Here is a 123,401-nt window from a genome sequence, read left to right as displayed (position 1 = left end):
AGTGGAAGACGAAGACCAACAATGAGCTGCTCCTCAAAGATCACGATCTTGTTGTGACCATGATCCCAAGGGAAGTTACCTAAGGGAATGCTATAGACGAGGTCATTGGGAAGTCTGTGCCAGGCTACTAAGGTTAGGAGCCTGTCCACCGTCATTGTCGACGGGCCAATGTTCTCTGGCAGCCGACCTCGGTGTGAGGTGGAAGCCAAGTTAACCGAGGCCTCTCACTCTTGACCCGAAGCAACCTCCTCGGTGGGACCGGCGACCGTGTCCTGACCCAAAGTAACCTCCTCGGTAGGACGGGGATCCACGGTCTGAGCCGAGGTACCCACTTCGGCTCCAACGGATTCACCGCTCCCGTCTAAGAGACTATCAAAACTAAAGCTACACATGCTAGAAAGACATCAAATCAAAAAGAAAAAGCAAAGGGGGACTCCCCAAAAGAAAGACCGAAGAAAGGAAGGCGACCTTGGAAAGACACTGGACTGAAAGACTCGAGCACGACCTCAAATTGCGGATCCGCGAACTTATGGCGAAGAAAATGAGCCCCTTGGCCCCTATTTATAGCCAGACTGTCTGGGAATCAATGATCGAGATCAACACGATCCGATGGCTCTCAGAGAAACCGGTTGCACGACCCCCGAGGTTGAAATTGATTTACCGCGTGTTTTGACGTCCGCAGAGTTTATAAACGGCGTGACGTCCGCGCATGACTCGTACGCGACCTGGGTTATTACTTGGTTGAGTTGGGCGGTCGAATAGGTCTGACCGGTGATTCGCCCTCCAAGTCGCCTAGACTTCGTGCCAAATCCACCTGGACTCGTCATGAACTCCCGACACCGGGTTGAGACCCCTGGCACGAGGAGTGGGGGGCAATTGATGAAGGGCGATTTGGCATGACCTAGCAAGAAGGGGACACATGGACGCGATCAGATCAAGGGATGACAGCTCAGCTCGGAAAGTCTAGTTTGCAACATTCGGAGCTCGGGTATTCAGCCACCTTGTCCCAAATCGCACCTCGGCGTAGAGACACCTCGGCATCCAATCCAATTTGAGACTACAAAATCGAAGTACCAGCTCGAAGCTAATGACCCGAATCACTACGTAGCCGACTCCAGAGGCTTCTCCATAGGATCTCGAGTTTCTCGGGATCACGATGAGCCAATAGATCCCAAGTTTCTCGAGATCATGATGAGCTAACAGATTCCGACTTTCCCGAGATCATGATGAGAACTCGTCCCGACTTCGCCGGAGTCGGAAGTGAAACAATAAGCCTTATCTCCACACCTCAGAGATCTCGGAGCTCTTTCGTGAAGCTCACAATTACTTCACTATATAAAGGCATGAAACCTCAAGGCAAAGGTACGAGTGGTTAGTCTACTCAGTAGCTCCCAAATTCTCAAGCTTTTAGCTCGCACAACAGAGTTATTGACTTAAGCATCGGAGTGACCTCATCGGGTTAGCTAGCCAGGTCCTCTAATCCACTGTCTTGCAGATAGAACCAGCTCACGGGTCGATTGGAAGCCAGATCGCCCTCCAGCTAGGAGTAGTCAGATCGCGCAACAACATTAGTCCTCTATGTTGCAGTATCGGGAGCATGTCAAGCTAGGTCTACAATGGCTGATTGGCTCGAGTCGGCAAGTTAATGCTTTGAACGATCCTTGGATTGATGGGTGGAGTTAGGGGTGCTCATGGTTCGGTTAACCGAACTATGGGGCATATTTTGGAACCAAACTGGTACTACCGGTTTTTAGAAAACCGGTAACCAGAATCGAACCGAAGCCAGTTGGTTAACCGGTTTGGTTAACTATCAGTTTGGTTCATCGGTTTTTCAGTTTTTCATTTTTTACAATATATATTATAAAAATATATAAATATATAATAAAAATTATAAATATATATAAAATTTTATATTTTAAATAATAAATAATATGTAATATTTTATAAATATATATTTATATATAATGCATATTTATTAATTTATAATATATAAAAATATAAGATATATAAAATATAATATACATAAATATATATAAAATATATAAAAATATATGTATTCAGGTCGATTCGGTTAACTCCCAATTTTCTATATTGATTAATCGAAACTGAACTGGTACCTTCGGTTTTTTAAAAACACCAAACCAATGGATTTGGTTAACCGATTTTTCAGTTTGCTTTCGATCGGTTTGGTTTTTCGATTTTTTTTCTTACCCCTAGGTGGAGCCCTAACATGATTCATGAAGCTAGGGAAAACCTCAATTGCCGAGTTGATGCATTAATTGATCACTCGCGCTATTGTTGGAAGTAGGAATTAATCGAGAGAGAATTTCTTACAGAAATCACAAATGTTATTCTAAATATGAGACTTACTTCTAGTATGGACAGAGATGATGATGTACTAGTCATGAAATTTACACCTCATGGCAACTTGACTACGTCATCAACGTGCAAATTTTTGAATAGAAGTCTAGCCCAATTGGCCAACGCTCAAATGGATTTTAGTGATGTTTCATGGAGGGATTTTTGGCATTACAAAAACATTCCCCCTCGAGTTCCCATGCATCAATAATAGTACCCCCGTGATGTTAGACAGTTTTGTATGCCCTTAGCTTCAATCAGTATGATGTACTTTATGAGTTTATTGTAAATGAATAAAAGTGCATATTTGATTCATGTTCCCTTGGTATGTTTCTGTGTAATACCCTTAAACTGGACACTTAATGAGACCCGTGTTAGTTTAGAATGTTCACAGCCAGTGGGTCGGTCTGGGGAGACCTATCCTGATAAGGTTGACACTGTGGTGCCACCAAGTCGGTTGGGGTGGCCTGTCTCAACTGCCAGGGTGAGACCCTAGGCACATACAATGTAGGATTGATTGAATCTTTGAACTGGACCAGATTTCCAGTATTGCCCTAGACCTTGGAGATTGATGGGAAAAACTGAAAAGTTACACCCGACCCCTAGACTCGATTATGATACTGCACTAGGTGTCAGATTGGGCTGTCTTTGATGTACCAATCAGTGAGATCCTTAGCGGGGGTCAAAACCTGGGTATGTTGGGACAGTCTGAGAATTAATCTGAGTGGGTGATCATAGTGACAGGATCAGCCCCTTTGTCGGACAAAGGTAATGATCGGGGATGCACTCTCACTGATGGAAACCAAGATTTCCGACAGCCGATTTCAACCATTGAGATTTGTTTTGCAAAGTATATTTTATATGAGATATAAAAGTATATATATATTATGGTTTCTAAAAGGTTTGCAAAAAAAAAAAGGTTTTAATTCCCGGGATCCATATGAGTAGAAAGTGCAGCATTGTTCCTTGCAGCCGAGGGAGAGGTCCTCTCTTGTCGGGCAGTGTATGATCATTATGGGCTGAGAGGTTATGTGTAAGACCATTGAGGGTAATACCTAATGGGCTAATCTTGCATCTGCCCACAGTCCCTGGGTGTTACAAGGTGGCTTGGCCCAGGGACCACTTAGGGTAAGTGTTGGGCCCATAGAGCCCATTTGATGGGTTTCAGGGGGTGCACTGTCCATAACAGTGTATTCGGCCAGGCCTTGTAACAAAGGCTGGGCCGAACCCATGTGGCTGATGTGTAGATCAATGCTTGGGTCCCACGCTATACAAGGAAGCCCAACTGGGCAGTTAGGAAGGTTAAGTGAGCACATAAGCTTAATGGGCCGAAAGCCCATTTCGAACTGGGCTAATTAATTAGTTAATTATGGGGCGAATTCTGAGATGGATTAGCTGATAGGATAGGGTCTTGACCCTATCCACTCAAAGAGTCCAGATCTGAATGTGATTCAGATCTAGAAACCTCCTAGTGAGATTAGGAGAAAGCTGATTTAATTTTCAGATAAGATAAGGGTTTATCCTTTTCACCTAAAGAGAAGGCTGATCCAAATATGATTTGGATAAGCAGCTCCTAATTGGATTAGGAGCTGATCTTTTAGGTTAACAAAAGAAGGAGGGGGCGGCACCCTTTAGGAGACACACATTCAGATCTTCTTGAGTGCTGAAATCAAAGAAGGAAGAATTAAGCATCCCTGCAGAATTCTTTCTTGCCGCCTCCCTGTTCTTGCCGCCCCTGCTTGCCAGTTCGATCTCTAGTTGTGGGAGAAGTCAAGATTCGATCTTGACATCAGTTCTTTCAGAAAGAATTGATAGGAAGTTGTGTTCACATGTCATCCTGCTGATTCTTGCGAAGGACAGAGTTCTTGGAGAAGAACACTGCTGATTCTGCTCCATCCTGCACTGCGTCATCTTCAGTGGGTGCAGTCTTTGGATCCTTCCTTGGGCGTGAACACCTTCGTTGGGGGATACTATTTATCCGTATCAGGTATAATTCTCTCCTACTCTTTTTGGTTCAGATCTGGTTCAGTTTATGGTTCAAGAATGATCATTGAAAATATGATTTTCTAAATAGGGAATGCGATTCCCAGTTGAAGGGAGAGAAAATTTTTTGAAATTCGCCCCCTTATTCCGCAATCCTTGGGCATCCATACGATGGATCTCTCTTCCCTGCACGTGAAACCTCTGTTGGAAAAAAGGATCAACAATATCGACCATTCCTGTAACATTTGCTCTAAACATGAAGAGACCATTGGACATGTGTTATTTCAGTGTGAAGCTCCAAGACGGGTTTGGCTGGGTTCCTCATTGGGTATTCACATAGATTTTCACCAAGGTTGGAAGGTTACAGATTGGATTTCTCACTAGACTGAAATTGACAACCCACTAGAGTCTGGCAAATTATCAACTCTTGCTTGATGTGCTATTGTAATGTGTTATATCTGAAAGACTCCTGATGTTGCGCAATCCGGGCATTCCTAGCTGGCAGTCGACTGGCTCCTATCTGGTGATGGACGGTACCTGAGAAGAAGACGGTGAAGGATTCCTAGGGGACTTGCCCAGTGGGAATACTCCGATGCTTAAGTTAGAACACTTGAGAGAGCGATAAGGAATGCAGAGAGAGCTAAGAGTGCGGGTAGCGCTAGATCAATGAAAGTTTGAGATTAACTCAAGATACAAGATGCAAGATACCTTTTCCCTTTCGACCATGGGGCTCTTAAATGCAGGTGTTGTTGTCAAAATGGACGTAACCGCCACTGGCTCTTTGTCGCAGCCATTATTTGCCAGGGCTGCGCAGGTAACTATTGCAGGGTACTGCCCAATCGGATGAGAGACACGTACCCGGAAGGGACAGACACACCACCACCTGTCGAGCGACGTGGGTGCAGTCTGCTGGGTTGGCAGGGACTGCGCCGTCAGCGAGGAGACGTGATGCAGTCTGACGGGTACGGTCTTGTCAGATAAGAAGCTTCCTGAGAACTCCGCGTCGCTTGACAGCGAGCTGCCCTATAGCGAGCCATCCATAGCGAGCTGCCCTGTAGTGAGCTATCCCATAACAAGCTGCTTTGTAGGGAGCTCCTGGATGGGTCCCGAGGTGATTCCGCCTGAGGCTGCCTTTGGGGCAGTCTTCTTGCCTAAGTATTGGAGCGAGCTGGTTCTCTCAGCTCGTGAGCTGGGATAGACTTGTCTTGGAGTATTCCCTTTCAGCATACTAGGGTTCTCGAGCTCACGCTGTAGCAAGCTCGTTCCGTGGTGAGCTATAATGTAGCGAGCTGTCCTGCGAGCTCGTTACTTAGTTGCAGCTAGGCTGTTATGCTGAGTTGTTGCTTATGCTGAGTCATGTCCACGTGCCACCTTCTCAGGAGGTCGGGTCAAATCACCCTCCATCAATTTCCCCCCACTCCTCGAGCTAAGAATTCTACTCTAGCGCGAGGAGTTCATGGAGTGTGATGGGTGGATTTGACCTGAAATTCAAACTTGATCGACCAATCGCATTAAATACACACGCGGATGTCAGGACTTTTTGAATGCCAAAAAGCGTACCAAAATGGCTCTCACCTCTGGAAGTTGGGCAGCCGGCATTACCTTAATCATGGAAGACGTGCTTCCAGTCACATTTCGGTTTCAGGAGACGTGCGGTCAGCTTGACTACGAACCGTCAGATTTGCCTTAATCTGGGCCGTTGGTTTTGTGGGCACAATGGCTGTAAATAGGAGACCCCCGGGCCTCATTTCCTTCACGCCAACTTGACTTGCCTTCGGATTTTGAGGTCGCACCTTCATCTAGCTACTCAAGCTCTTCTTCCGTTCACATCGTCTTTCCGGTTCAGCTTTCCCTGGTGAGTCTTATCACTTTGTCATTATGTCTGGGTACCCGTACAATAACTTTTCCCGGGGTGGTGACCAAGATGATGCCCCCTCGAGCTCAAGGGAAGCTTGGGGGTGGGCCCCAGAGGCTCGTGAGGCCTCCGGCGAGACAGCTTCTACCTCCCGGGGTAGGGAGCTGGACAGCTTCAGTCCTTCCTCTATGTCGATGGAGAGACTTAGGACCTTGGTTCTTCAGTTTAACCTTCCCAGAGACCTCGTCTACAGTCTCCCTTCCGGTGACCATCCTTGGGAGCACGGTCCCAACGAGATAGAGATCTTCCAGGAACAGCTCATCGCTGGCCTCCGTCTTCCTCTACATCCTCTAATAGTGGAGGTTTTGAACCACTTCAATGTTACTATTGACCAGTTTCACCCCAACTTAATCCGAAATGTAGTTGGGACTATCTCTTTATTTTATGAATATTGTCTTCCCCTTAACCTCGACATCTTCTCTACCATCCTCTCCATCAAGAATGCTTCTCCCGGAGCGCCTCCAGAAAGGCGTTCCTATTATTTTTCTCCTCGTCCTGGCTTCAAGCTCCTGCACGAGCTGCCAAACAAGATCCCAGCTTGGAAGCGGGACTGTTTTGTAGTTCGCAACCCCGAAGGGTGGCCCTTCCCAACTCACTGGAGGGCCGCCATCTAGGATTCGGGTGTTGACTTGGATCCCAAAGTTCGGGAAATGCTGTAATCCTAGGCAGCAGTTGGCTTCAATTGGTCGGACTACTTGACTGAGGACAAGCTCGCGCAGGCCGGCCTGGGCCCTGGTAGGTTGCCTTTTAGGTCGCATAATGCCTTGTAAAAAAGTTTTTTTTTTTTTATTTACTGGACTAATGCCTTGTGATTTTTTGGAAGCTATCATGTCTGGTGTAGACGCACGCCGCCTTCTGTCCAGCAACCAGAAGTGCAGGGCAAAGAGGTCACGTCCTGACCGAGCTTTCACTTCCGAGAGCGCTGAGTTCGAGGCTGCTGATCCAGCCTTTGTTTCTCCACCGCCTGAGGTCCCACTAGTCCCGTTCGAGGGAGTAGCCACAGAAGGTGGCACAGAAGAGCCCTAGCTCCCGATGCAAGGGCAGTTCCCTCCGCATGATCTGTCCCACCCTTTTGCTTTCTCACGATTTCCCACCGGAGGGTGGGAAAGCGTCACAGACTTCACCGTGGCTTCGCGAAGGAGCCGAAAGGTGGTCTCCCATGAGGTCGCCAGCTGGGGAGGGATGGACCCCAAGCAGCTCGCCAGGCTAGCCTCCGCTCACTACATGGTGGTAAGTGACTACCTTTTTTTTTCTTCTTTTCCTTTCTTCTCCTTTTTTTTTGACCTCGGCCTTTTGTTGGCAGGTGAACTCCGCCATCAATGCCATGGCCCTCCAGACCAACATTCACTCCGGCGATGCTCTCGCTCAGAGGTCAACCATGCAGAAGCTCCAGGGCGAGCTCGACCGGGCCCGAGGTGAGGTCCTTCAGGCTCAAAAGGGGAGCGAGGCCCAAGAGCTGCTCATTCGGGACCAGGAGGCGCATATCGCCCGGCTATCTGAGGAGAGCGCTCGCTACCGGGAGGAGTCGTCGAGGGTGGCAGCGGAGAGGGAGCTTCTTCGCTAGCAGGTCCGGGACTTGAAGTCCATGCTTCAGGATTGGACTTGGAACTTCGACACCATGATGAAGGCTGAGAGAGCCAAGGCGGTGTGGGACTTCAAGGACTCCCAGGAGTACCATGACCTCCAGGTGGAGTACGGCTCGAGCTCCTACCGTTCTGGATTTAAACTCTTCCGCTGGTTGGTCCGAAAGAAGTTCTCCGGGCTCAACCTCGACGGCATAATGATGAAGGGTCTGGATCCAGAGACGGCGAACCTAGCGGAGGAGGAGGAGCCTGACTCTCCAGAGGATGACGAGGATGTGGAGGCGGTGGATCCCTAAGGCCGGTTGCTGCTCTTCTGTTTTCTTTTTCTGAATGGATTCTGGTGGTTCCCGGGTGTTAGAACCCGGTTCTAAATCTCTTTTTTAATGAACTCTCTTGGGCAGTTGGGCCCCACTTTTTATTTGCTTTTTGCTGAACTTTACCCGGGCTGTTAAGCCCGTTTTTTTGTTTACAGTAATGAAATGTCTTATCTTTCTCTGCTAAGTATTGTGTGCTCTTTACATTCTTTTGAAGCGATTTTATCACTGAAGCTATTAGAGCTACATGTACGGAGTAGGATCTTTTGGTAGTTGTTACCCCGAGTTGTTCCTTATCGAGTTCAACTTGTATACTGAGGTGATCTATGCTTCATAGGGCTCAAGCCCGAGCTACCTACGCCTTTGGTATTAATACTTAGCCATTGCCGATGAAACGGTTAGGTCTTTCACAGTAACGAGGTCTTAGTTAGCTCGGCGTCTTAGCCCTTAGGCTGAGGGAGTGACTCATAGTCTACTCAGTAGTTCACCCATGCCATAGAGGCGACTGGGTCTTATCGTGCCGAGGTCTGCGTTAGCTTGGCATTTTGGCCCTTAGGCTCTAAGAGTGACTCGTTGTCTACTCAGTAGTTCGCCCATGCCATGGAGGCAACTGGGTCTTATCGCGCCGAGGTCTGCGTTAGCTTGGCATTTTGGCCCTTAGGCTCTAAGAGTGACTCATGGCCTACTCAGTAGTTTGCTCATGGCATGGAGGCGACTGGGTCTTATCATGTTGAGGTCTGCGTTAGCTCGGCATTTGGCCCTTAGGCTCTGGGAGTGACTCGTGGTCTACTCAGTAGTTATAGGTAATATTGCCTTAGGTTGACAATATTCCATGCTCGAGGTACTTGTTTCCTTTATAGGGTTTCGAGCTCGTATGTTCTTTCCTCGAGCACTCGCTTTACTCGGTAGGGTCCTTCCCAATTTGGCCCGAGCTTACCAACACCGGGCTTATGCACCATAACTTTGCGAAGGACTAGGTTGCCGACGCAGAGGTTTTGCTTCTTGACCCTGGCGTTATAGTACCGAGCTACTCTCTGTTGGTAGGCCGCGATCCTAATATATGCGAGGTCCCATACTTCGTCAAGGAGGTCGATGTTAGTGCGTGGCTCGTCTCCATTTGCCTTGTCATCATACGCTTCTAGTCGTAGCGAGGGAACCACAATCTCGATTGGGATGACTGCTTCAATGCCATAGGTGAGGTTGAAGGGGGTTTCGCCTGTGGCGGTCTTCACTGTGGTCCGATAAGCCCATAGAACACTGGGTAGCTCGTTTGCCCATAGTCCCTTAGCTCGGTCTCGTGCCTTCAATCCGCGGAGGATAGCTCTGTTTGTGACTTCCGCTTGACCATTTGCTTGAGGGTGTGGGACTGAGGTAAAGTTCTGCCGAATTCCCATGTCTTGGCACCAGTTCTGGAATTTAATGTCCTCAAATTGCTTATCGTTATCAGAAATCAGTACCCGAGGTAACCTGAAGTGGCACACTATATTTTTCTAAAAGAAGTTCTGTACGTTCTGAGCTGTGATTGTTACGAGAGGTTCAGCTTCTACCCACTTGGTGAAATAATCAACTGCTACCACTAAGAACCTCCTTTGGCCCGTCGCTGGTGGAAACGGTCCGAGTATATTGATCCCCCATTGTGTGAAAGGCCATGGGCTGGTGAGATACTTGAGGTCGACAGCGGGCTGATGGTGGATATTGGCATGCTTCTGGCACTTCTCACACTTTCTGACAAGCTCGATCGCATCTGCTTTCATTGTTGGCCAGTAGTACCCCTGTTGTAGCACTTTTTGGGCAAGGGCCCTGCCCCCCAAGTGTCCGCCGCATAGGCCCTCATGAGTGTCGCAGAGCATGAACTCGGCTTCAGAAGGTCGCAAGCAACGCAGGTAGGGGAGCGTGTAAGATCTTCGGTACAGCCGTTCGTCTATCATGACGTATTTGGCTGTTTGACGCTCTACCCTTCTGGCGGCATTGCGGTCTGCAGGGAGGGTCTCGTGTAGCAGGAAGCTTGCGAGCAGATCAATCCAGCTCGACTCTGCTTGAATAATAGGAGCGACCTCCTCTGCCCCCCCGAGAATGCTAGGCCGAGGTAGGTTCTCATGGTATTATCCCTAGTGCTGGCTAACAGGGACAGGGCATCGACCTCAACATTCTCCGATCTCGGGATTTGTTTGATGAAGTGTAATTGGAAGTTGAGCAGAGTCTCTCTTACTTTGGCCAAATAGGCAATCATAGTTGGTTCGCGAGCTTCGTATTCGCCTATGACTTGATTGACCATGAGCTAGGAATCGCTGCAGATGACGATATGCTTGGCTTTCAATTCTTTGGCTAGAGCTAGCCCGACTGTTAACGCCTCGTACTCCGCTTCATTGTTGGATGCCGCAAACTCAAAGCGTAGTACGTACTCCAGTTTTGTGCCGCTTAGGCCGTACAGAACGATTCCAGCTCCGCTACCTCTCTGGTTTGAGGAGCCATCTATGTGAAGGATCCAGGGCTCCTCATCCCAGTTTGCGCTTGGCCTAACTGAGAGAGATGCTGCACCGGTTGCTACTTCACGGTGCTTGAGCTCAACCGGCCTGGGAGCTTTGGGCTCGCCCGAGCTGGGGGCCTTTTGCTCGACCAGCCTAGGGACTTCGGAGCTGAAAGTGCATTCCGCGACGAAGTCTGCTAAGGCTTGGGCCTTGATTGCAGTTCGTGGCTTGTATTGGAGGTCGTACTCGCTGAGCTCAACGACCCACTTCATTAGTCTACCGGAGACCTCAGGCTTGAGTAGGACTTGCCTCAGAGGTTTGTTGGTGAGGACGATGACAGTGTGAGCTTGGAAGTATGAACGGAGCTTCCGGACTTCAATAACTAGTGCATAGGCCAACTTTTCTATCTCTAGATATCTCGTCTCTGCTCCCTGCAATACTTTACTAACATAGTAGATAGGTTGTTGGACCCAATCTACCTCTTTTATTAGTACCGAGCTGACCACCTCGTCACTTGCCGAGAGGTACAGCTCTAAAACATCACCGTCCTCGGGTCGGGTTAAGACCGGTATACTAGCGAGGTACTTTTTGAACTCGTCAAATGCGAGCTGGCATTCTTCGGTCCACTCAAAGCCTTTGCTCTTAATTGCCTTAAATAAAGGCAGGCAGCGGTCTGCCAACTTAGACATGAAGCGGCTCAGAGTAGCTATTCGGCCATTCAGCCTCTGAACCTCCTTCATTTTTCGGGGTGGTCTCATGTCTAAGATGGCCTTTATTTTGTCCGGGTTAGCCTCAACGTCGCGCCGGTTAACGATGTACCCCAGGAATTTACCCGAGGTGACACCATAGACACACTTATTCAGGTTCAATTTCATGTTAAATCTACACAGAATTTCAAAAACTGAATGCAAGTCTTGTATTAAATCATGCGAAAATTGGGTCTTGACGACCATGTCATCTACATAGCATTCTATTTTTCTACTAATCAATGGCTCAAACAATTTATTCACAAGTCGCTGAAAGGTTGCCCCAACATTTTTCAACCCGAAGGGCATGACCTTGTAACAGTACAGGCCGAGCTCGATTATAAAGGCAGTCTTTTCCTCATCAACTGGGTCCATCCTGATCTGGTTGTAGCCCGAATAGGCATCTAGGAAGCTCAGCAACTCGTGCCCCGAGGTCGCGTCCACCAGACGGTCGATCCTGGGGATTGGGAAGCAGTCATTTGGGCAAGCTCGATTCAGGTCGGTGTAGTCGACGCACATGCGCCATTTACCGTTAGCCTTTTTTACCAGAACGGGGTTGGCCATACAACTCGGTTAGTGGACTTCCCTAATAAAGTCGGCTGCGAGGAGCTTCCCGACCTCCTCGTCGACTGCCCTCCATCGCTCTGGGGCTAAGTTGCGTTTCTTCTGTCTAACGGACCTAACTACAGGATCAACATTACGGTTGTGAGTTATGATGCTGGGGTCTATGCCGAGCATCTCTACCGCGGACCATGCAAAAACATCTAAATTTTCAAGTAAGAAGCATACCAATTGAGATCGCAGGGGCTCTTCTATTGAAGCGCCGATCTGAAGTGTCCGAGTTGGATCCTCCGTCGATGCTGGGATGGAGACAGTCTCTCCTGTGGGCGCAGCTCGCTCCTCGCATTGCTCCGTAGGTCGCTCCAGCTCGAGGTCGTCGGCCACCTTGGCTTTCCCTTTGAGGGCGGTGACGTAGCACTTGCAAGACTCAAGTTGGTCACCTCGCGCTATCCCGATTCCGAAGTCCGTGGGGAACTCCATCGCCAAGTAGTAAGTGGAGACCACTACACGTATGGCATGGGTGATTGACAGACTTACTATGGCATTGTACGGGGAGGGGGTTGCGACCACTAAGAAGTCATGGTTGAGCCTCACAATGCTAGGCCAGGTGCCGACTTCCACAGGTATTGTAATCCTTCCCAGGGGCCTGACTTCCTCTCCGCTGAAGCCTTCCAGGGGAGTGTTTGCGGGCTTCAGGTCGCTTTCTTGGAGCTGGAGCTGGTCGAATGCTATTTTGAAGAGGATACCCGCCGAGCTGCCGAAGTCGACAAGGACATGCCTGACTTCAAAGTTGTTGATCTTGATCTTTATGACGAGCGCGCCATCATGAGGATAGTGGACCCCGCGCGCGTCGTCCTCCGTGAAGAAGATTGGATCTTTCGTCCTTGGCCGCTTCGATGGGTTCTGTTCTTCCCTGGCGGCCTCGCGAGCTGATGTCCGAGCTGCAACTGTGGTACAACCCGCGACAATCGAACCTCCAACGATTACGTGGATAGTTCCCCGAACTGGTCTCTCTTCCGGGGGCTGCCTCTGCGGTTGCTCTGCTTGCCTGCTGGATTCGGGAGCATCTTTATTCTGCTCCCCCCGCCGACCTGCTTTATTATTATTATTATTTTGTACAAAATTTCTCAAGTATCCGTGACGGATGAGCTCCTCTGTCTCGTCGCGGAGGTTTTTACAATTTTCGGTGCTATGACCGTGATCTTTATGGAAACTACAATACAAATTTTTATTCCTTACACTAGGATCGACCTTCAGCCGAGGTGGCCACTTCACATACGGGGCATCCTTGATCGCCATAAGGATCTCGGCCCGCTTCGCGTTCAGGGGCGTATAGTCCGTTCTTTATGCTGTTGGAGCTCGGAAAGGCTGACTCGGCCTCGCCCCCCGAGCTAGGTCTTTTTTCTTTTTACCGTCCCCTTGAATCGAGGACTCGCCTTCCCTTTTTCTCTTTTCGGGTGCACTTGTGTGCTTCTGGTTGATTTCCTCCTCGGTCCCTATAAACTGATCCGTGAGCTTGAGGAACTCGGTCACAGTCTTGGGTTGGTTAACTACCACATGCCACTTGAATTCTTTATGAGTGATGCCTCGCTTGGCCACGGTGAGACGAACTGCGGGGTCCAGATCAGGTATTTGCAAACAAGCATCATTGAACCGCTTGATATAACTCCGAATGGACTCCCCTTCCTTCTGGACTATGCCAAGGTGGCTCTTTTGAGTTCTTGGGCACCTCTTGCTGGTGACAAAGTGGGAGGTGAAGACTTGCACGAATTGTGCCCAGCTTCTTATCGATCCGGGTGCAAGGTTTCGGTACCATGTGCGAGCCACCCCTTTGAAGGTGGTGGAGAAAGCCACGCACATACAGGATTCACTGGCCCTTGCCAGGTGCATCTGGGACTAGAAGGCGTCCACATGGTCGTTCGGATAGAAGGATCCGTCGTACTTATCTAGGAGAGGGAGCTTGAAATCCTTCGGCATAGGAATCGCAAGAAGTTCTGATGACAGAGGGGAAGGGACCGACAGGAGAGGAGTAGATTTTACTTCATCTGAGCTTACCTCCTCCTTACCCTTGAGCTCAGGCAGGATGCGGGTGGCGGTTCAGTGAGCTCGTCGGCGCCTTCGTTGCTGCTTTGTCGGCTCGACGTTGGTGCTGCTGGCTTCAGTATTACCGAGCTCAATGGGCTCGGACTGCTGATGATAGCTGTGCACCGAAGGGCCCTGCCTATAATCTGTGGCTAGGACCTCAAACTGGTTTTCTGCGAGCGGGAGCTCGAACTGAGAGTGCTGAGGTGATGCGGGCCTGACCGGCTGGGAGGCCCCCGACCTGCCCGCAAGCTGCGAGGCGGGGGTGACTGGTCTCTCCTTCTTGCCGCGAAACGAGGCTTGGCTTTTGGAAGGATTCTAGGTTTGAGAGGCCTCTCCCTGGCAAGGACGTTCGCTCCAGTAGGAGGGCTTGGCCTGCTTCGAGGCCGGATGCCGAGGGGGACACGGCTGCTGGGCCTAAGGCAGTAAAGGGAATTGCTGTTGGGACTGGTACTGAGAAACTTGATGCAACACTTGTTGCTAGTAGAGTTGAAACTGTTGTGACTGTTGCATTTGAGCCTGCATGGCTCGCATGCATTGCACCAGGTCTTCAAGCTGGTTTTGGTTGCTCATTGAGGGAACAACGGAAGGTTCAGTAAAGGTTGCTCCGACTACGCAAGGGAGTGGAGCGTTCATAGGTGCCACTGTGTGAGGCACGTTCAAGCTGGGAATTCCGTCCGTGGGGAGGGGGACGGTGAACTGTTCGATGCAGACAATGGGGAGTTGAGGTTGTTCCCTAGGAGCGTTCTGGTCGGCACCACGTCCGACATTACTAGAGGAAGCCATGAATGCTTTGTTTTTGAGAGGGAGTTGTGGAGATTAGAAGGCTTTTTGAAGCGTTCCCACAGACGGCGCCAAATGATGCTGCACAATCCGGGCACTCCTATTTGGCAGTCGACTGGCTCCTACTTGGCGATGGACGGTACCTGAGAAGAAGACGGTGAAGGATTCCCGGGGGAGTTGCCCGGTGGAAATACTCCAATACTTAAGTTAGAACACCTGAGAGAGCGATAAGGAATGAAGAGAGAGCTAAGAGTGCGGGTAGCGCTAGATCAATGAAAGTTTGAGATTAACTCAAGATACAAGATGCAAGATACCTTTTCCCCTTCGACCATGGGGCTCTTAAATGCAGGTGTTCTTGTCAAAACGGGCGTAACCGCCACTGGCTCTCAGTCGCAGCCATTATTTGCCAGGGCTGCGTAGGTAACTGTTGCAGGGTACTGCCCAATCGGATGAGAGACACGTACCCGGAAGGGACAGACATGCCACCACCTGTCGAGCGACGTGGGTGCAGTCTGCTGGGTTGGCAGGGACTGCACCGTCAGCGAGGAGACGTGATGAAGTCTGACGGGTACGGTCTTGTCAGATAAGAAGCTTCCTGAGAACTCCGCGTTGCTTGACAGCAAGCTGCCCTATAGCGAGCTATCCCATAGCGAGCTGCCTTGTAGGGAGCTCTTGGATGGGTCCCGAGGTGATTCCGCCTGAGGCTGCCTTTGGGGCAGTCTTCTTGCCTAAGTATTGGAGCGAACTGGTTCTCTCAGCTCGCGAGCTGGGATAGACTTGTCTTGGAGTATTCCCTTTCAGCATTCTGGGGTTCTCGAGCTCGCGCTGTAGCGAGCTCGTTCTGTGGTGAGCTGTAATGTAGCAAGCTGTCCTGCGAGCTCGTTACTTAGTTGCAGCTAGGCTGTTATGCTGAGTTGTTGCTTATGCTGAGTCATGTCCACGTGTCACCTTCTCAGGAGGTCGGGTCAAATCACCCTCCATCAACTCCGGATCTTTTGCCCACGAGAACCCTACCCATGCCTACCCACAATACACCATCCCCCCGTGAATTGGGAACATCTCTCCCTGTATAATACTATGCAGAGGATGAGATGTTCTCCATGTGTGATTGTGATAAACGTGAGCAAGAGATCCGGGTTTTATCTGAAAAGCTAGATGCAACGATCGTAGTCAAATCTAGTTCTCACATCAATACCATGGAGGAGATGATTTGTTCGAATGGGCCAGATGAGGAAGCTACAAGACCTCTGAATCTGGATTATACTACTATTGATTGGTCCAAACTGTCTGCGGGTTGGATAAAGTTAAATTTTGATGCTTCTTTTATTGGAACTAAAGCTGGCGATGGGCTTGCCTCAAGGGACCACTCTGGCTCCTTAATTTTCACAGGATCACTGAACTTGGACTCTAAATCGGCAGTAGAAAGTGAGTCCTTGGCTTTATTAGAGGCTCTATGATTTATTAAGAATCTCCAACCAAATAAGATTCTTTGAGGTGATGCTCTTGAGGTTATTAGCTCTCTGTTGGGGAACTCCACCCCTCCTTGGCGTATTAAACTTCTGATTGCAGAGTGTAGAGAGATATTTTTGTCCCTCTGAGATTGTTCAATCCATTTTGTTCCAAGAAGTTTGAATAAGGCAGTGCCTGAATTGGCTAAACATGATCTATCTCTTAGTAGCATGCATACCCTGGTCCTCAGCCCTAGGCTTCCTTGTGGATATCTTAGTTGAAGACACGTCTTCTTTGGTTGATGGATTGAGTATGTGGTGTTGCCAAACTGGCATAAAAAAAGGTGGAATCTCTATTGGGTAGCTGCTTGTGCTTCAATATGTCTTTATACGGTAATCAACCACTCTCTAGAATAAGTAAGTTATCAAGCATCAAGGTTTTCACTAAAGGCTTGAAGTTGCTAAAGATTGATTTGCTACAACAATTCAACTGGAAAACAACATTTTTACATTAAGTGGTAATAAATTGTTTTTTAATCTTTTTCTAGAATCTTGATGTAAATCAAATGTGTGATACACTTCATAGATGCTAAAAAAACTGAACTCAATCTTCCTTAGAAAGCATAGTTCTTTTTGGGTTCGTCTCCTTGTCTTTCTTAAGCTTAAACATGTTATGAAAGTCAGAAAACATCTTTAAAATACAAATGAAAGGTTTCCAAACATATGGGAAAAATGTGCCAAGATTTTTAAGTGATTGGTATTGTCTATCAAGAAAATTAGATTTGATTGTGAAAAATAGTCGACTACCCAAATTCATGTGTCAATTAATTGTGGCAATTGAGGCATGCAAATTGCCCAATCTAAGATGTGCCAACTACTCAACAAACATGTGTTGACTACTCAGATAGACTAAGTTCACAAGTTTGTCAATTGACTAATTAGGAGGAATTAATTGAATAAAGGAGAAAAACATTCTTCCGTTACTATTGTAGTCAGTTGTTGGAAGAATATAGTCGTCTACCATGAAGAAATTTGACCGTTTGAAGGCTCCAATGACTACTAATAAATATGAAATGCCTTTTAACAAGTTAGAGGAAATTTAAATCTTTTATTGAAAGAGTAAAAGCCCTCAAACGACTAGAAAACGATTACTTGCTTTGAATCTCCTATAAATAGAGGGCCTCAACTTGTTTCAAAAGATAAAGTGTGTAAGTACATGGAGTGAACCATTGTGATAAATGACATGTCCACTATTAAAACATAGATGCAATCGTATGTATGTGAACTAAAATCGCAAATACATAGTGTGCAGCAACACCAAAGTTTGCAATATGCCTACTGGTGCAAATACATAGTTTTTTCTTTGAAATTGGTTTTAGAGGGATCAATTTAAGGCTGGTCTACCCCCTGAACCAAGCTAGACCCCGATACGACCCCTTTAGGGGTGTATCGTATCGAAATTTTGAACCTTGGCTCTAAATGCACACTTTTGGAAGACACCCTTGCAATGGCAACAATGAAATAAGAATACCACACTGCAGGCGTTAAAATATAGGAAACACAACGCAAATTCATGGTTGCAGTGCAAATTCACTATCGCAGCACAAACCTAGATTCAGAATCACAGTAGACATTACGCACTACCTTGAACACCCCATTGCCTAGTCCAACATTATAAGATCCACTAGGGTAGCATCACAACACCGCAACACTCCTGCATTGTGGCATCACAACGCATCACGGCACTTGCAATGTCGCTCTCAAATACTTAGATGCTCCCACAAGAGGGATCACGCCATGTGACAACAAGCAAATTTCTAGAAGAGGCTATAGCTACAAATATGCTTACATGTGGACTCTAAAGACAAGAGTTCTCGATCCCAAGAAATTCTCATGGACACATGGCAAAACACTGAGTCTCTAACCTGTTTAGCACTTAACAAATTTTAACCACCTTTCCATTGTGGGAAAGTTTCGTTTGTCTCCTCCTTGATTTCCTCTTAGATCCTAACCTTTTATCTATATAAATAGGGGAGGCTCAAAGCCTTCCAAAAAAGATCATCCTCCCGGACTTCTTTGTAAGTCCTACTATTCTGTAGCCCTAACTCTAGGGTTGTTCTACAACCCCTTTCTCCTTCTATCTTATTTGACCATTCTCACTAGGCTTTTAGAGCCTGAGCATCGGTGTCGAGTCCAACCTCCCACAATAAGAAAGCAAGATCAAAGTTTGAATCAAAGCTTATGAAAACAACATGTGCTTTCACTTGTACATATCGTATATAGTTGTTAGATAGAGAAATCTAGAGCTAGAATCTTTAAGAGGAAATCTCTATGCTTCATTAGTGTTAGAAGTGAGCCTTGTTGAAGTCTTTGAGCTTGTTCTCACCCATCTGTTGAGATCTCTCTCCCTGAGTTGAGCAAATGTGAAACTACTCTAACAATTGTTTAGCTTGAATTGTAATTATTTATATCTATCTATAAAGAGGCTACTTTTGCATTGTAAATCTACTCTCGTGCTTATTAGTAGAAGATCCTTTAGTAAGTAGGCATTCAACTTGTTGAACACAATTTAAGGTCTTATTGATACCTGATTTAAGCCCAACTATAAGGTCTTGCAAGCACCCATAAACCATATTGGTTTAGGTCTTGTTAGCACTCCTATAAGTCTAACTAGGAAATGTATTGTAGGCACCTGTGAAGTCTTGTTAATTGTAAAGGCTTGGCTAATGTTTGGGAAGTCTAGTCAGTTAGTGGAAATCCTCAATGGTGGCCTAAGGTTAAGATAAAAATCCCTTTGTGCCTTCTTGTTTTTTTTTTCTTTTCTTTTTAAGTTTATAGGTTTTCTTGTGCTAATTTATTTCAACTATATTAAACCTTGAAATCTTGTATATCTATACTTTATTTTGTTTCTTTTCTTTTCATCTATAAATATAATAAAAGCTAGTGAAATTTGAGATCTAACTCTACTAACTGGTTTATTTTTACTATTATTGTTGTTTACATTTATTGTTACAACAGCATTTACTTTTAAGCAGTTAGTTTTATTGTCTTGATAGCTGGCCCATATCTCAATTATCTTGTGTAGTAGGTCCTTTCTCTCTGTTACTTACTTGTTTATTGCTAGTCCTCTCTTTCTAGCTGCATAAGGCACACACCATCAAGTGCAATTGCCATTTACTTTGTGCTTATTTACATTTAGTTGCTCCTTCACATTTCTATAGTCATTTACTTTTATTGTTGTTATTTTTTGATTAATTGCAGAACCACTAACGAAGATAACGGGTTGTAGCTCTTAACTGTTTAATTTAGGGTAAAAGACTTAAACATCCCTTGAGATTTATGATAAATACTAAGGGGCATTCTTTTTTTGAATTTTGAGAGAGGGGAAAGTTGGTCAATGGGAACCAAAATCCCATTAACCAAGAATCTCATGTTCTTTTTTTTTAGATTTATGTGGGAATTAGAGAAAGTTTATTTACCTGTGTATCACTTAAGTGATACCCATCTCCTAGGTGGGTGAATAACTTTCCCACCTAGGGGAAAGTTGTCAACACTTGAATGGGACAAAAATGTCCTTTTAATAGTGGATTTTTATGGATAAAATGGTCATTGCCTTATTTACATGAGAAATAAAAGAACATAGATAAATGTACTTACCCGGGTAAGTGTTTCCCAATAAAAACTTACCGAAAAGTGAACGGGGCCTAAATCCTCTCCTCACTTTTTGAATTGGACTAAGGCTTCACTTGTCATAGTTATGTTTAACAAGTTCATCAAAAAGCCTTTTTTTGCCCTTGCTAAGTTTTTAAATTTCCAAAATAGTGGAATCCAAACAGTAGTGACTGCTGACTCCTCTAAGAAAAAAAATGAAGTGATTGATTGTCTACTTGTTTCCATGAAAAAGTTGTCCAAAAATATAACCTCTTGCCTATAGACCCACCATGTTCTCAGCAAAACTGAAAGAGAGAATGAATCATTAAAGAGAAATCTAAAAAATAGAGCAACCCAAAAATAAAAATGAATGCAATTTCAAATCCTCCACCCAACACATGATCTAGCCTGAAAGTGAACATAAAGGAGAAAAAGAAAATAGAACCTTTTTGTTAAGTCTGAATTATAAGGTCATAGAAAACAAGAAGAGATTAAAAAAATCGTAATCTGATTCTATGAAGAAAACTAAGAGCAAAAGATTGAGAGAAGATACAACAAAAACCAAGTATCGAACAGTTATGACTTCACTTCAATCTAGTGACAAACAAAACATAAACCATATTGAAATTTCTTCTGGAAAATGGACAAATCATATTGAATTTCTCAGTTATTTTGAGTCATGATCAAAGGAAAATAAAGGGGCAAATTTGGGTTTTTAAAAATAATTAGCAACATGTGATATCACATGCTAACTGATTTGAACGGATTGTGAAAGGAGGGGGAGTCTTTGTCTGATGACATCATCCCATAGGGATGTCTTAGTCCAATTTCAAAAATGAAGGGAGGTTTTAGTATTTATGAAAAAACTCAAGGGAGTTTTAAGTCTTTTACCCTTTATATCAGCTGCTATCTTCTTGTTAGCAGTCATTATTATTGTTGCCATTATATCTGCCTTTTTGATTTGTTTAACAGTTTGATTAATTTAAGTGTACTATCTTGAATAACTATTGAACCTAATTGACTAAATCTTTCCCTACATATTATAAGGATTAGGTTCAGTTTGAGGGAAAGGGTCTTGAACTTGATTCAAAGGTCTGAGAATTCGGATTGAATTCCAAGACAATCAAAATTTTTAGAACTCTACCCAGTTCATCGGTTCACCCCCTCTTGAATAAGGCCATCTGTCCCAATCAATCTGTCGATTCTGTCCCAATCAGAATTTTTAGTACTCTACCCAATTCACCCCCTCTCCTGAATAAGGCCATCGGCCCAACAAAACCAAATAAAAAACTGATATCTGAAAAAACAAAACAAAACAAAACCATACCTGAGCTTTTCAATTCGAATTGGTGGTTTTTTGAATTGGATCTTCAGTTTTTGGGATTTTCACTAGCACCCTGCATTTGAATATACGCTTGAACTAGATATAAAATGGAGCAGGTTATATCCAAATATGGTTTGAATTGTGTTTGTTTCCCATTTCACAGATGGTCATGAAAAGGTTCAAAATTTCGTCAGGCTACACCCGACAAATCCAGCATATGGGGGGGGGGGGGTGTTGATACTTTGAACCTATCGAACTGTCTGATTTGTTGTGGACCTGCAAGTTTTTTTGGTAGGAGTGGATATGACAGATGACACTGGAGATGGGCTATCTCAATTTGTTGCAGATCTGGTAAATGACGATTGATCGTTTGCGAAACTTGACAGAATCTCATGCTGTTGCAACTTGCAAGCTGCCATCAGATTAAGGGAAAATGGAGGATGTGGTTACAGCAAATCATGAATGGTTTGTACGAAGAATTCTTATCAGTTCATATTAAGAAGCAAAATTGAGAGGGCCCATAAGTTGTTGTTAATAGGAAAGGAAACAATAATCCCATTATCTTGTTTCTTTTATCATCTGTACACAGCAACCAAAGGATCAAATCGGTAGGTCCCAAGATGGGAAAAAGGCACTTGACCAGATTACATGATGAGTTCCAAAGCAAGTAATATAATAATGTCTTATGTTGTAAGCTTACATGATGAGAAGTTGAGAACTTCCATCTCCATGAGGCTTGGGCACCAATCACATCATTCATTGATAAAAGGGTTTCTCCCTCCCAGTCCACTAGTTTTCATCTTCATCCTATGGAGGCATAAGCCAGTAGCCACAGTTTCCTCATAATCAGGAAGCTGTGGTTTTGTCCGACATGGCTGGATGCCTGCAGTGCACCAGCAATGACCAATCATTTAATTTAAGAGCAAACTACAAAGCTGTGGCTGTTGGTGCAGCACAGCTGGATCAAAGACTAGTGCTTCAATTTTAAGTCTAATCTGTAGTACTAAAAAGCTGCAGCTATTTAGTACTTATTCAAAGCTAAACCTCTCATGCCTGCAAAAAAGATCACTAGAGCTAGATCACCCCAGAACAATATAAAAATATCACCTGTAAGTCTCTTTTCCACCCTATTCAGCAGAATTGGTACTTTTCTGCTTTGTGTTCTGCATTAATCTGGGCATTCCAACTGGTAATGTTTTGCATGTGTTCCATCTCGTACCAAACAGTGCTTTCTTTTTAATCTTTCCATATCTTTTTCCTCTGTAAATTGATGCCTAAATCACGTTTTGGCAAAGCTTGCCTTTCCATTCAGTCACTCTTATCAAAATTTGTTTAAGTTTCCCTGATAAAAGAATATCTAGCTAGGGTATCTTTACATAGAGCTGTAAAATGGGCCGAGCCATGCTAGGCTTAGGGGGTTCAGGTCCACAGCACGGCATGATCCACACACAAATTTTTGTTTTCAATTTTATTATGTTAATTTATTCCAATTTCATTTTACTATTTCGTATATGAACAATTGTAATATTGTATACATTAAAATTCATATGGAATATAATTTTAATGATTTTTATCAATTCATTGTCTATCTTGTTTTTTTTTTAATTTTTTATTATTTGCTTTTCAATTTTTCTTAAAAAAAAAGGAAATCATGTTGGCTCGCTGTCCAGACAATGGCCGTGCTGGGCTCCCTCTTTGCACATCCGTGCCAAATAAACTTATTCATGGGCTGAGCCCATTCAAATTTTGGTAAAAGCCAAAGGTTTATTAGTTTTGGATTTTTTTTAGTATTCGGTGCTATGCAACATTAATAACTTCCCCTACCCCTTTTTCCCCGAATTACTGGTTGCAGAATTTGATTCCATGTCAACGCTGAAACAAACCAACTAACCCACCAACGAGACTGCCCTCGATTGGTATTAATTTTGGATTAGAATTATCCAATCAAGGAAATTATTTTGCAGTGCCATCAAAATTTCAAAATGACACGCGTAAGCCTAGCCATTGCATGCATAAACCGTATATGAAAAGATAGAGCTCTATTAACACCTAATGTACTGGACTCCATAAGAAGCAAAACATGAACCACAGGCACATTTTGGTACCTAAATGCAAGGTTCAAAAAATTGACACGTATTGAGAGCCCTCTTATACACTCCTACAGAGGGTGTATCAGGGTTCTGATTAATTCAGGGGGTGGAGACTTAAACCGCCCCCCCTCCCCCTGAACCGGTTGAAAAAAAAAAAAAACTAAAAAAATAGTATCGATGGGCGTATCGATATTTGAAACCTTGCCTAAATGAATATTGAAGAAATTTTCCAAAGAATTATATTGGAGATGGGCCTCGATGCCAGATAGAGAAAGAGGGAGAGAGCTTCTCCAATAAAAGAGGGAAAGAGCTCCAATAAATCCATATTTTCCGAAACTCCACAATACTCGACAAATTTTCTACAGAGTGGTTTCACATGTCCTAACAGTCATTGTCTTCATTGATCAACACAGTAGTCAGGTACAAAAGAGAATTTCCAAAATTGAGAAACAATAACTAAACTAATTTCTGTGATATAATACCATTTGTGGTCAGAGTACATTAATACTGTAGTATAACCTCCAATATTTTCAGGAGGAACCATATAGAGAAATTTCTCAACTTTACAAAATTACTTCCCCTTCTTATTGGTTCCCATCAAACAATACTGAAGCTTCCGGCCTTTCCTCATGTAAAATGAAAATAATCATCATCAAGTAAGAGCAGCAGTAGACATACATCCAAACAAGGAAAGCAGCCAAGAATGATAGTTCAGCTGCCTTATCAGCCAAAGAATATCTTGCACCAGAACTGAATGCTAAGAGCCAATGTCATGGCAGAGAACCATAAAAGTTAGATAAAGGCATGGGTTCTGAACCACTATTTTGTTTGTTTCATACCTCAAAATCACTTGAGTGATTCCATTTCCTATGTATTTGCTTTTTCCGAAGTTGAAGATGTGGTCATTGGTACAGGCTGAACAACTTGAGACTCATCAGAGTTAACACGAGAAGTTTCCTTTTTCAACTTATGGTTGTTGTATGCAGCTACACCTGCAATGGCTGAAGAAAAAAATCACTTAAAGAATGCATCAAGAAAATTATTCCAGATTCTTTTCATTTCAAAACCTATTACACAACAGCCTCCTAGTTGAAAGGTTATATTAATGCTTCCTTCAATCATATGTCCTGGTAGAGCTTGTGTCTTTTAAAAAAGGTTGTAGGAAAGATAGATAACAATTGAAGAGAGAAAAGAATCTAGGTTGTAGGAAAAACAAAAATGAAAATTTTCATTTTTCAAAAGAATGAAAAAAATATGCTGTGTTTACTAAGTCTGCATTTGCTAACAGTGCAAATGCAGAACCAATGCAGATACATACTCCAGTTTGGTTTTGCAGTTATTTGGTAAGAATACATCTTTGTACTGAAAATGAAGGTGTTTTTTTTTCTGACATTTAAGAATTCAAAATGGAAGCAAACTTTTGTATTCAAAGTTGGTCAATGTAAAAAAAAGGTAGAGCCCAATCATGAAACCAGTGTTTGTCCCATTACAACAACCAAAGACAATATAAAATTTATCAATGCAAAACCTGTGTTTCTCACTTTCTGACTGAATTTGCATTTACATCAATACATATGCTTTTTGCATTCTTACCAAATGCAGCCTAAAGGACAGCATAAGAGTATTCAGCCAAAGTGCAAGATAAATGTGCAACAGGCTGTTATAGCTCGAGATAGAATACTCATATCCGTCTGATCAAGAGCTCAAACACAATTCAGAATGTAAATACAAAAAAAGAAAAAAAAAAAACAGTCTAGAATGATCTCAAATCATAAGGTAACTGGTCAGGAAAAGCGAGCCCCTATTAGCACATTAAGCTTAACCTATAACCATCTGAAAGACTGGCCTAAGATTTGAATGACCTCAAATCCAGATTGAGCATGTGCTCAATGTGCAATGCACATCAGCAGATGCACACAAGATGTCTAGGATTCCTTAGGAAAATAAATATTTAATACTAGATTTTTCTTGTTATTATTTACCAATGGCATAACCAAACAGGTTTATAACCGTCAACTTTGTATCTGCAAAAAGAAGAGCTGACAATAAAACAACCACCCAGTCCTTCACAACTCCAGCAACACGAATGGTCAGAGCACTTGTATGTGAGATCACAAGGAAAACCGAGAGGTTCAGTGCAAAGGTACAAAGAGAATTGAGAGTTAGTATGAGTGGTTGAAAGGTCCAGGTTCCTTCTGCATCCATCTTAGGCTTCTCTAAAAATATCCAAGGAATGAAGAGGCATAAAGCACTGCAGAAGGAGAAAAAAGATTTTGCTTTCATGAGCAGAATTTTTCAATATTTTAATTTCCAATTAACATCAACAGAATAGGTTCCACAAGTTCCTTGAGAGAAAAAAAAAAAAAATACATGCCTGCAGGGACTGATGTAGTACATGACAGATATAGGGTTTAATTTGAGACCCTTTCTTTTCACCAGAATCTCCATGAAGATAAGCCTCAAAGCTTCTCCGACAACACCACCCATTTGGTAAACCACTCCAATCCAGCTAACATTTATTTCCCCATAAGAAGCCACAAGAACACCAAAACTGATAATTGACATTATCAGAAGCATTCTACAGCTCATTACTTCAAGTCCTGCTGCAACTCCCAAAATGAAGACTGCGACGGGCACTACAATATTCAAGCAGGTGGAAAAAATAAAAGGATGTAAGTTCTGAGAAATTCAATCTCTTAACCCAGATAACAGGGGCAACCATGAGATACAGGCAACTGTTGTATAAACAATTAGAAATAATTAATCTCTGGAAGTACTAATCACTAATCCAAGTATTTCTCAATATTCTAAGCTATTAATCCATATAAAAATAGGAATTTGAAGATCTCAGGGAAACTTACTGATAGCTTTCAACATTTGTGCAAATGCAACAGAGATATACAGGTATGCAGTGTTTCCCAGCCACAGAGTCATCGCAAACATCGCACCAATCGGAATAACAGATGTAGCATATCTGAATGTTAAGAAATTAATTAGCTTCTATTCCATGCCATGGACTATACTTCTATGCCATTGAAGCAGTTACCCAAAGAAAAGGAACAATCAATTGAAATCGATACTGAAATATGAGAATAAATTCTAAATTACCATAACTTAAACTTTCTTGACCTTTGACAAAACAGACCCTATTTAAAAAAAAAAAGAGAAATATTAAGCGCTATTTTGACCAAAAGTGCTTTAGTATATGTCCCAAAAGTGGCTAAACATGTTTCCTATATCAGTCACTTGTATATGCTGAAAGTTATGATGGGCAAGGTTTTTTTTTTTTTTTTTGGATAGACAAGACTTTCAAAATGAGGAATACAAGTTTTCAAAATCCAGGTGCACTCTTTGGGCTAAATAATATATCTTGTGCATATTGTGTATCCCATATTTTTTGGGCCAATTTATTATGCTGTCTCACCTTATTTCTCCCTCTTCTTTTGTAAGGAATGATAAACTTCATATCTGCTCATGTATTCTGAATGAATCTCCTTTCTTACCAATAAATAACCCCAAAAAGTTCTCAGGTAAAGCTTAGTTGAGTTAACTAGATTTTCATTTTCCATTTACACAGAATACAATGTATTTCTGTGCATTCGCATGTATATTTTATGAAATTATTTTGCTTTCTAACATATATCTAAAAGATTAAATTAATATTAAATATCCAAACTTGATTTCAAGTTTAAGCGGAGATGTTGATTGCTTCTGAATTTATTAACAATCACATAATACAACTAATAGTGATCCCAAGGTTGCCAAGGAAACCAGTTCCTTTGTATTCTGCTTTGTTTTTGGAGGACCTGTTCAATTGATGGGTCCAGGCTCTCATGTTTTGAAAGATTATCACTCTGTATTCCTCCTTACTTTCTCATAATAAAATCTAAGCTACCCTTCTTGGTGATTCTCATCCATGATCAGATAAAATTTCAAAATACAAATCTTGGTAGGAAGTTTGCTGTATGTGAAGAGGTGGAAAAGGATCCAAATGACCTGTTCATGCAATGCAAAATATCCAAAGAGATTTGGGGATTCTTCCTTTCTTTTGTTTTTTGGGTTGATTGGAAGATACTACGCCAGGTACAGTGGCTGCTGCAATTATGGCCATTCATTGCTTTTGATACAATGGGAGCCACTTTATGCACAATCACATCCTATTTTTTCTTTGCAGGAATTTTGGAAGGGAAGAAATCAAAAACTTTGAAGCTAAATCAAGGTTGTTGCCCAGAATATGCAAGAACATATATTGGGCTATCTTTTTTTTTTGATGAATAATAATAAGTTTATTGATTCAGAAGCAACTTTAGAGTGAGTTCATACATCATCCCAACGAGAGGCACGAGCTGCAGCCCCTCCTTGAGTCTTACAAGTAAACTAGGAAAGAAAAACAATAATCACAACTGAGCCCAAAATAATTCTTCCCTATTTACCCCTTGCTTAGATAACACATCTGACAAAGTATTTGCTGATCTCCCCACCCACTGTACAGTGACCAACATATTCCTTGTCAACCAACTAAATTTCTTCATTTCATTCTTGTATCGCCACATAGCCTCTTCAGAATTTTTTAACCAACCCACCACCACTTTGGAATCCCCCTCGATTATTAGGTGTTGTACCCCCAGCTGGTTTGCAAATTGCACCCCTTGTACAGCAGCTAAGAGTTCTGCCCTGATGGAGTTCCCAATTCCCAAGGGACCTGAGTAGAGCAACAAAATCTCTCCCTTCTCATTTCTCAAAGCACCCCCCACTCCGGATAATCCTGGATTACCCATGCTGCTTCCATCAAAGTTCAACTTTATTGAGCCTTCGGGTGGAGGAGACCAGCTTGTAATTGATTTGTCCTTTAAAGATGAGCACCTTGCTACTGCTGACCAATTTCTCCAAAGGTCATTAAAGGAGAATTGATGGAAGATTTCCAAAGTCTTCAGCCAATGTATTGCCCTGTTTAACACACAGTCTTTCAAATCTTGGCTGTTCCTTTCCTTGTCTTGAAAAATTCTGAGATTCCTTTCTTCCCAAAGAGTCCAAGTCAAAGCAGCACGAGCACATCTCCACATAATTCTCCCTATTTTTGTAGGCCAATAAAAGGTAGAATGGTTGAAGAGCATGTGAACTTCTGCTGGTAGACTCCAACTACCCCCAAACAACGAAAGTAGCCAAGCCCAAAGGTCTGCAGAAAAGGGACAAGATACTAGTAGATGGTAACAATCCTCACCGTGAGCTCTACAGAGGATACACCAATTAGGAGAAATACAGAGAAAAGGTCTTCTCTTTTGTAGGTTGTCTAAAGTGTTTATTTTCCCATGGAATACTTCCCAACAAAAAGACATAATTTTTGGGGGGACTGGCCTGCACCAAATTTCTTTAGACGGAAAGGGTTGGTGAGAAGAAAGTTGAGAGATGGACTTGAAGAAAGAAGCACAAGAGAAGGTTCCAATGGGTCTAGGAGTCCAAAATCTCTTATCTGGCTTGGAGGGATCCAAACAAACCTGATTAAGACAACCAAGCAAAATAGAAAGAGACTCAATTCCAGCATCCCTAAGTCCTCTACGAAACCCAAAATCCCAAGTAGGATCTAAGGGTGTTCCCAAAGGTGAAACAAATTTTGATACCACCTCTTTTTTGTACAAAGAAATAGAAAAAAGCGAAGGGAACAAGTCCTTTAACGGTGAGTCTCCTACCCAAATATCCTCCCAAAAAAGAACAGAGTTGCCAGAACAAACTTCATACCTGGTAAAATTGAGGAATTGAGGAAGGGTGTTGTGAATAGCCTTCCACGGTGCTACTAGGTTAGCTTGCCTAGTCTGACCTCCTGTGAATGCTTCCCAAATACACCAGCATCCCATCCGTTCTCTGACCTCCCGTGAATGCTTCCCACCACCTCATGCCACAATCTCTCTCTTTCCAAAGGCCATCTCCACAACCATTTCCCTAACAGAGCTTGATTCTTTCTAATTACCCTCCCAATTCCCAAAGCCCCCCTCTTCTTTACTTCTGCACACAATTTCCCAATTAACCAAGTGATCCTTTTTTTCTTGTCCCAGCTCCCATAAGAAGTCTCTCATCAACTTCTCCAGTTTCCTGGCTTCCCTAACTGGTATCCTAAAGACAGACAAATAAAAGGTAGGTAAGTTAGCCAAGGTAGCTCTTATTAGGGTAATTCTCCCTCCTAAAGAGATATAGTTCCTCTTCCATGAGGCTAATCTCTTCTCAAACTTTTCTATCACTGGGGTCCAAAATCTACTCTCCCTAGGATTTGCCCCTAAAGGAAGCCCTAAATATGACATAGGCCAAGCAGAGGTGGAACACTCAAGACACTCTACAATAGCCTCGACCTCCCCTACCTCCAAATTTATACCCGCTATGCAGCTCTTTTCTAGATTTATTCTCAAATTAGAGACACTTTCAAATCCTTTTATTATATCCTTTAGGTTTGCTACCTTTTCACTAATACCTCCTTCACAAAAAATCATTAGGTCATCTGCAAACTGAAGGTGGGTGACAGGGACTTGGTGTCTCCCTATTCTCCAACCCCTAATGGCATCTTCGCTGTCAGCCTTAGTAATGATCCTGCTATCTTTAACATACAAGACTTCAATGATATTCCTAATCCATAGCAGATGAAAGTGCCTTTATTGATAATAAAAGCAAATAATGTACAATAGTAAAATACACTCCAATGGAGAGTGAAGAATAGACCCAGCCAGCCATAGTCACATACAACTCCTATAATAGCCTACCCATGTGGGAAAGATTACCAGTACAAACAGCCTCTTAACCATTTTACCTGACTGACTTCAAGCATATTAGTAGGTCTAGTTTTGACATCAAGTGGGGAGAGATAGTGAGATATTGAATGTAATTTTATTTATATAATTGTTTTGTTTGTTTGCTTTTTCCAATTCAATATAAAAGGGATAAAGTGATTATAGGAGGTTGTCTCGCTCTCCACAACTATAGTAGCTTCCATATATGGGAGACCATTTACTATTGGCTCATTTGTAAAACCACTCTATGAAGTCCAATATACAAGACACTAGAAGGAATATTCCAAGGCATAATCCAAAGAGATAAGGTTGGTGTTGGGGTCATGGCTGAGCTGGCCTTGAGAGACACGTGGCCGCCCAGTCATCGCCCAGCCACGATGGCACAACCCAAAATGGCATAGCCCGGCCATGTCAGGATAGCTCAGCCACGTCGGCTCAGCTCAACCGAGCTATGTTATTACCGTGGCCCCCTGTCTCATCCCTCCAACCATGTCAGCCACACGTCCCATGGATAAGCTCAATCGCGGATAAGGGAGGTGGGAAGACAACTCCGCCGAGGAGTATGACTCTACCCTGGTAACCTCGACGGAGAGCTCCATCCCTATCTCCCCGGTAGCATAATCCAACCAGGAGACGAAACCCCGGCTATAAAAGGGTGCCCCATGCTCGAGGTAAGGTAAGGGATTGGACCCAGCTTCTAGCACCCACACCGTTACTTTGCTCGGACCAGCACCCTCATTGCTTGACCCGACCATTCACCGCCCTCTCACTGACTTGAGCGTTGGAGTACTTACCCGGGGATAACTCCTCGGGCCTCTGACTTCTTCTCTTGATCGCAAATTACATAGCGCGGCACCGTCCTTGTAAGTTCGGCACCGCCCAGTCAGCAAGGATTATCTGGTTGCTCTCCTCAGTTCGTGCACTACCTCGGATTGAGCAACATCAGTTGGTATTTTTGTTCTTCAAGATTTTCTATAGAAGGCATTGTACCTCTTTGTTTTCCTTTTAGAGTGACTAAGTATTTTGAAATTTGAGCTCTGCAACTTTGTTGTGGTTGAGAAGTGACAATATTCTCTTTGATAGTGGGACTTCATCATCCCCACATTCATCTCTTCCCACCATCTTCTCATTTGTCCATGAAGCCTTCTTCCAACCACAAGTTTTCAAATATGAAGAGGGATGGCTTATATTGAATTCCAATCCAACTAGACAAATAGGTGTGTGGTCAGATCAGATAAAGATCTAGATAGGGCCTTATGAAATAAGTTAGGAAATTTTTCTCCCCATTCTGTAGAGATCACAAATCGGTCCAACTTTACAAGAGCTGCTTCCTCCCCATTGTTTATCTATGTCTCACACCTCCCTTCTTCTCATGAGCAAAACAAATAGTGTTAAAATCTCCTACCACCCAAGGCTTGTCCCATTCCTCTCTAACTGCATTGAGTTCTGCCCAAAACATAGCCCTCAATCCGTTGTCATTTGGGCCATACATAGAAGACAATACAAATTCCCAATCATCCTCAAGAATGTGAAACCAAATTGAGATGGAAAATTGCCCCACCTTTTTACCCTTCACCCCCACTGAATTTGTGTCCCAAATGACTACGAGACCTCCTGCAGTACCCTCAATAAGTAAAACTTCCCAAATCACATTAACCCCACACATTTCTTATTGTTTGAGCTTCCAAACACGGGAGTCTAGGGAGTCTAGGGAGCTTGGAGAAATGTAGGCTTCTCTGAGAGAAAGTCGGAGATCATTAACTCACTGATCTCCGAATCCCTTAAGGGTCTTCCATGACTCAAGTTTATGTTGCTTTCAGTGGGAGAAGAGGGGAGACACTGGGAGATGGTTGCTTCTTTGTTAAGGGTGAGATTGAAGAGTCTAGGGTGTAGAGAGACTGAGCTGAATGGGCCCTAGTATTTGTTTTATGATTAAGCAGTGTTCCTTTAGTTCTATATGTTAACAGGCCTTTTCTTCATGGGCCTCTTAACCTCTTTTTAATTTCTTTTAAGTTCTTGCTTAGCTGGCCGTCCACTTAAAGGGCAGACTTGTAATTAGCCTAGTTAATTAAGATTGTAAAAGATTAGTGAAGGGAGAGAGGAAACTATCAAACTCTCTTCTCCTTTCCCTTCTTCTTCTTCTATTCTGCTGTAATCCTCTTTTCTCTCTCACTCTTTTCTGTTTTAATCAGTTTATTTACATCTTGGTATTAGAGAGATAAGTTGCTAATCAATCAGAGTACTGTTTGCCTGGTTGGTAGAGGGTTTGGAGAATTAGAATCTGGCTGAAAATTGCCAAGAAGTGAAGCTATAAATTCTCTGCCCAAAACCCTAGCCGACTAGAGAGTTTTCAGGTTACAGGTTCAGGAGAAGGATTGGGTGTGGCGCTTAGGGTTAGGGATGTGTATTTTGATCCCTAGAAGTGTGCGGTTGAGATTTGAAGAAGGTTGGGAAGCTCTGGTAGGAGCGGCTGCTTCATCTCTCTTCCTCCCCGACAGCTAGGTGCAGTGAAACCCTAATTTTTGAGTCTCTAGATATTGTATTGACCTTAGTTAGGTTTATAAAGACTGAAAAACTAGTTTTTTGTTTTTTTTTTTTTTTGGTTTGATCAATGGAGCAATCTAGAAGTGAAATGAGGTAGATGCCGGTATCCTAGGTTGGTCAGGTAGATTCCTTTTTGACTGGAGTGACCACAATTACTAGATGGAACCAATTTTCTAGCCTAGGCACAGTCTATACGGATCCATGTTTGTAGTAGAGGTAAACTAGGGTATCTCACAAGTAGTAAGGTGAAACCTGCAGAGAAGGACCCTGCATATGAGAAATGAAATAATGGATGCAGGAGAATTACACAGTGATTGGATGGTTGGCCAACCCTATGTAGCCCCATATAAGTCAGCATTACCTATAAATGACTTCAGCCAAGGAGATTTGGGACAGTGTTACAGAAACATATTCACAGAAGTTAAATGTTGCAAGAGCCTATAAGTTGAAGAGTGATGTGAACAATCTAAGACAGGGGGAGAAGAGTGTAGCAGTTTATTACTCCATGTTGAAGTCACTATGATAGAAAATTGATGCTATGGAGACAGTTGTATGGGAGAGTACTAAGGATGCAGAGACATTTAGAAAACTAGTGGAGCGAAATAGGGTGTTTGAGTTTCTCACAAGACTCAATCCGGAGTTCGACATTACTAGGCAGAACATCCTTGCTAAAGATGAGGTCACTCTTGCTCAAGCATATGCTATGGTAAGTAGTGAAGAGAGTAAGCAGGAAGTATGGTTATAGGGACCACCTACAGAACACTTTGCACATGTTGAAATAAAGCCAAAGGGGCCAACTAAGAAGAAGGAAGTGATATGTGAATACCACAAGAAACCAAAGCATACTAAGGAAACCTATTTGAAACTTCATCCAGATCTTCTCCCGGACAAGTTTTGGAACAGCAACAATAACAACAACATTAAGAAGAATGGTCAAACTAGGAAGCCTAAGAATGCTAATGTTGCCACAGTGCCTGAGGGTGGAAATAGGGAAACTGAAGAAAGATAAGCTATGGTGCTGCTAACAGCAATAATGGCAGAGCTTGAAAAGTATGGGAGGTTACTTAATCACTTGGAGATCACTGCTTCAGCATCCAACCCTTCAGGAAACACCTCATCATCCACATTTGCTCACTCAGGTACTAGTGCTTCTGCAAATCATGTTACTGTTTCAGGTAATCATAAAATCCCTTGGATTATTGATTCTGGTGCATCAGACCATATGACCAGCTTATCTAACTTCTTTTGTTCATATCAACTTCTCTCTGGTAGAAGAAGATATCCCTTGTTGATGGGTCTCTTGCTCCCATCTTTGGTAAAGGAGATATCAAGGCCTCTGGCACTCGTCTTATCCTCTATTCTTCATGTCCCTAAGCTTAATACCAACCTTTTATCTGTTAATAGCTTGACTAAATCCATGAACTGTAGCATAACCTTTTTTCCTACTCATTGTGTTTTTCAGGACCTAAAATCTCGGAGGACGGTTGGGAGTGACTATGAGGCGAATGCAATATACTTGTTAGACACACCTGACAAGAGTCTTGGACCACCTAATGAAGTAGCCTTGGAGTATGCTTTGTCAGAGTCTATTGATAGAGTCATGTTATGTCATTTACCTTTTTCTGCTTTGAGTCATTTGTTTCCTAATATGTTTAAGGGAATGTCTTTATCGAGTCTTCATTGTGAGTCATGTGGACTTACGAAGCATTGCCGACATTCTTATTCAACAAGCAATAAAAGATCTATTTCTCCTTTTCATATTATGCACTCTGATGTGTGGGGGCCATATCATTTGCCTACTATGGGGAGTTACAAGTATTTTATCCTCTTTATTGATGATTATTCTCGTTATACTTGGATTTACCTTATGAGATTTCGGGATGAAGTACCAACTATTGTGCAAAAGTTTCATGAACTTATTCTTAACCCAGTTTAACACCTGGATCAAAATATTCTAATCTGATAATGCTATGGAATATTTTGAAAAGAACCTTTCATCCTACTTTGAGACCTTTGGGGTTATTCATCAGAGTTCCTGTTCCTACACTCCACAACAAAATGGAGCGGCGAAAAGGAAGAACCGCCATGTGGTTGAGGTTGCTAGATGTCTCCTTTTTGCATCTCATGTTCCTATTAAATTTTGGGGGGGATATTGTCCTTACTACCACATATTTGATTAACTGTGTGCTCTCCTAGGTTTTGGGTTTCAAAACCCCGTTTGGCCTTCTCTTTTCGGATGAGGATCTCTTTTCCCTTCCTCTTGAGTTTTTGGGTGCACTTGCCATGTGCATGTTCATAATCATGAAAGACACAAATTTGAGCCTAAGGAACATAAGTGTATCTTCCTAGGATATGCCTCCATACAGAAGGGATATTGTTGTTTTGATCTGGTTCGTGGCTCCCGCTTTGTCTCTAAGGTTGTCACATTTGCTGAGTCTATTTTTCTTTGGTATTTCTCCCAAGGGGGAGCATTTTGAGGAGCCGTTTGCTATGTCTCCAACTGTTCCTCTTCCAGTTCCTTTTGAGTCTTCTATTGAGTCATCTTCTTCTGTTGCCTCTCCTTCCACTATGTCTACCTCACATGTTCCTACTCTCCCGCCTCCCCCAGCTCATCCTCCTATATTTCCCCCCATATCCTATTGTCCAAAGGTGGTACCTAAGACAAAGATTCAGGCATGGGCAAGTTGCTTCCACTCCTTCAACAGAGCCTCTTGCACCTCCCATCACTATTGAGGTAACAGGTTAGCCTTCCTCTGACCCATCTGCTACCTCCCAGACCTTGACCTTCTTATTGCCCTTTGCAAAGGCAAGCGAAAGTGTACAACACATTGTATCTCTAAACACCTGTCCTATAGCCTTCTATCCCTTACCTATTATTCTTTTCTTGTCTCTGTTTCTACCCACGTGATTCCCAGGTCTGTACCACAAACCTTGTCCAAACCTGAATGAAGGGATGCTATGATGAATGAGCTAGATGCTTTGCATAAGAACCAATACCTGGGATATTGTGGACTTGCCTGAAGGGAAGGAACCAACGGTTTGTAAATGGGTATTCACTATCAAGTATCATTCTAATGGCACTATTGAGAGGTTTTAAGGCTCAATTGGTTGCTAAGGGCTACACTCAAATGTATGGTATTGATTACCTTGAGACTTTTGCTCCTGTGGCTAAACTGACTTCAGTTCAAGTTTTGTTGTCTCTAGTTGCTACTTTTGATTGGCCCCTTCACCAGTTTGATGTTAAAAATGCCTTCTTAAATACATGAACAAGTCTATATGTCTTTACCTCCAAGGGTGTATGGAAAGGAAATGCAAGGGAAGGTGTGTAATTTGAAGAATTCCCTCTATGGTTTGAAACAATCTCTTCAAGCTTGGTTTGAGAGATACAAAGCTGCTCTTATTTCTTTTGGTTATGCACAGACTCAACCCGACTATACTTTGTTTGTGAAGAGAAGTAACTCTTTGGTGACTTGGCATAGAGTGATTATTAGCATTCATGGATTGGCAAACAATGGTTGGGAACTTGGGATGCAGGAGTCGACCCCAGGGCTTCCCGAAGCTCTCCCTGGAAAGCTATTCATGGTATTTTACCTTCATTCCTTCCTTATGTCAAATTTGATGCTTGTGCAAGAAATAAGGTGTTGTTTTGGGAAGATGCTTGGGTTGGAGAAAGTCCCCTTAATGAAAGGTTCCCTTCTATTTATTCACTTTCTGAAAATAAAAGAAAAGTGATCTCTTTAGTTTTTACGGATAACTCTTGGGACTTAGGTTTGAAGAGAGGTCTAAGGGAGTCGAAAATGACAATGGTGGATGAATTAATTAACCTTCTAGGGTCAACCTACCTGGATCAATCTTGTTTCGACAGTAGAATTTGGAAACCTTCCCCATCTGGCGTGTTCACTTGTTCCTCCTTTTTGATATCCTCGTGAGCTTTCCTTCAAAGGAGATTTGGTGTCAACCTGTACCCCCAAAAATTTGGGCTTTTTGTTGGGAGGTGGTTATCCAAAAAATCAATACTCTAGATATGTTGCAAAGAAAAAGGCCAAATGTTTGCCTATTAATTTCTTGTCCATTTGTATGCTTTATTTGGACTTGATTCTCTTCTATCTTTGGTTGTAGGTGGACACCTCCCTCAGATGTGGCAAGCCTTTTGGACCCAAGCTTTTTCAGGCAACCGAAGAGACGTGGAAGATTAATGTGGAGAGCCACAAGAGCAGCTATCTTCAGTTTGGGAAGAAAGGAATAATAGAATCTTCAAAGGAGTGAAGAAATTCAAGGAAGCAATTGTAGAAAGGATAATTATTATGACTATTCAATGGTTGAAAACTTTGGATTTGTTTAAAGACTTCTCAGCAGAAGACATTTACAGGAATTGGGAAGTGGTGGCTTCTACAACTTCCATGAAACCTATTGTGGAGGAAGTGTGGTCCCCACCAACACAACAAAGAGTGAAATTGAACTTTGATGGGAGTTCAAGAGGTAACCTGGGCCCTTTAGGTATAGGAGTATTCAGAGATGAAAATGGCAGAATTGTGGCTTTGTTTTCAGGACCAATAGGAGTGGGGGACTCATTGAGAGCGGAGGTGATGGCCTTGCTTCAAGGTGTAAGATATGCAAAACAGTTGGGGTTACACCAAATTGAGATAGAGGGAGACTCTAAATTGTTGATTGAGTGGCTGCAATCTAGTAAGTTGGGAGCCTGGATTTATAGACAGCCCATAAGGGAAATCCTCAACATAACAAGGGAGATTGATGCATGCTTCAAATGGACAAGGAGATCAGCTAATGGTTTAACTGACACATTGGCTAAACAAGGGACTGTGAGGGAGAGTATGTTCTGGGAAGTTTTGTAAGAAAGATTACTAGGGGCACAACACCTACTTAGGGGTTGACAGCTGTACTTAAATCTGGAAAGTTATTTTAAGTTATTTTAATGAAGTTACCATTTCCACTAAAAAAAATGATAATTTTTTTATCAATTTATTTATATGATAATTTAGAAATAGAAATTAGCTCCAAAAAATATAAATTGACCAATTAGAAAACAAAAGGTTATGAAGAAAAAACATTCATTTTCTTCACACTGAGAAATAGAATAATCTATGCATCCATCATAAAGCTAATTACAAATTTAAAAAATCAATACTAGTGATCTACTCCAAAAGAAGCGACCCAATACTTGCTTGTCACCCCATTGGTGTGTTCTATGTAAAGCAGATGGGGAGATTGGTTTTCACCTATTGGTGTCTTGTCACCCCACAAGGGCAGACTCTAGAATTTGGACCCCTACCCCCACTGGCTTCTTTTCTTGTGCTTCCTTTTTCAAAGTCCTAAGCCAGTCCACTAGTCCTATAACCCCCCCTTTCCCTGTTGAAGAGGTTTGGTGCAGAACAATCCCTCCTAGAGTTGGTAGTTTTTGTTGGGAAGCCTATCTGGAAAGATTCAACACTGGTGATCTACTCCAAAAGAAGCGACCCAATACTTGCTTGTCACCCCATTGGTGTGTTCTATGTAAAGCGGATGGGGAGATTGGTTTTCACCTACTGGTGTCTTGCCATTTTGCGAGGTCAATTTGGGAATGGGCTTTTTCCCTCTTTGGGTGTAGATGGAACCCTCCATCAGATCTGCAGGGCCTTTTTTCCCCTTTTGTCTTTAGGTGGCGTAGGAAAAGGGGAAGGACTATGTGGAGAGGTTTGAGGGCTGCAGTATGTTGGACAATATGGGAAGAAAGAAACTTCAGGATATTCTCAGCGGCTAAGAGAGGGGTGGAAGCACTAAAGGTTATCATTCATTTCAGGGTTGTACAGTGGCTGAAATCTTTGGAACTATTCATAGGTTACACAGTGGATGACACGTTGAGGAAGTGGGGTGAAATAGCAAAGTGCACACAGACCAAGTTAGTAATGAGTGTGTCTTGGACACCTTCACCTGCTGGGTTCATGAAATTAAATTTTGATGGGAGTAGTAGGGGGAACCCTGGACAATCAGGGATTGGGGGTGTCTTTAGGGATGAGAATGGGGTCATTTTTGCCTTGCTCTCAGGCCCAATTGGAGTGGGTGACTCCCTTAGAGTTGAGATCTTTGCAGTTATGGAAGGAGTCCAGAAAGCCAAGGAGATGAACATCAAAAAACTCTTAATTGAAGGGGATTCGGAGGTGGTGATAGGGTGGCTGAATGCAGACAGCAATGGTTTATGGAGGTACAATAATCAGAGGAGGAAATTTGAGTGGCTGGTGCGGGAGATGGAAGTTAAAATGTGCTGGGTCAAAAGATCAGCCAATTCTCTAGCTGATGGTTTAGCTAAACAAGGGGCAGAAAGGGATTCAATGTTTTGGGCTAAGTTGTAATTTTTTGTCTCTACCTATTCTTTTGTTTTCTTGATTGTACTTGGAAGATAAGTGTGTTTGTCTTCCTTATGTAACCTCTTTGGTGAATTAATGAAATTGTTATTGATCAAAAAAAAAAATATTCCCTTTGGTGCATTTAGTAAACCAGTTGCAACAATTCTTTATGTAGTAAAAATATAAAAAATAAAAATCAATTGGGAACAACTATGTGAATTTAAAATGGAAAATTGGAACTTTTTTTTTGATAAATGGAAATGGAAACTTCATTTGGTACTCACATTTCAGTAGTCATTCCCTCTTCAATCTTCATAATCTGAAAAGAAAAACAAAAGAAATTAAGTGTACAACAAAGAAAATCAGCCTTGTTTGGCACATCATAAAATCAGCTCAGCAAAGTTTAATAAGATCAATACCTTCAGAACTTTGGTAAGAAGAAAACATAAAACGGATGAGAAAACCATATGGAGTAGAGTCAACCCGAGAGGATAGGGGAAGTTGATTTGTTTTGATGATAAAACCCACTGCATTTATAGGTTCAAAAAAAATATCCTGTGTTAACCATGTGAATATACAAATTTTCAAGAAAGCAACATTTTCTTATCATTGCCAAACTACCATGGAGAGAATTAGCATCACTAAGACTTGGCTGGATACAAAAATGCCATGAAATATAGCTAAGTTTATAGCAAACAATATCCAAATCCAGAGGTTGGATCAATGGTAATGAATGGATATTAGATCTTAGATGATTTAGTCAGTGATTCTTTTATCACCAACCATTGCATTTTCTTTTTAACTTGACGAAAATTTTCACTTACTGTTAAAAAAATATGATATCTTAATATGTTAAGTAGACCTGTTCAAAGGCCGGGCCAGCCCGGGTTTTGGACAGGCTTTGCCTCTTTATAAACAGAAAATGACCAGGCCCGAGCCTGAGCCCAAAGCCTGATCTGGACAGATATTTTATAATATATTAATTATATAATTAATAATATACTATATATTATATAATATTCTATATATTATAATATATAACACTTTTTTGTTACTAATCTTATTATTATATAATATATATTATATATTATTAATTTATATTATATTTTATTATATATAATATTGTTCCTCAGAATTTTTCAATAATACCTAAATATTCCAATCATTTAGTACCATATTGTTAGCTTAATAAATAGCAAAAACAGCACAGCTTTTTTTTTATCAATAACAAGAAACGTTATTGAAACTATGAAACTTAAATTACAAGAGGGGGAGGTAAATTGGCCTAACTCTCCCACCAGCAAATTACAAAGAAAACACAGCATTACCATATCAGTGTAAGAAAGTTCACAACATGAGTGTAAGTCATGGTAGAAAAAATTGTTCCTCAGAATTTACCAATAATACCTAAATATTCCAATCATTTAGTACCATATTGTTAGCTTAATAAAATATCTGATCATTTGACACTTCTTTATTGATTTTGACCTCAGAACTACATAAAAATCTTCATGATTTTATAATGGCTAATTTTTGATAGGGTTTGGAATGCATGCTTTATTGGTACCACATCCTGTTCTTCCATTTCCAGGGATAAAGAAGTCATTGTTTGATGGCAAGGAATTAGAAGGAACACAAATAGATTGCAAGAAAAGATACATGTCAAGGTACATCCTTGCCTTGCAGGCCTGAAAGAAAGGCTGATAGGACAAAACAAAAGGGAGATTGTTACGAAAACTTAATCCCACCATCTTTAGGAGATGTTATTCCTTTGATAGTTACAGAGCCAAAAAAAGAAGGAAAAAGAAGAGGATAGGAGACCTTTCAAAGAAACTCAATTGGGAAATTGGGAAAGGAAATTCCAGGTGAAGAAGAAGAACAAACTTCTACTACAAGAAAGAACAAATGAGTGAAAGTATAACCTCTCAACAATCTCTCCTCCCTGACAGCAACTCCATTCCACTGCTAGGCATCAATTGTATGAGATGTTACTTGACATAAATAGATGGTTGGACATGTAAGAAACAACCACAACATTAATGATTAATCAATTGATGGAAACCCAGTTTTACATAACAAGCAATTTGCATATCATAAGGATCTTACATGGACCAGAATAGCAATGCCAAATCCACATCCAAGACTGCCCAATCAAAGAGCCAAAATGTTTAAGTCTCATTGTATCCTTTAAGATTTTTTTTTTTGAAGATAAATAAAAAATAAAATTCATTATCAGACTCCAAAACAGGAAAAAACTCAGCAGCAAAAGCTGAAATCAAAAAGAGCAAGCAGCCCCTCCTGCAGAAGTCTCTTTCTTCCTCCAAAATTGACCTCTGTTTTCTTCCAGATCTCTAAAAACCTATCTAGCAAATTCCTCAACCCTGATAAAAGATAACCTCCACCTCCATGTCAACCACCTCATCCAAATCTAACTCGCCCTGCACAACATGAGTAACATCCATAACCACCTCCTTCTCATGAACAGATCCACTCGAAACCTCATTACCTCACTGTATCCTTTAAGAATAACCCTGTGACTATGCAGCCTAATTCATGCAGATGCAACATCGTATCAGACAGCTGATAGCTGATTCCATTAGTTGGCAGTTGAAAACAAGCGGAGATAGAGGAAACACCTGCATCATTAACAATATCCTCATTTTGCATCTTCATTGTTCCCCCTTTTCTCTTTCTCTTTTTTGTTTTCCTAAGTTATTTGTCATTTTGTAATCCTTTTCAGTTTTCTCCAGCTTTTGCAAAAGTGAAACAAAATATGTAATGCTTGATACTTGATAGTGTAGACATGTGGCTATATCACTGGATAAAGTTCCCTGTAAGTGGATCAAGATCGTTGGAAATTGACTTAAGAGAAAGATGTAGTTTGAGAACATCAGAACATGATTTATAATTAAGGTATTGCACCACCATCAAATATCCAATTTTTCCCTCAATTCTATCAGTTCAAACTCTATACAGGGGATGGAGACACATTTAGTGTAGTTTAAATTGACATTCCTGAAAAATAGTAGATTATGATGCCTAATTTTTCCTTGACTAGTGTTAAAAAGCATAGGACAGTTTAACATGCTTCAATCTTTAGTCACTTCAGTAATGTCTCATGCATTAAAGTTTGCAAGCCCGTAAATGATTACCAAGAGACTATGTAAGAGAATATCCACTTTATAGAAGCATTAGTTTCCTTATAACAATTGTTATCAATTGGTTGGGCCTGGACCAGGACCTGACCCAATTAGTAAATGTGTAGAACCAATTCCAAAGCAGAACCTATAGGATCTGTAATCAGGACCATTGGGTATGATTCAATAAGACCCAATTATAATTGATAGCTATGTCTTAACCTGTAATTCGACAACAAAACTACTTATTTGTTAATTTTTTTATCAGTAACAGATGTATTATATTATATTACATTTTCTTAACAGAAATTTGTACAACTTGGTAGTGGGAGTGTCGTTCCCAATTTTCATCCCTATAATATTACAACTATCAATTTCAAATTACATACAAACCCAAAAAAAAAATTGCTGCCTCAAAGCCCCTTGTTTGTCAAAGGAGTCAGCTAGCCCATTTGCACTCCTTTTGATCCACTTGATTCAGCTTCTATATCCTTTGCAATCCTTTCCACTTACCTTATCATGTGCTTAATGGTCACTTGTCTAGTAAGACAGCAATCAGTCCTAGTTTAGATGTGAAATAAACAAGGAAGAATGCAAACAATAAAAGAAGAAGAAGAGAAGAAGAGGAGAAAAATTCAAAGAAGAGTGTGGGTCATAACTGAGGTTGTCGCCCCACTCAACTATAAGTAGGTGAGTGGTTTTGGGGGAATGCATATACTGCCTAGCAACACTGACTGCATAAGAAATGTCTGGTCGTGTGAGGCAAAGGTAGAGAAGTTTCCCAACCAACCATTGAAATATAAATTTGTCTTCAAGAGGCTCTCCACCTTCTATACTAATCTTATGATTTTATTCAATAGGTGTGTGAGCAGGTTTAACACCTAGCTTCCCAGTTTCTTCCAAAATATCAAAAACATACTTCCTTTGGGAAACAAAAATCCCATGTTTAGACTGTGCTATCTCAATGCCCAAGAAATAATGTAGCTCTCTCAAGTCTTTGACCTCAAATTCTTAGTGAAGAAGTTCCTTAAGAGAGTCGGTCTCATAGGTACCACTCCCTGTCACCACAATATCATCCACATTTACAGCAAGTAGAGTTAAGGAGGAATCCATTTTCTTAATAAAAAGGGTGTGATCTGATTGGGCTTGCACATGGCTGAATTTTTCAAGAGTCCATTTAAATCTATCAAACCAGGCTCTAGGAGACTGTTTCGGTCCATATAAGGCCTTATTAAGCCGACCGACCTTCTTCCCTGCTTCTGTACTATAGAATCTAGGAGGTAACTGCATGTACACCTCTTCTTGCAAATCACCATTGAGGAAGGCATTTTTAACATCCATCCGGAACAATGGCCACGAGAACTTGGCTGCAATGGATAGTAAAACTCTGATAGTGTTCAACTTTGCTATTGATGAAAAGTCTCCAAGTAGTCTATGCCATATGTTTGTGTAAACCCCTTTGCAACTAATCTAGCCTTATATCTTTCAATGGAACCATCAACTTTATGTTTCACTATAAACACCCATCTACACCCAACTAATTTCTTCCCTTAGGCTAATCAACTAATTCCCATGTATTGCTCTTTAGAAGAGCATCCATCTCTACCTTCATTGCATTCTTCCACTTAGGTACTAACAAGGCTTCTTGCATTGTTCTGTGAATGGAAACAACAGCAATAGATGCCAAGAAAGACTTGTATGATGGAGACAAATGATCATAAGATAGGAACTAGAAAATACAATGAGTTGTAGATGAGGTACAACAGCGCTTCCCTTTACGGACTACAATTTGAAGATCAAGATCATCCAATGGAGGAAAAGAAGGCTGAACAATGGAAGGTATTTCATCTGTAGTGGAAGATAAAGGAATTGTGGTACCTGGATCTGGAACCGCAGATGAAATTGGAGATGGACTAGATTGCTAATGACCGAAATCAACCTGCCTCCACCACCTGTGATATACCCTCAAATCCCAGCACCTTTGACAACCCTCCTCACTACACTCCCCTTCAGTGATTGGGACAGGTAATGGAATTTCTGATGAATGAGACACTATCTAACTGCTCTCCCCCTGAGAAGAAACTCTAGGATAATAGGGTACATCCTCAAAGAAAGTGACACCCATAGAATCAAACTGTTTCCCAAAAGTAGGTTCATAGCAGCAATATCCCTTTTGAGTTTGTGCATATCCAAGGAAAATGCATTTTGAAGCTTTAGGATCAAATTTGGAATGATGATGTCCAAACGAAGTAAGTACATCCAAAAGCCTTAAGGGGAAAAGTAAATCGTTTTGCTTTGGTGGATAATTCCATGGTCAAGGAAATATGAAACCAATTGTTTTGCAAAATACTCTTTAGCATTGTTGGATCTGAAAATTTTGATTTTGACCCCAAACTGGGTTGAAACCATCTGATGGAAGATCTGAGTCAAGATAGGAACCTCATCTCGAGAATGCATAAGGTAAACCCATGAAAAACGAGTATAGTTATCAACAAACAACAAGAAATATATGTATCCCTCCATAGTAGTGATGTGATATGATCCCCAAACATCAGCATGCACAACTTCAAAAGGAATATTACTTCTTTTATTGCTCAAAGAATAGGTTGTTCTACAATGCTTTGCAAGTTCACAACTTTCACATTTCAAACTAGACATCTGGACTTACTCAAACAAACTGGGAAACAAACTCTTCAAAGACCTAAATGACAAGTGACCTAACCAATTATGCCAAAGCATAATCTAACTCACAAACTGAGAAACAAAAGACCTCCCAACTTCTCTATCTTCCCCATGTGAGCTCCCCTCCAAGCAGGTAGATTCCATTTGTCTCACAGCCAATCCCAATCACCTTCCTTGTCTCCAGATCTTGAAAAACACATCGATCAGGAAAGAAGGTCACTGAACAGTTTTGATTTTTAGTGATGCTACTAACTAAAAACAGGTCAGTACTAAGCTTAGGAACATGCAAAACTGAGTACAAAGAGATGGCATTAGACAATTTAATGTCTCCCTTGCCAAAAATGGGAACACGAGAGCCATAAGCAATAGACACTTTGTCTCTGCCAGAGGATAAACAATAAAGTAGTAAACAGTGAGGACAAGCCAGTCATATGGTTAGATGCACCTGAATCTATAACCCAACAAGGTTCAGTTTTACCTAAGGCTAAGACATGATATGTTGAATGTGTACCTGAATGAGCAAATGTTGAAGTGGGAGTAGTAGATGTTGTAACTGGTGGTTGAGATGAAGATGTTGAAGTGCCAAATTTCACTTTCCAACTGAGTCAAAGCAGCCCGGATAGCAGCTAAAGTGTCTAGGGATGTGGCTCTTGTGTTGGATAAGGGTGTACCATCAGTAGTGATAGCCACATTTGCATTCCCCTTTTTTGTTTCTGAGCTTTGCTAAAACTAGATGTGGATGTAACTTCCAACAGGTATCTTTGGTATGCTTTTTGGTTTCTTGCAATGTTCACACACTAGCTCCCTCTTATATTCCTTCTTCATATCCCTCTCATTGTCACCCCCAAATTTGGTTTCACTGCTGCTAAGGCTGATTCCAATGGTTGTTGATACTGCAACATAACCTTTCTCCTACTTTCTTCACTATGCACTAAAAAGGAAACTTGTGACAAGGTCACACTTTCTCTGGTGAGGAGTTTTTGCCTCACAATATCATATTCTGAATTCAAACCGGCTAGGAATTCAAAGACCCTATTGGTTTCAACCTGTTTTCTGAAGGTTTGTGCATCCCTCTGACTTTCCCACTCAATTGCCTCTAGGTGATCAATTTCATGCCACAAGGATTTCAAAGTGAAGAAGTAAACTGAGACAAGTGTCTCTCCTTGCTTAAAATTGTTTACTTCACATTTCAGCTCATAAGCCTTAGCAACATTAAGTGTTGGGAGTAAGTTTCTTTCATGATGTCCCAAATCTCCTTAGCAGTTTTTGCCCACAAGTAATTTCAGCTAATGTGAGGATGCATGGAGTTGCACAACCAAGTCATGACCAAATAGTTCTCCTAAACCCATTAGACATATGTTTTTTTTCGGTTAATTAGCAATAACCTTCCCCTTTTCCACTTTACCCCTTTTTTTTCCCCAAAGTGCTGGTTGCGGGATTTGATTCCGCGTCAATGCCGGGACAACCCAGCTAACACACCAACGAGCCAGCCCTCGATTGGTTCCATTTGGCATATGTTGGGTCTTCCTTGGTTGGTTCCTTTACATCCCCCATCATATAGCTCAGTTTTCATCTACCCCCAATAGCCATCATGGCTGACTGAGCCCATTCCAGATAATTTGATCCATCAAATTTGATAGTGGTAATCTAAAGTGTGTTCTCAGTCATGTTTCCAGTACCACCAGCCCCCAAAACACTTTCCCCTTGATTTTTAAACTCCATTCCTGCCATCTCTTTCAAGAAATTGATCAAAAGGAAACCCCTTTAATGCTGAAACAGGTGTAATTACACCCAGAAATTGCTAACAGCCGACCTAGAAGATTGAAATAGGTCTACCAATCACCCAGAAATATTGGAACAGGTCTAACCCAGGAACCAATACCACTCAATCTGAAATACTGAGACAAGTCTAACTGTTACCCAAAAACTGATAGCAGTCATAAATTTAGGGTTTAAAACTGAGAACTGGTCATAGGTCAAGAAAAAACCCTAAAAAAATCAGAGAAAATAGAGAAACTCCCAGCCACTCCTTCCAGATTAGTCAAATCAAACTCTGATTGAAGTCGACCTCAAAAAGAAATAGAAACTTACTTGGAAAAGTCTGGCCGCCACCTCCAATCCACAGTCTGAACCCTAATCTTGAACTTTCTTCCTTTCCTCTGGTTCTTCCTGATCACTGGACACCTTCCAAGGCTCTACAATCCCTTGGGCATCCTGCTGCGCTCTACCAGCAATCTCCAAGAACCAGCCAATTGACTTATCTTGGGTAAAACTTCCAACCCTAGGAAGTTCTCATGCAGTCGGCCTAATTAGACTCACATGAGAAGCCTTAGGTTGGCTCTTGTACCAACTTATCTAGTAAGACTGCAATCAGTCCTAGTTTAGATGTGAAATAAACAAGGAAGAATGTAGAGAATAAAAGAAGAGGATAAGGAGAAAAGAGAACACAAAGAGGAGAAAAATTCAAAGAAGAGTGTGGGTCATAACTGAGGTTGTCACCCCACTCAACTATTTATATTAATGATTTAAAACAGGGTAAGAAACCAGAACTACCCCTACTGCTTACATAAGCTAAAAGATAACAGAAAATAACTACCAACTAATCCGGCTAACATACTAACAACACCATAAGCAACATAAACAGACATGCAGCAGTGGGGACCACATTATTGTTCTACATCTCTACATGGTCCAAGGAGCACATCTGTTGTAATTTGCCCATGAAATGACAAACTATGAGTCTCCTGCCACCTTGATTTACCTGAGTCCCAACTGCTTTTCCAGTCAAAGACCTTGTAGCATAGCCAAAAGGTCAGCCTATAAAGAATTTCCCACACCAACCGGCCCTAAAAACAAAGCCAAAATCCTCCTTTCCGAGTTTCTGACTACTCCTATTCCTGCCAACCCTGGGTGCCAAGAGAGCTTCCATTAAAGTTCAACTTGATTTTGTTGCTTTCTGGGGTTTCCAATCCTCTCTTACTCTATCTTGTTCTCTCAAAAATGTGTTACTTCAGTCCAAGCTTTTAGGATATCAGTGATTGAGACATCATGGAAGTTGCCCAACGTTTTTACCCAACTCTCTTAGGATATCAGTCCAAAGCACTTTCCCTCTTTTCTTAGGTTGCCTCAAGAAGTCAGGATTGAAAATACCCACCACATCTTGAGGGGGGATCTACCTGCAACCAAAAAGAAAACAGAAAATTTCCCAAATTTGATGCACAAAAGTACAGGAGATTAATAAATGAGATAGAGTCTCACCACTTTCCTTACATAAGAAGCACAAGTCAGGAGATATGCAGGCAAAAGGCCTCCTTTGCAACATATCACTAATATTTACCTTATCAAGGAACGTTTCCCAGCAAAGAGCTTGAATTTTAGGTGGGATACACTTATTCCAAATTTCTTTCAAAGGGAAATCCATTATGTGGGGATTCGTTGACAAGGATTTTGGAAAACAAGAAGCAAGAGAAAAGACCATCTAGAGAGCCTAACCAAATTCTAGAGTCCTCAAGGGAAGGGTCTAAAACAACTTGACCTAACAAGTACAGTAGCCAAATCAATGAAGCACATTCATTTTCCCTTAAACCTCTTCTAAAACCCAAGTTCCAATTTAAACCAATTGGACCATTTGTTCCCAATCAAGAAATAGTTTTCCCCTTGAAATAAGAAATAAAAAAGAGATCAAGAAAATGGTCTTTGAGTGGAGTTTCCCCAACCCACAGGTCTTCCCAAAAGCAAAGTGTGTCACCCCTTCCCACATCAAACTTGATGGAGTTAAGGAAAATAGAGTAGACTTCATGAATTGCTTTCTATGGAAAATCTAGGGAGGAGTGAGGAGCAACTTTTGCATCCCAGCCATTACCTTCCAACTCATGAATTCTTACAATTACCTTGTGTGTTCTCTCTCAAAATGAAATCTCTACAAAGGGCAAGTTTCCTAGTAAACCTCTCAACAACTGGCTTCCAAAACCCTGCCTGATCTAGAATTTCCTCCTAGAGGCAATCCTAAATAACTCATAGGCTAATTCCTGACCTCACACCCCAAAGTCTCAGCGAACCTCAGAAGTTCCCCTTCTTCCAAGTGGTCCAATCCTAAGTAACTTATTTGTTAAATTAATACATTAGACATCGTAATATGATAATATTGCAAGTATATCATGAGAAAATTAGGTATTAGATTGGAGGTATCTTTATAGCATTCTAATATGTACATAATTATATATACAAATAAATAATTGTATATATAGTTGGTTCAGGTCTTAATTGACTTGGAACAACTAAATCCAATCCCAACCCAATTATAATCAGGATGAATAATACAGACCTAGACACTATATGATTGGACCGTTCAGTTCAGGTCTGTCAGGTCTACCCAACCCACTGACAACCCTACTTTTAACATCAAATCTTGATGCGTGCCAAATAGCTTGCCAATTCTAGAAGAATCACCTAGCATTTCCTGTTGCATACAAACATTTACGAACTATTGTATACTTTATCTGTTTTGCTTGGGAAACTTGGTGTCTGAAATTTTCAATCCTTTTTTAGTTAGAAAGAACAATTTATCTGCTGGCAATAAAATGATTTGTTCCAAAGGTTTAAGTTGCCAACATGACATTGAATTCTTAGACCCACATGCTTCTTTCTCATTGTTGTAATCATCTTTCAACACTGGAATAATCACCATTAAATTAGATGAACCTAAACTGATTATGAAGATTATGCTGTCACTGCTTTAAGAAAGGCCTATATTCCCTCATTTTCTGTGGAATTTGACATTTTACTAGCATTAACTGGTAGTGGTGCCGCTTGTATACCTAGGCAGGCTACAAGGTAAATGGTTTTACCTTGTCATTGTCAATAGCATGCATTCTTTCAAGCAAGACGGACCAGTTGCCTCCAACCTTGATGTTGGCCAAAACATCCATATATCACATACAGTCTCATTGAATCCACTGAAAACGCTTAGTTGGATTAAATTACTGAATAACTGAAGCCATTTTGCTGAGCCCAGTTGAATTGTCCAATTTCCTCTCAACCAACAAACAAAACTTCCTTCCTTGTGCCCTTACATAATTAGGTAAAAATAAAAATCGAGAAAGATACAATGAAATCATAGAGAAAACCTAGAATAACAATTCAACTTAAGAATGACGAGTAGGAGGTCATTACTATCAGGAAAGAAGGTAAGCAACTACACTACAATTGCAGATTGCACAAACATCACTAAGGTGAAATAACCAAAAATGCACAACCCAAATACACTTCAATTGCAGTTCATTAATGGATCTGAGCAATGACCATATAAATTAAAGTCAATTACATCGGACACTAAGACATGACATGTCTTAAAAGGGGCAGAAAGGTAGAAAATTGACCTTGTTGAAGAAGATCTGACCGCTGGATAGCGCGATGTAGAGAAGGATATAAGCGTAAGTTAGTGCTTCTTCTCTAAAGAACCTCGTCAGTCGATCCGCCATTGCCTGAACACAAGCTCTACTGCCCACTTCTGTTTCTTCCAAAAACACAAGGTTTGAGTTTGACGAGGAGCGACGAAAGAGCAGTAAGAAAAAGCAGCACCGCAAGCAAGAGAGAGAGAGGTAGATATTTACGATAAATTTCCGAATCCTACCCTAATTTTATGACAGTTGCTGAAATTTCCCCTTCTTTTTGCGAGCAGTCAGCTCCCTGAAGTTTCTCGCACCGTTGCAAGTACACCCCTTCCGTTAGAATCCGATAACGGAAGCAGTAAAATAGCTAAATACCCATGGATCATTAGATCATTGGTAAGAGAAAAAGGCCTTACAAATTTTCAGACATTAGACATTGGACTTTGGACCTGACAACAATTTCATTGTTTATCCTCAAAATGCCCTTTACGCATTTTATTCATTATTCATTATTAGTATTTAGTTAACACACTCTTACTATACCGAAACTTTATAAAAATAATACCTGAATATTATTTTAATAGCAATAAAATATCATTCAAAAATAAATATTATTTAATAGCACAATAATATTTATTAAGAAAATAGTGATCATATTATTATTATTATTATTATTATTATTATTTAAGTATTTATTTATTTACCATTAAAATAACAATGATTTATGATTATTTTATATAAGTGTGTTATTTTATTTGTTATTTATTATATAACTAATTTTATATATTGCCTTCATTACTTTAACTATTGTATTAATTTTAATTAATGATTAGTATAATTTCTCATTTCACTATTTTATTTTTAACTTTATATTTATTCTCGTTTAATTATTCATCAAGTATTTTGAATTTTGATTATAATTATTTTCTATATTCTTTTATTATTATATTTATATTTTATTTACGATAATGATTTTAGTGATTTTAATATTATTTGTATAATTACGATTATTTTTAAAGTTTAATTATTTATTACTAAAATAATAATTTAGTATTATTTCATTGTTTAGTTATTTTACTTATTATGTGAATTATTTTCACTATTATTTTTGTCTATTTTAGATATTATTTTATTATTTATAATTATATTTGAATTGCTTTAATGGTTTTATGAATTTTATTATTATTTGCTAACTTATGGTCATTTTAATTTTTAATAATAATAACTATTTTTATTTTATGAGTCAATTATTTTTAGTTATTATTTGAATTATTTTAACTACCATTTTATTATTTTAATTATTCTTATTATTTTGTTAATTTTGTTATTATTTATTTTAATTGTTGTTGTTGTTATGAAAATGAAAATAATATATGATTATGTATTTAATTCATTTTAATTATTACTCTCATTGTTTTCATTATTTTACTATTTTAATATATTTATAAATTATTATTTTATTATTTAACTATTTAATTATTATGTAATTATTTTGAATTATTATTTTACCTATCAGATATATGATTTTATTATTTGTAATTATATTTTACTTATCGTAATGACTTTATGAATATTTATTATTTGTTTAATTATGATTATTTTCAATTGTTTAACTATTTATTTTTAGAATTATAGTAAAGTATTAGTATTTTATTATTTAATTAGCTTTAGTTATTATTTGAATTATTTTAACTATTATTTTATTATTTGGAATTATTATTTTAACATTGATATAACTATTATAATTAATCGCTTTTTATGTTTAAAAAAGGGTAAATGTAAATGAAATGGTATTGTCCTCTCCCTAAACTTTCTAACACCATGGCATCTACACTCCTTTTGTTATATGGACGTTAAAACTATAGCGTTAATTAGTTAAAGTACCGTGAAGTATCTTACAAATATTTAAAGTACCCTTACAATTCAAAAAACTTTGTTACTTGGACTAAGGCTGGACTATTAAAGATGGATGAAAAAGGACAAAATTAAGGTTTTAAAAATCAACCTGAAAACGGAATCGCTCTAGCTATCAATTTTCGGGTCAATGGTTCAATCATCCAAGTCGAACGGTTCGGACGGTTTGTATTAGGGCAAATAGTTATATAGTTATATATGAGAAAGGAGAATTGGAGAAGAGAGTCAATAAATTGTTGTCGGCTGAGAAAGAATAAAAGAAAAAAAATAAAGAAATGAAGGAGAAAGGAAAAGAAAAAGAAAAAGGAAAAAGAGAGAAAGGAAAGGAAGGAAGGAAGGAAAAAGGGAAGGAGGGAAGAAGAAGGAAGAGGAGGAGAATGATTCGATGGCGACAGCGGTAACAAACGCAAATGACAGATCTAAGATCTGAGATATGAGTTCTCGGATCTCAGATCTAAGATCGGTTTTTCATTTTTTCGCAGATCTCAGATCTGAGATCGATTTCTTTGCAACTTCTTCTTCTTCTTCTTCTCTCTCTCTCTCTCTCTCTGTTGGATCTTAGATCTGAGTTCATGTCTCAGACTCAAACTCTCAGTTTCTCCCCTCTTTGCAATTTTCTTAAACCATGAACCGTTGTCTGGGTCAAATGAGTTGAAGGTTCAACCACCCGAGTCAACGGTTTTCTGACGAAGTCAATGGTTTTTGACCCAAGAATGGGTCAGGGGTGAAACGGAACCAGTTGCTTGGATGGTTTCCGAGCTGAACATCCCAACCGTCCGAGTCAACGACAATTCAAAAACATTGGACAAAATAACATTTTCACCATTTTTAGTGGGTCCCACCCATGTGACAAAGTATGTGTTTGGTTTCGTGGCCGAGCATTTATAGATTGGGTGTTTCTCACATAAACATTTAAATTGAAAAGGGAAAATCTATGATACGGGAAAGATATGGTACGGGAAGAATTCTTACCAATCAAAACTCATTCATGAATTTTGATAAATAACACCTAATTGACTATCATGTTTATGATACCAGTTGATTGGTCAAAAAAATTTCACATATCATATCATAGTTGAAACGTTACTTTAAAGGTTCATTGCATTTGTTGTTTGGTTGGGTGTTTCATGGATGTTTCAAGTAACACCACATAAAGCTATCTTCCACCTCAACTTAACATTTATTGCATTTGTTGTTTGGTTGGGGTTTCAAGTAACACCCCCATAAAGCTATCTTCCACCTCATCTTACAATGCTCCAAGTTAGGGGTGCAAATGGATCGGATCATGTTCCAATCAATCCAAATCCAATCCTATTTTTTGTCGAACTCGAATAACCATCAATCAAATTTTCAAATCCAATCAGATTTGGTCACCCCCTATTCAATCCAAAAGGATCCAATTCGATTTGATGAATATATATGTATATATTTCTTAACATATTACTTATAAAAAGACATGTATATATTAATAAATTTATTTATAAATATGTTTATATTTCATTTTTTGTAAACGCTTTATAAAAATACATGTAGATGAAGGGATGAGAGATCCATCATATGGATGGCCGAACCCTGTAGGAAGGTTGGGCAAAATTTCAAAAAATTCTCTCTCCCATCTGGGAACCGCATTCCCTGTTTTAAAAAACTGTGTTTTCAATGATCATTCTTGAAGCAAAACTGGACCAGATCTGAAACCATTAGGAAGTGAAGGATATACCTGATATGAAGTAGTAGTAATTCCCACTAAAGGTGTTCATGCCCAAGAAGAAAACCAAAACCCGCTTTCACTGAAGATGACATAGTGCGTGTTGAAGCACGATCAGCAGGATGGCTTTTCAGCAAGAACTGGTATTCTTCAGCAAGAATTGAATAGGGGCTGATGAGCACGACCTCAGTACAAAGAAGCAATATCAAGAATGCTTCTTGATCACTTCTACAAGTGGAGATCGAACTAGGTAGGGGCAGCAAGAACAGGGGAGAACTCTATAGATTGTTGTGTTTTAAAACTGGGGAATTCGCCCCCTATTTATAGTCTTATTTGGATCAGCCTCCTAATCTAATTAGGAGAGAGTTTCTTGATCCAATTTTGATATTTGGATCTGGACTCTTGAATGGATAAGACTTATCTTATCCTTCAGCTAATCTTAATCAGATTATAAATCATATCTTGTCCCTTTTAATTAACTAACTTAAGCCTAGTTTGAATTGGGCTTTAGGCCCATTAAGCTTATGTGCTCACTTACTTTTTAACCTGCTGCCCAGTTGGCTCTTTTTGTATGGCGTGGGACTCTTACATCGATCTATACATCAGCCACATGGGTTCATCCCAGCCTTTGTTACAAGGCCAGGCCGAATTCACTGTAGGAGACAGTGAACCCCTGTGTCCATCACATGGGCTCTTAATGGGCCCAATATTTACACTAAATGGTTCTTGGATCCAGCCACCTTATGAAAACCTAAGAACTGTAGGCAGATGTAAGATTAGCCCATCAGGTATTATCCTCAATGGTCTTACACTTAACCTCTCAACCCATAATTATCAAGCATTGCCTGACAAGAGAGGACCTCTCCCTCGGCTGCAAGGCACAATGTTGCACTCTCTATTCACATGGATCCCGAGAATTAAAACTTTTTGCAAATATTTTGAAACCATAATATATATATATATATATATATATATATATATATATATATATATATATATATATATATATAATATTTTGCAAAACCAAATTTCAACGTTTGAAATCAACTGCTGGCAGTTTAGGTTCCCATCAGAGAGAGTACATTCTCTGGTCATTCACTTTGTCCGACAAAGGGGCTGAACCTATCACTATGATCACCCACTCAGGTGAATTCTCGGATTGTCCCAACATACTCAGGTTTTGACCCCCTCCAAGGATCTCACTGATTGGCATATCAAAGATAACCTAATTCAACACTTAGTGCAGTACCATAATTGAGTCTAGGGGTCAGGTGTAACATTCCAATTTTGCCCATCTATCTCCAAGGTCTAGGGCAATACTAGAATTTGGTCCGATTTAGGGTTTCAAGAAAACCCACATTGCATGTACCTCAGGTCTCACCCTAGCAGATAAGGCAAGCCACCCCAACCAACTTGGCGGCACATCAATGTTAGCTTTGGCAAGATAAATCTCCCAAAATCTATCAAATGGCTGTGAAGATTCTAAACTAACACAAGTCTCATAAGTGTTCAATTTAAGGGTATAACATAGAAACACACAAAATCACATGAATCAATTATGCACTTTATTCATTTACAATAAATGACATAATGTACATCAATCTGATTGGAGCTAAGGGCACACTGTCTAACAGTATATACTAATATATATGATGAAAATAATTGAAAAATACTTGTATTTTTTTATATAAACTTTTATGTTTTTTATTGTAATAATTTATTATTTTTTCATAATTCAAATTGGACCATATCAGATTCGAATATCCAACATCCTTAACAAATCATATTTGAATTATCATTTGTGAGATGTGATCGGATTAGATCTCGAATATGTGCTATCGAATAGGGTTCGATTATACCCTAATTGAGGATATGGTTCACATTTATATCTCCAAATTGATGTCTACTATGAGCACAAGATTGATGGGTTGAAGGAGTTGATGTACGGAAGGGATGGTAAGATCTCTACGAAGTCATGTGTAAAAGGGCAATGGAGAACGCATGTGATTATTTAGTTGGTAGAAAGTTTTTGTAGAATTATGGGATTTCCTCGGTTTTTGTTAAGAAAGAATTCTCATTTCTTTGCTAAATTTGAGAGAATTTCATTATTTTTCGAATCAACACCTAAACCTGGCAATCCATTCCATCTTGCTTTTATGCTTCCACACCAATACAAACAAGCCTTGCAATTTGGAAACGGTTTTTAGGCATGTATAGGAAGCAACATTACAAAATGAGTGGTTCTATTTTCATATAATTAGTGTTGGTCCCAAAAATAATACCCTATTGCTAGTATTCAATTATTTCACAAAGAGATTTCATAATAGTCAATTACTATCAGTATCCTATTCTTAATAGTCGACTACTACACGAAAAGATTCCCTAGTAGTTGATGACTACTTCAACAAAATTCAAAATAGCATCAAGAACGAGTTAGAAATAACAAATAATATCAATGCAAATGAACGAGTTAGAAAACAAGAATGAATAGAGATTGATAGTAAGCACAAGAACTCTTGAAATAATAAAATGGGTAAAAAGAGAAATAACGTTGATTTCCCAAATTTATAAGAAATCCCAAATAATCTACACCATACATACGTTGCTCGATGCAAAATAGCATAGCCACTAAGAAAAGATTGACGGTTCGTATACAAGGATTTGAAAAGACTGCCAATAGTTAATAATTAATCGGTGAAGCACACACGTGCATATTCAAAATTTAAAAATAGACTGACACAATGATCTAAAAACACATCTATAACTACGACCCTACCCAAAACCCATAAATTGCATACAATGACCGCGACCACAACCCACCAAATTTTTTGATGATTAAGAAGTATTCCAACTGTGATTGTGACCCTCCAAATCTTTCAAGGATAACTACTATGCCTCGCAACTACAGCCACACTCCCAAAATAGATGGGAATCCCATGGAATTAACCGCACAATCCTAAGGGAATCCCTTAGGATTTTGGTGCCTAATTTCTTTCAAAAAAAATCCCTCAGAATTTGGAGGGTATTTTCTTTCAAAACTTCCTCGGAATTCTGGGGGCAAATTCCTCTCAAAATTGTGGAGGCTAATTTCTTTCAAAAAATTAATCAGAAATTAGGGGCCAGTTTCTTTAAAAAAAATCCTCAATTTTGGGGGCTAATTTTTTTTAATAATTCTTCAGATTTTTGGGGGCTAATTTCTTTCAAAAAATTCTTTGGCTAATTTCTTTCAAAAATTCCTCGGATTTTGGGGGCTAATTTGTTTAAAAAATTCCTTAGAATTTTGAGGGTTAATGACATTCAGGCCCATTTTGACGTAAGTGAGTAGCCTCGCTTTTGAGCAAGGGCTAATGTAAAGAGATAGACTTACATAACAGTTGACTAATGTCGCAGACGGACATTCACATTCGAAAATAATCAAGTCCACAGACTCGTAAAACGACAAAGCTCAGAAGAAGAAAACAGCCACGGCCATTCCTCAGTGCAATGAGTTTATGGAATTACCAGCTAAAGAGAAAAGTCAGACGTAGGAAACGAGTGACTAAAAAGCCGTTACAATAGGTTACAATATGTCTCTCTCAGAATGACATGTGATGGGCGCTTGTGAGCATGGATCAAAGTGAATTTGCTCCGTGAATCGTAGCCCGACATGTGTTAACATATCAACGAAACAACAACCTAACCTGTAACTATCCAAAGAATATTTTGGAATTCTTGACATTATCAAAACTAACCTCTTTTTAGTTTATAAATAGAAGGGCTCCCTAACATAATGAGAATATATCAATCTAATGCCAAGCATACTGACACTCAGCCACTTCTTCACAAAGATCTCCTGATAATAGCAATTCCCATCCCTTAAAGCTATATTTGGTTTGAAGGAAAAGGTAGAGAAAGGAAGGGAAAGACAAGGAAACCAATACAAGGGTTTTAAAGGTTTCCCTACATTTCCCTTCCTTCCCCTACATTTCCCTTCAAAACAAACATAGCCTCCTAAAGTTCCCTTTCCAAGCTTTCCCCCTTGTATACTACTCACTTAATTTCTCTTAAACTTAGACTTCTTTCATAATGCCTAGCCTACAGTTAGTAGCACAAGAATTGCACCATGAAATTTGTGTCTTATAGATAAAAAAAAAAACCTAAAGTGCAAAATTTGCAAGACAAATATATATTCAAGTTTTGTGATTATCAAGAGAAGTTAGTAAGGTTAATAGCAAATAAATTGTAGAAACTTATAAAGAAAGATAAAGCAAATAAAGCACACACACATACACAAGGCACACAAGATTTATAGAGGTTTAGCAAAAACCCTTACCTTTGTCTCTTACCTTAGGATACTTTGGGGGAATTCAACTAACTAGATGAGCTTCACGGGTGCCAACAAACACTACTAGAGAGATATACATTTAGGGGTTGTAAGGTAGAGGCATTTTAATAAAATGCCTCTATAAATATCCAATTACAATGGTTCGAATGGATTATTATTGAGGCACTTTGTGGATGCCTCTATATTCTATTTTATGCCCCAATTACTTTGAGGGTATTTTTGGTATTAAGTATAATTTACGATATGGCAAGGGTTTTCCCATTTTTTTCCATCATTTTGATGCCCAAGTAAAAATTGCAATAGGGTAGTTTTAGCTTCATCTTCTCCTTCTACTTCTTCTTTCGCAGTATAGGACTGAAGAACCATGGATTCAACTAGCATTTTGATATTTTAATGGATAGGAAGAGCACAGTAGCTCTAATAATAGATAAGAATAACGTCACCAATTCTATTGCTACAAGTCAGGGCTTTGAGATTTTAGCATAATTTTTGTTGAATAGGAAATGAATCAATCTAATTTAATTCACTTTAGGTTTCTCTTTGTTAAAGAATAAATGAATCACTCATTCTAATATTCTCCTCCTTTAAATGTCCCTCTTCACCTTCTCCTAGCTCTATTCCAAACGATTTAGCAGATTAGAAGCTCAAGCAATGCTCGATAGATCTATTCCAAACGATTTTAGCGAATCAAAAGAACAACATTAGTTCTATTGCTACATGTTAGGATTTTGATGTTAGCATTGTTAGTTTATAAAGGCCTTGTATTTGAATTGATTGCTTTATGTGGCATTGAATAGTATTTTGATGTCATCCCTAGGTATTCTTACGTAACAAGTGTTAGATTTTCTATAGATATGGAATTTTGTAAAATCAAAACCATTGCCTTATGTTAGCTTCTACCAATTCTTTCTTTAAATTGACAATTATGTATATATTTTGTGTTCTATGTCGTTAAGTTGAAGATGTTGTTGTGATTGCATTAGGCCAACATCGACATCCAAATTTGGTTTGATAGTCCATCTCAGGTTGTTTTATTGTAATCTATTAGTTACTTGGCAATTATTTGATGACTTTTCTTCTATAAGCCTTTTATTTCACTTATTTTTTCCTTCTTTGAAACAAATTTGATGAAGTGAATATATTCTCACTTTGGTAAATTTTATACCAAGTCTAAATGTCTGTTTGCCCTATTCATAAAGCTTTAATACTCATTAGGGCATAAATTTTAGTTTTTTTTTTGAATTATAGAATAATCATTATTATGATTTTTGTGGACTTATTAAATTTGTTAAAAATTTCTTTTGAAAACTATCAGGGTATATGATCACTTTATTAGCTTATAGCATACCCTTGGTTATTTAAAGTTCAAACATGCATGAACCCTTTGCTATTTTATTACTAGAAATTTCCTTAATCTTATTCATTGAAAAATATTCAGTTTCAACTATTAAGGATTTGAGAACCTACTTAATAATTTATTCATTAAGAAACAAATTAATAAGCCATTAAGTTCACCCACTTTAGCTATTATCAAACAACCCCTTTTAAGGAAAAACCTAATATTTAAAATGATAAGCATAGCGACAAATCTATATCCAATGAACTGAAGTGTTCATAACTCATTTTGGGTTATTATGAGTGTAGTAGAAATAAAAGTTAGGGCTTTTATCCCTATGTGCAATCTATACTTGATATTGAAGTAGGGGATCATCCAAAAATTTTGTCAGTTCTTTTGATAATCAAGTGTAAATTGTTACAAGATCATTTATTGATTTGTAGTTTAGCTATTTATAATTAGCATATACTTGCATAATACTTGTCTATGGTTAAGTTATGCCTGTTGTCTGATCATAAAAAAAAGTTATGTCTATTGTCTAGTTGTCAAATGCCTTGCCAAGCCAAAATTTTAGGCATCACCTAGCTGCCTTAACTACACTGACATTATCTTTGTGCTTGTAAACTTGTGTAATATGTAACTACACTGCTAGTCATTACTTGTTTGTCATCATCTTTGTTACTGGTTTAATTTTATGTTATAATTGGTCTAATTATTTGTGCTATTAATTCCTAATTGATCAATGGTCGATCGAATAGCATATGCTCTAACTTGGGGAGTGGATGAAAGGGATCATTTATATTGGGGGATGGGCTTGTTGGGGTAGTCATATATTAAAACCTTTTTTTAAATAGACATCCTCTTTGTGGCCATGCTTATTTGCTGTTTTCATTCTTTATCTCACATCCAAATGCTTTATTCTAAGAAAATGCTTCCATCTTGTTACTAATTAAAAATGAAAACTTTGAGGTGTTAATGAAAACCAAGTTGAATCATGTGGTTTGTTGTCATATATAGGAGTAGTTCCAGGCTACTTAAATAAAGAACTAGAGAACCTATACTTGGGATTCAAGAAGGCAGAAATAAGCTTTACATTTTTTGTTCCTACATCAGGTAGCCAATAGATCAGAAAGAAGCTTTACATTTTAGTGAATTGGGTTTGAATATTACATTTTAACTAAAAGGGTTTTAAGTTCAAGTCCCACAAAAGTCATTTTAGTTGATTTTGTTTATGAAACTTGGTTTCAAATTCCATCTGATTAAAAAATCAGATTGAATCTAGGTCTAGGTATTATCAGATTTGACACTGACTTATTGACACCCCTAGTACATGTTGGTTCTACTTCTTAGAAGGTTAGGTATTTTGAATAGAGTTCTTATGGTTGCATAGAGAGTAAAGTTATTTAATATGTAAAAGTCCGTTTGCTAAAAACAATGCTGGCATGGCATTTAAAGTATTCTGCTTCTATTATTTACAAATAATGTTGCAATTATGATCTTATTATTGTGTTTTGTCTATGTTGTATATGATGATGGAAAATTTTGCTTTGAATGGAACAATCTATTTGTGTTCTCTAATGTTTCACTTATTTGCCTCCAATCTTTGCAAACTAGTTGTGGCAGGTTAGATTCTCCTATTTTTAGTGTTGTAATCCATAGTGGTTATTAAGTTTTTATTTTCTTAATATCTCCATTATGGTGCTCAGTTTTACAAATGTAACATGCCTCAAAGTGCAACTGTCATGTAATAATAGTTTTTGGTAAAAAAATTTAAGATGTTGAAATAGAAAACTATTTGGAGTTTTATCTCCATTACCTTGTCTTCCCTAAAATTGCTTACCACATTGGGAACTATGATAACTGGATACTTCAAAATGGGTTCCTTATCCATTTCAGGTTCTTTGACTTCTAAAATAAATTCTTTATCTTTGTTGACATAGTGTTTATAATTCTTTTTCTTGGTAAAATGTTGTTTTATGGGTTTGAAAGGGATATCCACAAAATACAGGCATTATTTTGACAATATACACAGGAGTTGTTACCAAAAAATTTAAATGTTTGAATGTTTTTGGGGCCAAGATGTGAGAGGTAGCTTGATTTATTACCAAAAAATTTTTAAATTTTGTTGAATGTTTGAATGGAAATTCTTGGGTGGTCAAACTAAAGTATTAGTATGGTCCAAATTCACGACACTAATCACAAGCCTTTAGAGATCTAAGTTAATTTCTTTACTTACTTTTTCAGTTTGTACCATATATTTTGGTTTTAGGTGCAGGAAATTCCACTAGTATTGAAATTGCTTCAAATGTTTATAATATGGACAATTGTATATATTTTGTAGAATTAATAAATGTTGAAGCTGAAGCCAAAAACATCTAGAGGAAGGGGATGTAGAAAGATTATGTAGGAAGGGTTGATTCAGCCAAAGACAACTGAAACGCTCTATATTTGACTTGCCTTCTTTTCCATACTAGTGTTGTTTGGTGTGATATTTACCATTTTATTTTTCTTCCATTGCATTTTAAGAAACTCCGACTTTGCTGCCTTTTGAACAATCACTTCCTCTTGTTGGAGAAGGAGGTTTTCAAGATCTAATGAATTAGAAATTTCATTGGTAAAATTAAAGTTTGATATTCTAAGCAAAGGGACTTTCTTGAGTTGCTCAAGAAGAGAGTTATTCCCAATCATCTTTACAAGAATCAATGTTAAATCTGTAATATGATTGTTGCCTAGTGCTAATATTAGAAGACATTCCCATATGAGTTCCACTAGAGTTTCTATAGGTATAACATCTACTTCTTCTGAAGGAATTCCATTCTTAGGTTGGCTACATCTTAGGCGTTTTAATTCCTCAAGCTTCTCGATAAGCCATAGAACTGAAGGAAAGTTAGGATCCATCATATGGATGACCAAACCATGCTAGATGGCTGGGCAAAATTTCAAAATTTTTTCTTTAACCTTCCAGGAATCGTATTCCCTGTTTTGGAGAAATTGTATTTTTCTAGGATTGATCTTGCACTGAAATCAGACCAGATTTGAAACCAAGCAAGAGAGAAATGTATACCTGATACGGATTCCACAAATGTAGCTCCCAAGGTGATAATTCACACCCAAATCAAATCCCAAAACCAGCTTCCACTGAAGATGGTGCAGCTTGAAGTTGAAGCTGGTTTAACAACGCAGTTTTTAGCAAAACTACAATCCAAAAGCTTGGATCGAACTAGGGAGGTGAGCACGATTTCTCTTTGTATTTTTCTTGCAAAAAAATAGAGAGAGAACTGATCAAGATCAGTCCCAAAAGGTGAGATCGAACTAGGGTTTCTTGGGCGGCAAGAGGAGAAGAGAGAGAGCTGAAATGCAGAGTTATCTAGAGCTGTTTGATCTTTTCTTCTTTTATCCTTTAAGGAGCACCTCTCCTAATTGAATTAGGAGGTTTATCAAATCTTTATTTGGATCTAGACTCTATCAAGATATAGGTATTATCCTCTTAAGAGAATGGGTGCTCCATACCCATATGCAAACCCAGATTCACCCATGTCACATGATAGCTTAAGCAGTCATGTGACATCTCGATTAATCATATTAATCATGGGCTTTAGGCCCATTAGCTAAGTGGATCACGACCCAAAAGTGTTGCTGGCTTATTTAGGTTTGATTTGTATGGTGTGGGACCCTACAATGATCTCACATAAGCCCACAAGGGTTCGGCCTAACCTCTGCGAAAAGGCCTGGCTGAATTCATTGCCAAATGCAGTGAACCCCTAAGCACATCACTATGGGCTCAAAATGGGCCCAACATTTATAGTTAAATGATCATTGAATCTAGCCATCCTATGAAGACCCAAGGATAATGGACTTAAGTAAGATATAACCCATCATGTAATCAACCCTTAATGGTCTCTTACACTTAACCTCTCAACCCACAATGATCAAACACTGCCCGATAGGGAATGACCTCTCCTCTGATTGCAAGGTGCAGTGTTACACTCTCTGCTCGGATGGATCACAGGAATTAAAACCTTTTGCAAACACTTTTCTTAAAAATATATATATATATATATATATATATATATATATATATATATATATATATATATATATATATATATACTACTAGCGGCTTAGGTTTCTATCAGAGAGAGTGCAGTCCTGATCATTCACTTTGCCCAACTTCTTTGGTAGAACATTAATGTCAACCTTGGCCGAATAAACTCCCCAAGTCTATCCAATGGTTGAAAACATTTTAAACTAACACGAGTCTCATAAGTGTCTAGTTTAAGGGGATAATTTCATAAAAACATACCAATATCAACATGAAGTAATACTGTACTTTTGTTCATTTACAACAAATGTATCTGTATATTTATCTGATTGGAGCTAAGGGCATACACTGTCTAACAAGAACGAGAGAAAAAAAAAATTCAATTTGATGATTATACAATGATAATGAGAGAGGATGATCTCTTGTTGAAGACAAATAATTGAAACACCACAGTTAAGGAATTTAATCACTTACATGACTACTTATTAGATATTCAAATGGTCTTCTCAACTGGAAGTAATAAAATAGAAGCAAATGAAATTTAGGAAAGGAAATATCTCAAGAAACAGAAATGGTAGGGAAAAAGAAGCATCATGCAATGTATACATGCATGCTAAGTTATAAAAATAGTTATTTTACAAACCCAATATAACTTTTTGAATGCCCCAGCTAGAAATATTTAAGATAGAAACAGAATGACCCAATAAATTGAGAATATAACCTACATTGAAATACACACATATACAATATCCTCTTTTCCCTCTTTATTTTATTAGCATAACCCTTCTACCTTTTCTCTTATAAACCTTCTCAATTTGCTACTTAGCCTTTACCCTAGAATTCTTCTTTGTAAAGAAAGGGGAAATTAGGTACATTGATTGTAGAAGATATTTTCTAAATTTATTTAGTTATAAGTTATATAACATCATTGATAACATTAATTGATAGGTGCCTTCAATTCATCATCCATTTATCTCACGTAGTTTTAACAACAATGCACACAAAAAGAATTCTTGGAGGTATGGAATACACACATAAAATAACTACCATTATGATTATATAATTATTATATGTTAATTGATAATATTTATTATTTGCATACTTTCATTTATTTGAAAAGGGAAGACTACTTATAATCATAGGCCCAAGGTATTTCACAAAAATTGATTTGATGTTTTATTTCAAATATAACTTTTCGGGTATTGTTCTACTAACAATAAGATTTTATAATAAGATGTAACAAAAGTTTTCTTAATAAGTTTAAGAAAACAAGTAATTGTGGCCAAAGGAACTATTGTTAGCAAAGATCCATAAAAAAGTGGGTGATGTAGAATCAGGGGAGGAATTTTGGGAGGTATATATTGAGATACCAATATTGCACAGAGAGTCTTTATAAGACCATATGGGCGTCTTAAAATAATTGATACATCTGTTGGAAAAACCATTGATTGGCTTTCATTTTTGGTAATGTAAAATTTAGTTATTTTTACTTTGACATTTATAACTACAACTAATTAGATGGTTAGATTTTTTTTTTCTCTTTTGAAAAGCTATAATTTACTAATTTTATTTTTTTTTATTGTATTATTTTTTTATACATTATTGAAGAAAAGGAATGCAAATAATAGTGAGATAGGCTATTTATTTTCTTTAAAGGAAAAGAAAAGAAAAAGATCATAGATAACAGATGTGCTCAAATCAATCCTAAAATTTTGCATGGCCCAAATTATTATTCTAAAAATCCTACTTGTGTTTAAATATCTACTACACTTGGTTTTCCATTGAGCAAAAGTTTTGCCTATATATGCAAGTCTTGCATTCTTGAATCATTGAAAGTTAAAGCTTAGCATCCATTGATAAGCTAGTTTTAGTTCTTCTAAGTGTTTTTTTCTCTTGATCATGTTGGTAGGGAATGGTGATACTTAAGGGCAGCATCATGGAAATTGATTTGGATTTCGTCTAAGGTAAGGGTATTTTTTTAATGAAAGACTTATATATTTCTAATGATAAGGTAACTATTAATTATGAAAATTGTATGCTGAAATCTAAGGAAAAATTGATGCTTTTGCTAGGGAATGGGTCCCAAAGTCTGATTTGGAATAGGGGTTTCTAAGCCTAGTGGATAATTTGTTAAGTACTTTATAAAACAGATACCACACTTACTAAAAAATCTACATATATCTTTTCTTCTTACTATTGATACCACACACAATTATACGTGCCTTCTACTTGTAAATGTGACTTGAAATCATTTTGATTATTTTTATTTTCATGTTGTAAGCATCAATAGATAGTAGGAAATTAATAAACTTACACTTTTTATTTTTTTGCAATGTGGTAGTTAATGGTCCATTGATGATGTTTAGTTTTTCAATGGTATTTTTTTAGTTAAAAATTTTGGGTAGAGGATATAGGGCCATAATTACTTTGTCTAATGGTATTTATTAGATGATGTAAGATAATAAATTTATTGCAAGAAAACAAAAACAACACAATAGACCCCAAGAGCAAGAAACACACACATACTCAATCTCTCCCCTATTAGCAAACGAAAGACAACAATGACATGTGATGGGGGTGATTTGACCCGACCTCCTAATCAGGTGACACGTGGACATGACTCGACGTAAGCGACAACTCAGCATGACAGCTTGGCTACAACTCGGAGTAATGAGCCCGCTGAAACCTAGCCTGAACAGCTCGCTATTGGAGCTTGCTACGAAGGAGCTCTCTAAAAAGGAGCTCGCTATTGAGTAACCCGGAGTCTTCAGGAAACTTCTTATCCGACAAGATCGTGCCTGTCAGGCTGCTCCCACGTCTCTTGTCTGGCGGCACAGCACCTGCCAGTCCAGAGGACTGCGCCCACATCTCACATCAAGCGGCGTCGTGCATGCTAGCTTTGCATAACATCTCTCAACTGATAGGATCGTACTCTGCGACAGTTACCTGCACCAATTGAATCAGCCTGGCGAATAACGGCTGTAGTAGAGAATCAGAGGCGGTTACACCTGATTTGACAGAGCACCAGTACATAAAGGCCCCGATTCCCAAGGGGTAGGAGATTTCTTTTGAGTAAGTGCGCATCTCCACTCCTAGCTCACATTCCTTTACTACTCTCTAAGCTCTCCACTGAGTTCTAACTTAAGCATCGGAGTGTTCCCGCCGGGCGAGCTCCCCGGGAATCCTTTGTCTTCTTCTCCTTCTCAGGTGCTGTTCGTTGCCAATTAGGAGCGAGGCCCCTGCCAGCTAGGAGTGACCAGATCATGCTACATCATTTGGAGTCGTTTGTGGGAATTCGCTTCAAAAAGCCTCTCACCAAGCAACTTCAGTAAGACTTCAATGGCTTCCTCCAGCAACACTGGACGAAGTGCCGACCAAAACACCTCCGGGGAACGACCTCAGCTCCCTACCGTCTGCATTGGCCAGTTCATTGTACCCCTCTTTGCGGACGGAGTCCCTACCCTGAGTGCGCCTCAGTTCATGGCGCCAGTAAATGCTCCACTTCCTTCACCGGTAGAGGCGACCTTTGCAAAACCATTAGTTCTCCCGGTAGTTGGACTGAACCAGCTAGAAAACTTGGTACACTGCGTGCGAGCTATGCAAGCTCAATTGCAGCAGGTCCACCAGTTTTAGCTGTACCAGCAGCAAATGCTCCACCACGTCTACAAACAACAGTACCAGCAGCAGTTTCCACCGTTGCCTCAGCATCAACAGCAAGTTCCACCTCGACACCCCGCTACGCAGTAGGCCCAGCCCCGCTGTCGCAGCGAGCGTCTCCCCCACCGAGGAGAGACCTCTCAAACTCAGAACCCTCTCGGAAGCTAGGTCTCATCCCATGGCAGGAGGGAAAGACAAGTTACTCCCCCCACCTCGCAGGCTGTAGTCAGGTCGGGGGCCTCTCAGCCAATCAGACCCGCGTCGCCTCGACCTTCACAGTTCGAGCTTCTGCTCGCCGAGAACCAGTTCGAGGTCCTGGCTGCGGACTGTAGACAAGGCCCTTCAGTTCACAGCCATCAGTAGCAATCCGAGCCCCTTCCTAGGCCCATCGAGCTTGGCAACACAGAAGCAAGCAGTACTAATGCTGAGCCAACGAAGAAGTGGAGACGCCACCGAGCTCGCCAAACTGCCACTCACAACCTGCCCGAGCTCAAGGGTAAGGAAGAGGTGAGCTCGGATGAAGTGAAAGCCACTCCGCTCCTCTCAGTGCTGTCCCCCCTGTCTTCAGAACTTCTAGCCGTGTCCCTATGCCAAAGGACTTCAAGCTTCATCCCTTGGACAAGTATGATGGATCGTTCGATCCAAATGATCACGCCGACGCCTTCCAGTCGCAGATGCACTTGGTAAGGGCCAGTGAGTCTTGCATGTGCATGGCCTTCTCTACCACCTTCAAAGGAGTAGCCCACACATGGTACAGGAACCTCGCGCCCTTGTCAATAAGAAGCTGGACGCAGTTCGTGCAAGTCTTTACCTCCCATTTCGTCACCAACAAGCGGTGCCCGAGAACCCAAGAAAGCCTCCTCGGCATAGTCCAGAGGAAAGTGGAGCTTATCCGCAGCTACATCAAGCGGTTCAATGACGCTTGCGTATAGATACCCCACTTGGACCCCGCAGTGCGACTCATAGCAGCCAAGAGAGGCATAATGCACAAGGAGTTCAAGTGGCATGTAGTTGTCAACCAGCCTAAGACTGTGACCGAGTTCCTCAAGCTCGCGGACCAGTTCATAGGGACAGAGGAGGAGATTAACCAGAAGAATGAAAATGTGCCTGAAAAGAGGAAAAGAGAAATTGAGTCCTCGACCCACGGGGACAACAACAAGAAGAAAGACCTAGCTCGGGGGGCAAGACTAGGTCAGCCTTTCCGAGCCCCTCCAACAGAAAGAACTGACTACACACCCCTGAACGCAAAGCGGTCCGAGATCCTCATGGCAATCAAAGACGCCCCGTATGTGAAGTGGCCAGCCTGGCTGAAAGGGGACCCCAATGTAAGGAATAAGAATTTGTATTGTAGTTTTCAGAAAGATCACGGTCACAGTACCGAAATTTGTAAGAACCTCCTCGACGAGATAGAAGAGCTCATCCATCGCGGATACTTAAGTAATTTTGTACAAAAAAGTAATAATAAAGCAGGTCGGCAGGGGGAGCGAGGTAGAGATGCGCTCGAGTCCAGTAGCAAGCAAGCAGAGTAGCCGTAGAGGCAACCCCCTGAAGAGAGACCAGTTCGGGGGACTATTCATGTGATCGTCGGAAGATTGATCGTCGCGGGCTGCACCTCAGCTGCAGCTCGGACATCAGCCCGTAAGGTCAGAAGGGAAGAGCAGAACCCCCCGAAGCGGCCTAGGACAGAAGACCTGGTCTTCTTCACCGAGGATGACGCGCACGGGGTCCACTACCTCCACGATGACGCGTTCATCGTAAAGATAAGGATTAATGACTTTGGAGTCAAGCGCGTCCTTGTCGACTCTGGCAGTTCGACAGATATTCTTTTCAAGGCAGCATTCGACAAGCTTCATGTCCAAGAAAGCGATCTCAAGCCCGCAAGTACTCCCTTGGTAGGCTTCAGCGGAGAGGAGGTCAGGCCCCTGAGGAGAATCATAGTACCTGTGGAGGTCGGCACTTGGCCTAGCATAGTAAGGCTCAACCACGACTTCTTGGTGGTCGCAACTCCCTCCTCGTACAATGCCATAATAGGTCGGCCCATCACCCATGCTCTTCGTATAGTGGTCTCCACCTATTATTTGGCGATGAAGTTCCCCACGGACTTCGGAGTTGGGGTAGCGCGAGGCAATCAGCTCGAGTCTCGCAAGTGCTACGTCGCCGCCCTCAAAGGGAAAGCCAAGGTGGCCGACGACCTCGAGCTGGAGCGACCTACGAAGCAATGCAAAGAGCGAGTTGCACCTACGGAAGAGACTATTTCCGTGTCCACTTCGGCGGAGGACCCAGTTCGAACAATCCAGATCGGCGCTTCAGTCAAGGAGCCTCTGCGATCTCAACTGGTGAGTTTTTTACTTGAAAATTTAGATGCTTTTGCGTGGTCCACGGCAGAGATGCCCGACATAGACCCTAGCATCATAACTCATAGGCTAAATACTGATCCTGTAGTTAGGCCCGTTAGATAGAAGAAACACAACTTAGCCCCGGAGTGCTGGAGAGCAGTTGACGAGGAGGTCGGGAAGCTCCTCGTAGCCGACTTTATCAGAGAGGTCCATTACCCGGGTTGGGCAGCCAACCCAGTCCTGGTAAAGAAGGCCAACGGTAAATGGCGCATGTGCGTCAATTATACCGACCTGAACCAAGCTTGTCCGAAGGATTGCTTCCCACTCCCCAAGATTGACCGCCTGGTGGACGAGACCTCAGGGCATGAGTTGCTGAGTTTCTTGGATGCCTACTCGGGCTATAACCAGATAAGAATGGACCCTGTCGACGAAGAAAAAACAACTTTTATAATCGAGCTAGGCCTGTACTGTTACAAGGTCATGCCCTTTAGGCTGAAAAATGTCGGGGCTACCTTCCAAAGACTTGTAAATAAATTGTTTGAGCCGTTGATCGGCAAGAAAATAGAATGCTATGTAGACGACATGGTCGTCAAAACTCAGTTTTCAAATGATTTAATAAAATATTTGCACTCTGTTTTTGAAATTTTAAGTAAGTTTAACATGAAACTAAACCTAAACAAGTGTGCCTTCGGTGTCACCTCGGGTAAATTCCTAGGGTACATCGTCAACCAGCGTGGCATTGAGGCCAACCCAGATAAAATTAAGGCTATCCTAGATATGAGACCACCCCGAAAATTGAAGGAGGTTCAGAAGTTGAATGGCCGTATAGCCGCCCAGAGCCGCTTCATGTCCAAATCGGCAGATCACTGCCTACCTTTCTTTAAGGCAATTAAAAGCAAAGGCTTTGAATGGATCGGAGATATTTTGGAGCTATACCTCTCCGCGAGTGACGAGGTAGTCAGTTTGGTACTGATAAGAGAAGTAGATCGGGTCCAATGACCTATCTACTATGTTAGCAAAGTGTTGCAGGGTGAAAAGACGAGGTATCCAGAGATCCAAAAGTTGGCGTATGCGCTAGTCATTGCAGCTCGAAAGCTCCGTCCGTACTTCCAAGCTCATACTGTCGTCATCCTCACCAACAAGCCTCTGAGGCAAGTCTTGCTCAAGCCCGAGGTCTCTGGTAGGTTGACAAAGTGGGCCATCGAGCTCAGCGAATACGACCTCCAGTACAAGCCGCGAACTGCTATCAAGGCCCAAGCCTTAGCTGACTTCGTCGCGGAATACACTTTCAGCACCGAAGTCCCTAGGCCATTCGAGCCCGAGGCCCCCAAGTCGGATGAGCCCGAGGTTCCCAGGCCGGTTGAGCTCAAGCATCGTGAGGTAGAAACTAGTGCGGCTTCTCTCCTAGTTAGATCGGACCTGAGCTGGGATGAGGAGATCTGGATCCTTCACGTGGATGGCTCGTCCAACCAGTAGGGCAGCAGAACTGGAATCGTTCTGAATGGGCCAAGCGGGGTGAAACTGGAGTATGCGTTACGCTTTGAGTTCGCGACGTCCAACAATGAAGTGGAGTACGAGGTGTTAATAGCCAGGCTGGCTCTAGCAAATGAAGTGAAAGCCAAACACATCGTCATCTGTAGTGATTCTCAGCTCGTGGTCAACCAAGTTACAGGTGAATATGAAGCTCGCGAGCCAACCATGATCACTTACTTAGCCAAAGTAAGAGAGACTCTGCTCAACTTCCAGTCTCACTTCGTCAAGCAAATCCCGAGATCTAAGAACGCTGAGGCTGACACCCTATCCCGGTTAGCCAGCACCAGTGATAATACCATGAGAACTGTGTACATAGAGAACTTGCCTCGGCCTAGCATTCTCGGGGGGGCAGGGGAGGTCGGTCCTGTCGAGCAAGCAGAGTCGAGCTGGATCGACCCGCTCGCGAGCTTCCTGCTGCACAGGACCCTTCCTGCGGATCGTAATGCCGCTAGAAGGGTAGAGTGCCAGGCGGCCAAATACATCATGATAGACGAACGGCTGTACCGAAGATCTTACACGCTCCCCTATCTGCACTGCTTGCGACCTTCCGAAGCCAAGCTCATGCTCCGCGACACTCATGAGGGCCTGTGCGGTGGACACTTGGGGGCAGGGCTCTCGCCCAGAAAGTGCTACGACAGGGATACTACTGGCCAACGATGAAGGCAGATGCGATCGAGCTCGTCAGAAGATGTGACAAGTGCCAGAAGCATGCCAACATCCACCACTAGCCTGCCACCGACCTGAAGTATCTCACCAGCCCGTAGCCTTTCACACAGTGGGGGATCGATAATACTCGGACCATTTCCGCCAGCGACAGGGCAGAGGAGGTTCTTAGTGGTGGCAGTTGATTATTTTACTAAGTGGGTAGAAGCTGAACCTCTCACAACGATCACAGCGCGGAATGTGCAAAAATTTTTCTGGAAGAATATAGTGTGCCATTTCGGACTACCCCGAGTACTGATTTCTGACAACGGTAAGTAGTTCGAGGATATTAAATTCCAGAACTGGTGCAAAGATATGGGAATTCAACAAAACTTCACTTCGGTGGCGCACCCTCAAGCAAATGGCCAAGCGGAGGTCACGAACAGAGCCATTCTCCGCGGACTGAAGGCACGCCTCGACCGAGCTAAGGGACTATGCGTAGACGAGCTACCCAGTGTACTATGGGCTTATCGGACCACTAAAGCAATCATCCCAACCAAGATCGAGGTTCCCACACTACGTCTAGAAGTGTATGACAACAAAACAAACGAAGACGAGCTACACACCAACCTCGACCTACTTGACGAGGTACGAGACCTCACATACATTAGGACCGTGACCTACCCGCAGAGAGTAGCTCGGTACTATAACGCCAGGGTCAAGAAGCGGAACCTCCGTGTCGGAGACCTGGTTCTTCGTAAAGTTATGGTGCTTGAGCCCGGTGATGGTAAGCTCGGGCCAAATTGGGATGGACCCTAGTAAAGCGGGTGCTCGGGGAAGGAATGTATGAGCTCGAAACCCTAGAAGAGAACAAGTACCTGGGCATGGAATATTGTCAACTTAAGGCAATATTACCTGTAATCATCGAGATGAGTGGACTACAAGTTGCTCCTAGAGCCTAAGGGCCAATACGCCGAGCTAACAAAGACCTCGGCACTATAAGACCCAGTCGCCTCTTCGGCATGGGTGAACTCCAGAAGGGGGTGGACCGTAGTCACTCTCAGAGCCTAAGGGCCAAAATGCCAAGCTAACAAAGACCTCAGCACTATAAGACCCAGTCGCCTCTTCGGCATGGGCAAACTCTAGAAGGGGGTGGACCGTAGTCGCTTTTAGAGGCTAAGGGCCAAAATGCCGAGCTAACAAAGACCTCAGCACTATAAGACCCAGTTGCCTCTTCGGCATGGGCGAACTCCAGAAGGGGTGGACCGTAGTCGCTCCTAGAGCCTAAGGGCCAATACGCTGAGCTAACAAAAGATCTCGGCACTATAAGACCTAGTCGCCTCTTCGGCATGGGCGAACTCTAGGAGAGTGGACTATAAGCCACTCCCCTAGCCTAAGGGCTAAAACGCCGAGCTAACGAAGACCTTGACACCGTATAAGACCTAACCGCTTCATCGACATTGGCTAAGTATTAGTACCAAAGGCACAGGCAGCTCGGGTGTGAATCCTGTGATGCATAGCCCACCCCGGTATACAAGTTGAACCCGTTAGGGACAACCGACTTCAACTTCAGTAACCCAGGTGTAGACAGGTCGGGCATATGCCTTACTATGTTGCTCACCTCGGTGTACATCATAAAATCACCCCTACTAAGTACGGGGAGACAGCTCGGGGTGACGATAGTCGAGAAACCCCACTTCAGGTACTTAGCTCTAATAGTTCGAGTGAAATAGTCACTTCGGCAAAAGAGTAAATCACACAACACTTAGCAAAAAAAGAGAGGAACATTTCAGTACTAGTTCTTATAAAAAAAACCGGGCCTAACAACCTAGGAGAGTACATCAAGGCAAAAAGAAAAAAGAGAACCGGGCTTAGCCGCCCGGGAACAACCACTTCCAAGATTCATTTTGAAGAAGAAAAAAGAGCAACCAGCCTCAAGGTCCCACCACCTCTACGTCCTCGTCGCTCTCCTCCAGGGAGTCGGGCTCCTCCTCCTCTGCAGTGTCTGCCGTCTCTGGGGCCAGGTCCTTCATTGTCACGCCTTCAAGGTTAAGGCCAGAGAACTTCTTCCGTACCAACCATCGGCAAAGCTTGAACCCCGAGCGGTAGGAGTTCGAGCCGTACTCAACCTGGAGGTCATGGAACTGCTGGGACTCTTTAAAGTCCTCCACTACCTTAGCCCGCTCTTCCTCCACCGCGGCGTCGAAGTTTCGGGTCCGCTCGTGGAGCGTGGACTCCAAGCTCTGGACCTGCTGACGAAGAAGCTCCCTCTCCGCCTTCACCCTCGAAGACTCCTCCCTGTAACGGGTGCTCTCCTCAGACAATTAGGAGATCCGCTCTTCTTGGTCCTTAACGAGCAGCTCCTGGGCTTCGCTTTCCTTCTGAGCCTAGAGGAGCTCACCCCGGGCCTGGTCGATCTCGCGTTGGAGACTCTGCACTTTCAACCTCTATTTGGTGGCGTTCTGGGAGTGAATAGCAGTCTGACAGGCCATGGCGTGGATGGCAGAGTTCAGCTACCAATAGAAAGCTGAGGTAAGAAAAAAAAAAGGAAAGGGGGGAGTAAAAGGGAAGAAGCAGGCACTTACCACCATGCAGTGAATCGAGGCCAGCTTGGAGAGCTGCCTAGGGTGCATCCCGGCCCAGTCCGCGATCTCCTCATGACTGACTGCCTGCCAGCTCCTCCGCGAGGCCATGAGGAATTTGGTGATGCTTTCATCCCTCCCCTCGGTAGGAAACCGTGAGAAGACAGTGGGGCCGGACTGCGCGGCCGGAGGGTATTGCTCCTGTGGTGGGACCTCTTCTTCTTCGTTGCCTCCTGCGGCTACTCCCTCGAACGGCACAGGTGGGACCTCTGGCGGCAGAACAAAGGCTGGGTCCACAGCCTCGAACTCGGCGGCCCCAGAAGTGGACGCTTGGTCGGGGCACGACCTCTTCGCCCTACGCTTCTGGTTGCTCGACAACAGGCGACGTGCATCCACACCAGACATGTTGGCTGCATGAATCACAAGGCATTAGTCCAGCTCGCAAAAAAAAAAAAAAGAGAAGACGACCTAAAGGTAACCTACCGGGGCTCAGGCCGACTTGCACGAGCTTGTCCTTAGCCAAGTAATCTGAACAGAGAAAGCCGACCCCCGCCCAGGACTGCAATGTTTCCTGAACCTTCGGGTCCAAGTCAACGCCCGGGTCCTGAATGGCGGCCCTCCAGTGGGTCGGAAAGGGCCACCCCTCGGGGTTGCGAACTACAAAATAACCCCGCTTCCAGGCTGGGATCCTGTTAGGCAACTCGTGGAGGAGCTTAAAGCCCGGACGGGGGGAAAAGTAATAAGAGCACCTTTCTGAAGGGGCTCCGGGGGAGGCATTCTTGATCGACAGTATAGAAGCAAAGGTGTCGAGGGAAAGAGGAAGACAATACTCAAAGAACAGGGAAATAGTCCCCACCAAGTTCCGAACAGAGTTTGGGTGCAGTTGGTCTATGGTGACATTGAAGTGGGAAAGAACCTCCACTATCAGAGGGTGTAGAGGGAGTCGGAGACCAGCCACGAGCTGCTCTTTAAAAATCACGATCTCGTCGTGATCGTGTTCCCAGGGATAGTTGCCAGATGGGAGGCTGTAAATAAGATCCCTGGGGAGGTTGTAATGAAAGACTAGGGCCTGAAGTCTCTCCATAGACATGGAGGAAGGGCTGAAGCTATCCCATTCCCGACCCCGGGAAGTGGAAGCCAAGTTATCGGAGGCTTCCCGAGCCTCCAAAAACCGCCCTTCGGGGAAACCCCAAGCTCCCCCCGAGCTCAAGGGGACCTCACCCTGGTTCTTGTCTCACAGGTACCCATAAATTATTGGACAAGATAGGGGACTCACCAGAAAAAATGAACTGAGAAAGTGACGCGAACGGGGAGAGCTCGAGCAAACAAGGTGAAGGCGCGACCTCAAAACCGAAAGCAAGGTAAGTTGGCATAAAAAAATGAGGCCTGGGGCCCTCCTATTTATAGCCATTGTGCCCGAAAGCCAACGACTCCGATTGAAGCGAATCCAATGGCTCACAATAAAGACGGCCACATGTCTTCCGAAACTGAAGGCAGTTTGGCGCGTTTTTTGGCATCCGAAAAACCTTAAAACCATGCGTGGTCGGTCAGAGTAATTTGAATTGCGGGTCAAATCCACTCGTCATTTCGTGAACTCCCCGCAGTAGAGCAAGACCCTTAGCCCGAGGAGTGGGGGGCAATTGATGGGGGGTGATTTGACCCGACCTCCTAACCAGGTGACATGTGGACATGACTCGACGTAAGCGACAGCTTAGCATGACAGGTTGGCTACAACTCAGCATAATGAGCCCGCTGAAACCTAGCCTGAACAGCTCGCCACAAGACAACTTGCTACAGCTCGCTACAGAACGACTTGCTGCAAGGCAGCTCGCTACGAAGGAGCTCGCTACAAAGGAGCTCGCTATTGAGTAACTCGGAGTCTTCGGGAAACTTCTTATCCGACAAGACCGTGCCTGTCAGACTGCTCCCATGTTTCTTGTTTGGTGGCGCAGCACCTGCCAGTCCAGAGGACTGCACCCACGTCTCACGTCAGGCGGCGTCGTGCACGCCAGCTCTGCATAACGTCTCTCAATTGACAGGATTGTACTCTACGACGGTTACCTGCACCAGTCGAATTAGCCTGGTGAATAACGGCTGTAGCAGAGAATCAGAAGCGGTTACACCCGATTTGACAGAGCACCAGTACATAAAGGCCTCGACTCCCAAGGGGCAAGAGATTTCTTTTGAGTAAGTGCACATCTCCACTCTTAGCTCATTTTCCTTTACAACTCTCTAAGCTCTCCATCGAGTTCTAACTTAAGCATCGGAGTGTTCCCGCCGGGCTAACTCCCTGGGAATCCTTCGTCTTCTTCTCCTTCTCAGGTGCTCTCTATTGCCAGATAGGAGCGAGGCCCCTGCCAGCTAGGAGTGACCAGATCGCGCTATATCAACATGCATCATCTAAAATTATCTAATCCATCATTGTTCACCAAGAGAAAACAGTTGGAAGGAAATCATATTGTTCTATAATAGCCAATCTCATTTTGGTAGAATTTTGAGGGCATAACCAATTATCTTCTATGCTGCAAAATATTGGTACTGAATATTCTTAGATTGCTTTTTTCTTTAGGTTTCCTCTTAAGTGAAAGACACTGGTCTAGAGCAGTTATATTTTCACCCTTAAACTCCTTGCATCCAATAGAACAATGGGAGCTATCATCTTTTAGACCTCTAAAGTACAACATAACAAAAGCTTATAATATTTATTGAGCCATGTGGTTAAAATCCAAATGATTATGAACAAATCCTTTTTTCTAAGAACCTGGGTATCTATGTTTTAACCATGAAAGGTGATTAAGCAAACACTATAATGGTTGGGAGTGAAGGATAGTGGTCCTTGGAGGCTGGCTCTTTTCTTGATTGAAGCTAGAACTTGTGAATTCAAAACTCTATTATATGGGTTAGCTAAATTTGGTGCTCTTTTGAATGTAATATATTGTGATAGTTCTCTGCTAGCTAATTTCTGCATGCCTTCCTGCTCCTTTGAGTTGTACAGCTTCGCATGTACCCCTGTTCTACTTCTTTATTTTAATATAATTAGTTATTGTCTTTAGCTGAACTATTATGCCTAGTTAGTTTCTACTGCAGTTGCTAATATTCATCATTGAAGATCTTTAATTTTTCTCCAACTTTTTCTTCATTTACAGCTGGTTACGATGACAATCGGTTTGTAACTCTTCAAGATGGTGTATGAAAGGCAAGTTGTTAATCAGACTACATGTTCAAGCCTTTAAAATTCTAACGCCTCATCTTCATTCTTGGTTTCTCACATTTATAGAAACCCTTTGTCCACCAAACTGAATATATGAGTGGGTTAAAAAATATATGATGTATGTTTACCAAAAAAAACTCCAATAATGCCAATCTGCTTATCATAGGTTTATACATTGAAAATATAAGTGCCATTGTTATTATGTTATATCACTATTGTTTGGTTTCCAATAGGCTTCAATTTTTTGGCAGGCAACACCTTTACTCCTTACAATAGTAGAAGTTATTACGCTCAATGATATTGCCTTTGTTGTTAGTTCTTTTGTTTCTTGTTCAATTTTTTTTCTCCTTTTGTTTACCAAAAGAAAAAAAAAAAACAAATCTCTGCTCGAAGTTAAATTGAAAATTTTAAAGTATTTTTTGATGCGACACAATTTGGGCACTCCTAGCTGGCTGCGGACTTGCTCCTTGTTGGCAACGGGCGGCATCTGAGAAGATGGAAAAGAAGGATTCCCGGGGGTTTACCCGGTGGGAATACTCCGATGCTTAAGTCAGAACGCAGGGGGAAGAGAAAAGAAGAGTGCGAAAGCTAAGAGTGTAGGTTGCGCTTTATCACTGTGCTCAAGAGATTAGCTTGCGAGCAAAGATGTATTCAGTTAGAGTATGAGAGTGTGAAAGTGTTCAAAAGTCTGAAGATCCATTTCCCTTCTGCCTCAAGGGCTTTTATAGGGGCGTTCTTGTCAGATCGGGCGTAACCGCCACTGGGCTCCTGCCACAGCCGTTACCTGCTAGGGCTGCGTAGGTGGCCGTTGCGACGTACCCCTTGCTCGGATGGGTGACACGTCTCCAAAGGGCAGGCACGCCTTTGTTTGCTGAGAGACGTGGGTGCAGACTGTTGAAAGGACAGGGACTGCACCGTCAGTCAAGGGACGTGGCGTAGTCTGATCGGTACGGTCTGTCAGATAGAAGCTTCCTAAGAAACGCACGCGCTGCTCACTTGCGAGCTATTTTGTAGCGAGCTTAGGAATACTTCAGGGTTACCCTTCTATTAACTAATCTGCTTAGGGGCTTGAGCGAGCTGGTTTCCCTAGCTCACGAGCTAAGGTAGCCTCAGAATTTTCCCTTCGGGGTAGCTCGGGGAACCCAGAGCTCGTGTTGTAGCGAGCTCCTTCTTCAGCGAGCTGCTTTATAGGCTCGTTACTTAGCCATTACCAGGCTATGATGCTGAGCGGTTGCTCGCGCTGAGTCAGGTCCATGTGTCATTGTTTCGTAGGTCGGGCCAAATGATCCTCCATCAATTTCCCCCCACTTCTTGGGCTAAGAGCGTGGCCTTAGCGCAAGGAGTTCACGAAGTATGATGGACTGATTTGACTGAAATTCAAAATTGATTGACTACTCACATTAAATGCGTTCGCGGGAATCAGGAGATTTTCTGACTTTTCGAATTCCGAAAACGTGCTGTAGTGGCTCTTAACTCTGGATGTTGTGCAGCCATCATCACCTCAATCATGGGAGACGTGCAGCCAATCGCTTTTCAGTTTTCAGAAGGTGTGCGGTTAGTACACCCGCGAACCGTCGGATCTGCCTTAATCTGGGCCGTTGAATCGAAGGCGTGGAGGCTATAAATAGAAGGGCCCTCTGGGTCTCATTTTCCCTCACGCCATCTTGCTATCTTCGGATTCTGAGGTCGCGCATTTGTCAAATCTACTCGAGTTCCTCAGTTCACTTCGTCCCATCCCTTTCGGTGAGTCTCGATTACTATCAGTCATGTTTGGGTACCCGTACTACACTCGTCAACGGGGCGGTGACCAGGATAATGATGCTCCCTCGAGCTCAGGGGGAGCTTGGGAACAGGCCTCGGGGGCTCGGGAGACCTCCGGTGATGGAGCCTCCACTTCCCGGGGAAGGGAGCCTGATACTTTCGGCCCTTCCTCCATGATAGAGGGGAGACTTAGGTCTCTAATTAGCTATTTCCACCTTCCCAGGGACCTCACCTACTATCTTCCCACCAGTAACTTTCCATGGGAGCATGGTCCCAATGAGATAGTCATCTACCAAGAGTAGCTCGAGGCTGGCCTACGTCTCCCCCTGCACCCCCTTGATAGTGGAGGTGCTAAACCACTTTAATGTCACCATCGATCAGCTTCATCCCAACGCCATTCGGAACATGGTTGGGACTATATCCTTGTGTTGTGAATACTGTCTTCCCTTGAACCTCGACATTTTTTTTGCTATCCTTTGTATAAATAATTCCACTCCCGGGGCTCCACCGGAGAGGCGTCTCTACTACTTCTCGCCGTGGCTATAAACTCTTATACAAGCTTTCGAATAAAATTCCCACCTGGAAGCGGGATTATTTTTTGGTCCGCAACCCTGAGGGGTGGCCCTTCCCTACTTGGATGGGCACCATCCATGACTCTGGGGTCGAGCTGGACCCCGACACTCAAAAAACGATGCTGTCCTAGGCATCAGTTGTCTTCCTCTGTTCGGATTACTTGACCGAGGAGAAGCTCGTGCAAGCCGGCCTGAGCCCGGGTAGGTTGCCTCTTTAGGTCGCGTAGTACCTTGTCACAATGTTGTGTATATACATGTACTTCGTTCTTACCGAACTGATACTTTATGGTTTCTTCTTGGCAACCATCATGTCAGGTGTTGATTCGCACCGCCTTCTGTCAAGTAACCAGAGGAGCAAAGTAAAGAGGTCGCGCCCCGACCAGACTCCCCCCTTCGGGGGCACTGAAATTGGGTCTGCAGAGCCGGGCTTCTCCTCTCTGCCACTTCCACCTGAAGGGGGAGCCGGCAGGGTCATCCTCGAGGAGGGCGAGCTCCCGCAGCAAGAGGTAGTCCCCCCGGGTCCCTCTCGGTCATTTCCCTATCCGTGGCTCCCAGTGGGGAACTGGGAGGGCATAAACGACTTCGGCGTGGCTCGCAGGAGGAGCCGGAGAGCAATCTGCAACGAGGAGGTCGCTAAGTGGGGAGCGATGGAGCCTGGGGATCTTGCCGCACTCGCTCCTTCTCACTGTATGGTGGTAAGTGGTCCTTCTATCTTCCTTTGTCCTCCTTTCCTTTTTTGCTGTCTTTTGACTCTTGTCTCTTGTAGGTAAATAAACACCGCCATACACGCTATGGCCCTCCAGACGCATGTCCATTCCTGCGACGCTCATAAGGGGAGTAAGTCCCAAGAGCTGCTCGTCCGAGACCAGGAGGCGCAAATTTCCAGGCTTTTTGAAGAGAGCACGCGGAGAGGGAGCTCCTTCGCAAATAGGTTTGGGATTTGGAATCCACTCTGTTGGATCGATCTCGGAATTTTGACAACATGGTGGAGGCCGAGCGAGAGAAGGCGGTCTAGGACTTCAAAGATTCCCAGGAATATCATGACCTCCAGGTAGAATATGGCTCGAGTTCGTACCGCTCTGGGTTTAAGCTCTGCCGGTGGTTGGTCCAGATGTTCTCATTGTTTCAAGTAACTTCAAACCGCTCTGGGTTTGAAGCAGTGATGAATTTTCCTCTTTGCCACAATGTTCTCATTGTTTCAAGTAACTTAAAGCTACTTACTCGGAGTAGGACCCTTCGGCAATTGTTGTTCTGAGCCGTCTTTTGACGTTTTAAGGCATCCCTATGGTGCCACGCATGCCCGAGCTACATGTTTATTGTGCCAAGATCGTGTTAGCCCGGCATTTTGGCCCTTAGGCTTTGAGAGTGACTCATGGTCACCCAATAGCTCGCCCGTGCCATAGAGGCAACTGGGTCTTATTGCGCCGAGATCATATTAGCTCGGCATTTTGGCCCTCTGGCTTTGAGAGTGACTCGTAGTCTACTCAGTCGTTACAGGTAATATTGTCTTAAGTTGACAATATTCCATCCCCGAGGTACTTGTTTTCCTTCAAGGGTCTCGAGCTCGTATGTTCCTTCCCCGAGAACTCGTTTCACTCGGTAAGGCCCTTCCCAATTCGGTTCGAGCTTGCCAACGCCAGGTTCGGGTACCATAACTTTCCGAAGGACCAGGTCACTGACGCAGAAGTTCCGCTTCTTGACCCTAGCATTATTGTACCGGGCTACTCTTTGCTGGTAAGCTGTGGTTCTGATATATGCGAGGTCCCTTACTTCGTCGAGCAGGTCGAGGTTGGTACATAGCTCGTCTTCATTTGCCTTGTCGTCGTATGTTTCCAGTCATAACGAGGGAATCTCAATCTCGACTGGGATGACTGCTTCGGTGCCATAGGTGAGGTTGAAGGGAGTTTCTCCCGTGGCGGTCTTTTCTATAGTTTGGTAGGCCCATAAAACGCTAGGTAGTTCGTTTGCCCACAGTCCTTTAGCTCGATCTAGGCGTGCTTTTAGTCCGCGAAGGATAGCTCTGTTTGTACCCTTCTGGTGGCATTGCGGTCCGTGGGGAGGGTACCATGTAGCAAGAAGCTCGCGAGCGGGTCAATCCAGCTCGACTCCGCTTGAACGACGAGAGTGACCTCCTCTGCCCCCTAGAGAATGCTAGGCCGAGGTAGGTCCTCTATGTACACAGTCCTCATGGTGATGTCGCTGGTGCTGGCTAACCGGGACAGAGCGTCGGCCTCAGCGTTCTCCGACCTCGGGATTTGCCTGATGGAGTGTGATTGGAAGTTGAGCAGAGCCTCTCTTACTTTGGCTAAGTAGGCAATCATGGTTGGTTCGCGAGCTTCGTAATCTCATGTGACTTGGTTGACTACAAGCTGGGAATCGCTGCAGATGACGATATGCTTGGCTTTTACTTCTCTGGCTAAAGCTAGCCCGGCTATCAACGCTTCATACTCCGCTTCATTGTTGGATGCTACAAACTAGAAGCGTAGTGCATACTCCAGTTTTGTGCCACTTGGGCCGTGCAGAACTATTCCGGCTCCGCTGCCCTGCTGGTTCGAGGGGCCATCTACGTGAAGGATCCAGGGCTCCTCATCCCAGTTCGCGCTTGGCCTAACTAGGAGAGATGCCACACTAGCTACTACCTCACGGGGCTCAGACTCAACTGGCCTGAGAGCTCAGGGCTTGCCCGAACTGGGGGCCTCGGGATCAACCGGTCTGGGGACTTCGGAGCTAAAAGTGCACTCCGCAATGAAATCTGCTAAGGCTTGGGCCTTAATAGCACTTCGCGGCTTGTATTGGAGGTCGTACTCGCTGAGCTCAACGGCCCACTTCGTCAGTCGACCAGAGACCTTGGGCTTAAGTAAGACTTGCCTCAGAGGTTTGTTGGTGAGGACGATAATAGTATGAGCTTGGAAGTACGGGTTGAGCTTTCGAGCTGCGATGACCAGTGCGCAGGCTAGCTTCTCTATCTCTGGGTATCTCATTTCTGCTCCCTGCAATACTTTACTAACATAGTAGATGGGTCGTTGGACCCGGTCTACCTCCTTTATCAGTACCGAGCTAACCACTTCGTCACTTGCCGAGAGGTACAACTCTAAAACATCGCCCTCTTCAGGCTGGGTAAAGATTGGTACACTAGTGAGGTATTTCTTGAGCTCGTCAAACGCGAGCTGGCAGTCTTGGGTCCACTCAAACCCTTTGCTTTTAATTGCCTTAAACAAAGGCAGGCAGCGGTCTGCCGACTTGGACATGAAGCGGCTCAGGGCGGTATGCGGCCGTTCAACCTCTGAACCTCCTTCAATTTCTAGGGTGGTCTCATATCTAAGATGACCTTAATTTTATTCGGGTTGGCCTCAATGCTGCGCCGGTTGACGATGGACCCTAGGAATTTACCCGAGGTAACACCGAAGATACACTTGTTTGGATTTAACTTCATGTTAAATTGTCGCAGAATTTGAAAGACAGAATGTAAGTCTAATATTAATTCATGTGAGAATTGGGTTTTGATGACCATGTCGTCTACATAACACTCTATTTTTCTGCCAATTAATGGCTCAAATAGTTTATTTACAAGCCTTTGGAAGGTTGCCTCAGCATTTTTCAATCCGAAGGGCATAACCTTGTAACAATACAGACCAAACTCTATTATGAAGGCAGTTTTTTCTTCGTTTGCCGGGTCCATCCTGATCTGGTTATAGCCCGAATAGGCGTCTAAGAAACTCAAAAACTCGTGCCCCGAGGTCACGTCCTCTAGGCGGTCAATTCTAGGGAGGGGGAAGCAGTCTTTCGGGCAGGCTCTGTTCAGGTCAGTGTAGTCGACGCACATGCGCTAGTTGCCGTTAGCCTTCTTTACCAGAACGGGTTGGCTACCCAGCTCGGGTAATGGACTTCTCTTATGAAGTTAGCTGCAAGGAGCTTCCCGACCTCCTCGTCGACTGCTTTCCATCGCTCTGAGGCTAGGTTGCGTTTCTTCTGTATAACGGACCTAACTACAGGATCAGTATTGAGTTTTTGAGTTATGAGATTAGGGTCTATGCCGGGCATCTCTGCCGCGGACCATGCAAAAACATCTAAATTTTGAAGTAGGAAACTTACTAGTTCGGATCACAGGGGCTCCTTGACTGAAACTCCGGTCTGAAGTGTCCGAGCTGGGTCTTCCGCTGAAGCTGGGATAGCAACTATTTCTTCCGTGGGTGCAGCTCGTTCTTCTCCTTGCTCCGTAGGTCACTCAAGTTCGAGATTGTCGACCACCTTGGTCTTCCCTTGAGGGCAGCAACATAGCACATGCAAGACTCAAGCTGGTCGCCCTGCGCTACCCGCACTTCAAAGTCTGTAGGGAACTTCATTGCCAAATAATAAGTGGAAACCACCGCCCGTAGGGCATGGGTGATTGGCCGCCCTATTATGGCATTGTACAGGGAGGGGGTTGCGACCACTAAGAAGTCAGGGTTGAACCTTACTACGCTAGGCCATGCGCCGACTTCCACAGGTACTGTTATTTTCCCCAGGGGCCTGACTTCTTCTCTACTGAAACCTACCAAGGGAGTATTTGCGGGCCTCAAGTCACTTCCCTGCAGCTGAAGCAGATCGAACGCGGCTTTGAAGAGGATATCCGCCGAGCTACCTGAGTCAACGAGGATGCGCCTGACCTCGAAATCATTGATCCTTACTTTTATGACGAGCGCATCATCGTGGGGGTAGTGGACCCCGCGCGCATCGTCCTCCGTGAAGAAGATCGGTTCCTCTATCTTCGACCACTTCGGAGGATTCTACTCTTCTCTGGTGGCTTCGCGAACTGATGTCCGAGCTGCCGCCGAGGTACAACCCGCAACGATCGAGCCTCCAACTATCATGTGGATGGTGCCCCGAATTGGCCTCTCTTCCCGGGGCTGCCTCTGTGACTGCTCTGCCGGCCTGTTGCTGGACTCGGGAACATCCTTACCATGCTCCCCTTGCCGACCTGCTTTATTATTGTTATTATTATTATTATTATTATTATTATTATTATTATTATTCTGTACAAAATTCCTTAGATATCGCGATGAATGAGTTCCTCTATCTCGTCGCGGAGATTCTTACAGTTCTCGGTACTATGACCATGGTCTCTGTGAAAGCTGCAATATAAATTTTTATTCCTTTCATTAGGATTCCCCCTCAGGCGGGGTGGCCACTTCATGTAAGGGGCATCCTTGATTGCCATCAGGATTTCGGCCCGCTTAGCATTTAGTGGGGTGTAGTCAGTTTGGCCGGCTACAGGGGATCAGAATGGCTGACTCGGCTTTGCCCCCCGAGCTAAGTCCTTCTTCTTTCGGTTATCTCCTTGGTTGGAAGGTTCCCCTTCTCTCTTTCTCTTTTCGGGCATGCTTTCGCCCTTTTGGTTGATCTCCTCTTCCGTGGCTATGAACCTGTCTGCGAGCTTGAGGAATTCAGTTATGGTCGCCGACTGGTTGACAACCATGTGCCACTTGAATTCCTTGTGCGTCACGCCTTTCTTGGCTGTTGCAAGGCGCACTACGGGGTTTAGGCACGGTATTTGCATGCATGCATCGTTGAACCGCTTGATGTAGCCCCAGATGGACTCTCCCTCTCTCTGAACTATATTGAGAAGGCTTTCCTCAGTTCACGGACACCGCTTGCTGGTGACGAAGTGAGACGTGAAGGCTTGCGCAAACTGTGCGCAGCTTCTTATCGATCCGGGTGCAAGGTTCCGATACCACGTGCGGGCCACTCTTTTGAAAGTGGTGGAGAAGGCCACGAACATGCAAGACTCGCTGGCCCTTTCTAGGTGCATCTGTGACTGGAAAGCGTCTACATGATCATTCGGGTCGAACGACCCGTCATACTTATCGAGAGGAGGGAGCTTGAAGTCCTTGGGCATTGGAACGACTAGGAGCTCGGGAGACAGGGGGGATGGAACAGAAAGGAGAGGAGCTTTTACTTCACCTGAGCTTAACTCTTCTCTGCCTCTGAACTCGGGCAGGTTGTAGGTGGCAGTTTGGCGAGCTCGGCGGCAACGCCTTTGCTTCTTGGAGGGCTCCGCGTTGGTGCTGCTTGCCTCTGTATTGTCAGGGATAGTTTTCGTAGGAAGCGACTCGGGTTGCTGGTGATGGCTGCGGATGGAGGGGTCCTGCTTAGAGTCTGCAGCCAGGATATCGAACCGGTTCTCCAGAAGTGGGGCTTCGAACTTCGATTGCTAGGGTGACGTAGGCCTGGCAAGTTGGGATCCTCCTGACCGGACTGCCCGCGGCAAGACCGGAGTGGCTGGTCTTTCCTTCCTGCAGCGGGAGGAGGCTTGGCTCTTGGGGGGTTTTGGGAAGCCTCTTCTTGGCGAGAAGGGCGCTCATTTTGGCGATGAGGCCTAGTTTGTCACGAGGCCGGGTGCCGAGGAGGGAGCTGAGGCTGAGGCTGAGGCAGTTGAGGGAACTTCTGCTGATAGTGATATTGAGAGACTTGGTGCAGCACCTGCTGCTGGTAGAGCTGAAATTGCTGAAACTGCTGCATCTGAGCTTGCATGGCCCGCATGAACTGCACCAGGTTGTCGAGCTGGCTCTGGCTTGTCGTCAGAGGGACGATGGAAGGCTCAGTGAAGGTTGTCCCGACTATAAAAGGTAGGGGGACGCTCAAGGGTGTCGTTACTTGCGGCATGTTCAGGTTGGGGACTCCATCTGCGGAGAGGGGAATAGTGAACTGCCCAATGCAGACCACGCGAACCTAGAGTTGTTCCCCGGCGGTGTCCATCTCCATGCTGCGTCTGGCGTTGCTTGAAGAAGCCATGGGTGCTAAGTCTAAAAAAGGGAGTTACAGGAACTAATGGGAGGCTTTTTGAAGCGTATCCCACATACGACGCCAAATGATGCGGCACGATCCGGGCACTCCTAGCTGGCTGTGGACTTGCTCCTTCCTGGCAACTGGCGACACTTGAGAAGATGGAAAAGAAGGATTCCTGGGGGTTTACCCGGTGGGAATACTCCGATGCTTAAGTCAGAACGCAGGGGGAAGAGAAAAGAAGAGTGCGAAAGCTAAGAGTGTAGGTCGCGCTTTATCACTGTGCTCGAGAGATTAGCTCATGAGCAAAGATGTATTCAGTTAGAGTATGAGAGTGCGAAAGTGTTCAAAAGTCTGAAGATTCTTTTCCCTTTTGCCTCAAGGGACTTTATAGGGGCATTCTTATCAGATCGGGCGTAACCGCCACTGGGCTCCTGCCACAGCCGTTACCTACCAGGGTTGCGCAGGTGGCCGTTGCGACGTACCCCTTGCTCGGGTGGGTGACACATGTCCAAAGGGCAGGCACGCCTTCACCAGCTAAGAGACGTGGGTGCAGACTGTTGAAAGGATAGGGACTGCGCCGTTAGTCAAGGGACGTGGCACAGTCTGATCAGTACGGTTTGTCAGATAGAAGCTTCCTGAGAAACGCTCGCACTGCTCACTTGCGAACTATTTTGTAGCAAGCTTAGGAATATTTCAGGGTTACCCTTCTAATGACTTATCTGCTTAGGGGCTTGAGCGAGCTAGTTTCCCTAGCTCGCGAGCTAAGGTAGCCTCGGAATTTTCGCTTCGGGGTAGCTCGGGGAACCCGGAGCTCGTGTTGTAGCGAGCTCCTTCTTCAGCGAGCTACGATATAGTGAGATGCTTTATAGGCTCGTTACTTAACCGTTACCAGGCTATGATGCTGAGCTGTTGCTCGCGCTGAATCAAGTCCACGTGTCATCGTTTCGTAGGTCGGGCCAAATCATCCTCCATTTTTCATTTCTTATAGGTTGATTCAATACTGACACTTTTTGGTGTTCACGAGATCCCTTTGTGGTCTTCACTTCAAATATCTTTGCCATTTTAGGTACTTTCTCTTTCATTTGGTAGGGCTTTGTGTTTGTAACTTAAATAATCACCCAATCCTTTATGCATAAATTATATGTATTTGAATATATTTGAATTGGTTCCTATCTTGGAGTTTTGGGTGGGCGATTTTCTTCTTTCATTTTTGTTACTCATCATCATCACCTTTAAGAGAACAATTGTTTATAGGTATTTATTTAACTAATATGTACAAGAAAAAAAATGTAATATCATATCTAATATTTGGTATTGCAATTAAATTGGATTAGACTTGTCCAATAAGCATACTGAGAAACACAAAGCACTGGATGGGGAGACCATGTATCCCAATCCTAAACAGATTAGTATTAGTACTATAGCTATGTCCTCTATCTGAAATAAAACTGCAAATTGGGTCATGCCGCCCGTGGGCTTGGCACAATGGCATGCAGGTCGTGTCGACCACAACACGAGGAGATGGGCCATGTTGGGCTTATGGTTTTAGGTCCATGGGCCGTTACGACATGGCATGATCAAGTGGGTTATGTCATCCGCGGCCCACATGCTGGCATAACCTAGCATGGCCCAACACATGTCTTGCTCAAGGAAACTAGTTGTTGGGACCCCACCTCAACAGCTAGATTTTGCTTTTTTGGGGGGATTTTTGCAGAAATACTCTCCCCAGCAACTTTAAACAATTATATAGGGGGTATTTATGTATTTTGGCTTTAGGGAGAGAAAAAATGACAACAATGCCCCTAACAACTAGTTGAGGGGCATTTGGGTAAAGTAATAAATGGATTTATAATGACCAAAATACCCCTCCCAATAACTAAAAAATGTTTAGTGTTTTAGGGTATTTTGGGCAATTGAATTATTTTCAATTCCTATAAATACCCCTATCCTCCACCATTCTCATTACACCAATTCTCATACTCTCTTATACACTCTCATACTCTCTCTACTCTCCAATTCTCAACTTCATTCAAGTTTTAACAAGAAGAAGGCTTGGAGGCTTTAACCCCTGAAATCAAGTTGAGATTCTGAACTGGTAATCTGAGTATGATAATGTCTGCATCGATAGTGTCAATGATGAAATAACTAGCTCTTCCTCACAAAACCAATTCCCCAACATGTTAAATGTTGATGATGTTTAGTCATAGTATGATAGTGTCTGCACCGATATAGATGCTACTGATGTCAAAGTTCCCAACCCTAGTACTACTACTAGGGGAAAGAAAACGAAGAGCAGTAAGTTGACTAGCCTGGCTTGGAAAATGTTTAGAATAGAAAAGGTTGATGGGAAGGGAAAAAGAACCGTTTGCCAAAAATGTAGGAGTGACATTAGTTATAGTAGCAAGGGTGGTATTGGCCACTTGGGCAGGCATTTGCTCTCCCGTGAGAAACAAGAAGAAGGGAAAGAAACATTACAAACACAAATTTGGTAGGATTTTTGGTACTTTTAAATATTCCCAAGAACAAATGAGGCAAAAGTTAGCAAAATATATTATACATGCTGAATAACCATTTTTATTAGCTAAAGATACTAAACTTGAAAGATTTTTACAATATTCTATAAATCAACAATTTAAAAAAGTTTATAGAAATTCTATAAATCAACAATTTAATTTCTATTTTATCAAATCTTAATTTTAAAGCTGCAATTACTTCTGATATTTGAACCTCTAAATATACTATAAATTATATTTGTGTTACTGGCCATTTTATTGATGAAAATCGGCTTTTACAAAAAAGAATTTCAAGTTTTACTAGGCTTAAATGGCCACATACTATCCCAACAATTGCTGCAAGTATTTTAAATACTTTACATAATTATGAAATTGAAAATAAACTTTTCCTACTAGTTTTGAATGCTAATAAAAATGATTCAACAATAAATATTTTCAAATCTCAATTAAAACCATGTTTAAATGGTAAATTATTTTATATTAGATGTGCATGACACATCTTAAATTTATGTGTTCATGATGCTTTAAATATTATTTCTCCTCATATTTCTAAATTAGAAATTGTATTTTGTATATTAGAAGTTTTAGAACAAGAAAACAAGAATTTAAATGTTTATGTCAAAATTATGGTTTAAAGTATAAAAATTTTGTTTTAGATGTTCAACATAGATGAAATTCTATCTATTCTACGTTAAAAAATTGTATTTCTTACAAAAAAAAATTCTTACTGATTTTTATAATGTAAAAATGCTACATGATATTATATTTAAGGAAGACTGGGAAATGACAACTTGTACAAAAGATTTTTTTACAAAAGTATAAAAATTTTGTTTTAGAAGCTCGCTACCAATCAACTCGCCATCGAATAGTCCGATATCCAACAAGCAGCTCGCCTACCGTTCAGACCTCCACATGGCAACCTCGAGGAGCACACTGCCGTACTCTGTATCCCACAGGACCATACCTCTTAACGGTCACATTAGTTCACCAACTCCCCAGTTCTGACAGGAAGGGACAGTATTACCATTTGACGGCATTTCACCCACCTAACACGCAAACAAGTCCCATCACAACTGGGATCTGGTAACCGTTCCACCAACTAGCATGGACCCCAATATATAAAGACTCTGCCCCCCCCAGGGGCGAAGGTACGTTCTGTTTTCTTATTGTTGTGTGTGTAATCTTCTCTCTCTAGCTCTCTCACCATTATCATCTTCAAGCTCTCTACTATCACTGTGTTCTAATTTAGCCATCGGAGTGTCCTCGCCGGGTGAGCCACCCCGGGATCTCTGATCCTATCTCTTTCAGGAACCCCAGTTCTCGTCATTGCTGACAGCCAGATTGGATCTAGCAGGGAGCAACCGGATTACGCCACATCAGCTACAATATTAGATCCTAGGATTAGGAAAGATGGTTTATATGTTTTACTTGAATCATATTGTAAAAATATGAATGTTGAAATTTGAAGTGAAAAAGAAGAAATTAATAATTTATATGAATATCAAATGATAGGGCATAGGAAATTACAACTTGTACATGTGCAACTTTCACTTCTCAAGATTAAAAAACTAGGTTCCTTCATTTTGTTCAAACACTGAAGTAAGAGCAAAACCAGGTTCCTTTTCCGTTTTGAGTTCATCTTCATTGCTACATCCTATAATTTCTTCTTGTCAGATTTGATTGTCTCTAGCAATCTCACTTCTTCTTTCATATCAATCTTTTTAAATCTGCATCTTTGCATCTTGTTGATCATGGTGGCTGCTACCTTTGTTTTGATAGAGTTGCCACCTCTGTTTAGTTAGGAAAGGGGAGGAGGGAAGAACATGGGTAAAAATGGGATTATAAAAGAATTTAATGACATATCAAACAACTTTAACATTTTACTTCATAGATAACTTATTTGTGTTATATGGGGGCCATCCTATAAGGTATATATAAGTAGGTTTTGAAAGTTCATGGTACATTTAAGTAGTTTCCTAAATATACACGGTATATATAACTAATTAGCCCTAACTATAATGGGGGCAATGAGGATTGAGCACTAAACCACTTGGTTAGACAAGCTCTAATACGAGATCACATTCATTCCCCATAGTGGGTGCTCCACAACACCCCACAACACATCCTAACCATGTATTGGGCATCTCCCGATGACAAGTATGAAGATGTTCTCAATGCACACTGAGATGTGCATGTGGGACGCTGGTGTGAACTCCTCTAATACCACCTCAAGGAACTGTTAGGTGAGGTTATAGGTTTTTATTCTCTAATGCAATAATTAGTCAAATTATTCATTTGGAAGTGTGTGTTAGACATTCTTCCCTCCAAGGAAAGTTTGGCCCGACATACTCATTTCACTGAAATGACTTGTCCTCTTTGTGAGACTCCTACTAAGAGTTTTTTACATGTCCTCTTTCATTGCCCAAGTGTACGGCCTATTTGGCTTGGTTGTTGCTTACTGTTTCTTCCTCTCACCTATGGTAGTCTATGAATCAGAAAGAAAATAATGGAGATGGCTGGCTGAATGAAGAGAATGTGACAAGGAAACTAGAAATGAAATCTTCAAAAATGAAGAAAACTGGAATAAGTTGTGGTTCTTCATGGTTAAAGGTTGGTTGAGGCAACAATTGCCATTGAAAAGAAGGATGAGAAATGGGAAAGAGAATCACCACTACTTTAGCTGTAAATAGATGTTTGGGATTTCTATCGTTCATCTGGTGTAGCTAATGGTTACACGGAACATAGTCCACAATTTCTCTGGCTCTCCAATGGTAACCGCATCAATGGTGACAACGAAGTCAGAACATAGAAATATGTTGGTGGAGGAATTAGTTGCCAACACAGATTATAAACCTGTTTTGGCATGGTTGGCTCTAGGGTGAACTGAAAGAAGAGAACGTTAATGCATAGAGTACAAACTGCAAAGGTAGCTTATTGACCAGTTCTCTATCTGTTGACAACACATTGATTTTCATCTCAACTAGATTCAAATTTAAAATAGTCAGTCATATAGTGTGTTTGAAGCGTTGGCTTGAATTGTTACTTAATAAAAGAAAGGCCAAGCACATTATCGGAGACTTTTCTCTTCCTTGATGATGGCCTAAATTTTCCTATATTTCCTAGTTTTCAATGCATTAAGTAGCTCGTTTTTTGAGTTGTTTAAGTGAAATTTAAGGTTAGGTGCACTGCTAACAGTAGGGGACTCACTCTTTGAAGGACATCCATCCTTCTTGAGCTTTCTTTCTAAGTTTAATTTGGATCCTTTCAAGAAGAAAGAAGGTGAAATTATAATGAATTAAATTCAAGAAACAAAATATATATACAGTAGAATTCATCATAGCAATAAACAACCAGTTCCATATAGTATATAGTATTATCTAGAAGATAAGAAGAAAGGGAGAGGGAAGAGAAAAGAGATTGAGAGCCAAAAAGTCCAGTTGGCGGTGCCAGCTTTTTGAATTTATACTAGAGCGACATAAAACAAAATAAAAGTGGAAGAATGTACAATAGTACCCCTACAGTACTAAACTTAAAAAATTAAAAGACTTTTAACACTAACCCTCAAGTTGGGACACAGATGTCAATCATGCCCAACTTGTCACATAAATCATGATGCCGCAAGTGATGTAACCCTTTTGAGAAGATGTTTGCAAGTTGGTATCCAGAACTGACATAGGGGGTACACACTTCCCTTGTGACAACATTTTCTCTAATAAAATGTTTGTCAACTTCGATGTGTTTAGTTCTATCATGCAACATTGGATTAGTAGCAATGTTTATGCCTGATTTGTTATCATAATATAGGGCCATAGGTCCATCAATTCTAAATCTCAACTCCCTCAACAAATTTTTTAGCTACATAATTTCAGCCACTCCATGAGACATTGCCCTATATTCAACTTCAGCACTAGACCTAGCCACCACATTCTGCCTTTTGCTTCTCTAGGTAACTAGGTTCCCTCCCACAAATGTACAGTAGCCGCTGGTAGACTTCCTATCACTCAGGGATCCTGCCTAATTTGCATCGGTATACACTTCAACTTTCAAATGCCTATGTTTTTGAAACAATAAACCTACACATGGAAACTTAAGATATTTAGGAACTCTTTCAACTGCTTCAAGGTGGGTGGTCTTAGGGGCATGCATGAATTAGCTAAGAACACCCACAACATAAGCAATGTCTAGTCGGGTCATAGAAAGATATAATAATCTTCCTACAAGCCTATAAAATTGTTTCACATCCTTGATGAATTCACCTTAACAATCACCTAATTTGTGATTATGATCAATAGGAAAATTAACAGGCTTCACTCCTAATTTTCCTGTATCCTAGAGCAGATCTAGGACATTCTTTAGGAAATAAACATATCCTTTTGTGAGCGAGCAACTTCAATACTAAGGAAGTACCTTAAAGGACCTAGAACTTTCACTTCAAACTGGGTAGCAAGATATCTCTTCAACTTTTGAATTTCATTTTTCCAATCACCAGTGGTAACTATATCATCAACATATACTATCAGGGCTGCAATTTTTCCTTCCCCTCTTTTCACAAATAATGTGTGATCAGATTGACATTGCTTATATCCTCTTTGCTAAACAACTACATGAAACCTGTTGAACCAGGCTTTCAGTGATTGTTTCAAGCCATACAATGATTTTTTAACATGCACACTTTCTGTTCATTACCTTGAGTTCGGAAACCAAGGGATTGTACCATGTAAGCTTCCTCTTCAAGGTCACTATTTAGAAAGGCATTCTTGATATCTAATTGATGAAGGTCCCAATCAAGATTAGCAGCTAAAGAGAAAATGATTCTAATGGAGTTCATCTTAGCAAATGCAAAAGTTTCTGCATAATCCACTCCATACACTTGTGTAAACCCTTTTGCCACTAAACGATTTTTATACCACTCCACTGTGCTTTCAACTCTATGTTTTATTGTGAAAACCCATTTACACCCAACTGGTTTTTTCCCCTTAGGAAGATCTACCAATTTCCATATGCCATTTTTGTGCAAAGCATTAATTTATTCTTTCATAACATCTATCCATTTAGGCACCAACAAAGATTCTGCCACATTCTTAGGAATACGAACACTATCAATGGAAGAAAGAAATGCTTAAAAGGAAGGTAATATGTTCTCATAGGAAACAAAATGGGAAATGAGATGTTTAATGGTGCAAGACCTAACACCCTTCCAATGAGCAATAAGGTCAAGGTCACCAGTAATAGATGTATCAATAGTAATAGGGTCAAGAACATCAATGGGAGCCAAGGCACTTGGTTGGATAGGATCCACCCCTGGAGAGTTTTATGGCATTGGTGGTACAACTCCTAGGTGCTCTATAGCTCTTGAACATGGCTGGCCTTTGTGACGACGAAAGGAAACACGAAAGGGAGGAAGATCAGGAAGAGGAGGGAGCTGAACCGATTTTTCCTCATTCCTACACTCCCCCTGAGGAGAAACAGGGAAGAAAGGCTCATTCTTAAAGACAGAGACATCCATAGAAACATAATATTTCTGAGATATGGGATCAAAGCATCAGTATCCCTTTTAAGTGGTGGAGTACCCCAAGAAGATACAAGGAATAGCACGAGGATCCACTTTTCCATGGGTGGGTGACATGTTTTGAACAAAACAATGACAAAGGAGGAATAGAAAGAATATGAGCCTTAGGAAAAAGAAGCTAATATGGGGCTTTGCACTCTAACTAGTGAGAGGGCATACAATTAATGAGATAAGTAGCACAAAGGACAGTCTCAAGCCAAAAGTGTTTCGGGACATTCATATGGATTAGAAACCCCTAGGCCACTTCAAGAAGGTGTTGGTTCTTTCTTTTAGCAACACCATTTTGTTGTGGTGTTTGAGCACATGAGCTACAGTGAAGTGATTCATGCGAAGCAAAAAACTCCATGAGATCATTATGAAAATATTCTTTGGCATTATTGGATTGAAAAACTTGCGCTTCAATTTGAAATTGAGTAAAGATCATTTACTAAAAATCTTGAATAATTTTTGGTACTTCATCCCTAGTTCGCATGGGATACACCCATATGTATATGGGTAATCATCAATAAAGGTAATAAAATACTTGTAGCCACTCTCAGATGGTAAAGTAACAGGGCACCAAACATCAAAATGAACAATATGGAAAGGAAATTCAGATTTATTAATCTTTGAAGAAAAATGAGTTCTAAATGCTTACTCAATTAACAAGTTTGACATATAAACTCTAATACTGACACTGACTTAAACAACTCTAGAAACACCATTTTTAAGGACTCAAAAGATAAATGACCAGGACGACTGTGCCATAAATAGACCTGACTCTTACTAGACTGATTTTTAGACTCTGTGACTATAAGACCAACTTTATTCTCTAGCATGTAGAGCCCATCCACCATATGTCCTCTACCAATCATCTTCTTCGAAGCCAAGTCCTGTATCACACAATAAGAAGGAAAAAAAAAGGTTATTGAGTAGTTTAAAGAATTAGTGGTACTACTAACAGAGAACAAATTAATAGGGAATCGTGGAATATGTAAAACATTAGATAGGGTGATGCCAAAGGGAAGAGAAATGGTTCATTGACCAGTTATGTTAGAGTATGAACCATCAGCTAGTCTCACATTGTCTCTTCTAGAGAGGAGGTGATAGGTCTAAAAATAAGAGGACTTACCAGTCATGTTTTGATGCTCCGGAATTAATTATCCAAGGAGAGTCAGGGAATGAGATGATACATGGAAAACTGCGGTAGAATTACTTGATGTAGACACAAATGAAGTTGAGGGAGGAGGAGCATCCATCTGATGAATTGCCCTACTATAGAGTTCTTAATGGCCACGAAAAGAATTAATAATATCCTCCCTTGGGTCAGAACCAGAGGTGTGTTTTTGAGTCACACTAGTAGTAGGGGGATGATTCTCTTGAGTAGCCATGTTTGCTTTCTTGGACCTTACTGTCATGGCTTCTTATTTAGATCTAAACATTGCTTCTTACTCAATTCCCGAGCCCATTTTGGCTTCCCATGAAGTTCCAGCATGTATCACGGGTGTGTCGGGATTTTTGGCAATGGATGCACCATAGTTTGTCTTTGTCATCCACCCATTTTTGAAAATCCCCATTCTTAAAGATATTTCCCCCACCTGTAGCAACATTCCCTTTCGTTGCCAACACAACTGCATCCCCCCCCCCCCTAGAATTATTCATCAAATTTCTTCTACTTTCCTTTGATTGTACTAATGCATATACCTTCTGGACAGATGGAAGATCATTGTTGCCTAGGATCTAGACTTTGATGGATTCATACACAGGGTTCAAGCCATGGAGAAATGCAAATACTCATTGTTGGAAAACAAGGGACTTGTTGAAGGGATGAGAGATCCATCATATGGATGGCCAAATCCTGTAGGATGGTTGGGCGAAATTTCAAAAATTTATCTCTCTCCCATCTAGGAATCACATTCCCAATTTCAGAAAACTACATTTTCAAGGATCAATCTTGGACCAAACCAGACTAGATCTAAAACCAAAAGGGAGGAGAGGGATATACCTGATACGAAGTAGTAGTAACTCCCAATGAAGGTGTTCACGCCCAAGGAGATAACCAAAACCTGCTTTCACTGAAGATGACACAGTGTGTGGTGAAACAGGATTAGCAGGACGACTCTTCAGCAAGAACCAAATTCTTCAGCAAGAATGAAGTAGAGGGCTGGTGAGCACGACTTCAGATTGCTTCTTCTACCAAGAAGCAATATCAAGAACAATTATTGACCACTTCCACGAGTGGAGATTGAACTGGGTAGGGGCGGCAAGAACTATACAGATTGCTATCTTGTATATGGTGTTTCTTTCATGTTCGCCCTGCTCTCTTATTTACAGCCTTAAAGAGACAACCTTCTAATCTGATTAGGAGTTTCTTGATCCAAATCTTTATTTGGATCTATACTCTTTAAGTGGATAAGACTTATCCTCTTATCCTTATCTGCTGATCCAAACCCAGATCCGCCCCTATTTAATTAATCTAATTAACCCATTTCAAAATTGGGCTTTAGGCCCATTAAGTTTATGTGCTCACTTAACCTCTTAACCTACTACTCAGTTGGCTCTCTTTGTATGGCGTGTGACCCAAACATTGATCTACACATCAGCCACATGGGTTCAGCACAACTTTTGTTACAAGGCCTAGCCGAATTCATTGTAGGAGACAGTGAACCCCTGAATCCATCACTATGGACTCTTAATAGACCCAACATTTACACTAATTGGTCCTTAGGTCCAGCCACCTTATGAAAACCCAAGGATTGTGGGCAGATGCAAGATTAGTTCATCGGGTATTACCCTTAATGGTCTTACACTTAACCTCTTAGCCCATAATGATCAAACACTGCCCAACAAGAGAGGACCTCTCCCTCGGCTGCAAGGAATAGTGTTACACTCTTTACTCACATGAATCTCGGGAATTAAAACCTTATACATACATATATATATATATGTATAGTTCTATATAAATATATTTTGCAAAAACAAATTTCAACGGTTGAAATCAACTGTTGGCAGTTTAGGTTTCCATCAGAGAGAGTGCATCCGATCATTCACTTTGTCCGACAAAGGGGTTGATCCTGTCATTATGATCACCCGCTCAGATGAATTCTCGGACTATCCCAACATACCCAGGTTTAGACCCCCTCTAAGGGTCTCATTGATTGGCATATCAAAGATAGCCCGATCCGACACCTAGTGTAGTATCATAATCGAGTTTAGGGGTTAGGTGTAACATTCCAGTGAGCCCATTTATCTCCAACGTCCAGGGCAATACTGGAATTTTGGTCCGGTTCAAGGTTTCAAAAAAACCCAAACTGCATATACCTCAGGTCTCACCCTGGCAGTTGAGACAAGCCACCCCAACCAACTTGGTAGTACATCAATGTCAGCCTTGGCAGGATAAACCTCCCTAGATCTATCCAACGGCTGTGAAGATTCTAAACTAACACGAGTCTCATAAGTTTACAGTTTAAGGGTATTACACAGAAACACACCATAATGACATGAATCAATTATGTATTTTATTCTTTTACAATAAATGTCAAAAGATACATCAATCTGATTGGAGCTAAGGGCATAACTGTCTAACAGCTCCCACTTGCAGTTAGGTCCAATCGAGTACAAGCCGGAGTCCCATACTTTCCACGTGTTTCTCAAACACTTTCTGTGTCAGTGGCTTAGTTAGTAGGTCTGCTACATTTTCTGCTGATGCTACTTTTTGAGTCAGGACGTCCTCTCTTCCAACTATCTCCCGTAGTACATGGTACTTTCTCTCGATGTGCTTCGACTTCGAGTGGGCTCGTGGCTCCTTAGCCTGAGCAATGGCTCCAGTGTTGTCACACAACAATGGAATGGGTGATGTGCTGGATGGAACTACTCCTAATTCCTGAATGAACTTCTTCATCCAAATAGCTTCCTTGGCAGCTTCACTTGCGGCAATGTATTCGGCCTCGGTTGTAGAATCTGCGATGGACCCCTATTTGTTGCTTTTCCAACTAACAACACACGATCATATCATGAAGATATAACCAGATGTAGACTTTCTATCATCTGGATCTGACTGGAAATCGGCATCAGTATACCCTTGAATCTGTAGTGAACTACCATTGAATACCAAACAAAACTCTTTTGTCGTTCGAAGGTATTTTAGTATGTTTTTCACAACGGTCCAATGCTCCTGCCTTGGGTTAGATTGGTATCTACTTACCACACTCACTGCCCGAGAAATGTTAGGACAAGTGCACAGCATGGCATACATGATGCTCCCTACGGCTGAGGCATAGGGAATTTCTTTCATGCCCTCAATCTCTTCGGGAGTCTTAGGAGACATACTCTTGGAGAGAGTGACTCCATGCCTGAAAGGAACATTTTCTTTCTTGGAGTTCTCTGTACTGTATCTCTTGACTATCTTGTCAATGTAAGTAGACTGGGATAATCCTATTATCCTCTTCAATATATCTCTATAAAGTTGAAGACCCAATATGTAAGAGGTTTCTCCAAGATCTTTCATGGAGAATTGCTGTGAAAGCCACACTTTCACCGTAGTTAACATTCCTACATCATTCCCAATGAATAGAATGTCATCTACATAAAGAACCAAGAACGTAACCTTATCCCCACTGGTCTTCCTGTAAACACAAGGCTGATCCGGATTTTTCTCAAAGTCAAACTGTTTGACAGTAGAGTCAAACCGGATGTTCCAACTCCTAGAAGCTTGCTTAAGTCTGTATATGGATCGGTTGAGTTTACATACCATGTGTTCCTAACCTGCAGCTACGAAACCTTGCGGTTGCTGCATATAGATATTTTCAGTAAAATCTCCATTTAAGAATACAATTTTGACATTCATTTGCCAATTATTGTAGTCATGGTACGCTGTTACAGCTACCAAGATCCTAATGGATTTAAGCATGGCTACAAGCGAAAAGGTTTCCTCATAATCGATTCTCTCTTTCTTAGTGTACCCTTTCGCCACAAGACGAGCCTTGTAGGTCTCAATTTTACCATCGGTGCCCTTCTTCCTCTTATAGATCCATTTGCAACCAATTGCCTTTACCCCAGGGGGCGGATCTACTAGACTCCAGACTCCATTGGTCTCCATTGAGTCCATCTCAGCTCTCATGGCATATACCCACTTCAAGGAATCTATGTCCAACATACCTTCCAAATAAGTCACGGGATCCTCCTCACTGGTTGTGGCTTCCACCAAGTAACTTTCTTGGTTATAGCCGTAACAAACTGGAGGCCTAGAAACCCGGGTAGATCTTCTAGGTTGGTTATTTTCTGGAGGTAGCGGGACATCTCCCACTACCCCTGGGCTCTTCTCATCAACAACAACTTCATAATGATGATTATCCAAGATGTAATCTTCTTCTAGGAAGTGGGCATTTCAACTGCAAAACACCTTTTGCTCTTTTGGATCATAGAATAAGTAACCTACAGAGCCTTTGGGGTAACCTACAAATAGGCAGCGACTGGTCTTGGATTCCAATTTGTTAGAACTAGTTCTTTTAACATATGCCGAACAACCCCAAATCTTCAAGTGTCTTACACTTGGTTTCTTATCGGTCCATAGCTCATATGGAGTCTTAGGAACGGATTTGGTTGGAACCCGGTTCAACACGTAAATCACAGTTTCTAATGCGAAACCCCAAAATGATGTAGGCAACTCTGAGTGGACGAGAAGTGATCGGACCATATCTAATAGGGTCCGCTTTCTCCTCTCTGACACACCGTTTAATTGTGGTGTAGCAAGATGAGCTAGTTGTGATACAATCCCATTTTCCTTTAAGTAGTCCCTGAATTCGTTAGAGAGATACTTGCCGCCTCGATCTGATCGAAGGGTCTTAATTTCTCACCCTAACTGTTTCTCGACTTCTTATCTGAATTCTTTGAACTTTTCAAAAGATTCAGACTTATGTCTCATTAGGTACACGTAACCATACCATGAGTAATCATTGGTAAATGTTATAAAATAAACGTGCTGGTTACGTGTCATAACATTTAGGGGACCACATACATCAGTATATATAAGGTTAAGTGTGCTTGTAGATCTTTCAGGCTTACCAGTAAATGGCTGCTTCGTCATCTTACCCTAAAGGCAAGGTCCACAGGTTGGAAGATCTTCAACAGTTAGAAAATCGAAAGGACCATCATTTACCAATCTTGTGATATGATCTATATTAATGTAGCCAAGTCGGTAATGCCACAGGCACGTGGGATTAACTGTATCACGAGTCCTCTTCTTGGGGATTATTTCCGACGTAGTTTCGATAATGTTTGTTTCTAGAGAAGGATGGAGAACATAAAGTTCTCAAGTTCTCCGTATGTGAGGAATTTGTTATTCCGTTTAATAGTAATCACATTACTGAATAAGATAGAATAACCATCCATGCACAATTTTGAGACAGAAATCAAATTTTTACTTAAATTAGGTACGAAAATACAATCTTTAAGTACAATTGTTCATTCTCTAAAAACTAGTTCTACAGTTCCTATGGCTGTATCTGCAACTGTTGCAGAAGTCCCCAAGTAGAGTGTCACTTCTCCGTCACTCAGTTTTCTGCTTATCTTGAACTCTTGCAGTGAGTTACACGCATGAGTTGAAGCCCCAGATTCAATACACCAGGAAGCAGAAGTGACCAACAAATTGGTCTCTATGATAAAAGATTCGAAATTACCTTGCTTCTTAGTCTTTAGATATTGAAGACAATTCCTCTTCCGGTGGTCAGTCTGTTTGCAGAAGTGACAGGCATCCGATGCCTTATCTTTCTTCTGCTTTTTAGTTTTGCTACCTTTCTTCTGATCCTTCTTTTAGCCTTCTGCTTTTTCTTGCCCGATTTTCCACCTTCAACAAGCATGGCTATCGGCTTATCCTTCTTAATTAGTTTTCTTCAGCCCTCTGCAATATATTGTTGAGTTCCTGAAGGCTAACGTTTAGCTTATTCATGTTGTAATTCATGATAAACTGATTGAAGGGCGGAGGTAAGGAATTGAGGACAACATCAATTTTGGTGTCATGATCTACTCCTGACCTGAGAGCCTCAAGTTCATTAATATAACCCATCATCTTTAGATAATGGTCATGAACCTATTGGTTCTCGGTCATCTGTGCGGTCATAAACAATTTTAAGACCTTTTGTCGAGTAGAACGGTTATGCTCTTCATACATAGTCTTCAGACTATCTAATACATCATTGGACACTTCGATCTTATCGAATTGTCGTTGTATCGGATTCTCCAAAGAGGCTATAATATAACACCGGGCAAGATGAATTCTTGGACAAAGGGGCTGATCCTTTCACTATGATCACTCACTTGGATGAATTCTCGGACTATCCCAATATACCTAGGTTTTGACCCCCTCTAAGGATCTCACTGATTGGCATATCAAAGATAGCCCGATCCGACACCTAGTGCAATACCATAATCGAGTCTAGAGGTCAGGTGTAACATTCTAGTTTTGCCCATCTATCTCAAAGGTTCAGGGCAATACTGGAATTTTGGTCCGATTCAGGGTTTCAAGAAAACCCACACTACATGTACCTCAGGTATCACATTGACAGCTGAGACAAACCACCCTAACCAACTTGGCGGTACATTAGTATCAGCCTTGGCAGGATAAACCTCCACAAATTTATCCAACGGCTATGAAGATTTTAAACTAACACGAGTCTCTTAAGTGTCCAGTTTAAGGGTATTACATAGAAACACACCACAATGACATGAATCAATTATGTACTTTATTCATTTACAATAAATGTCAAAAGATACATCAATCTGATTGGAGCTAAGGGCATAACTATTTAATACTTGTACGCTTTTGCATCTTCATCGTACTTCCAGTCCACACTCTAATGGTGATCTAACTCCTTCCAGATGGAGGTCAAGTCTGAATAGTACATAGAAAGACTCTTCTCCCCTGTTTACAAGTGGATGATTTTGCCTATAATTGATAGATTTTTGCATAGTGACGTAGTTCAGAATATGTTGACTTTGCTTGTTTCCAAATCTCATAAGTCATTTTGGCCCACATAAAGTTCCTTCTCACCTGAGGTTGCATAGACACTAAAAGCCAGGACATAACCATGTTATTTTCCTGGTTCCATTTGTCATACTCAACACTCCTAGAATTAGGTTCTTTAATTCTCCCATTTATATATCCCATCTTTCCCCTTGTAGTAATGTATAACCTGATCTCTTTCAACCATTCTAAATAATTTAAGCCATTTAGGGGTACGATGGCCATAGGGAAGGATAAATCCATACCCCCACTCATTCCATTCTACATTGAGGAAACACCACATGTGGCAGAATCTTCACCACTCATGATAACAGCTTCAGGTCACACTCAAAGTAGGCACAAAAACCTTAAAATAGTATAATCTAACACCCAAAATAAAAACTCATTGCACCAGGAGACTAGAGACAACTACCTTAAAATAGTGTAGTCTAACACCCAAAAAAAATTCTTTGCACCAGGAGACTAGAGACAACCACCCCCCCTTTTTTTTGAACTTAGCTCTTCAATCACCAAAGAAATAAATCAATTGTTGTTACAACACTAATAGGTCATCACTGGCCTACAATAAATTAGAGGGCTGCTGTTGCAGCACAGACATGTCTTCTCCTGATCTACAAATCCATCATAAGGCTGTTGTCGTAGCATATAAAGGTCATCATCGACCTATAGTACATCATAGGGATCAGCTGATCCCACAAAAAAAGGAAAGAAAGAGGTGCTAATCACCTCACATCAAACAAGTGAACCTACTACAGGTTCTGTCCTGGTACACAACCAAAAAAAAAAAAAAAGAAAAAAGAGGAAGGGAGAGAAGGTACTTTAGTCCGATGTTGTATTTTGGATCTTCAATAAAGCAAACAATAGCTGGCGAAGAGAAAAGATAGAAAAAAGGCTTGCTTGATCTCTCCTTTCAAATCTGATAGTCACGCTCTGATACCATATTATACAGAAGAGAAGAAGAAAGGAAGAGGGAAGAGGGAAGAGGGAAGAGGGAAGAGAGAAGAGAGAGGAGAGAAAAGAGATTGAGAGCCAAAAAATCCTGCTGGCGGCGCTAGCTTTTTGTATTTATACTAGGGCGACATAAAACAAAATAAAAGAGGGAGAAAGTACAATAGTACCCCTACGGTACTAAACTTAAAAAATTAACAGACTTTTAATATATAGTATACAAGGAAGAGAGAAACAACCCATAATAGATTAGTGGGTCAGGATGGATGACATGTCTTTGTTCATTTTGATCCAACCATCATCTAAATTCTAGTAACCACAAGAGATACTTTCATCCAGTTGATTAAATCCTGAAAATATCAGTTTGGAACTATTCACCATACAAACTCCAATGGTCATACCTCTAAGTATGGAAAACAGAGGAATACAGAAATTGGGTTTAACAAGCCTCTCCAAGTTCTTCAGGTTTGTTGATGAGTTATTGTCCATATCTTTGCTAGTTAAGTTTGAACATCCAAATAGATCCAAGTACTCTAATTTCAGACATCCTTTAGAGATCAAAGCAAGATCATAAGCAAATATATCTTGGAAAAACTGGACTCAACATGCTCCAACTAAGGTATGAATTTTCCTAATTGTAGCGGATTCTCTATCCCTATGTCGTTCTCTGCTTTCACCCTCAAAGCCAGCCATGCCAAATCCACATGAAACGACAAGTTAGTACTCAACTCTGTGTTAACAATTAGTTCCTTCATGACATATTTCTATTTTCTATGTTATGTTGTTCTACGTGACCATTAATGCAAATGCCACTGGAAGCCAAAGAGGTTGTGGACTGTATTATGTGTAACCATTGGCTGCACCGGATGAATGCTAAAAGCCTTTGTCTAGTTCATTCTTACAGTTTCTGTTATTGGTCTTTGTTTCTTGCTTCTCCAGTTGCTTTTGCATTACAATTGTAGTTTACATATTTGCTTTATAATCCCTATTGAGGACTGATTTCTAAACATCCAACAATGTGATAAACATTATATATTGCACTCTTCAGGGTAGGGGTCCACTAATTTGACAACACCCCTTTAGAAGTTGTCAAGTATAGTTTGTTTGTCTCTCTTTACCGTCATCTCCCAGATTGGTATATCATATTCTAACAAAAAAAGCTGGTTGAGCTAGACATCTGTTATATAAGCTTTAACTCTATGATATTATTCTTCTACAAACAAGAGACATCACCCTTCTACAGTTTCATGAAATCTTTAAATTTTAATAAAAAATTGAAATAGTAAGACTAAAAGAAATTAAAAAGCAATCCTATGCAAAAGTTAGACTTATGAATCACTGAACTCACAAGAGAAAAGAAATAGCAATTTCAATCCACAACAATAACATTAAAAAGCAAACAAATAGTTCATTGGCATTATTATAATATCTATATCTATATCTACACTACTAATAAAAGAGCGAATAGCCCCATTTTCTGGACTTTTCATTAGACACTTTTATCCCTTATCTAAGCAACATACAATGGGCATAAAAAGGCCATATATGTCTTTTACTCTCACTCCCAAAACTGCCCATTTATAACAGTTAAGAAACTTCCCACTTATAAATATTCAAAAACTGTCCACTTATAACAGTTTAGAAACTGCCCACTTATAACTGTTCAAAAACTGCCCATGAATTGTAAATAGTTTTGTCTTGGAGATACTGTCATGTGCAAATGCACGTACATGTTTACTAGTACATACAAATGTGAATAAGAAATCTGTAACAGAATTGAGGTCACTCAGATGGCACTTACTCTGTTATAGATGTATGATTTGGCAAAATACAAATACAAAATTAATTCTATTACACTTAATCCAGCAAGAAGCCAATAGAACCAATCTAGATGTGCCCGGTTCAAATTATTTGCAAACCAGCTATCTTGGCCTCCCCTACTGGTTGCCTTCTCAATGACAGAGATGAGGAAGCTGCTTAGGAAGTTCCCTATACCAAAGATGCTAAGGTAGAGGGATAGACCCATGCTTCTCAATCCATTTGGGACTTGATCATAGAAAAATTCTTGCAAACCAACCATGGTGAAGACATCAGAAACTCCAAACAAGACATACTGAGGAACTAACCACCACACACTCATTGGAAGAGTTACTTGTGGCATATCTACTAGTCCAGAATCTCTGGCCACTTTAAGTCTTTCCTTCTCAACTATTGCTGCCACAACCATGGAAATTAGAGATAGAAACATACCAGTTCCAATTCTCTGAAGCATTGTTATACCAGAAGGCTTCCCCGTATAAGCTCTAGCAATTGGAACAATGATACGGTCGTAGATGGGAATGAACACAACAATTGCAATACTGATAAAGGACTGGAGTGTGGCAGGTGGTATTTCGAAACCAGGCGTTATTGATCTTTCCATGGTGAGTCCTTGCTTGGTGAAGAAGGTAGAGGACTGAGCAAATACAACTGCATATATTAAACATGTTGCCCATATAGGAACCAAGCTCAGGACCACCTTTGCTTCTTCCACCTGACTGATGCTACACATTTTCCAGTTTTCATCTGAACCATATTGATCACTTGAAACCATAGCCAATGCTTTGTCAAGAAACCTGCATCTTTTGAAAGAAATCAAAATCAAGAAATAGAAGAATAGGATGAATACTATTTCAAGTTCTGGCTCTAGAGAGTAGTAAGGAAGTGATTAATTTATAGGTCACCACCATCATCATCTAAGCTTTACCCCATATATATGGGATTGGCTACATAAATCCTGTTTCATCATTCCAATCTGTTTAGTGTCATGTTAATTGTTAAATTATGAGCCCTTAAATCATTTCTTATTGCTTCATACAAAGTCCTTTCTGGTTTGTAATTGGCCCTTCTAGCCCCTTCAACCTGCAGCAAATCACTTCTTACAGATTCCATATAACGGTCTTCTATGCACTTGACCAAACCATCTATTTTCTCTCATTTTATCACCTATTGGAGCTACAAGTTATCATATGTAAGTACTGCCATGAAACATGGACCTTCTCATGTATAAAAGTCTATTGTGGGTAGGCATTTCATGGACAAGATATCCTCCACATTCATGGAACTAGTGAGATGATATAATAATAAGCAGATCCTGAGTTACTTGATCCTTGTTTTGGAATTAAGAATGAGAAATTCTTTTTTTCTTACTTGAATTGGTATGTGCCATGCCGAGGGAGTAGTATTCTTGCTTCTTCCTCTTTCACAACAGCAGCAGTTGAGGGAGTGGTGCGCCAGTTCCTTGCTGCAGCAACAAACACTTGGGCAATTCTCAAAAATGGATTGCTATTATCTTGTTTGGAACTGTATCGATATGTCTTCCTTCCAAGTAAGAAAACAACAAGTGCAGCTACCATGGAAATGCAAGGAATTCCAAATCCAAGAACCCAGTTGAAGTTGTCTTGAATGTAATTTAAGATCAAAAGTGATATGAAGCTACTGCCACTAAACCCAAAATACCACCAATTGAAGAATGAACTTTTAGATTTGCACTCATCTGGGTTCCGTCCATCAAACTGATCTGCACCAAAAGCTTGCACACATGGCTTGTGCCCTCCTTGGGCAATTGCCACAAGATACAGAGAGACAAAGAATAAGATGATTTGGAATTGAAGGCATGATCTGTGGTCCTTTGTGTTCTGGTTGTGAGGAAAGCTCGGAGAAGGAAGAATTGCTGATACTGTTAACAACCCTAATCCCTGTGATTCCATCAAATATTCAAACATAAATAAAAATCATAATTTTATTTGTATGAATAGCATCAAAGATAAACAAAACCAAACTAAAGAGTAAAGTTTAGTTTTTCTTTCTTTTTCTTCGACAAGTATAACCCGTACAGTACCTAGATTCAGGGAGAAAAAAAACCGTACACTAGCACTTATGGGCGAAAAAAAAAACATATAGGCTAGGCTGGGCTGGGCTACAGTCCCCTTTTCCAATGGATGAAGGATGTGGAGAAGCACAAGGGGAATCCTTTTGAACCGAACCAAATTGTCGTATTGGAGTTTCCTGGATTGTTTTGGTTTCCTTGTAAAACCATCCGGTTAGACCATCCACTCCCAACAATCCATTCGATCATTACTGGCCCAAACTGTCCACTTGATCATGGACCCTCCTTTTTATTCTTTTTTATTAGCAAGAAAGAAAGATTTTTGTGCATAAGAGAGGGTGTCATTATCACCCAAGAAACAGACAACTGACAAGCATATCCCGAGAAATTAGAATAGAGCCCAAAACAAGTGCTGCATATAAGCCCCCTGATTGATCATGGACCCTCTTGATTGGTCAATTTTCCTCACTCCCCCATCTACATTAGTTTCTACCTCATTCAATTATTTGGAATTTCTAATTTTAAAGTGGCACAAATGCATATCGTCTCATCTCTAGTGGTGCAACTCGGATGAGTTGGATTGGGTTGAAGGTCAAACTAGCCCAATCTAAAGGAGCAAACCTCAGGTTTGGGCCTGGCCCAATTAAAGGTTAAGCCCAACTTTATCAACCCAAGCTCCACCTGAGCTTAATAAATTTGGGTTGGGCTCAGCCTCGGGCTGGGCTGGGCCAAATTAGTCGGGTTTGGGTAGGTTAGTTGGTTGGGTTTTATGGTCCAACTTACAAATTTTATTTACAAATGTACATATATATTCACATGTATATAATTAAAGAAAGATATTTTTATATAAATATAATATATATATGTATGTAATCTCGGGTTGGATTGGGTTAAACTCGGGCTAATCCAAGCCCAAGTGTCGAACCCAAATTTAGGTCAGGCCCAAGTTTCTGGCCTAGGCACAGCCTGCAACCTGAAAACTCATGCTGGACAGACGCAATCTGGGCAAAAGCCTGAGTTAGGTCGGGCTGGGCCCAGGTTGGACCCGCCAAAGTTGCATCCCTAATTGTCTAGGCTGTGTTTGGTTGCAGTGCAAATTTATTTGCACTTGTACAAATGTATGGAAGTGCAAACATAAAAAAATGCAAATTCTTGTTTAATCTTATTTTGAATTTTACTTTATTCTGCTTTATGTTTTAATTTACTTTATTTGTACTGCAATCAAACAAAATAAGCTAAAATTTAAAATAAAAATAGGTCAGAATTTACACTCAAATCATTTGCACTATCATAATTTTATATCAATACAAATTTATTTGCATTATAACTAAACACAACGTTAGGGGTGATCATCGGCTGAGCGTTGGCATACCTATATAATATACATATGATATTTGTCATAATTTATGTATACATATAATATACATACATAAGCAGTTCTATAGGCCCTGTTTGGCGCATCTTTTTGTGTCGTCTTTATAAGTTGGGTAGACTGCACCACAATCTTTTTTCTGTTTGGTTCATAACAGATCTAGCTGCTAAAAGTCAGTGCACCGAAAAGAGGCAAGCTCATTTTGGGCTGAGTTTGGAAAGCTCCAAATAGAGCTTTTTGCGTCTTTCTCGCTTTATTTTCACGTAGAAAAATACAAAAAGACACACATAAAGACACGGTAGCCAAACTATCTTCGAGCTACTCAGATCTTCATACAAAAGCTCAATGTGTTTTTTAACTATCAGAGCTACCAGAAGATTTTCCCAAAAAGACACACATAATCAAGATCCCTTTATATATTAACTATGTAATCGATTAGGGCTATATTTGGTTCAGAACAACAAGGAAAAAGGACTGGTCAGAACTCAATTATTAACATGGTTTTTAAAACCAACCGGTTAGGGGTTCGGTTCCTGGGTCGAATGGTCCGATCATTCGGTTCGAACGATTGGCCCATTTTGACAAAAAAGTAAAAAAATTAAGTAAAAAAAAAAACGATCAAAACCGTTCAAATGGTTAACTGCCTGGGTCAATGGTTTGCTGACCAAAATCAATGGTTTTAGAGAAAATCCAATTTTGGGGAAAAATGGAACCAGTCACCTGACCGGTTCCCGATTTTTCCAATCCGACCGTCTGGTTTAGTTTTGAAAACCATGATTATTAATGAGGATAAAACCATGGTTTTTAAAATCAACCCAAAGATCGAACTGGTCAGGGGTCCGATTATTTGGTCAAACGGTCCGACCGTTTGAACCGAATGATCGGTCTATTCCAACAAAAAAAATAAAAAAATGGTCAAAAGCGTTCGAACAGTTAACTGTTCGGGTCAACAATTTGCTGACCAAAATCAACTGTTTTTGAAGAAAATCCGGTTTTGGGGAAAACCGAAACCGGTCACCTGACTGATTCCCGGTTTTTCTGGTTCGACCATCCGGTCCGATCTGGTTTTGAAAACCATGGATAAAACCACATAATGACCAAATAGACGATCGATTCGATCTGTTCAGTTCTATAGGATAGACCCGACCCATAGAAAATCCAACTAAACACAAACGGGATCTGCAGCAGAAACAAGCTTGTTCTGTGTTGATCGGTCATGTAATCCGTTTGACACAATACAAACCAAGACCCTATATAATAGGTTCGAGTCCAATCGGGTATTCGGGTCCGTCTGACCCATTGAAAAAGGAATGTTGTTTTTCTTGGCCGCAAATGAAATTAAATAAGAATTAAGACAAATAAACAACACGGCTCAATAATTGTGATAACCTAGCGGAGGCGGAGCACTATCAGAGATTCAGAGCGAGAGAAATGGAGAGAGAGAGACACTAACAAGAACATAGAGAAGAGAAGAGAAAAGAATGGTCCGAAAGCGGCCGAGATAAGCATCAGCAACAAAAGCTCCCAGCAGAGGAAACATGGATGCCGCCCCCGACCATGCGTTCACATTTGCGGCGGCCGTCGCCGTCGACTGCCGGAGCGGCCCCGTCAGATAGCTTATCAGGTTGGAGGCAATCCCGTAGTAAGCAAATCTCTCCGCCATCTCCACTCCTGCGGACCGTCTTCCAAATCTTATACCCTCAAAGATTCAAAGTCTGAAGAATCAATTAAGCAAACCAAAAAAAAAAAATTAATTAAGAAAAAACTCACCTATGATGAACGATGCAGATCTCCAACCGCCGCTCTTGGATCTGATAACTCGGCGACCTTTATAATCCACCATCCCTTCTACCATATCTTCTCCTCCTCCCAGCAGCGGAGATTCACTTATTGAAGCGTCACACACCTCCATTCTTCCCAGTCCCCTCCCAGGCCTCTTCTCTCTCTCTCTCCCTTCTACCGTTCTACGCAATCAACAAAAAGAATTGAGGAGAGAGCTATCACAAAAATCTGAATTCCAATAATATGTAACCAAAGCAATATGGGAACATAATGTAGGGACCACTTTGGGAACAGATCAACCCAATTGATTGGCGTTGAATAGCTTCCGCCACTGACCCGAACCGACTGAAGAATGAATGAAATGACAAATCCGAGTATCCGACTCTACCTGTAGTGACTTGGGTCCAAGTATACAAATATTTCAATTCTGCAATGTTAACAACTTGACATGCCGCATTTATAATCCAACATCTAGTACACCGGTGGGTAAGTGCATCAACATCTCTACTTGTAAGTGCATCGATAATTTTTTTTTTTTAACTGACTCATGAATACCTTTTTTTGGTAGGAAGGCCAAAACCCTATAAGAAATTGAACAGAGTCAGAGATAAATAAAGAAATTGAACAGAGTCCAGTCCAGTCTGAAAGCTAAATTTTACCTAACACTAGTCTCAATATAAGTTCTCGTATCCGGTCTCCAAACCCCATCCCCATCATGTACACAAATAAACCCTATCCGTTATCCCTAATGTAGAGGCAGGTTCCTCAATGAGGAATCGGGTCCCGGAATTCTTTTTTTTTTATTTTTAATTAAAATTTTGCTTTGGAAAAATGATTTACTTAAATAGAAAAAAAATATGAATCTAAATTGCTTTAACACTTAGATAATGTCTGTTGAGACTCGGATTGGTCGAACACAAAAAAGTAATTTTGCCCTTGGGCTCTAGAGGTGGGCCGAAGGCTTTGAGGATTCAAAGACTAAGTTCTGAGGTTGAGGACAATAGGCCGAGGCTGATCGTGTACCGAGTTCCGTAGAAGCCGAGGGCTGGTAGCTGAAGTACTGCAAGGCAGAGGATGTTAGAGGCCTCGGGTGAGAACTCGAGGCGAAGACTCTAACGATCAAGTTAGTACGAGGGTACGAAGAGGGGACTTAGGTATAGACGAGGGCTATGAGGAAGCTGCTCGTAGACACTGAATTCCCAAGATGTATTTAAGTTATGTAGTAGGATCAGACTCAAGATCCGGATCCCTCACTTGGAGGAGGGTACCCCTTATTTATACCTGAGGCGCCTGGAGGTTGGTGGAGATGAACGCCTGAGATGGGAGTCATACGGGGCGGTCAGCGAGCTTTGCGGGGACGTGTGGCGCTCTGCGATTGGCTTCGTACAAGGGGTGCAGGGTAGCCCCTGTTGTGGCGAGTCGCGTCCCTGGATCTGACATTCGTGGGCTGAGCCACCCTACATCACTTGCCCCCCACTCCCGAGGCTGAGGTGAAGGATTCGGCTTTGGCTGATGGGAGTAGTAGTGGTGAGCGCCAGTGGGTCTGGCAGCCAAGGTGGACCCTATAGTGGTGTTCTCTTTTGTGTCTCCACCTAGTTCATCTTCATAAGTTGGGCCAAAGTTGCGAGTGATTTGTGGCACTACTGCTTCGGGTAGGTGACTGGGGGCTGTACTCTGAACGGGTCTATGCGTTGGGAGAACACCCCATGCGTAGAACGGCTTTCCGGTCGAACCTGTGTGCGTGCTCATGGGATTGGGTGCAAAAACCGGTGGGTCGTGGTAGGCGGACGTGCTGGTCCACCCCGAGCGTCATTTCGCCTTCCAAGGATGAGTCTTAGGGGTGCGGTGTGGCTGGATCGTAGGTATGGAGGTGTTTCGTGTCCGTTAGATCTAAGACGATCCGAACCGTCACTAGTGCATCGTTTTGCCTTCCGAGGCTGAGCGTTACGTGGCACGCTGTGGTTGGGTCGTAGAGGCGGCGGCTTCTCAACCGTTGGATCTCAAGATATCTGGGTCGTTAGTTCTTCTTTAAATAGGGGCCTTGACGGCAACTTTCTGGTCATTTGCCTCTAAGTGCCTTTGCTCTTGAGTGAACTCAGCTCCCAGATTCTCCAATCTTTCAACATTCCATTTTTACTTCTTTTTCCTCCACTTCCCTTTAGGCAATCTCGAATGATGTCTTTCTTAGATTCTGGACCTGAGTGCTATGATCTTTCGAATGAGTTGGAGGGGAACCCCATCCGAACCCCTTCTCCCCTTTCTCCTTTAAGCCCTTCTGTCCTTGCTCCCCTTCGGTAAGAGGTTGAGGTGCTTCGGGAGAGGGTAGCCTCCAAGGGCGCCGAAGGCAGCCGTCAAGGTGATGACCCTCCCTGTGAGAGCGCCGCATCTGTGATGCCGAGGGAGGCCGAGGGGTCCTCCCAAGTTAAGGGGGTAGAGACCCCAGATCCTATCTCCGGAACGAGGGCTGAGGGTGCTACCCAGATAGCAACCAAGACCGACCTCCTACGCCTAGGGTTTGAAAACTCTCTAGATGGGGATCAAGTTAAGGCTTTGGCAAGGCAATACTTCATACCCTCATCCTATGGTAAGATGGTGCCCAAGGTGGGCATCCGGCTATGGACTCCTAAAGAGGGGAAGATCTACGTTTACCAACACTTCCTCCAGTTCGGTCTTCGATTTCCCCTTCATTTGTTAATCTCTGAACTGTTGAGGGTGTATGGGATCACCTTTAGCCAGATAATGCCCAACGCCGTTAGGACCATAGTGGCGATGCTGGTGGTGACTCAGTTCCACGGAGTGGAATTGATGCCGAAGCTCTATCGAGCGTTGTTTGTGCCGAGGAAGCACTCTTTCGAAAGCGACATGTACTATCTTCAACCCCGTAGGACCAATCCTGTAGATAACCCTTCTTTCGTGCATAACTGTAGAGTACATTTTTCTTTTTGTCCTGTCCCTAGGGCTGGTCCTTCAAGTCGGGGTGGGGAGAGGTTAGCCAAGCTGTGGAGAAGAGTGTCCCCTTGCTCACGAGTGAGGAGAGCAATGATCTCGCTTGGTTTCTCAAACTAGGGAGATTCCGAGCCCAGCCTTTGGTGGAGGAGGAGGTCCCACTAGTCTTTGTGGGGCTCAACCCTAATCCCCTTGGTAGGAGAGGCCATGTAGTCCCTTAACACATTCCCTCGTCCTCTTCTTTGCAATGCGTTACTAAAAGCTTTATTTTGTTTGCAGAGGTGCCGATGGACATTGGGAAGACCCTGATGGACCGTGCTCCGCGATGCATAAGGAGTAGGCAAAAGCGGGGGCAAAATCGCCTCAGAGGCCCTCCGAGGGGACACCAACACCGAAGGAGAAGGTCCTGGCCCCTGCGGAGGGGGTCCTCTCGCTAGGTCCCCGCTAATGGGATAGTTTCACAGGTCCCTGCCAAAGGGACTACTCCATCGGCTCCCACGAAGGGAGCAACTCCACAAGTCCCCACTAAGGGGAAAAGGCCCGTTGAGGAGTGCCAAACGAGGCGTGAGCAACAAGTGCCGCCGAAGTCAACTATTGGGACGTGGAAGCCCGCCTAGGAGACCGAGGCGGGGCAAAAGAGGCCGGTTGAGGAAGCCATGGGGGATCAACCACCACAGAAGGTGGCCCACACCGAGGGCATGTCAGGGGATGCCCCAAGGAGGCCCCATAGGGAACGAATGGGGCTGTTTTCTGCCCCATGCTACTAGAGAAGCTCACCAAATGGTCCAGCCAAATCTTCTACCCCCGGTGGGATGTTCGTGAGGGGGACTCCATCCAGGATGAGGGGGTCAGCCGGGCCCTAGTGAGTGGGGCCCTTCTTTCACGAGATCGCTTCCAGATGCTAGGGAGCGCCCTAGAGAAGATATATAACACGGGGATGCAAAGCCTGGTCGAGGTAACAATTGTTCCTTTCTTTTCATGGTTATTTGCTCCCTCATAGGATATTGATTGTTTGTTTGCTACGAGTTTGCCTCCATTTCATTGGCCTCGAGGATCATTTGAAGTTGACCCTATCCCAAATGGACAAGTTGGAGGAGGAGAAGGGGAAGCTCCAGCAAGCTGCTGCCGCTATTGAGGAGAAATACCATTGGTTCCAGCAGAACCTCATCAATGAGCAGAAGTTCCAGATGGAGGCTCAGGTGCAGGTGAAGGAGGCGTGGGAGAGCCTCTCCAAAGAGAAAATGGAGAGGGCTCATGTCGAAAGTCTCCTCTCCGAGGTTGAGTGGCGTTCCAATCAAGATGAGGGAGATGTTGTCGAGGCGAAGAAGCAGGTTGCCGAGGTAGGGAGAATGGCCAAGGAAGCGGTGAAGCGGGTTGTGTAGGCCAAATAGAGAGCTATTGACGCTGAGAAGAGGGCCCAAGAGGTGGAGAAGCAGGCCGAGGAGATGGCTGATCTCACATCTGGGGCTTACTTGGACGAGATTGAGGATACCAAGAAGGCGCTCGCGGTGTCTCTACTTGACTTCGACGCTGAATCTTTGATGGTGATCCCCGACTCTCCCGAGGGGGCTTTTGATTCTACTCTTCCCTCTCCGATAGGTGGCGAGGCCTAGACCAGGAATTTGTTTTCTTTTTGTTATTGCACATGCGTTCAGCCTTGGGGGCCATGAAAGAATTCTGGTGAAGTCAAATTTTTGAATGTAATGAGAATCGGTGGCATTTTTTGAACCTCATTTCGAGCACTTGTCTTTTGCCGTGTTCTTTTTCCTTTGCTTGTTCTATTGCCTTATTTTTTCATCGAGGGGTCCTTGCTCCCCCCAAGTAAAAAGATCACAACATGAGACACTCTAAGTATTTACTTAGGTGAGGCCGAGGCGAAGCTGCAGCTTGTCTGGCTCTCTTCCTTTACTTTGACTTATTATACGTGTGCCTTAGATGTGTAGCGGAGGGCGGCTGAGGAAGAGCCATACGATCAAAGTGTGACTCATTTGTTCTAATTTCCCTCTAAGTATTCACTTAGGCGAGGCCAAAGTATGATAGGGGGAGGTTGAGGCAAAGCGGGGGCTTGCCTGGATCTCTTCCTCCCATCGGACATTTAGGCAAAGGCAAGATGACCTATCGAGCCGAGGATGGAGCCAAGGCAGAACTGAGGTTTGCCTGGCTCCCGTTTCCCCAAGTGTTGGCCTCGGTGAGTTTACCATAACCACATTTAACAACCAATTAGGGTAGTGTACCTCTCGGATGAAGCCGACATCGAGTAGCTTCCCAACTTCCTCTTCCATGGCCTTCCATCGTTCCAGTGCAAAGTTCCTCTTCTTCTGCTTGACTGGCCTAGAGCTCGGGTCCACATTCAACTTGTGAGTAATGACCGAAAGGTCAATTTCAGGCATGTCAGTAGCGGACCAAGCAAAAACGTCAGCATTAATTCTAAGGAAACTTACCAGTTTGGATAGGCTCTCCGGGGGAAGGTTGGACCTGACGTGGGACTGCTCTTTCGGGCTCATCCTCATCTAGGGGGACTGAGACAAGGTCCTTGGCCGGCGGGCCTTGGCTCGCTGGCTCCTCCCTGAGGTTGAGACCCTCTAGTGGCAAGGTTTCTTTATTCTTGCCCTACAGTGATACCACATAGCACTGGCGGGCGGCATATTGGTCCCCTCAAACAACTCAGACGCTATGCTTGGTGGGGAACATGAGAGCAAGGTGGTAGGAGGAGATGGCCGCCTGGAGCAAGTAAAGAGTTGGTCTTCCCGTGATTGCATTGTAGGGTGAGCCAATCCTCACAACCAGGAACTTTGTCATCCTTGTCGCTTGCTTAGGCTTCATCCCTACTGTGAGGGGTGGGGTGATCTTGCCCTCTAGTCTGACAACGTTGTTGGAGAAGCCAACTAGTGGAACATCTGCTGCCTGAAGGCGCTCTGGTGCTATCCTCATCTTCTCGAAAGCTTCATAGAAGAGGATGTCAGCCGAGGAGCCGCTATCAACGAGAATCCTCTTATCTACGAACTTTGCAATGATGGCTGAAATCACCAAAGCGTCCTCGTGGGGGACTGCAAACCCCTTCAAATCCTCGCTCGTGAAGGAGAGGGTCGCTTTTTGCTTCTGCTTCTTGGGGGTCGGCCCCTGGATGTTTAACTGCCTGGCATAGGCCTTGCGAGCAACGACCGAGGCTCCACCCAAGGCCGTGCTTCCATCTTTGATGCTGGCTACTTGCTGATGCTGCTGCGGTTGCTGTTGAGAGGACGAGGCGCTAGGCTCACCCCCGACGTACTGCTTGAGGTGGCCTCGATGTATGAAGGACTCTATCTCATTCTTGAGATCGAAGCAGTCCTTGGTGTCGTGGCTAGTACCTCGATGAAATTTGTAGTACTTCTTTGGGTTCACCCTTTGGGGATTCTTCTTCAACTTCTTAGGCCACTTCTTGTATTTCTCCTCCCCGATCTTCAACAGAATCTATGTGTGGATGGTGTTGAGTGGTGTGTACTGGTTGTGAGCTAGGGCTAGGGCCGGTGGCTTCCCGCTTCTGTTGTTGTCGTTGTTACGACCGTGGTCTCCATTCTTTCTCTTCTTTTCTAGGGCTCCGTCTTGGTGCTCGGTGCCCTTTTCTTGAACATCCCCAACTAAAGCCTCTTCCATTGTGATATACTTCTAGGCCCTCTCGAGGAACTCCAATTTTGTCTTTGACTGGCATTTTGCGATTGAGCACTTGAGGGCTAAGCCTGGGAGGAGTCCACTGATGGCGGCGTGCATGGAAACCATGGGGTCGAGATCGCAGACCTCAAGCTCTTCCTTCTTGAAGAAGTCAATATACGACCACAATCTTTCTCCTCGCTTCTATTTGACTGTCATCAGTGAGACAACACTCTTCTGGGGGCATCGACTGCTGATGAAGCGGGCGAGGAACATGCTAGAGAACTGCTCCCACGAGTTAATAGACCGAGGTGGAAGGCTTGAGAACCACCATCGAGCAGCTCCCTTGAACGTTTCCTAGAAAGTTCGGCACGTCAAGGCGTCGGAGTATTCGTATAGGATCATGAGTGTCCTAAAGCTTTCCAAGTGGTCGTCCGAGTCTGTATTCCCATCGTACATCTCCATGGTGGAAGCTTTGAAATGCGGAGATAATGGCTTGACAATGATGTCGGGGGAGAAGGCGTCCATCCTCCCCATAGAGTTGCTCTACTCGAACGAGGTGTTAATTCGGCCCTCCTTGACTTGTCGGAGCTCGACTTTGACAGCACTGAGCGCAGTTTGATGAACTGAGGGTTGGGCATCGCCTGTATTCCATCCCGGTCTTTGCGGGCATGGTGAAGGTCGACGCGGACTCCGGAGTGATCCAAGGCTAGACCGTGCGCCTCGCGCGGCGGTCGTTAAGGATGTCTTGGAGGTCTGAGACGTGAGGGGAAGAGGCACGGCATCGGCCCTTGGCCCTAGAATGGGCACTGGGGCAATCGCGACGTCCGCCTTCATCCCTCAAGTTTGCCCTTCGACGCCGGTGATGCAGCTTGGAGGGCGGGTGGCTATCCTCAGATTGTGCAGGTTGCTCCTCCCTTTGGCTAGAAGGTTGGGAGTTCCTGGGATGCAGGCCGACTGGGTGGCTGCTGCCAGACTTGGAGGGTCGGTTAGTTGCACGTGGCCGAGGCTGAGGGCTGGCTAGCTCGTGGATCCATGCCGGTTTGGCTACGTTGACTCCCCGATGGGGCGGTCACCCTAAGGGGGACCTCCTACCTAGGGATAGCTCTGCTAAACTTGATGAGTTAAATACTCTAGGCGATTGAGCACGGCCTGGAGTGACAAGGTTTTGAGTATTCCTAGTTCTTCGTACCATGGTGATTTGAGCTTAGGGACTCCTTATTTTGTCAAAGTTCTTTAGGGGATCGTCTTAACAATGGTTTCTATAGATGGCGCCAATTGTTGATGCTTGGATTGGTCGAGGACAACAAAGTAATTTTTCCCCTGGGCTCTGGAGGTGGGTCGAAAGCTTCGAGGATTTGGAGACAAAGTGCTGAGGTTGAGGTAGTCGGCTGAGGCTGATCATGTACCAAGCTCCTTAGAAGCTGAGGGTTGGTAGCTGAAGTGCTGCAAGGCAGAGGATGTCAGAGGCCTCGGGTGAGAACCCAAGGTGGAGACTCCGATGGTCAAGTTAGTACGAGGGTACGAAGAGGGGAATTAGGTACAAATGAGGGCTCTGAGGAAGCTGCTCGTAGACACTGAATTCCCAAGATGTATTTAAGTTTTGTAGTAGGATCAAACTCAAGATCCGAATCCCTCATCTGGAGGGGTGGTACCCCCTATTTATACCTGAGGCGCCTGGAGGTCGGTGGAGATGAACGCCTGAGATGGGAGCCATACGATGGCGGTTAGCAAGCTTTGTGGGGACACGTGGGTGCTCTACGATTGGTTCCGTACGAGGGGTGCAGGGTAGCCCCTGCTATGGCGAGTCGCGTCCCTGGATCTAGCATTTGTGGGCTGGGCTGGGCCACCCTACATCAATATCAATTTGAGTTGAAATGAATATAAATCTATTTAAGAATATATACACATAATATTTTAAAATATTTAATATGTGTATATTTTAAATTTTAAAATATAAGTGATATTTTAAAATATTTAATATATTATAGTTGGGGTGGATTTCACTCCCCATCCCCATCCCTATCCCTAATTGGGTATATAACTAATCCCTATTTTCATCCTTGTCCCCGCTAGAATAGTCTCCATGTTAGATCCGAAGGAGGCCAAGTTCTAATGGGGATGGGAAAATTGCCATCTTAATCCCAAGTCCAAGCAATATTTTTTGGGTTATATCTAGGTAGTCTATTATTTATCCATCAATATAGAGTTATAAATTAATTAAATCCGTTTAACTTAATTAGATAAATAAATAATCTAGATTACATGAATTAATAATTAATCCAAGTATTTTAACCAATTTAATTAAAATTAGTTAAAGTTAATAATTAATAATAAATATGACTTAATAATCTATTTATACAAAAATATAATTAGTCTTAGTTGTTTAAATTATTGCTATTGGGACACACATAATTAGGGTATAAAGGCTATAACATAAATACAATCTTTATATTGCAATTATAAATTTGTAATTTATATTAGATAAATAATTAATTAATTTATGTAATTTACCTTATAATCTGATTTTAATAAAGTAGATATAAATTAATATAATATCTATATTTCCTTAACTAAATTTCAATAGTGACTAATAATTTGTAATGATTTTCAATAATTATTAATATTGTTGATTAGCAAATAGATTTTCTATTAATTTTACGTAATTAAGTAATAGATTTTCTGTTATTTTTTATTAAGTTTTAATATTGGGATTTGATAATCAATATAATTAATTATTTGTATAGTTAAAAATCACTATATTTAACTAAATTTATTTAATATAATTAGTAATAATAGTTAACTAACAAATATTAAACAAATTATGCTGACCTAATTGTTCCCAACTGGTTTGGGGAAGCCAAAATGGTCTATTTTAGACCAATTATTTAGGTAATGTTTGGCACCGATGGTGATTTCTCCTTGCCAATTATACAAAAATTAGTGATTTTTGGAATCGGTGATTTTTGAAAAATCATTGTTTGGTATCATATTTGCCATGTAAGCTGATTTTTAAGAAATCAGCTTTGAATCTGTTTGATACTGATTTTTAAGGACCAATTATTTTTGTAGTGGAGTTATTGTTGAGTGCCATATTGCATGGCATGTCGTCTTCAAGAAATTGTAATCAGCTAGTTATCCTAAAAAAATCGGAATCACCTATAAAACAGGAAATCACCAAAAAAAAAAAAAAAGGTAATCCCTGAGAGGGTTGATTTCAATAATGATTTTTGGCTGATTTCCTGATATCGCCAAAATCGGCCAACCAAACAGAGAAACTTCAATGCCATAACATGGTAGTGAGTTTCAAGAAATCATCATCCCAAACATCACCTTAGTTGTTTGGGTCAGGTGACTTAAGAATATTGTGCAGACCTGATCCGGATAGCATCACCTCTTTCACCTGTTTTGTAGCTACAGTGTTCTCTCCAACCAGGGGTGTCAATTGGACTGGATTTGGTCCAATCCGCTGTTGGATTTTAATCTCATAAGAGATTAAATCCAATGGGTTTGATTGGTCAATTACATGAGAAATTGCACCTACACACTTGATTGAAAAATTAGTTTTTCTCTTACAAAACCCAGTTTTGAACTTGTCCCACATTGGAAAATTACAAGCTTTGTTTTCAATATTTTAATAGGAGCTGATTTACACTCCTTAGAATTAGTAGAGGAGAGTATGGGGTTCGATACTGCGCAATGCGCGCGCACGCGTGTGCGGCGCAATGAAGCGCTTTAGAGGCGCACTTTGCTTGCACTTTGCGTGGCTCGCGAAGGGCCACTTTGGTTTTGGTGCGATGCTGACCGTTGATCACCATTGATGAGATCAACGGTCATGAATCGATCAGGTGTGGTCAAGAGGTACAATTCGAAATTAACAGTCATTAACTGTTAACTACTTTTTAAACAGTCACAATGCTTGAAATTGTGATTGCTCAAGGTGCTTTCTCTAAACCAGCACCTGCCTTTTCTTCATACCTCTTCATAAACTATTTAAAGACAGTGTCTTTAGACGCGCCTCAGAGCTTCTCCTCCAAAGTTATAGTGACCCCATTTCTTCCAACATCCGCTCCAGTCCAATGTGAGTCCACTATAAATGGATCAGGTCCAATCCAATCTAATGAATATTTTGAACTAATTTGGACTGGTCCAATTAAATGTGACTGTTCAATCTGTTCAAATTCATTTTGATTTAAATTGGTTTCAACCCAAACCCAGTCCATTGACACATATATTCTTATTTTATATCAATGGATCAGATATTGGGTTAATACAACCCAATCCAATATAAATTTGTTACGAACAGACCAGGTCCAATCCAATCTAATAAATGCTTTGGACCGGATTGGTCCAATCCAATGTCTTGTTGGTCCACCCAATTGATTTTGGACTGGACGGGGTCCAATCCAAAACTGGTCTATTGACACCCTTACCAACCAGCAAACACAACAACGTTTGAGGGGAAAAAGTTGGTCCCCTTTTGCAGCAAGATGGCTCATTGATGCTGCAAAATCCCCAAAAGATAGTCTCACGTAAGAAAATTGTCCAAATGATCGACCATAAAATACCGAGATTGATTGGGGAAGGAATGAAGGAGGCATTCTATAAACTCAGGGTTGGGGAAGGGGAGAAAGGAAAGGCCATTGTGGCCATCTTTGTTTTAATATGCAAGTAGTAGGGACCCGTACAATGCTGTCAAGCAAATTTTAAACCAAAGTTGCTATGAAATTCGACATCCAACCCACGTATTAAATAGATTCTTTAATCCATTTTTGTACAAATACCAGATTACTGGTGAATAATTTTTAGTTATTTTCTTTGGCAGCTTTTCTTAAATTATACTAATTTATTAAATATTTTTTGGTTATTTTCTTTAGTAGTTTTTCATAAATTATACTAATTTATGATAATCTTTAGACTTCTAGTCATTACTAGTATTTATGGAAATTTATCATATTTTCCTGATTTTGTAATAACTTCCATTAATTTATGGTACTTTATTAACTCTAGATTTTTTAATTTATTTTTGTGGAAATAATGGTAAAGAATTTTTGGTTATTTTCTTTGGTAGTTTTTTTTTTGTAGACTATTAATTTATGAAATTTTCTGATAATTACTGGTAATTTTGTTGTAATTTGTATTAATTTATCATATTTTTTGGAAATTACTGATAATTTTGTGTGAATTTCTACTAATTTGTGGTACTTTATTAACTTCACTAATAGATTCTTTAAGGGAAAATTCCTGATTAGTACCCTATACTTTGGGCCCAATGCCACTTTGGTCCCCAAACTTTAACACGTGGCAATTCAGTATCCAAACTTTCAAAACGTGCCAATCTAATACCTACTGTTAATTAGCTGTTAAGTGGCATTTAAAAGACTCAAATGCCCTTTGAGTGTCATCTAATTCTCTTTATCAACCATCCAACTTGACAAAAGATGAACCGACCCAAATCCTTACCTCTTCTATTCAAGAAAGTTGGGGTTACATCTCAATGGGCATTCTTGTGACCCCAACTTTCTTGAATAGAGGAGGCAAGGATTTGGGACTGTTCATTTTTTATCAACATTTGGATGGTTGATAAAGAAAATTTGATGACACTCGAAGGGAATTTGTGTCTTTTCAAATGCCCCTTAACGGACTGGTTAACAACAAGTATTGGATTAACACGTTTTGAAAGTTTTGGTACTGAATTGTCGCATTTTAAAGTTCAGGGACCAAAATGGCACTAAACCCAAAGTACACGGTACTAGTTTGGAATTTTCCCATTCTTTAATTTAGTTTTATGGAAATACTGGTAAATAATTTTTGGTTATTTTCTTCAGTATTTTTCCTTAAATATACTAATTTATGATAATTTCTATAAATGTAATGTAATTTCTAGTAATTGTTGTTAATAACTTAATATGAGTTCATTTCTGGTAAATTATTAATTTCACTATTATATTATGTATTTTATGATGAGTTTTGGTAATTTATAATATTTTGTGGAAATAATGGTATTTTATGATAACTTTTGGTAATTATTGGTAATTTTATGCTAATTTTATAATAAATATTGTAATTTGTGCTAAAAAATTCTGTAGTTTTTTTGAAATATTTTGTCATTTTCTTCATTATTTAATGATAATTTCTAGTAATTACTAAGAATTTATGATGATAATTTTTGGTAAATACCGGTTATTTTGTGGTAATTTCTGGTGATTACTTTTAATAACTTA

General features: G+C 41.8%; 4 protein-coding genes across 8 annotated transcripts; all 4 read right to left on the bottom strand.

The window, feature by feature from the left end:
- Positions 1 to 23,683: 23,683 nt before the first annotated feature.
- LOC104588751 (Nucleotide/sugar transporter family protein) lies at positions 23,684 to 50,367 on the bottom strand. 2 transcript variants are annotated; one of them, XM_010246816.3, is made up of 7 exons: positions 50,162 to 50,367; positions 39,384 to 39,491; positions 39,249 to 39,283; positions 26,168 to 26,280; positions 25,681 to 25,942; positions 25,289 to 25,557; positions 23,684 to 24,307 (listed from the first exon to the last, which is right to left on the bottom strand). In XM_010246816.3, exons 1-7 carry the CDS (start codon positions 50,261 to 50,263, stop codon positions 24,174 to 24,176), a joined length of 1,023 nt encoding a protein of 340 aa, XP_010245118.1. In that variant the 5' UTR covers positions 50,264 to 50,367; the 3' UTR covers positions 23,684 to 24,173. The 2 variants fall into 2 exon arrangements, with proteins under 2 accessions (XP_010245118.1, XP_088757557.1); XM_088901431.1 differs by lacking the exon at positions 50,162 to 50,367 and adding an exon at positions 49,631 to 49,802.
- A 13,207-nt stretch (positions 50,368 to 63,574) lies between these two features.
- On the bottom strand, positions 63,575 to 80,932 carry LOC148801391 (uncharacterized). Of its 2 annotated transcripts, XM_088899670.1 has the most exons (3): positions 74,728 to 80,932; positions 74,248 to 74,654; positions 63,575 to 74,175 (listed from the first exon to the last, which is right to left on the bottom strand). In XM_088899670.1, the coding sequence occupies exons 1-3, from the start codon at positions 75,332 to 75,334 to the stop codon at positions 74,110 to 74,112; spliced, it is 1,080 nt and encodes a 359-aa protein (XP_088755796.1). In that variant the 5' UTR covers positions 75,335 to 80,932; the 3' UTR covers positions 63,575 to 74,109. The 2 variants fall into 2 exon arrangements, with proteins under 2 accessions (XP_088755796.1, XP_088755795.1); XM_088899669.1 differs by having other exon boundaries at positions 63,575 to 74,654.
- A 24,263-nt stretch (positions 80,933 to 105,195) lies between these two features.
- LOC104588750 (protein NRT1/ PTR FAMILY 5.10-like) lies at positions 105,196 to 111,030 on the bottom strand. Of its 3 annotated transcripts, none has more exons than XM_010246813.3 (4): positions 110,593 to 111,030; positions 110,276 to 110,493; positions 106,772 to 107,319; positions 105,196 to 106,203 (listed from the first exon to the last, which is right to left on the bottom strand). In XM_010246813.3, exons 1-4 carry the CDS (start codon positions 110,732 to 110,734, stop codon positions 105,369 to 105,371), a joined length of 1,743 nt encoding a protein of 580 aa, XP_010245115.1. In that variant the 5' UTR covers positions 110,735 to 111,030; the 3' UTR covers positions 105,196 to 105,368. The 3 variants fall into 3 exon arrangements, with proteins under 3 accessions (XP_010245115.1, XP_010245116.1, XP_010245117.1); XM_010246814.3 differs by having other exon boundaries at positions 105,196 to 106,197; XM_010246815.2 differs by having other exon boundaries at positions 110,276 to 110,513; positions 110,593 to 110,732.
- A 5,184-nt stretch (positions 111,031 to 116,214) lies between these two features.
- On the bottom strand, positions 116,215 to 117,238 carry LOC104588767 (uncharacterized). The gene is made up of 2 exons (XM_010246841.1): positions 117,194 to 117,238; positions 116,215 to 116,988 (listed from the first exon to the last, which is right to left on the bottom strand). The coding sequence occupies exons 1-2, from the start codon at positions 117,236 to 117,238 to the stop codon at positions 116,215 to 116,217; spliced, it is 819 nt and encodes a 272-aa protein (XP_010245143.1).
- Positions 117,239 to 123,401: the final 6,163 nt, after the last annotated feature.

Source organism: Nelumbo nucifera, chromosome 3, assembly GCF_055504915.1.
Source record: "Nelumbo nucifera cultivar China Antique chromosome 3, China Antique-T2T, whole genome shotgun sequence".
Classification (NCBI taxonomy): Eukaryota; Viridiplantae; Streptophyta; class Magnoliopsida; order Proteales; family Nelumbonaceae; genus Nelumbo; species Nelumbo nucifera.
The sequence above is the reverse complement of the archived record's forward strand: the minus strand, read 5'-3'. Positions and strand labels throughout refer to the sequence as shown.

Coding starts and splice junctions, on each gene's coding strand:
- LOC104588751 (XM_010246816.3), bottom strand. CDS start 50,263: ATGGCGGATCGACTGACGAGGTTCTTTAGAGAAGAAGCACTAACTTAC. Junction 39,284..39,383: donor TTCTTACCAAAGTTCTGAAG/GTATTGATCTTA, acceptor TTTTCTTTTCAG/ATTATGAAGATTGAAGAGGG. Junction 25,558..25,680: donor TACTACATCAGTCCCTGCAG/GCATGTATTTTT, acceptor CTCCTTCTGCAG/TGCTTTATGCCTCTTCATTC.
- LOC148801391 (XM_088899669.1), bottom strand. CDS start 75,334: ATGTCTATGGAGAGACTTCAGGCCCTAGTCTTTCATTACAACCTCCCC. Junction 74,655..74,727: donor GCAAGTCGGCCTGAGCCCCG/GTAGGTTACCTT, acceptor TGATTCATGCAG/CCAACATGTCTGGTGTGGAT.
- LOC104588750 (XM_010246813.3), bottom strand. CDS start 110,734: ATGGAGGTGTGTGACGCTTCAATAAGTGAATCTCCGCTGCTGGGAGGA. Junction 110,494..110,592: donor ATCTGCATCGTTCATCATAG/GTGAGTTTTTTC, acceptor GACGGTCCGCAG/GAGTGGAGATGGCGGAGAGA. Junction 106,204..106,771: donor CATGGCACATACCAATTCAA/GTAAGAAAAAAA, acceptor TTCTTTCAAAAG/ATGCAGGTTTCTTGACAAAG.
- LOC104588767 (XM_010246841.1), bottom strand. CDS start 117,238: ATGCCAGTCAAAGACAAAATTGGAGTTCCTCGAGAGGGCCTAGAA. Junction 116,989..117,193: donor TTCCTCGAGAGGGCCTAGAA/GTATATCACAAT, acceptor ATTCTGTTGAAG/ATCGGGGAGGAGAAATACAA.